We start from the raw sequence: 143240 nt of genomic DNA, 5'->3' as shown, positions 1-143240 counted from the left end.
TTCAACAGTTACCCTTCGTCTGCATGCGACGTCTGTTACTCGACAGCAGAAGGTGCAGGGTGCAGGAGTTTTGGAGGGTAGAATTGTCACCATTCGAGAAAGTGTATCGTTCAGATTTTAACGGTACCTATACTCATACAGATACTGCTCATCCATCTGGTGCTTAAATGGTTCTCTTATATTTAATAGCAAAAAAGAAACAAATTGAGAACAGAATTAACATTGCTTTATTTTATCATACGTGCTATATCTAAATTAACATTCTAGAGTTGAAAACTGCAGCGAGAATGTTCTGAACGTCACTATTATGGATCATAATGTGATTATTGAAATGTAAAATTAATTTTTACAGCAAAAGAAACTGCAATGTTTTGAACAATTCACCATCATAGACTGATTTTGTGACGATGGAAATGTAAAACAAATGTAGTAATTTTCACTTTTAAGTGAAAGGACTTTTTCCACTTTGACAGTAGTTTTACTGTGTGGTAAACTTAGTTTGTCCATATCACTAAATCTCAAACCAGATGTTTTGACAGATTGTGTTTGCGACCATGCAGAAGACCCGTTGCAAAGTCAGCATCGACTCCGGTGAAACTTTGCCACACTTGTTGCTGCATGTGAGTGAAAAGGAAGTGAGAGCGAGTGAGCTGCCCTCTGTCCCACCCCTCAAGCGGCTGGTGACGTTGGGGCTCATTGATACTACGGTCTTTTAGACCCGGGGCCCGTTTAATACTGGGCTTTGGTACTCCTCCCTAATGCCCATCCAGTCTTTATGACCTTTTGGCTCAGGGCCCGCTCTACCTTTTCAGGTGCACAAGGCAAAGCTTTACTTAGGCCTCCCTACCAAAAAATTTTATGATAATTTCGATTCCTCCTCAACGCAGGTAATTTGCATGTAATTCCTGTTCTACTGCCTATTCTGACAATAGCTAGTCAACCCTGTAAGAGCTAACTGATCCCTAAGTAATGCAGGTTCCAAGGCCAACCAAGTAGGCTAACCTTGGACTCAAGCGGACATTTTATCTTCGCAGTGGGGTTTGTTGGCGGGTAGAGGGGGCAGAGAGACAGAAGGACACGGTATTGAGATAACGAGGCACTCACCAATCCCAGCATGCACGGCGATTCCTGGATCGCCCCACAGCACCCCAGGAAGCCCACCACCATCATGAGTGCTCCGGCAGCAATGAGGATGTAGACTCCTGGGGAGGGGAGGGGGCGTGCAATGATGTCATGGCAGGAGCCGAAGGGGATTTCTTGTGTATTGAACAATCACGTTAATTTTGCAGGATGAACATACATTAATGAGGAGATATATAAGGGGCGCGGAGCTGCCAGGGCCGAGCAGCCACTGTGCAGAGAGCTGACTGCAGAAAATGGGCGACATCTTCACACATTACGAACATCAGCCTCGGCATTCAGGCAAATAATGGCGCCCACCAGCTATTCTCGCGGACAGCCTACAATTAAGATGTTTTTCATAGCATCGCAGCCCCCCCCCCACCATTTTGTTGCCGCTGCCACGACACTGCCGTCCTCCCACAGAAGTTATTTTGATGGGGTGGGAAAAAAATGATCAAACTTTTAAAAAAAAAAATTCAAAAAAAGGGAGTCTTTCTGCACCAGTCGGGCGGAGACAAAAAAAGCCAACGACAATGGGCGTCCTGTTCGGGCTGTGAAAGGACGCTCTCTGTTTCTGCTTCTGAAATGAACTGCTGCCAGGTCTGAGGAGCGTCCATCGCCCCTCGACTCTCCCTCCATCCCCAGAAACAGCGCCCCCTTTATACTGACTGCGGCCTCGCCCCACTCTCAGACACTGCCTCCTTTGAACCCGCCCCCGTCCCCCAAGGCATTAACGACACTTTTCAGGCAACTTCAGTGCTTTGATTGGATTAGTAAACCGTTTTTCTACCTTCATAACTGTTTTCAGGGAACTTAATCCACATCAAAAACATTCAGGACAACTGGTGCAGGCCTGTCGGAGTTTATCTCTCGTCCGCGTAAAAATGTAAATACTTGTATGTAAGGGTGAATGCATTTCTCTCTGTAAATCAGAATGACTTCCCTACTAATGTTTTGTTGGTCACAAAAGCTTGTTAAACACACCAGTGCAGATATTACTGGGAAATTGCTCTTGACTTAATAGCGGTTGGTGTAAACGGCAACTCCCTCTTTGTCCACAGAGGTGTTCGCATAGGAAAGGGAGCTGCTCGTCTCTCCCTTGGGCTAAATTTTCAGATAAAGGCGGCGTGAAACCTGTTCCCATGGTTACAACAGAAACACCCGATCTGGAGGGAACACGCCTCTTACCTGTGAAGAACACGGAGGGAGAGTCCTGCCCTTCAAAAAGGCCTTTGGTCCTGGAGTCGAAGCGCAGCCACAGTCCGATGGCCAGAACTGCAGTTCCTGCAAGCTGAGCACAGAATCTGTCAGTTATGCTCTCTGCCCCACCTCCATCCTCCGGGATAAAAATGTTTATCGGCCCTATTTGTCAAGGCCATGCTGTAGATAAGTCGTGAAAAACATGATTCTTGTTCTCTAACAAAGGCCACTTTGTTCTCACAATCTCCTTGGCTCTGTGGCACCAGGATGACCCGAAATGTCTCTGAAGCAGGAATCCAGGTGTTTCTTTTTTAACCCCCACACACACCGGGTCTGCCACCTTTTCACAAACATTTTTCCCATCCCCAAAGGTGAACTGTGATCCTTAGCAAGCTTTTCTGGATAATAATACGATCACAGGTCCCTAGGCTGTTTGAGTTTTCAAACTTCGTCGCCTAATTTCACCCTGTCCCAGTGAGGCGGTGACCACGTCAGTAAAAGATGTTGACCAGGTGGGGGCGGGGGTGTACTTCGGCAGTTTGACTGAGTCACTCACTGGCAGATAACATTGATAATGTAATTATACTCGGTTAGTCGAGGCCCTTTATTAGCGGAAGCTCTTGGGCTGCAGCCTGGGTAAGCCTGTACATTATAGCACTTCTGTCAGGCCCTTGAGTCAACGGCATCACAACTCCTACTAAACAGACACACAACTCTGGCTTGCCGGATGACATAATGTTTTGACCAGCACAGCTGGGATACCGCAAAGGGCCTGTGTAAGGTCTACCCTGAATGAATGTCTGTAAGAAATAACATTACAGTAACACTTTACTTGACAGGACACAAATAAAATAGCATTATACTATTACTTGTATGCTAATTAACCACAAACAAAGTCTTAGTTACATACTGATCTTGTTAATTCATCATTAATGAATTGTGATGCATGTTTTATCTCAAGCAGTTACTATATTTGTTATACCTGTTAATTCTGTAAATCTTCGTAAAATACTGAAGGAACAAGTCATGAATATCACATGAAACACTGATATCATGACGGTTCCTCATTGTATTTGTTCATGATTTGCACGTCATTAGTAACCAAGTTATTACGAAGCATTTATGCTCCATCAAGTAAAGTGCTTCCACTATTACAGCAGACAAACACATTTTAAGACAGAGGTGGAGACCCTGATCCATGGAGAGCCGGTGCGGGATTTTGGGACGACCTCACAATCAGCCAATAGTAAAGCAGTGCTTCTCCACTCCAGTCCTGCGGACCCATTGTAATTGGCTGATCGAGAGGCCATCACAAAAACCCGCACCCACAGCGGCCCTCCATGGAACAGGTTCCCCACCCATTTTAAGAGGAGCGTTGCAACTGTCACTGGCGCGAATGAAGTTGCATGCGAGATGCATGTGTCAGCGATGATCATGTGAGATGCTAATTCCTGTGTTAACCAAACTCATCACACAGAGGCAGAGGACAGAAGCCTTATTCATCCTCGGTAGCTGCACACACACACAGACACATATATACGCAGAGTACTGTGCAAATGTCTTAGGCAGTCAAAAGATACACATCTGAAGCCATTTATCTGGAAAGTACTTGAACTTTTAGCATTAGAACGCATGCAAATTAAGAAAAACACAATAAGAACCAGTAAGAATGTCTTCTGTTCTCCATTCACTTATTGATATCTTGCTGGATGGCTAGATGATCACCGCTTCAGTCCCCAAACCTCTCCTCAGGGGCACCTCAGCCATTCTATGTTTTTTGTTAAATTTCAACCCCAGCTCATTTCATTAGTTGATTAATCTAGTTTTAAAAGCCTGTGGGGTGTTGATTAGCCGTACGAGACGTGCTAGTGGCCGTGTCAGACAAAATACATTTTGGTGTTTTCGATGTCTGCTGCAAATACTCGGGTTTGAGGTTTTGAAGCGGCTAAGCTGACACACTCTGACAGGCATAATAGCAAAATTGTACACCAACATGAAGATCAATTAAAAGTCATTTTCTTTGGCTGCCTAAGTCTTTTGCACACTAGCTGTGCAAGCTGTGTGTGTGTGTATACAGGATATTTTATCCAGATTTTTTAAATTCCTGCAATTTCAAACCTATAAATTACCACTGAATCCTGAACTGATGCTTGACCTAAATCTACCCTCCTCACCTCTTATTAACTCTGTTCGTGAGACTAAGGTGTGGTTCACGTGACTCTAACCGTGGTGAATACGAGTCGGGCCCACTGACTCCCCAGGACAGGAATCTGCTGTCTTTGTTCAACATTTTAATCCCATCCAGTGGAGACACACACCCTGTGAGATTTCTTTGTCATTTAAAAGAGCAGTGATCAGATGGGTGGAATATTATGGTCACAGGTGATAACCCACCCACCCCCCCACCATCCACCACACACACACACACACACACACACACACACACACACACACACATAGCAATGCGAGAAACATCACAGCTTGCTCTCTGTGTTACACCCGGTTTGAAAATGCTGGCGAGAGAAGGTCAACCTCGCTGATCCAACTCCATAGCTAACGTTAAAAACGGTGTGTAGGAACTCAGATGTACTGGAAGTGACCCAACCCTAATCAAGACGGATTCTAAACCTGTGATACTTCACCGTTCGCGTGAACTCTCACCTAACTTTTTTTTTTTTTTAAATAAAATACATAATCAGCCATGGTTTTGCGGACACCGCTCAAACTGCGCAGAAATCACACGTAATCTGGCTGTTTGTGAGGCTAAGACGGCACAAGCAGGCCACAGATTACCCTCGCAAGCACACGGAACACTGCCCTCCCCAACACCCAGCAGAAAGCACGGCGGTGAACCTACCCAGAACAGGAAGTTAAAGGCGAACATCAGGTACTTTACACACTGTACTCCCCCCCTGATTGCCATGCTGGACTCCGTGCAGTGAACCGAGAGAGAATGGAAGCACCTTCTGCTCCAAGCTTGTCCTTCCGCTCGAGTTAGTGAATTCCTGAGAACCACACCCACATATACATTACCTGCCCTTTGTTAGGTCGCTGTGTCCTGGAAAGGGGTTGGGCTTGCATGAGGGGGTGGGCAAACCTGACAGGTACTTCCCCACCCTCCACTTTAGTTTTGCCACAAGTTCTCCGAAGAGAATCGCACATCTACACACAAGATACATTATACTTACCTGTAAAACTCCTCCAGTGGAGCTTCCGCTGGGCCGAAACTAGACGAGGGACTCGCATCTGGCCCGGAAAGCCTTAGAGAACCATATTCACCTGGACTGGCCTTCACACATGTGTGCACTGTTCACACATTGCTCTATATACTTTGTTTAGAATCTTGTCATAAAACACCTTGAATCATTCCCCAGATGGTACAGCCCGAATCTGAAGAGTTTAAAAGATAAGGCTTTCTGTGGCAGTGGCTGCTCGGCCCTCTCTGCTTGCACATTTGCAGTGGGGGAGGAGCACACTCAATCCTCCTGCTTCTAAAGAGTCTGTAATTCTATATCTCTAAGTCCCTGCGGACGGGGGCGGGAAGCAGCGCTGGTTTCTGTACCTACACAGATCTTGTGAGAGATCTCAAACCTGGGATTAGGACAGAACAATGAAAAGTGAAATTAAACAACGCCTTTTGGCACCATTTCTGCTTCACTGAAGACTCCGCACATCACTTGGTGCTGAAGTTCTGATATATAAACACGAACAGAACGATTATACGCCTTGGGTATAAACCCTGCGTTCTGTGTAATGACTTCAGATGGAGCCGATTCCAAGCTGAGCTTGATAAAGACTCTTCTTTCCATTTTAATGCAAATGAAGGCCAGGCCTTAGATAAGCACGACGACGATAAGCATGGGCTCAGGCACCCATGGAAACAGGATTCTGGGAACTCGAGCCATTTATTAAAAGCATGACTGCTTTATCAGTGTCACTTTACTTGAGGAGGTACAAGTAACTTAGTAACTCAGTTACTACTCAAGTACAAATCATGAACAAATATAGTAACTGTAATACACAAACCATTAAGACTGATTAATAAACAAACATGTGATCAATTCGTAACTGACACTTACTTAATGCATTAATTAACCAGAAACTAAGAGCATATTTGTATCCCCTCACCTAAAATGCTACAGTTTTATCTACCGCTCATACTTTACAGTCACCATGGCTAGTTTCACCAAAGTTCACAGGGATCCGTAAATCCGGCCGTTTCTTCTGTGCAACATCAGGAATGGCTTAGATGATGATGATAGTCACAAATCAGCGTCATGGAAATTTAATTTCTTACTCAACAGTGTGGGAGCAGGACATGTAAACAATACGGCTGTCTGTATGCATTGCAAATGTCACAACAGCCTTTGGAATGGTGCATAAAGAGCCGTGCGCAGAGAGGACAAATGCGGATGAATTCAGAGACCATAATGGAGGCTAGATGCTTTTTTTTTTTTTTAAAAAAAGAGACTTTTGAAATAAAACTTCTAGGCCTGTATCAGGGAACCCATGCAGTGTTAAATCTGCTAACAAGCTCAAACGGCCTGTTCTGAAGCGATATTCAGGCTTGTGAATGCGTTATTTTATTGACGTAACCTTTTTCGATTGTTCCAGTAAAAAGCCGCCACGAGTCGTTCAGCTGACCTTTGCGTGGTTTCCCGGCCAATCCAGAAGTCTGCAAAATCCGCACAGAAGGGCACCAGTATGGAGACAAAACACTGACAGAATTGCGATGAGAATTCATTCTTGCATGACGCAGTACCTTCGAACTTCAAATGTTTTAATGTTTACGAATGACACCCTACGCAACCTGTTATTTTTAACAGAAAAAAAATATTTCATTCCATCTAAAATCTTACTCTAAGTGTTATCTTCAGTATAAATCATTAAATCACTGAACTGCTATAACCAATAGTCTTCATTGTTAGTAGAGTGTCGAATAATCAGATGGGCAGATTGGGCTGAATTAATCCATTGACAGAGCCATTGGACATAAGCAGATGTGTGACCTAACCTAGTTTAAGTGACACACAGGATGATAGGATTGTTCTGAAGGCAAATCGCAGCGGACTACAGCCAATAGCAGGGACACCCCTCAGTCCACACTCAGACACAGTGGCAGTGTCGATGCAGCTTGCAAGGGGGGGGGGGTTGTAGCAAGTTGTGGAGCAGAAGAATAGAACTGAAGAATATCCCTTTTATTTCGTAGCATCTCCGGGTGATTGACGCTGCATTACGGTCAGTTCAAAAACCTGTCCACATTTTGTTCTGTTAACTGCAGAAGGAAGACAAACCAGCAGGAGGAAATCTGTATGCATGCTGGCAGAACATGCAAGCTGCACATGCACAGACCCCGGGACAGGAAAGGAACCAGCGTCCTGGGGGTGCGAGATGAACAGCCGGTAAGGATGGGGCATGAAATAGTGGCTGCAAAAAAAAGAGCGTATTTGCCCGAGTGTTTACACTGGAACACCACTCTCAGTGCTGATAACACTGAAGAGACGAGCCATGTGACGTATAATTCGCTACACTTTGGGGGTCCTACTGTCCTGCATTTAAAATCTACAGTGAAGACTCAACATTCAAGCCGGACCACAGACCCAATGGGGCAGTCTGCGGTGTCAAAATGTTTCGTACTTTTAAACGTTATTTCATCTTGTCGGTGTGACTGGCAGCTGAAACTGAATCCAACAAGGCAGAATTATAAAATAATTTTTTGATCTTAATATTTTTCTCACTGATCTGAAGGCGCCAGTAAGGTTCCGTTTTCCCATGTCATGAAGGCATTGTAAAGATAAACAAAGATGGAAAATTAAAAATAAAAACACTTACAGCTGGAATTTGCCTGTTTTCACAACGAGGTTTTTATGTATTCTTAACCATTTGGCATTTATAAACACCTTGTATAAATAACACAATAGTTTAATGTTGCCATGATTTTAAAAAACAAATATGAGGAAAATAAACAATCAATTTTTAGAGAAGATGTTCTTTATAAGTTAATATCTGTCTGTGCACATCGTTAATGCAAATCAGTACACGTCGGAATTCAATAAGTGCCATTTACGCGATGATAAACAAGTTTGACGGGTCAAGTCGTCTGTCCACCTATGTAAAAGGCACCGTGGCCGTGAGCAGCAGCACACAACCTTAATTTTACATTAGATTAAGCAGGTTTATTTATAGGAGATGGGAATAGGAGGCGTGCCTTAGGTGTCTGGATCGGCACGCTGGTGAGACCCGCCCACCAGCGGACAAAGGTGCACACCAGTACCGGCACAGCTCCGGTACGCTTCGCACCGTACCTTCCTGCAGCATAGGGCTGCAGGCCTGGAGCATGCAAAACGGCGAAAACGCAGGGAAAAGCCCTTTCCTTAATCGGGATGGCAATTTCATGAACTGTGAAACTAGGTCACATGGACACGGACTACGGGGCTTGCACCTGCTGGTGATTAACACAGGAGATCGACTGTCGTTTTAGGAAATGTCTGAGGGTGGATCTTATGATGCATCTACAGATTTATTAATGGAACCGTGCAAATTGTCGGTTATGGTCTGGTATTAAATATTACCGATCGCTGATGAAAAATAGATTCACGCAATTTGGCATGTAAATAAGTCAAATATTAGAATGGATGCTATTTGCATTCAGAAATATTATTCTGAATTTTTCGCGAACTCATTATCGTATATTTTGCCCAATAAACACCCCCCCGCAGGGACAGATTTTATGTCAAGCAGTTTTGAAGTCACTCGGTACTATTATATTCGGGAGGCGCATGACTTCATCACCAAACACACCAAAGGCTAATCGCTGAAAACTTACCCAGAAGATGAAATTGAAGGTGAACAGCAGGTATTTGATGCATTTATCTCCCCCTGTCAGCGCTGCCATGGTGTACGCTGGTGGATTCCTTTAGCGAAACGATTCCTATGCTGTGCGATGGCACCACAGCAAAACGGCACCCTATATGCTCGTGTGATGGCAATAAGAAGCGCAAGGTGACGAGTAAATGGCGAAAGGCTGTAAGTCCGATGCCGACGGCGTTAGTCCCCGCGGTTGCCTGCTGCCTGGATGATCGCCTCCTGGATGATCGCCTCCTGGAGAGCCTGCGTATATAGCTGCTCACTCCCACTTCGCAACTGCGGTCAGAAGACGCTCACATGGCTCTCGCTATTCACGAGGGCTGATTGACTTGCTGGCCACGTTTTTTTCCCCCCCTTTTTCTTTCATCCGGAGAGAAAGGCTGGTAATGTAAAGCGGACAGTATATCAACATTTAGCACTTTGATGGTTCTTTTATATTAATTGCGTGCCACTGAAACTTTTTTTTGTACATTCACAAGTTGCCTGTACGACCATTTTCATTGTTAAAGTTTTTTGACGGTTGATTTAACTGGTCCATCTTATCGCCATGAAAGAGTACCCTTTATAAACAAATGAAACGTGGCGCGTGGTGCTGTGGCCTACAGCATCCATCGATCTGCTCCTCTCATGTGCCTCTATGCAGTAAAGCCACATAAATGATTAATAGCAGGTTCACAGGGCATCCTGGTGAGAAGCACTGTTACCTCACACTTCCAATGCTGGGGGTTCACATCCCACCACTGAGTTTGTGTATGTGGAGTTTGCACGTTCTTCCTTAGTCATGTGACGTTCCTCCACAGTCTGAAGACGTGGAGTTGGATGAGTGGCTTGCCTAGAATTGATTTCTGTGTATTATTGCATTTGTGAGGCTGTCCCGTACTGAAATGGCAGTCCATCCAAGGTCTGCCCCCGTCCCCTTGGAATAAGCAGGCAAAATGCAGCCATCGTGGATTTCAGTGTGTCTTCTGCTCTTGTGTATTACATCTTGTAGGAATAGATCATTTTTGAAAACACCCTCAGCTGTGTCAGGAGAGCAGGTAGAGCTAAAGGTGAAGCTCTCTTTCATCACTGTCCTCTCAGTTACCGTAAGTGTCAATCCAGCACTAGCTTCTCCCACTGAAAAATCCAGCCAAAGAGAATGGCTCACACTCATATACAGAACAATGGATCAAGGGCAGTCAGTGCCTGGCAGAGACAATGCCCCCCCTTCCTCCGAGGGGCTGCTGTCCTCCTGCATGCAGAACTTACTGGATTATTCTGCAAAATAGCAGGCGTTGGGGTCCAAGTTCAAAGCAGGTCAGCGAGCAGCGGATGATGCCGCGGCTGTACCTCCTCTCGAATTTTCCGCAGTAAAGCGGATTGCTGATATTTCACACATGTCCAGTGTCAGCACAAGGAAATCTATGTTCCATCATCTCACTGTCCAAACCAGCCAGCTTCGTAAATGGGCAAATATTTTATTTCCTGACACATAAGACACAAACAGTTTTTTTCCCCCGAATCCAGTGTGTAATTACGCTTCCCCTATTTAAAATCTCTCCTCTATTTTTGGTCTCCTTCTCAGACATGTTATTAGTCCATGCACAAAATGGTACATGGCGCTATGTAAAAGTGTCCCACTCAGCAAACAGTATGGCTCATTTTATCTGGGTCAGTGGTAAAGCTATGTCCTTTTTTGTGTTTGTCAGAGTTGCCTGCTCACATCAGCTCGAGATGCTCACTGGTGGTTCACTGCACTCATGTCTATGGGCAGGGAAGTCCCTACAGTGTTCAGTCGCATGCTACACTGGCTGCAGTGGAAATTCATAATGAATAAGCGTCGTACTAAAGGTCAAGCACTGTAATTACCCCCTCCACTCTGCGACCACACAAGGAGACCGGAGCGCACTTGACACTGTGGACCCTGACTGACGCCTTTTTGAAGTCCAGAAAAGAGAATTTATTCATAAGCAGAATGCAAATACAATCATACGTCTCTGTGTTTAATAACTGAACAATTTTTAATGCATTTAAATGAACTTGCCAACACCACAACCCATACCAAAATTTGTACTCTTGGCCAACTCAGATATAAAAAGTCTAAATTGATGTGCATCACATCAAAACATTATATAGTCACCGTCTGTTTGCTGCATGACATTTACATTATCGGTTGAGTACGTCAGCATTGTCTAGATGCATAATAATGTAGTTTATATATAATATCTTTTGTTTTCTGGATATGTTTGTGGTTTGTGTTTCAATCAGAGTTGTTTCTTCTATGTGCTGTACATCCTTACCTTGATGCCTTTACATGCACAAGGATATATTTTGTCTCTTATATTTTGCTTTTTATTTCACATTTTATCAAGATGCTGTTTAAGAAGCATGTGGATTAGGCTGGCATGACGGCAGCAGGCCACTAATATCCTTAAACAGAAACAGAGTAGAAGCCTTCGCACAGCAGCGCATGGCCGGTGCACTGCTCCCCGTCTTTCATTGTCTTCCCGGAAGCTTTGCCAGCTGCGGTCTGGAGAGGTCGACCAGGCGGGTGCCTCGTCCCTGGACTCCACAGAAGCCTGGCCCTTTAATTAGGCCTGGGATTGGCTTCTTGTGCTTTTAATCTGCCGCTCGTGTCCCGGGAATGCCAGGCTGCACCGGCCTGTAACGGTGGCATCCGGGAGTTAAGTAGAGGCTCTTAAATGGGATGGGTGTGTGTGTCCCCCCCAGGACTGTACACACACAGGTGGTGCTGGGTTCGAAGCTAGTCATGCAGCAAGATAAAGGAAGCTCCCATGCCAGTCCATGTCTGTGTCTGACGTCTCGTGGGGAAGCAGCATGTGTTTCAAGTAAAAGATTGATTCCAACTCTAACTTTACACGTCAGCTTTGGCTATGGAACCTCTATTTGATTGTTGCAAAATAACTTCCAGCCTTACGAAACAATTAAAAGCAAGATTTTATGGGTAAGGCCTCCTCTGGACCCTGGAAATAGTCTCTTACTCAACACGTTTGGCTTAAACAGTCGCCCACACTGCATGCACACGCGGAATACAGCTGATACTTGCCACTCCTACACACACACGCAAAGACACACAGGCCGACCTCCCACTGAGAGATCGCCGTGCCATCTGGCCATCCAGCCATTTCTATATTCTTTATCAGGCTGCTTTAAAAAAAATTTTTTGTAAAGTGGGAGACAGATATGGAGGATGTAGGGTTAGGGTTCCAGTACACCTGCCCCTTTGTCTGAATGATTGAAAGTGCCCCAACTCTTAGGCTCCGAATTCAATCACTGATGACGCCACCCCCCCCCCTCCCCTCCCCCCTTCCAGTCAGTGAATTTTGCCGATCACATTTACAATACCGTTAACCCTGAGTGGCAGGAGTTACAAAATTGGAACATAATTGGATTATTCTGGGTTGTGAGCCTAATATGACAAGGATTCATGGGGCACAGAATCTCTAACGACACCCCTGCAAGCACTTTCTGCCCTGCAAGTCTCTGCACGGTACTGCAGAAATGTTTGTATGAATTAATTATTGGTCAGGGCCAGGATTGTTTAGTAAAATGGTAACGATGTGGTAACCACACTAGTATATACACTGAACAAAAATATAAACGCAACACTTTTGTTTTTGCTCCCATTTTTCATGAGATGGACTTAAAGATCTACAATTCATTCCAGATACACAATATTACCATTTCTCTCAAACATTTCTCACAAATCAGTCTAAATGTGTGATAGTGAGCACTTCTGCTTTGCTGAGATAATCCATCCCACCTCACAGGTGTGCCACATCAAGATGCTGATCTGACATCATGGGTAGTGCACAGGTGTACCTTATACTGCCCACAATAAAAGGCCACCCTGGAATGTGCAGTTTTGTCTCACAGCAAAATGCCACAGATGCCACAAGCATTGAGGGAGCGTGCAATTGGCATGCGGACAGCAGGAATGTCAACCAGATCTGTTGCTCGTGCATTGAATGTTCATTTCTCAACCATAAGCCGTCTCCAAAGGCGTTTCAGAGAATATGGCAGTACATCCAACCGGCCTCACAACCGCAGACCACGTGTAACCACACCAGCCCAGGACCTCCACATCCAGCAGGTTCACCTCCAAGATCGTCTGAGACCAGCCACTCAGACAGATAATGCACGGCCCCATGTTGCAAGGATCTGTACACAGTTCTTGGAAGCTGAAAATGTCCCAGTTCTTGCATGGCCAGCATACTCACCGGACATGTCACCCGTTGAGCATGTTTGGGATGTGCTTGACCGGCGTATACGACAGCGTGTACCAGTTCCCACTAATATCCAACAACTTCGCACAGCCATTGAAGAGGAGTGGACCAACATTCCACAGGCCACAATTGACAATCTGATAAACTCTATGCGAAGAAGATGTGTTGCATTGCATGAGGCAAATGGTGGTCACACCAGATACTGACCGGTTCTGAGTCCCCAGACCCCCAATAAAGCAAAAAACTGCACATTCCAGGGTGGCCTTTTATTGTGGGCAGTATAAGGTACACCTGTGCACTACCCATGATGTCAGATCAGCATCTTGATGTGGCACACCTGTGAGGTGGGATGGATTATCTCAGCAAAGCAGAAGTGCTCACTATCACACATTTAGACTGATTTGTGAGAAATGTTTGAGAGAAATGGTAATATTGTGTATCTGGAATGAATTGTAGGTCTTTAAGTCCATCTCATGAAAAATGGGAGCAGAAACAAGAGTGTTGCGTTTATATTTTTGTTCAGTATATGTATTGTTTCCCAAAAGGTTTGTGCATTCAGTGTTATCAGAACTGCGAGTGCATTGCCCCATTTCGACAGCACTCTTTCTGCCCTGGGGCAGCCTGTTGACCCAGTAGTTTTCACAGTTTTCTCATTCCTCAGTGTTTGTCGGTTTTATTTCCACCTGCATGTCAGTGTGCAGAGTTTGTGTTTTCTTCCTGAATTCATATAGTCCAAAAACAGGTGAAGTGATATCACTAAATTGGCTGTTGTGTATGCATGCATGTGTCTTTGTGTGTCTCTGTGCACGTGTGTTTGTGTCTTTGTATGTGTGTGTGTCTGTCTTTGTATGTGTGTGTCTTTGTGTGTGCATGTGTGTGTGTCTTTGTATGCGTGTGTGTCTCTGTGTGTGTGTTTGTGTCTTTGTATGCGTGTGTGTCTTTGCGTGTGTGTGCGTGTCTTTGTATGCGTGTGTGTGTGTATGGCTTTGTATGCCTGTGTGTGCGTGTATGTGAGTGTGAGTGTGTGTCTTTGTATGCGTGTGTGTGAGTGTGATTGAGTGTGAGTGTGTGTGTGTGTGAGTGAGTGTGAGTGTGTGTCTTTGTATGCCTGTGTGTGTGTGAGTGTGTGTCTTTGTATGCGTGTGTGTATGTCTTTGTATGCCTGTGTGTGCGTGTATGTGAGTGTGAGTGTGTGTCTTTGTATGCGTGTGTGTATGTCTTTGTATGCCTGTGTGTGCGTGTATGTGAGTGTGAGTGTGTGTCTTTGTATGCGTGTGTGTGAGTGTGATTGAGTGTGAGTGTGTGTGTGTGTGTGAGTGTGAGTGTGTGTCTTTGTATGCGTGTGTGTGAGTGTGTGTGTGTGTCCTTGTATGTGTGTGTGTGAGTGTGTGTCTTTGTATGTGTGTGTGTGAGTGTGAGTGTGAGTGTGTGAGTGTGAGTGTGTGTGAGTGTGAGTGTGTGTCTTTGTATGTGTGTGTGTGAGTGTGAGTGTGTGAGTGTGTGTGTGAGTGTGTGTGCACCCTGTGGTTTATTGCCGCGTCCTGCCCAGAGTGCCTCCGGCGTTGTGTTCTTTGTTTCCTGGGCTCCAGGGTCTCAGTGACCTTGTACCAAATGAGCAAATATGGAAGACAGATGGATGTTTTAATCCCTGATTGGTCACAATAACAATCGCTGCTGCATGTCTCTGTTATGTGCGTAGTTGGCGGAAGAGCCACACCAGCTGCGATAGCAAATTTGTCTGCACATTTCCTTCGAAGAAGAGGTTTGATGCCGTCCGAAACCTTTAACATTTACTCTCTGCCCAAACTCTGCTGCCTTCTACAGAACAAAGCGCCTTTTTCTGTGTGTGGTGGAGAGGCAATAGCAGACGCCTTCGTCTCATCGAAATGAGGCAATGTGCCCATGTAGCCGCGACCCCTGTGACATCTCTCCAAACTACTTAACCCCTTCTGTGCCAGTGATATCACACAAACAAACGGGCGTGTCATTCAGCGTGGAGATTCAGCCGCTGTCCTTTTACTTTCAGTGTATTCTTTTCCCCTTCCTCCCTGCTTACCTTCACCAGAAACTGTTGAGATGTTCCTACTGCATATTTCTGTACTATCTTATCGAATGTGTTTACATTTCAGCGACTAATACAGGATTTTATAAAAAAAAAAAATAATAATAAATTTGTCCTTAGACCAAGGCCAGTGTTTTGGGAATGTAAATGTTGCAGTATTTGTATGTGTCACGCTCGGGGAGGGACGGACAGGCGATCGTGTGGGTAGGTGGCCAATGACCAGGCAAACAAGGCGAGATTGGGGAAATCTGGGGTTTATTCCAAGAACGGAACACCGGGAACATGGAAACCACACTAAACCACAAGAGTTCCACAATGACGGACGAGGGGAACAGGTAAGACCAGGACTTAAATAGGACATGACTAATCACAATAAGCAGACACAGATGGAGACGATCAGGGAAGAACACGTGGGTAAATGGGGGGGCGTGGCACACACGAGGAGCGGACGAGCCGGGCATCACAGTATGTGACAGCCCAGATATACTGTTTTGTTGCTGAACTGAATTAAGGGAACGGTCAACCAGACCAGAATACTGTGACCGAAAAACTTAATCATTGGAATTTTACACAAAAAAATTCTAAGGGCAAAGCAAAAAATTATTGGTTCAGGGAGATATCCAATCAGATTGTAGAGGAGGTGGGTCCAAGACATCTGATTTGTTAGTCCTGCCTTATCTAGTTGCTTGAACCCACCTCTTCTACAATCTGATTGGTTATCTCTCTGAAGCATTTTTCCTTCTGCCTTCAGAACATTTTTGTGTAAGTAAATTCCCATGATCCATTAGCATTTAAATCCATTACACTGATTTGGTATCAAAATCATGTCGAGTTCCTCAAAATCAAGACTGATTCCATTACATAAAGTTATGCCCCTCATAAGACTTCAGACCTGTGCCAAAACTGACACCTGGATTAATGGAGCTGCCCATTTTGGAGTAAGATCTTTGCAAAGAAACAATTTGTGTTTGAAATGCTCAAAATGTTTGTGTCACGCTTCCTTTCAGAACGTTGAAAGTTGTTGCTTTCGAGTAACTCAGCGTTTTGAATTCTGGTCTGTGAAAATGATTAATTATCAATGCATTTAAAGCAGGGGTAAAATGGCATGCCATCTGGCTAATAATGAACTTAGTCATTTTTCAGCTACTGATATTTTATCATTGCCTACAGATGGTATTTTTTTGGAGCCATTAGAAAAGAATTTCATTGTTACAGATTAGCCCAGCATACTGGACATGAGCCCTGGCATTGGCTAAAGTGAGACGGTCCTTGTTTGACGTGGGTGAGTATACAAGATAAACCGCCTTCCCTTTCTATTCTCATTTCTATTTTCAGCTGTTAGCCGCTAGCGATAATGCACGGGTGTATCAGAAAGGCGGTTCTCTGGTGCATAGCTCTGCATGGGTCTGCAGTGTGTATCGCCAGTCTGTGTCAAGCAATGACCTCTTTGTCACCTATCTGATTTCAATAGGACGAGGAATTCTCATCATCAGCTGGAAATTGTTGCAATTGATAACTCCTAGTTTCACTTCTCATATTTAACGGTGAATAACCGGCTTGCGAAATAGTTATGTTTCTTGTAAGATAGTTCAAGAGAGTAGGGCTTCAAATCTGGAGCTGGATTCCAAATCCAGACCTTGTTTTCAGTGTTCCCAGGTACTTAGTTTAATAATTACGGATTCACAGATAAGGGAAGGCTGGCAAATCCGCAGTGCTTGGGCCTCGAGGAAGGTGATTTGAGTAGCCCTGGAGTAGAGCATCCTGTGTGCTCCTTGGGATTCAAACTCCTGCCCTTTACGGTGTCACTGCAATGCTTAACTTGTTAAGCTACAGGAGCTTCCTGTATGTAGTAATACATTAAAGGCTGGTATTTTCATGGCACTCACTTAGTAATTGTTCATCCCACAACATCACAATATAAACGACAGGCTGGGCATCAGAAATAACACAGATTTCTTGATTCAAACTTCAGCAGTGGTAATTAATTAAATGCATGTCTTTGCAATTGGAAACCTCTGCATTTCCCCTTAGTGGTATATCGATATGATTTTTGCTGTTTAAATCTTTAATTAGATTTGTGGAGTCTTTGCATGTCAAATCAGTTAGATGGCTCTTAATCACCATTTGACGTCTGTCTTCCACCAGTCGATGACACATTCATGCAAACAATGTGACGATGAGCCGTCATTGAAGATGATTAATAGGACGGCGATTGGTGGATTCATGAGAGGCAGGGTGTTCAGATCCCCTTTCATCTAGCCCATGTGACTTGGAATAAATTCACTGTAAGTCTGAGGGTTGGTTGGAGCAATTTTATTTTGGGGGGGGGGCAAAGGGATTTCTGTTCCTTGTTGAATTAAAACAACGCAGGACAAACTGAAAGAACCTGTGATGGGGAGCGTCTTCCACTCTTTTTATGCTTCAGAATGATGTTACATTTACAACAAACCTGGAGCCTATTTTTATCCATGCAAAGAATCTATTTGGCAGAGTCTTATGTTTGTGTCCAATAGCATTAACCTAATTATGCTTCAGTTTACACTTTTTGTAGGATTTTCGGAACATCTACCCAAAAGATACACTCCTTGTACTTTGGTTTTTTTGCATAAATTTAAATATCATTAACATTTGCATGTTGTTTACTTAGCACCACCATTATATGAAGGAATAAACCAAAAAAACTGTCTGAATTAATACATTCCATGCACACCGCTATTTACCTTAGCGATCCCAGGGTATAACTTGGTATATGAGGCGTGTAAAATTGTCATTTATAATGGTCAAGCTGAGTCTTTAACCTGCATCGCAATCAAGGATGTGATTCGGCAGTTTTCAAACATGCTCAGAAATTGTGTTGCTATGAAGAATGTACCGGTTCGGGGGGCTGATTGAAGAGCGTCCACTTATCCTGTTCATTGTAGACCATTGAACATGACAGCGGTGTAGGGGATGATCTTGTAGACCAAGTCTTTTTCTACTCAGTCAGCCAGACCTAGGGTTAGGGTTAGGGTTAGGCTCAAGCGCGATCAGGATTGGAACGAGTGGCGGGTGGTTTAGAACCAAGATGTGGCATCTGGCAGAAGCGCAGTAGTAGGAAAGAGCCAGATCCAACAAACTGCTTGTTAAAGATCAATCAGTACTCATCAGTGAGGCTGCATTAGCAGAAATAACAGCTACTAATCAATAGACAAGCAATGGACAGGTTTCCAACAAGAGTGATTGAGACTCTGCCAGAAACTGCAGGGAGCACTTAATGGGGCTTTAATCTAATGCATCATTGTGGTCTTATTTAACTAGATTTTATCGTTTTCTACAGTAGATCCTTGATCAAAGACGCAACATCAGCGGACCACCTGACCTGTAAAGACCCCCTGCTTGAACTAAAGCAACGAGCTCATCACTTAGCCAGGAAAAATATCGTCAGAAGGCTTCTAGGAAGGGAAGGGGTTTGGACTTCTGGAGCGTGGTCCTTACAGAGCACTCTGTCACCAGACACAACATGCATGCTGGGAGCTCTGGAGCCATTTTTTTGTCAAATGAGGGTATATGCTATGATACCCTGCTTTCCAGAATGATCCGCCGTGTGTGTGGTTGAGTTCATTGTGTAGGATTAATTCTTAGAGGAAATACAGACTCAAACTACAGTACTTGTTGACAGGCTAAGAAAATGATGCTTAAATCTTCCTGTTGATATGATGTTATGTCTGTCAAAGTGTGTCAGCTTGGTCATTTCTAAACCACAGTTTTCCCAGCAACCATCTAATACACTCACGTATCTTTTGAATCGACTACTGACATCATTGCTAATTGATAGTTCATTTACATTTTCCATTAATCTAATTAATTAATTAACTGAGCTGGTGGTGAACCAGTACGTGAAATGGCTGTGGTGCCACTGAGGAGAGGTTTGGGAACTCAAGCCATCTAGCCATCTGACGAGATATCGGCAACTTTCTGGAGAACGGAAGAAATTCTTATCAGTTTTTGTTATTTTACTTTTAGTTTGCATATGTTCTAATGCTAAATTGTCTTTTTGTTCTGAGTACAAATACACTTACTACCCAAATATCTAGCTTTAAACATGTTCATTGGCTGCAAAAGACTTTTGTACGGTACAGTATGTGACTATCTCAGAAGGTACTTCAACAAAGTTCTGTTGCATTTAATTTAAATTGCATATATTTGTGTGGCCACTGCAAATACCAGTAAAATACACTGGTGTTCCTTTACGTTTCCAGGAAGAGTGAATATTGCCCAATATCCCCTTTTATAGGATTATTATTATTATTATTATTGTTATTGTTAGGGTTAGGGTTCTTGCTGTTTTTGTTTTGTTGATGTTGTTGTCTTCTTGTTTATTTGCCAGATCTTTTATGATGCTGCTGTGTTTTCTTTATTACTTATTTACTTTGTTCATAATGAATCCCTGCAGCTCTTTGAATCTCTTTCTGGATTTGGGGGGGGATCAGACTGCACTGCCTTTGTTTGAACTCCCCGCCCCTAAAGCCCCACCCCTTAAGAACCGATCCCTGACAATCAGAAGTGAGTGGAGTGGCTGACAGGGCACCTAGCGCAGGAAGGGTTAGCATGCAGACCTTGGGCCAGTCCCTTGTTCCATCCTGTTTAAAACAGACAAACCCGATGGATTTCCGATGCAGTTTCGCATGTGAGTGTATGGATTCTGAAACCAGGCAGATGTAGGTCCACCTGCGTGAGCAGGATGGTGTTACAACATTATACAGCTGCTGCTATGCTATGGCAAAGTTCTGTATTCATTCATTTAATTAACTTTGATTGCAGCTCTCTGTCGCTGCTGTATCACTGTGCCCAGCTGCTTATCCCTTCCTGGAAAAGGTCTCTGCATTTATATCGCAGACCAGAGGCTGTCCCTCATGTTTTTGTTGTACCCATTCAGACGCACACGGGAGAGGTTTTCCCGACGTTTTCAGATCTCAGAGAGAGGTGTTATGTTAGACTTTGGGTTTGTTTTGAGGCAGAGAGCCGCCCCAGTTCTCTGGTCCTAAACAGGGAGGGGAGAAACATTTGACTCAGCTCTAGAGAAATGCGAGGAATGTGGCAGACATTGTCTCTGCCCCCAGTGTCCCTTTGGACAAACACCAGGAAAGTTTTTCCCCGCTGTCGACCACGGGGTCCTATCAGCTCTTTGTCAGAGAACAGTTTCCATATATATTGCTTGTAGAAGATCATTATTTTGAATATCCTTGAATATTTTGCTATCTGACTTGAAATTCTTCAGAGAAATCAGCGTTGCTGCTATCATGTGATATTTTTATATTCGCCCCAGGCAAACAATATTTTGTTGAGGAGCTGACAGTGAGATCTTTCAGACGCAGACAAACCTGAAGTCTTAGAGACTCCCTGTTCTGCAGCTGGAACTTTTAAATTTTTGTCTGTAAACATTTGACTATTTAATGGGGAGGAGAAGCAACTATTTACTCACAAAACTTGCATATAATGTTCCTTTTAATGCCTTTGTAAAAGGCTTCATGTGTCCCTCTTCCGAAACAACGTCTCTTTAATCTTGGCACGCTCTGTCCCGACACAAAGCCGGTCTTCAGAATGTTTTTCTTCTCTTTTAGGGAATGCCGTTAGCCTGTCACTGAATCGTTTTGTCTGCAGGCCGACACGGTGAGGCCAAGTCGAAGGCGAGCAGGGGGTAAGGCTTCTGACAAGAAGACTACCAGAGTCACAATAGGCGGTTTTATTCAGCTTTTTTCCCCCTCTCTCCGCGGGGCAGCGCGGGCATGTGCTGGCAGCGATTCTGATGCCAATGAGGGCAGTGATGAAATGTATGCCCACTGGTGCAGAAACACTCATAAAATCCCGTGCTAACTCCTCGCTGGGGCCAGAACCTGGTAGCTGTCAGCACGGTGGTAATTGCGGTGAGTTAGTGGGATTAACTGGCAGTACCACCCCTCCCCAAAGCTGGATCAGTCTGAATCACCACCCAGAAAACCTCCACCTTACCCTTCAGGAGCTTTGAACCAACACTGACATCACCAGATTATGTCAGAAGACTATCAAGTGGCAACTGGACGAGAAAAGGGAGCACATTGAAATCAAAGAAACCGCCTACAATGCAAAGAGCGTTTTAAGGCAGTAGTAATAATTTAATCTGTTAATAGTTTCAGTTTCACAGTTGGTCATTAATGACTTTACAGCAGCGATATGGAACTCTGTCCCTTCATGACACCCATAGTGTGTACTGGATATGCAGATCTTAGCTCATTTTGCAAAGGTATTATTAGGATGCGATCTAAGTTTGCCTCGTGTCCCAGATGTAAATCAGTCGCTATCAGAAAGACAAAAAAAACCAACAAACTATTGACTTTACATACTGTAGACTTCCGTATCGGCTGAGCTTTCTGTAACTGCTCTCATATCATTTTTCTCAAGTCCGTCTGCAGTATGTTGTCAATATATCCATCCATTAATCACTTTCTCAGCACAGGGTCACAGGCACCCTGCTGCGTATCCCAGCATGCACAGGGCACAAACGGAGGAACACCCTGCATAGGATACCAGGTCATCGCAGGGCACTCATGCGTACACGCAGCTTCCTCCTGCAGTCCAAACAAATCAGATACATGCAAAGCACACACCATTCAGACCCCAGGCCTTGGGGGTCATAGGGCCACAGTGCTTCACACTGAATCATACTGCTAGCCCGTAAAATTACATAGTAATAAATGTTCAGTGAGATTTATGCTAAATGGGGTCATTGGGAAAACAAGTTCTGTTTTGGCAAGGATCATAAAAATGGCCTGTGCTTATCTCATGTGGCGAGACGCCTCTATCAGTTCTTCAGAAACTCATGTTTCCTTCTATTGTTATTGCCTAGCAGTCAAGCCAACACGGCACTCTAGTGAGGAACCCCTCTGCGACCACGTCAACGCCTCGGGCAGAACGGATATAACCCTGTCACAATATCAATCTGACATTTCATTGGCCAGTGAGGGGAAGAGGGGCTTCCTGCCTTATATAAGACTGCGGTGTGGACCAGGCTTTCCCAGAGTTCCATGTCTGGTCCAGACTGGAGCTCGGGGCTAATCGGACTGGATTTCAACGAGTTCCACGCCGCGGCCAGTCTGCAGAGCTAAGGTAGACATTCTGGGATACTCGCCAGATCCGAGGTGATTCACGGCTAGCGGAGCAGAGTGCGGTAAAGCAGATGTGACAGATCTATTGATTATGGATTGATAGTCAATTAACAAAGCGCTGTTTATTTTTCAGTGCCTTCTGGTTTATTGTATGGTCTTAAATACGCAGTGAAGCCTCATCAGTAAACGTTCTGCATTATTAATTTGGCCCCTGCATTATTAAACGCCATTCCTGCAGTTAAGCTGTTTTTATTCGAACAGGTTGCATTTGGGGTAGCCCCATGGCTGAGTGGGTGGCACTGTTCTCCCACACTTGCAGGTTTGGGGTTCTGATGTCTGCCTGTATGGGTGTGCATGTGGGTGTGGGGTTTGCATGTGCTCCCTGTGTAGTGTTTGTGATTTCCTCCAAAGGCATGCAGTTGGGCTAATTGGCATCCATACCCTGCTAGTATGTGCATGCCAATGCCCTGTAATGGACTGGCATCCCATACAGGGCGTGGCCCCCCTCTATGCTGCCCTTGACTGGGATAGGTAGTGGGACAGTGGATAGATGGATGTTTATTATTGGCATTTAATAGACATTACATTGAACTGTATCTGAAGAGCAGTGTCCAGCACTCTGCATAATTGTATTCCTTTGAAGTTTCACTTGCACTTCATTAACTGGTCCTTTTTGCCCTTTTTGTGACGGGCTGATCTTTATTCATAATGTTGCCGAGGGATATTTATTTACCTGTGCTGATGAACTGCGTGACGGCGGGTGATGATGCGGGTGACACGTCAGCGCCTACGTAGATGCAGTAACAGCAAGGCCTTGCGCATTAAATCAGTCCAGTTAATTAGCGCATCTGTGTTTAGATGGAGAGATACAGATGGGCTGGGATGATCTGGACCTGCCTCATTCACGTAACGGGTAGGTTTGTGGCAGACATTGTCGTCATCACTGTCATCACCGGGGGCGTCGTAAAGGGGGGAAGTTAGGGCAATTCCAAGGGCCCCTTGGATTGGGGATCCAATATGATGCTTTCATGGGGCCAAAAATCTATACCACCACCCATGATCATCACCGTCATCATCATCATCATTATTTATTCACTGTAGATTCTCATACTGAGTCATATTGCAGAGGTGGACATTTCAGGTCCAGAAAGTAAAAATCCAAACCAGGATTTTGTTTCAACCAACCAGTTAAGGACTCTGTGTGACTCTTTATGCTCAACTGGTTGGTTGAAACAAAATCCTGGTTTGGATTTTTACTTTCTGGACCTGAAATGTCCACCTCTGCTTGTTTGTTTAATTGTATTGTCTTTGTACCTTGTCTGTTTCACACTAAATGTATGTTTGTGCAATACCTTCCTTGCTTCTGTATGCACAAGAATTTCCACTAGGGATCGATAAAGTTCATCTAATCAAATTTAATATTTATTCTTGGTTGGACAGTAATAGGTATGTAGGTGTTTGTTCTGACCACAAGCTTAAACACTCATAAGACCAGGCCATCGTTTGTCTGTGGAGTTGCTTGCTTGCACAAATGACAATGGAAATGACTTTCAGGGACCTTTGGTGTGACTGCAGGGCTTTGGTCCTTGTTGCCTGAAGTCTGATTAACTTCAAGTCAAACTGTCACTCTAGGGAGGACAGGTTTCTTTGAAAGTCGCAGAAATTCATAGCTAAGGCCAATATGCAACGGTATAGTGTGATTATATATGTAATGCACACAGATGTATTAACAGGAGCCAGCAGGATTTCTGTTCCAGTTGCAGTTGAGGGGGGGGGGGGGGGGTTATGATGCTGATGTCTCCCTGTTCCTCACCCCCAGGGTGGGCTGTACTACCATGGACTCCAGGGGTGGAGGGTGGCACATCGGCGGGCCGCTGTAGCCTGTTCGGTCGTTACCACATCCACACTTTTGACGGCGTGCTGTACGACTTCCCCGGCGACTGTAGCTACATGCTGGCAGGCGACTGCAGCAATCGCGGCTTCACCCTGTTGGGTAGGGAGCACGGCCTGTTTGCACCGTCACGCCCCCCTGCTGGCTGCCATCTCCCTGCAGCTTGGGTGCCATAGCCGCAGTGCACACCTTCCCCTACGCATCCTGGCCATAATCGCAGAGTGTAACATCGCTGACTGGTGGCTTATGGCTTTACAGGTGATTTCCGGCACGGGGACAGGAAAGGCGTTTCCCTGTATCTGGGAGAGTTTTACGAGCTTCACATGACTGCAGACGGCAGATTGACCCAAGGGGAGAGCAGGTAGCCGGCCTGGTCACGAACACATCATGCTCCGTAACACATGAGGCTTAGGGACAGGACCTGGATTCTGACCAGCTGGCTGGAGATTGACGCTCCATGAGAGCCTGTTTCACCTGTTTAAGTCACACCTGTGAGAGAACCTAAGGCACTGCAACTAGCATATCCTATTATATTACAAGTGTGAGAAAAACTAGTGAACAGTCCAATATTACATAAAATACAAGTAGAAGTAAACTGATATAAATTGTAAAACGCCTCATCAGTTCTGAATATCAAATGTGATGTTTCCTATGTATACTGTATACCAGGGCTATTCAAATCACAGCCCTCAAGGGCCGAGAGCTGCTGGTTTTCCGTCTTTCACCTGTAAGCCAGGTGTGGAGCCTCTGTGGCCAATCGGAATCAGTAATTATTACACTACCTAGGAGGACTGAAAACAAGGTCTGGATTTGGAAGCTAGGGCCAGATTTGTAGAGCCCTGCTGTACACTAATGTTGCTTCAGGTATTAATACAAAAATATATTTGTATTTTATGATTTATATATGCTTATGACCTGTGCCTTTCCTTTGTGTCAGTGGTGTGTGTGTGTGTGTGTGTATGTGTGTGTGTGTATGTGTGTGTGTGTGTGTGTGTGTGTGTGTGTGTGTGTGTGTGTACTGGTCATTATTACACAATGTGATAAAAACCTGTAACTTATTACCATGAGATGTAAAAAGGTCCCCACAAGGATAAACCTCAGTTTTATAAAAATCTGTAACTGCAATCGAGAAACTAAATTAGTCAAAATGAGTGTTTGGGCGATAGCTAATACTCGGACAAAGACATGGCCACACTTGCTGCCATTTGTTGTCATCTCCTCACCCAGGCTCTCGCTGCCATATGCCTCAAAAACCATCTTCGCCGGTGCTGAGCTGGGCTACTACAAACTATGGAGCGAGGAGTTCGGGTTCACGGTGAAGATCGACTCCGCTGGCAATGTGGACGTGACGCTGTCTAAGCAGCTATTCAACCGGACCTGTGGCCTGTGCGGCAATTTTAACGCCATACCTGAGGATGACTACATGGCTCAGGAAGGTCTGTCTCAGCTTCTCCAAAGCAATGAGGTTTTCAAAGAGCAGACTGTGGTGTTTGTCTGGTTGAACTGTCAGTAAGACAATAAAATATATTACAAATAGTCTTTAAAAGAGAACCATCACTGTTTTCTGTATATTTTTCTTCTAAGTTTTCCTCTAGACCTCTTTGTCTTGAAACTCCTATAGAATTTCCCACAATTCATCTGAAATGGGCAGGTCCTGGTTATGGCCTTTAACTGCAAGGAAATGACTGGAGTTGACTTTCGGGAATTCAGGAAAATGGCCTCGCATACAGGAAAGGGGGGGGAAAGGGTTTTATATAAATTCAGCTTTCATCACCTATTTTTCTCATACAGGTGAAATGCGAGGATTAGTCACTTGAAGGCGCTTGAAAGATTTTGCTTGTGCATTTTTCTAGCTTGCAGAAAATCTGCCATGTTTCCTTAGCACGACAGAGCTCTTCCGAGTCGTTCTTTGGATTGACTCACTGAATTATTTTCCTAGGATTCCTTACTGAGAGCAGCTACGACTTCGCCAACTCTTGGGCCATGCATGGAACCGGGGAGTCCTGCCGACGCGTCTCTCCGCCCAGCAAGACTTGCAATACATCCAGCAGCACCGCGGTATACCACGTCTTGCCTTTCCGCATCACGCAGAACTGTGCTATACCACGATGCATTAGCCGCTAAATACCGTAGTATTTGATGCCCTGCAAAAATCACATTGTAACCGATTACACCACGCACATTTCATTAACATACCACACGTATCGCTATGAGAATTCTTCAAGTTGCGACAGCAAATAGGAGCATGTCACACGGCGACTGGGCAGGGAAGTCACAAGGGATTCTCCCTTACAGGAACAATAGGGTCATTGCTAGACAGCTGTCAGCACTGAGTGTTTTTCCGGCAGAAGTAAACACAGTCACCCTTCCACATTTCAGATTTTTAAAATTGTGGTTTCGGTTATTCACGAGGTGGCCGTGACCAGTTAAATGGGAATATTTCTGGAGCTTAATTAAAGAAAACTGACTAATAATAATAATAATAATAATAATAAACTATACTGAAAACGTTTTGGATCACATAAAATATAAATATTAGTGTTATTTAATATTCATTAGTGTAAGTGCGTACTATATTTTTAATTAAAAAAAAGATCATTAAAAAAGAACAGTGGGATGTATGCATCTTGGTTTGGGTTTACTGCTCATTTATGGCTCAGAAACCAGACTCATTTACGTTACCCATGTCTCTGTGACTGGAATCTTGCGTTTTTTGCAGTAACTCTAAGACTTGCCATGAGTTTTTGCATTTTTAAAGGCCCAAGTATTATTCACAGATTTTCAGATATGTGGGAATCTTCCTCCCGTAACCCTCACGAATGTGAAGGGATGACTGTACTTCCTAAAGATGCTGTATCACGCTTGGTCAGTCTTCCCCCCGAGTCTATTTGCCTTTGGGTTTATGAAATCTGCAGCTGGTCACATGGGCTTCTCCTCGTCGCCCCCTGCAGGACATGATGAGCAGGTGCAACTTACTGCGCAGCTCTGGCTCGTTCCTGCGCTGTGGCCACCTGGTGGACCCCGAGGCCTTTGCCTTGCTGTGCGAGGAGGATGCGTGCCACTGCGACGGAAATCCCAGCTGCCATTGCCAAGCCCTGCTGGAGTACGCCAGGACCTGCGCTTCCCACGGCATCTTCCTCCATGCCTGGCAGGCCGATAGCCAGTGTGGTGGGTCCCTCCCCCCAATCCCTGTCTCCAGTAAAACTCACCTCCTAAGATATGTTTGCTAATTCTTTTCTGTAGCTTCCTGACACCGGTCCTACTGAGCAATGATGCCCCCTTTCTCTGATGAAGAGTAGGGCAGTGTGCAGCTCAGCAGGTTATGGCACTATGCCTGGTATCAGAAGGTCATCAGTTCAGATCCCAGGATCAGCAAAGATGATTTTACCATCTGCTACATAAAGTAAATGTAATTCAAATGTCTCCTCCTGGATTATTTAGCTAAGTCGACGCACCCATTTGCCTACAATCCTGTCATTGTCTGCTAGGTTTATTGACCCACTTACAAGCTGATCACAGCTGAGGCAGTGATGAGGCTGAATGGTGCATTCTGTTCTGCGCCCTTCAGCCCCTAGGTGCCCGGTGGGGATGCAGTACAGCGAATGTGCCAAACCCTGTGCTTCCACCTGCCAGAGCCTCAACATCCATGAAGTATGCAAGGAGGAGTGCATTGATGGCTGCACCTGCCCAGGTAGAGGCATGCTCCACACTGCCGCCCTGCTGGCAGTGCAGGGAAATGTTTTTATGAGAAGTGTTTGTCAATGTTTTTATGTGTAAACACTATGATCAGTGAATGGGTAGGATAAAAACAGAAGGGCGTGTTTAAAGATGGGGGCAGTTATGCTTTTTTTTGTGCAGTCTGGCCCCAAGGCATGTTGCACCATGTGACCCCAAATGCAATACCAGTGAAGAGGCACTAGGGGGCGCCCCAACAAATTGTTGTTACTCTTGTCTTTGCATACATGCATGTACACCATGTAACACAGCTGTTGCCCCCCCCTGTTTGAATGGCAGTGGGGAAGGTTTTGGATGGTACCCGCTGTGTGCCTGTTTCTCAGTGCTCCTGCATGCACAAGGGCAGACGCTACCCCCCTGGGTCCAGCATCCCTCAGGACTGCAACACCTGGTGAGTAACCCCCCCCCAGCCAGCATGCTGCCCCCCACCATGATGCCTCTGTAATGCTGGCTCCTTTTCGCTCCCAGCGTCTGTCGCCATGGGTCCTGGGAGTGCACCAACGAAGGCTGCCCAGGTGAGTGCCGGATATATAACCATGTAAATAAGGGTTTGAACCCCCCAACCATGTAATAAATAAACCCCCCTGAAATTTCCAAATGAAATGAAAATGCAAGGTACCGTGGAGACTAGTTAGGTATATTTGCAAGTGAAAATCCTTTCTTGATTCAACATTTTGTTCAAACCAACCAGATGAGTACTCTGTGACTGTGACTCAGCTGGTTGGTTTAAACAAAATCTTGGTCCGAATTTTTACTTTCTGGACCTGAACTTTCCACTTCTGATTCAAGTCTGACTTTATTTTCCTCTTCTTTCATTTCTAGCAGTTTTTTTTACCCTTGGCTTCATGCCAGTTTCTCTCTGTTTCTTTCCTTTCTCTTCTCAAAAACACAGCCGGTTTTTTGCTGTCTTTGCAAAGAGTCATTTAAAACAGCGCTTCCTAGCCTGGTCTTTGGGGATCCCTCCACAGTCCACGTTTTTACTCCTTCTCGGCTCCTTGTCAGACAGTCCACATTTTTGCTCCCTCCCAGCTCCCACAGTAAGAACGCGGACTGTCTGGGGGTCCCCACGGACCAGGCTGGGAAAGACTGATTTAAAAAACCCAAGACAAAGAGATGGGATAGCCTGAACTGAAGTGCTTTTAAAACAAATTCCCACGAATCCTTCTACTAAATTTGATCCTCAACAATGCTGCCCTTTTCCCTTCCGCATCTCTAATCCACACATCAGGCTCATTTCTGCAAATGTTTTTATATTTATTCTCGGGAAGAAGGCAGAAGATTCTCAAAGGAAAATCTTAATTTAAATTATAATACAGTCAGTTGAGGTAGCTGGTGCATGAATAAATCTGGCTGGGTGCATGAGAAGGTGCTCTTAGGTGTCTGGTTATCTGCCTCCATATGAGTGGCAGGTATCCGGTGTTTTCCAGGTTATTGACAGGCAGCTGGCAGGTCAGCCCCGGGTCCTCAGGAAGGACAGCATTAGCCGTCTCTGCTATTATCTTGTTTTGCCACATGACGGCAATCAATGCCTAGACTGATTTGATCTAATCATGTCCCAGCAGTGTGTGTGTGTGTTTGTGTGTGTGTGGGGGAAGTGAGCGTAATCTGAGCTGGGGTCAGAAGGTGACTTGGGCTGGTGTGGGCCGAAGCACAATATATATCTCCATGGAAGTTAAAGGGCCGGCACTCCCTGTCTTTTTCCGCAGCCTCTTTAGTTCGAGTGCCGGAACTGGTGTCACTCTGGTTTCATGCCGGAAGAATGCGGTTTCACTCTGCATGCTCCTCTCTCCTCAGGGGAGTGCTTGGTCACTGGCCAGTCCCACTTCAAGACATTCGACAACAAGTTCTTCACTTTCAGTGGGACCTGTCAGTACCTTTTGGCCAAAGACTGTCAGGACAACCTGTTTTCGGCCGTCATTGAAACGGTGCAGGTAAAAATTAGCTCTGGTGACCGTGCCGGCTCTCTGCTGCCCTTGGAAAACCAGTCCCACACCTCAGTCAGCCAATAAACAAAACATACCTGTTACGGGTGATCTGTCTGTTTCCGCATCCCTCCTTTGCAGATTTCAATGAGCGTGCCAGTGATTTAAACATGCATATATGCATCAAAAAGCTACTAACTTAGTGTTTTAATTAGAGAAATACGGGAAATGGGAATCAGGAAGCCAAACACAATCGCAGCCGAACTGCCAACGTTCACAGAACGGACAGACGGTACAGACACGGAGTCCGGCGCTTTTAGGCAGGATAGGAATTATAAAGCATTAGAGTGCCGTGGCATTTTGAACAAACAGGATGAGAGATTATCAGAAAGTTCCACGATGGGTGAAAACAGAAGCTAACAGAAGTTAATACAGGATAAGCAAGTTCAGGAGGAAAAAAAGGGACCATAATTATTGTGGAAAAATATCGAGGAGATGATAAGGCTGCAGTACTCAGAAGGCATGTAGACTAAATATGACTGAAGCCATGGGATCCAAAGTCTGGATGTAGATGCCGGGCTTGTGATGTCTGTCTGCAGTGTGCCGACGACCAGGATGCAGTTTGCACGCGCTCGGCGGTCTTGCGCTTCCACTTGCTCGCCAACTCGACGGTGAAGCTGAAGCACGGAGGTGTGGTCGCCGTGGACGGCATGGATGTCCAGCTGCCCCTGCTTCACGGTGTGTAGTTGCCACAGAGCGTGTCGGGTCACACCAGGAGGGGGCGCGTTCTCATTAAGGGGAGCCTCATTAAAGGGAAGCTCGTTAAGTAGAAGCTCGTTAACGGCCCTGGTTCCCTGGCAGGAAATGAGATCCTTGTTACCTTTTGGTGCCTCACTAAATACATCAAGACTGAAAGATTCTGTAGATATCAAAGCAGGGATTGAATATTTAACTTTAGTATATAAATATTAATAAATGGCAGCAGGTAATATAGTGGCTGACTATAGTGTTAGTGGTCTTTGGAGCCACGTTGCTGTAGAAAATGGGAAAAATCGGTAGCTTGCTTTGGATATAAGCATCAGCTGGGCTACAAAATCTAATATAGAGTGAAACGATTTCTAAGAACAAATAGTGACATAGCAGAGAAAACACTGTGGTCTCCCTACAGGACTTCTCCGCATACAGAGGACAGTGCTGTCCGCAGTGCGCCTGACTTATGGGGACGATTTCCAGATGGACTGGGATGGCCGGGGCGAGATCCTGCTCAAGGTGAGAGTTAAACCCCGGTCCCGATGTACGATACACAGACTCTCCTCTACTTACAAACGAGTTACGTTCCGAACAGCCGTTCGTAACTTGAAATGATTCAACATCATTTTAAGGATATATGCAAGTACAAAGAACTAGGATGCTGGGAGTACAAATGCTACACTGGGGCCGGAAGTCGTACTAGGCGGAATTGGCACGCAGAAAAAAAAATTGATGTTGCGGACAGGAAACGGGAACACAATTTGGACTTACAGTCCTCTTTGTTCATATATTTGAAAGTTCATAAGTAGAGGAGCATCTGTATTACATAACATGATGACACCTTGATGCAGTGTTTCCCAGTCCAGTCCTCAGGGACCCACAGACATTTCCATGGACTGTCTGGCCTGGAGCTGGGAGGGACCAAAAACATGGACCGACTGTGGGTCCCCAAGGACCGGATTGGGAAACGCTGCATCAGGGTGTCATCATGCGGTGCTGAGATACTGTATGTATCTGTATAGAGTCAGGATATCGATGTCAGATGAGCTTTTCCTGTAGCCAACACTTTCTCTGCTGTCCCAGAATACAGCAGATTATATGACAGTAGCTCTGGTTAAAGAAATGGCAAGAGAATCCGGGGTTTGCTGTTGTACCCTTAAGCATTTATGAAACAGAATTACAGTATGCGTCTTTTATAAAGCATTCATCAAGGACAGTAAAATAGCAATACTATGTTTAGTGAGAATTTGCTTTTGTATTAAGGTATTTGCCCCCTCGGGGGTTGCTGTAGCAAAAAGGGACAAGGTTTCTTTAGTGTCAATAATAACCAAGGGATTGTTCTTTTTCTCATGTGACAGTTGGGACCCGTGTTTGCGGGTAAGACATGTGGCCTCTGCGGGAACTACAACGGAAACCAGGGTGACGACTTTCTGACCACCAGTGGGCTCGTGGAGACGCAGGTGGTCGGCTTCGGAAACTCCTGGAAAACGAGCGGAGACTGCAACAATGTTGCCAAGCAGGACGTTGACCCCTGCATCCTCAACCCCAAGAGAGGTGCGCCTTCATCCCGTGCTCATCGAATGCCCTCTGATGGCACGGCACACTTGGCGCGCGTGATCGCGGGTTTTCATAGTAAATCACGCGGTGGGCCCTCCTTCCCTTTGGCTCTCGTCAACCTCCCGCCGCGCCTCCTCCATCCCCGCAGTCCGCTCTGCAGAGGAGGCCTGCACGGTGCTGCTCTCCATCCAATTCGAGCCGTGCCACGACGAGGTGACCCCCGTGCCCTTCCTGCGGAACTGCCGCTTCGACGTCTGCTCCTGCACCGACGGCCAGGAGTGCCTCTGCTCCGCCGTGGGCAGCTACGCCGCCGCCTGCGCCAGGAAGGGAGTCTTAGTCAACTGGAGGAGCCCCAAGTTCTGCGGTAATGGTTCCCTTGGCAACAAAGCTCTCGGCCAGAAACGACCCCGATGCTGCGGGGATATTGACAGGTGGCTTAAACTCCCACAAATCCTTCTACTATGAACTGGACTCTAGTCCAGTTACTCTTTTGAACCCAATAAGGGTCCAATTCTGATGCTAGTTTAACTGTTGTTGTGAAATAAGAAGCTGAACTAATGCACCATTAGTGGGATGAATGCTGGGACTGCTTTGTGTAGATGGTCCAGGTTTAGCTTGTGCAAGAATGTAGCCAAATGCCATGCTGCTTCTCCGGGAGGGTGCTGGTTCTCTCGGGAGTCGGGACCTGCTCCCTGACTGGTCTCGTTTTATTCCAGCCATGCACTGCCCTCAGGGCCAGGTGTACGAGCAGTGCGGGAGCCCCTGTAACCAGACCTGCCGCTCCATCTCTTTCCCGGACTCCGAATGCCGGGAATTGTGCATGGAAGGCTGCTACTGCCCCCGGGGGCTGTTCCTGAACGACGTGGGCGAGTGCGTCCCCCGCACCCGCTGCCCCTGCCACTACGACGGCGAGATCTTCCAGCCCAACGACGTCCTGTCCAGCCACCAGAGCATCTGGTGAGCGGCCGCGCCGCCAAATCTGCGGCTATTCCTCAGCTGACGCTAACATAACGGCCGCTTCCTCTGACCGCCCGCAGCTACTGTGAGGACGGAGCGATGCGCTGCAGCTCCAGCCACATGTCAACGGCCATGCTGTCGGACCTCTTCTTTGAAGATCTCCCACCAGCCAGGGGTAACACTGCCTTTCCGGACCACCAACCCCGGCCAGAACTCTCTGGGCCATAGATAAATTATTTAACCGGGGCACGCTGCCATTAATATGTCCATATTTGCATACTCACCACACACAGCACGGCGGTCCGTCACCTGCCAGCCGCCCCTGGAGAATCTGCGCTGCGCCAGCCCCCAGGACCAGGGCATTGAATGTGCCAAGACCTGCCAGACGTACGATCTGGAGTGTGTGAGCCAGGGCTGTGTCTCGGGCTGCACCTGCCCCCCCGGGACGGTGCGTCTCACCTAAAACCTGAAAATGCCTGCTTGTTTTCCATTGGCTGGGCTGAACACGTATTACACGTAATAAATGCAACTCACATCACTCTTATGACTGCAGGTAAACCATTCTATTAACACTTTTGCCCGCATAGCCTTTCACATATTTTTCTTGTACCGTTTGCTTTACTTTGGACAAAAGTGATGAATAAATCATTTTAAATGTAAATGGATTCTTGAGTGGTTTAGCGCAGCACGGCATCCAACTCTGTAAGTCCTGAAAGTCCATGCGGTAAATGCGAATGATTAGCGCTGGAGGTTCTTTTATCAGTTCTAGTCTTAATCAAATCTAATTTAATCTAAATCTGTTGTCATGCAGGTCCGGCACAAAAATACATGTATTCCTCCGGACCAGTGCCCCTGTTTCCATAACAACAAGCCATACAAGTCAGGCCAAACAATCACCATGGGCTGTAATACCTGGTAAATTACTCAGTGCCAAGGAACAATCTATTTTTTGCTTTATATGTGTATATCTCTATATAACTTTGTAAAGGTATTGTGTTTGATTTTTCAATAGTGTGGCATTATTCGACTTATCATGTACTACTATTTAAGTTATGAAGTCGACGTAAAGTCTAACCTACTCAGCCGTAAGTCATGGCTGGGACCCGGATATCGGGTGTCAGGGGACGGTACTGGTTTCTCTCCATCTCTTTCTTTCTGTCTGTCCTGCCAGCGTGTGTAACAACCGTAAATGGGAATGCACTCAGAAAGTGTGCGATGCGTCCTGCAAGACTGTCGGGGAGTCCCACTACATCACCTTCGACGGGCTGAAATTCACCTTCCCCGGGCTCTGCCAGTATGTACTGGTCCAGGTGAGTCAACCAGCGCTGAAGGAGTGATCTGCCTCTAAACCAAGGGTCCTTCAATCAGGACTTGGGGGTCCGGATATACTGGAGCGGGGGTTCTGGGATTTTTTTTAAGATGGGGTGGCATAACAAGGCTGTAATTCAGAAAGAGGGACCATCGTTATTATTGATGTTCTGAATTCGTGATTGACAGGGGCAGGGACCAATCAGATTTCAGCTAGGATCTCACTGACTGTATATGCACCGCTAATTGGCCAAGAATCGCCTTATCTTTTTTCTAGCTTTAATTTGCTACATTTTCTTTAACCGTTGTTCTAATTCTTATTTTGTACAGGATTTCTGTGGTGACAGTCATGGTACCTTCCGGGTGCTGGTGGAGAACACAGCATGCGGGGTGACAGGACATAAGTGCGGCAAGTCGGTCATCGTGCTGTACAAGGGGGGCCTGATTGCCTTGGAGCACGGCGAGGTGGGCGGGGCCAGCAGCCACCCGAGACACTTACAAGGGGCCCCATACTGCATCTCTGCTCTTCCTGACGCCATCCTCCTCCTCCACAGGTGACGATGAAGAAGCCGGTGCTGAAGGAGACGGAGGTGGAGATTGTGCGTTCGGGCCTCTACTACATACTGCTCCTGGGCAAGGACATCATGATTACCTGGGACCAGGGGACCAGACTGGTGGTGCAGATCAAGGGCCACTACAGGGTACGGGCAAGCGTGTCCGAGTGTGCAGACATGTGCTTCAACACAACTAAACATGCAGAAGTTGGTGAATATCATCACTCACCCACACACACACACATAGACACACACACACACACCCAAATGCCAAATGTTGATGCATGTGAATCACTCATGAACAACAGAACAACACCTGCCGATACGTCTATTCAGAGGGCTTTCAATTCACACAAGAGCTGTGTTCCGGAAATACATATTCAAATTTGAAATGTGTGTAATCTTGCATACTTTAACATATTTTTCTCTGATTGAAAAATAAAATTAAACGGTGTAACGGTGCAATTTGTGGTATCGTGACTCGTAATTTAGAGCAAACCATAGCTGAGGATGTACGGCATTATTTTAATCTCTCTGTTCTGAGCTCTAGCAAAAGCGAATCCTACTGGACACACACACACATTCATATGCGTCTCCATCTTTTATTTCCTGTGGGCCTACAGGAGAAAGTCTGTGGCCTGTGTGGGAATTTCGATGGCAACCAGAACAACGACCTCATAAGCAGTAACAACCAGCTGGAGGTGGTAGCTGCGGATTTCGGCAACTCCTGGAAGGTGAAGCCAAGCTGCGCAGATGCAGTTCCGGTAAGAAGGAAGTCGGCGCCCTCTGCTGGCAAGGACGGTGTAATGTACTCCTGTAGGAGAACTGTGGCCTGTACTACGAAGTGAGGTTACTGGCTTATCTGGGTAACTTGTCGGATTTAAGGTACCGCAGTTTAAATTGACTTCATATTCGTTCACTTACATTTTGCCCAGACTACCTTAAATCTGACAAATTACCGCGATAAGCCAGTAACCCCACTTCATAGTACAGGCCCCTGCTCTGCCTAAGCAATACATATATTTATATCATCACATTCTAATGAAAAATGCATATGTCCACTTTCGGACAACTATGACTTTTTACTTTAGCTGGAACACATCCATTCTTCTCTTTTTACTGATAGAGTTTGTCATCTAATTGACCAATGAAAAGATGCTTTGCGAAGTCATCCGTTTACTTTTCTTGCTTGTACTAGTTAACGCCTGTATTTATGATGGTCATTTGTATGGATTACTTTACATTGGTGATTTTAGCAACTTAAGACTGATAGCTAGAGATATCATTGCTGATCGTGAATGCAAAGCAAGATCAGTTTGTGTATTGTTGACTGAATGAAAATAATCCATATAAGTCCATTTAAAACGTTAAAACACGTCACTGACGTCTGTATAAATATAGGTTTCTATCTGCTGCGTTTCACTACTTTGTTTTAGCAGTTTCTGAGAAAATGGGCTTTTTCAAGTTCCTGAATAATGGATTTTTGTACGTGTGTTTTTCATTGGACGACGACAAAACGCCTCGCGTTGCTTTTGTAGTTGCCGTCTCAGTGCAGTGACAACATTGGGAAGTTGGTGAACGTGGAGCAGTCCTGCGGCCTGCTGACTGGCGAGCTCTTCGCAGAATGCAATGACCTGGTAGGGGTTACCGAGGCCTCTGCCCGATGTTAGCATGGCTCCCGGTCCATTCCCACGACGAGGCTGTCATGGTACAGTGGGGGTGTAATACTCTGCCTGCCGCCTGACAGGTGGATCCGGAGCCCTACTGGGAGATCTGCATCCATGACACCTGCTCGTGCTCTTCGGTCGGGGACTGTTCGTGCTTCTGCGACGCCATCGCCTCCTATGCCCATGAGTGCGCCCAGAGGGGGTTGAAGGTACACTGGAGGTCCAACGACCTTTGCCGTAAGTACACACTGTTGCCCAGAAAAGCCATTGATGCAGACCAACCCAGTCCTCGGGGAACCCTGGACAGTCCACGTTTTTTCTTCCTCTCAGCTCCCAGCGCACCTGTAGCAGGTATTCGGTGCTCCTGATTGGCTGGGACCTGGGAGGGAGCAAAAACGTGGACTGTCCAGGGTTCCCTGAGGACTGGGCTGGGAAACACTGATATAGCCGAACGAGTAGCCATTGTGCTAACAGTCCAAATGCTGCTGGTTCAAATTCCAGGGCTCCCACATAAGTTGTAACTCTTCCCTCTCATGTAATTTGCTTTAGATAAAAGCATCAAGTAAATGTATGTAATATCAATGATACTGCGGGCAATTGGTGACGTGATCTGTGATGAGCATCTGGCTATTTTCTTTCTTTTAAGTTGGAAAAGCTGCGGGAGGCTCTTCGGGACGTTTTAATGAACAGGTGGTTCTGAGGCACATCCGAGTCGCATGATTGCTTAGCGATTAAATAGGAAATGATATCCTTGTCACTGCCCAGCCTTGAGCTGCCAGGACCTGAACAAGGCGGAACCAGAGTTTGAGTGTGAATGGAGGTACAACACCTGCGCCAGTGCCTGTCCCATAACCTGCCAGCACCCAGAGCCGCTGGACTGTCCCCAGGGATGCCTGGAGGGCTGCCATGCTTTCTGCCCTACAGGTCAGTGGCAAGCTATGTAAATTACCTCTTTAGAGAAGCTACTGCCAAGTGAACAAATAAATAGACGATTGATGAAGAATGTTTTGGTCTTCTTGGATGGAGATATGGGGCAAACTCAGCATGAGTGGCAGCTTGCCTCCCCCGGTGCTTATCCTGGTCTCCTTTTTGGGCCCCACAGGGAAGATCTTCGATGAGGTGGCCATGAGGTGCGTGAGCCCCACAGAGTGCCAGGTGTGCATGCATGAAGGCCAACGCATATCTCATGGCAAGAGGGTCATCTTCAACCATGACAGGGCGGAGCTTTGCCAGATCTGGTGAGGAGGGGCTTTGAGGATCAGGGACCTACCTGTGGTCTCCATGCTCAGCTCTGACGTGGATAAAGACTGTGTAGACCTCGAGTTGTTCAACTGATGATATCTTTGCAGGCTAGGTCTGGTTGCTCTTCTGCTTTCCTTCACCCTACAGACCAATCCCCATCACTGCTAGCTCTTGTTGTAATTATAGCATGATGTCAGTGTGGCCGTAAGATGTAGAGTGTCAAGTTCAGCTGCCTCCTCAACCTGTCTTGTTACTCATTCGTCTCAATTTCTCACCAAAGACTGAAGCTTGGCGATCTGCAAAAGACAGGATAGAGACTCACCCACACACATACACGTTCAGAGTTTGGCATGTTGCAAGGCACGGCACTGTGGATGCAGGGGTGGAGCTTAAGAATTTTTGCTTCTAGCCAGCTGGACTAGTTCACTGGTTCACAATTTTTTGTACTTGTCTTTCATCTAAATTCCTCGTCTTAGGCAAGGGGACGAACTTAATTTCCAGCACTCAGAGGATGAAATGGTATCACGTGAGATGTCCCCAAATCGTTGTCTTTATGTCTACTTCGAGATTGAGATTCCTTGTTTATGGAGACTAGCTGTGAAGCAGCCTGACACTATAATTGTTTTATAGGTTTGTTTAAGGCCCCGTAATGACACCTTCTACTGTATTCTTTTTTTTTATTGCAGTCATTGCGAGAACAACAACCTAACCTGTGAGATGTGCCCTGCGGAATTACCAAGCACCGTGGCCCCCACCTCGCCCTTGACCACCCCCACCTCGCTGCCCTTCTCCACGGCCGTCCCAGAGGGTACCTGCGACCGTGCCATGGACCTGGCCTTCCTGGTGGATGGCTCCTCCGCATTGACAGAGGAGGACTTCGGGGCAGTGAAGCGCTTCATCCTGACTGTGGTGGAGCGCTTCCGGATGGGCTCGGCGCACACACGCGCTACCGTCCTGCTCTTCCACTCAGGTGTGAAGAGTTACGAGATGCAGGTACAGAAGTGGATCTTCCGCAAGATGGTGCAAGAGATGAAGTACAGTGGTGGCAGCATTGCCTTCATGGACGAGGCCATCAAGTACCTGTCGGTCTACATCTACGACAAGGATAAGCGTGTGTACGCGGGCCGCGTGGCCGTCCTGCTTACCGCCAGCCCCAACCCCCGGCCAATGAGGTCTATCCAACGTCTACTGAAGAAGAAAGACATCACCACCCTTGCTGTAGCCATTGGCCCCAAAGTCAACATGATGCAGATCAATGAGATCACAAAGGCCAACCCTGACAGCAGGGCCTACATCCTTAGCAGTGCTGAAGAGCTAGATGACAGGATCGTTGAGGTCACAGACTATCTGTGCACCTTGGGTCTGGAACCAGAGGTTCCTAAGCCTAAGCCCACACAAGCCATTGTTGTGCCGGTGAACCCAGTCACGTCTGGAACTGACTGGCTTGTAACTCCAACCGAGAAGGTTCTGACACCCACCACTGCTGCAACCTTGCCCGTCAACCAGCTCTCCACAACTCAGCTGTCCACGTGGGCTATGAAAGATATTACCTTTGTCATTGAGGGCTCGGACAATGTTGGAGAGACCGACTTCAACAAGACCAAGGAATTCCTGGAGAGTATCATCACAGAGCTATCGGTGCGAGAGGAGTACGTCCGCTTCACTGTAGTTCAGTACTCACTTACCATCACAGTGGAGATCACGAGGATGGACTTGCGGCAACGACAACAAGCACTGGAGAAGATCCGGAAGATCCGCTGGAGAGGCGGGTCGGCCACCAACACCGGCACTGCCCTGCGCACCGTGACCCAAACCACCTCCGCTCAGATGCAGCCCTCCTCAGAGCAGAAACTCAACATGGTGTTCATGGTTACCAGTAACCCACCTACAGACCAGATCCAGCGACACACTGAGCTGTCCAATACAGTGATTTACCCAATTGGGGTGGGGCCCAAGATCCGGGAGGTGGACTTAGAACCCTTCAGCTTCCCCCAGAAACCCATCATGGTTGACAGCTACAACAGCCTGAACTCCATCGTGAACCAAGTGGTGAACATCACTCAGTACACCAGAATAACACAAAGCCCTACTCTTTCTCCCAGGGAACCAACGCTAGCTCCCAGACCTACACTTCCAACTTCAGGTAATGTTTAAAATAATGGGAACGTGTTGTGTTAATTTCTTACTAAAATGTGTAGTTAAAATTAATTTTAGTGGGGGTGCAGGGGGTGACAATGCATCCACTCTGGTCACCCCTGTATTAATAACGTGTGGATGGAAATGCTTTTCGAACATATTGAGTTCAATAAAATAATTTAGTATAGTTAAATTTGAAAATGTGGCTTATGTTAGTCATATTAGTATGTAATAATAATTCATTAAAAAAGTATTTATTTATTTTTTTACAAATTTATTTATCTGGATAAATTGAGCTCTCTCACTTTGTACCTCCTGGGGAAAAAATAGTGATGGTCAAATGAAGCTTCATGAACCACTTGCTGTATTTTATAACCCCATTAGATGGTGCTCTCTTTTCAAAAAGGGCTCAAATGTGACCCATCACCACGAAATTATGGGTGTAATTCTACCAGTGCGACTTAAGACTCATTTCTTGGTGATGGGTCACAAATATGCCCCAAAGCAAACCAAGAGTTCCAGCTAGTGGGGTCAAAGAATGCAGCAAATGGAATTTGAAGCTTCATTTAGCCAACAACCATGAGTTGCCTGTGGGTAAAATGATTTAGTGGTGCTAGAAGCTGCATTATCCACAAGGATAACTATATCTCATTTTTTAAAATGACTGTTTTTTTAAACTTTTGTACAGTAGTAGACAAATTAGTAAGAAAGATTGAGATTACAGTGATGTAGAGTATAGAAAATGAAATGACTGTCGATTTTCTGCGGTCTGCAGTTCCATGTGACAAACCCATGGATATCATGTTCCTGCTGAAGGAGAGTTTTGACGGAGCACCAGACCAGTTTGAGGACTTCAGGACATTTGTCAAAACATTCATCAGCAGTGCTAACATTGGTACTTACCGGACCCGGCCACAGGAAGCCATCTTCTTTGGCCAGAGTACAAACGTTGAATCATTGTGTTGTCTGATCCCACCCCCAATCAGGCCCAAAACACACACAGGTGTCAGTTATCCAGTATGGCTCCAGAATTACTGAAGAGGTACCCTGGCATGCTAAGCAGAGCCGAGATGACCTGCTCCACCTAGTGGACACTATGAAGAAGAGGAAAGCTTCACCTGCTGCATTGGGTAAAACTATTAAACTAGGGAGCACTGAACATGCTACACTAACGTACAGCTACACCTGTTAAACTGTACCGCTGTACTTGAAACCTAATTAGATGAAGATAAATGCTGTTTTTTTCACCCAGGCACACAGAAGATAGCACACCCCAAGCACTGACTCGTGGACGTGTATTTTGTGTCACACAGGTGCTGCCCTTCGCTTTGCCGTCCAGAATGCCATCTCGTCCTCCACCGGGGGGCGCCCTGGAGTGGTCAAGATCGTGGTGATGCTGGTGACGGACAGGTCGACCGATTCCGTCATGGAGGCGGCCAACGAAGCCATGACTGCTGGTATGTATGACCATACTTCCATATCGGAATGAGTAGAGACAGAACGAGTGACATAGAACTGGTGATGCCATCTGTTATCTATTTCTGTACTTGTATGTTTTATTTATTTTTATAAAGAATGTGCAAACAGATAAGGGTGTTTAGGGCTCCAGCAGGAACAGAACCAGCAGGAACTGCTCACCCTAGAACTAAAAAGGACTGAAGGTGAATCCTGATCATGACGCAAGTTTCACATTACCTATGGTGCATTGCATCGCCTTGCATCTGCTGTGCCCTCAGAATGGTCCGTTACCCACGATGCATTGGTTTTTATCTCTCTTCTGGACTGTCACGTTACTTATGGTCCATTGTGCTCAGCGTCCCGCAGGAGGGCTCACACGCATACGCACAGACACACATGCAAGCTGTTATTTCGCAGGAGTGTCCGTGTTCCCTATTGGCGTCGGTTCCCGGTATGACCGCACCCAGCTGGACGGTCTGTCTGGGTACGGCATGCAGGATAACGCCATGCATCTCAGCAGCGTGGAGGACCTGCAGGTCATGGCCGCCCTGGGCCACACCTTCATCGACAAGCTCTGTAGAGGTGAGGGGGGGCCCAGAGATACCAGTACCACAACGGCAGCTATCGTCGCTGCTGCAGCTAACAGGGCCACAACCGTGATGGTGGTTGGGGTAATTATGCGCGTTGTTTCTCTCTGTCCCCAAGCTGGTCCCCCGGGGGTGTGCGTGGATGACAACGGGAATCAGAGAAAGGTGAGCAAAAGGGCCCATGGGGGGGCACGTGTCCAAGGTCTATGGTCCTTCAGCTTTAATTATACCCCTGGTGCCTGGAGGAAACCGAGGTCACAGGCTGAATGTTTTTGTTCTCTGTTTTCGTCTAAACTTACTGGTCTGGCTGCGTGTTTGTGTGTCTGTGTGTGAATGTGAATATCGGGTGACACTGTATGTTTTGGTGGTCTGGTGTTTGACGTCATTAATTACACAGATGATGGGAATCTCCACATGACGCTTGTGTGTGATGCATGTGTCCATGTGTCTTAGCCTGGGGACACCTGGGTCCTGGCCGACCAGTGCCACAGTCTGCTGTGTCACCCCAATGGGGCTGTTACAGTCCAAAGTCACCGAGTAAACTGTGAGCGCCTGGAGAAGCCGGTATGCAAGAACAATCTGCACAGCGTCAAGGTGTCAGAACCCTGCGGCTGCCGTTGGGCCTGCCCCTGTGAGTCATGCCCTGCCCATCTGTCACATACCACACCCACTGTCCCATTAATGCAGCACTGGGGCTGCTCCACCCACATGCCACTGGGCACATCCAGTGTTTCAGTAATACAGGGATGGGCTCCTCCCCTGTCAGATAGGCTCCTCCCACATAACCCAGGCACAACCAGTGTTTTCAGTAATACATGGATGGGCTCCTCCCCTGTCAGATAGACTCCTCCCACATAACCCAGGCCACAACCAGTGTTTTCAGTAATATAGGGTTGGGCTCCTCCCCTGTCAGATAGGCTCCTCCCACATACCCCAGGCCACAACCAGTGTTTTCAGTAATACTGGGTTGGGCTCCTCCCCTGTCAGATAGACTCCTCCCCTGTCAGATGGGCTCCTCCCATATACCCCAAGCACATCCAATGTCTCATTAAGTGAGGGCTGGCACTGCCTCATTTAGCTTCACCACAAAGTCAAATTCATAAAAGGTTTGCAATGGGTGATGTGGTCCCGTTGTGTGTATGTTTAGGTAAGTGTCAGGTCTTTGGATTGGGGCTGACATCACTTACATATATGCAATTTTTTGAGGGAATAATATTTCTAGAAGAATTTGTATGGTGATTTAAATGGTAATCTCTCATTCATCAGTCACTACACTCACTGTATGTATCACTCTCCCACAATCCCTCAGGCATCTGCATAGGAAGCTCAACCAATCACGTGGTGACGTTCGACGGGTTAACCCTGAAGCTTGAAGGGTTCTGCTCCTACAGTTTGCTCCGAGTCGACGGACCCACCAGGGTGGAGGTTCTGCTGCACAATGGGCCCTGCCAGACCTCCCCTAACCAGATCTGCATGAAAACCATGGAGGTTAAGAGTGGAGACCTGGTTGTGTTGCTGAAGGATGATATGATGGTACGCCTTGATTTTAGCATGTAGCCTTCAACCTGGCCAATCAGGGTTGTATAAAGGGGCAGGGCCAGAGGGGATTGACCATTGGACTGCCCCCTCCTGTCATTCAAAGCATATCATTGGTTAATAATTAAGTTGCCCTCTCTGTATGAATCATGCCTCCCACCTTAAAAAGATCTAGAAACCTATGCTGCCCTGCAATGAAATACTGGCACTAGACACCCAGCGAGCTACATTCGTGACATCTAGAGCTCTACGCTTGAGAATGCCAAATTAGGTGCTTACAGCTGTGAAAATGGGTTCCTACAGTATAAGTCACTATAAATGTGTATGAAAATGTTTCTGTGAGGTTCAGACCTTCCAAAGACACTCTCACACTTATAGATTTCCCTCCATTTTAGCTGAAATGCCTCATTTGAGGGATCGGTGAGCTCCGTGAGCATGAACGGGCAGTAAAGCGAATGAAAAACATGAAGCACCGTGCGCTTGGTTGAGATTGGTGCCTCCGCGTGTGCCGCAGGTTACCGTCAATGGGCTCCCAGTCACCGTTCCTCTGAGGACTCAGGGGGTGGAGGTGACCCAGTACGGGGCCGTGATGCACCAGCTGAGATTGGAGGCTCTGGACTATGTGGTTGCGTTCACGCCTCGAAGCAACGAGTTCACCATCCAGCTGAGTCCCACCACGCTGACCAACAATACCTATGGGCTTTGTGGTAAGTCTCTGTGGCAACCAACCACAAGGGTCCACTTTATTCTGTTTGTCTCTTTCTTAGGAACACATTGTACTTTGTTACAGATTTAATTTAGTTTTCTCATTACTTTTTGTTTTCATAAAAAGGTCATCCATCCGCCAATACAGGGTAACATTGAGTGTGTATTCCAGGCAGGGGACACCCTAGAACGGGGTGCCAGCCCATAGCAGGACACACAATCACACATACAGTCACACTATGGGCAATTTATAGAGAATGATTCACCTCACTGTGTGTTTTGGACTGTCGCAGCAAGCCAGAATACCTAAAGAGGTTTCCTCTTCGGAAAACAGTAAGAATATGCATACTCCTCACACACACAGGGGTAGGATTCGAACCCACAACCCTGGAGGTATGTGTTGTTACCCATTGAGCCACCCAGGCAAATCGAGTACATTTCCGGGTGGTATGAAATACAGAGATGAGAGCCTGATTTCCTATTTTTCCAAACGCAGTTCCTTAATCATCGTGCCACCTACTTGTCACTACAGGTCACTGCGACCAGGATGAACAGAACGACCTAATTCTCCGTGACGGGACACTAACGACAGACGCCACGGCATTCGTTCGGGAGTGGACCCTCCCCGGAGCTGACGGGAGCCCTTGCCAGCCGCGTCGGAGCGAGCTGTGCACCCACCCCGCCACCAGCAGCTGCCAGGCCCTGCGTTCCGACACCTTTGCGGCCTGCCACGCCTCCGTGCCGCCGATACCCTTCCTGGAGCTGTGCCAGCAGAATGCCTGCCACGGTGACGAGGTGTGCGACCTGGTGTCCGCCTACGCACGCCTCTGCCGCATGCAGGGCATCTGCATCAACTGGAGGAGCAGCGACTTCTGTCGTAAGAGAAATTCACGTTTGCGCGCAGATCTGTGCAATGCTCCTGACATGCGCCTCGGCGATCGGGCTGGGCGTAGCTGCAGTCTCAGAGGTGCTGGTCCAGGCCACAGGGACAGCCCTGAGGTTTTGAGTGCTGCGCCCATCCATGGTGATATCTACAGACAGCCCAGCGTATTGACAGTTCCAACCTGCCCAATATCCAGGACATCTGCACAAATAGATGCCTCAAGAAGGCCAGACCCATGCTTAAGGACCCCTGGCATCCCAACCACAAACTTTTCACTCCAGCCATCAGGGAAACTAGTAATTGTTTCTTTCCACTAGTAGTGCCAGCAAGTATTGACCAGCCTTGCCCGCAAGCAGTGAGACTTATTAGGCTGTTAGTACGGACAGTTTCCACATTTTGACGTTTATATTTGATTTAACGATTTAATAAATGGGGGCGGCATTGTGGTGCAGTGGTTAGCACTGTTGCCTCACACCTCTGGGTCCCGGGTTCGAGTCTCCGCCTGGGTCACATATGTGTGGGGTTTGCATGTTCTCCCCATGTCGTCGTGGGGTTTCCTCCGGGTACTCTGGTTTCCCCCCCCACAGTCCAAAAACATGCTGAGGGTAGTTGGAGTTGCTGAATTACCCGTAGGTGTGCATGTGTGAGTGAATGATGTGAGAGTATGCCCTGTGATGGGCAGGCCCCCCATCCTGGACTGTTCCCTGCCTCGTGCCCATTGCTTCCGGGATAGGCTCCGGACCCCCCGCAACCCAGTAGGATAAGCGGTTTGGAAAATGGATGGATGGATGGATGGATGGATGGATGGGTGGATGATTATTATGCTTATGGTTACTATTTTACTTGTTTTCTTTATATATTTCTGTTGCTTACTATAGGGAGCTGCTGTCCCATTCCATTGCCTGCATCTGACGCTTTTTGTCGTTCTGTCGTGCATGTGACAAGCGAACATTCGTTTGATTTGGGTCTCTGGGTGTCCCGCATCTTCCCAGCCATGCCTTGCCCCAGCACCATGGTATTCGAAAGCTGCCGCACCGGCTGTACGGAAGAGTGCCGCATCACAGCCGGCGACAGGAACCGCAATGGCTCCCTGTGCACGGATTCGCCCATGGAGGGCTGCTTCTGTCCCCCAGGACTGGTGCTGCATGAGGGGGTGTGCGCCAGTCCGGAAGTATGCACTCAATGCCTGGATTCGCGAGGACAGTCTCACCGGGTGAGCGAATGAGCCTGTGCTAACAGAAGCGTCGAGTTTTGCCATTAAACGGAAACAAAACAAAGGTTTTTCAAAGGGTTTGCAAGCAACCAGAAAGACAAACTAGCAGAGATTATCTAAGGATTAACTGATCGAATGTTGGTGAATTGGCGCGCTCTTGTGGTTAGTTTTAGCAATGCCACAGGAATCCGATGAGCAATGCGACTATTTAAAGCAAGCTGTTTTATATGTTCATTTCAGTTAAATATTCACTTCAGAACAATAGCCAAAACCATAAAAAGGTTATATTCATTAAGCAACAAAGTAAGGCATGTACTGTCGGAAGCTTCTGTCCTTTTCTGAACCCTTTTCTGATTGGCTCTTTCTCTTCCATTTCCAGTTCCTGGATACCTGGATTTCTCCTGATAACTCCTGTCAGATATGCATGTGTCTGTCCAACCAGCAGATAAACTGCACTGCTCAGCCCTGTAACCGCAAGACACGTAAGGACCCTCATCTGTAATGTATACCTCAGCACTGTGGCTAAACACTCAAATTACTCAACAATTACATCCCTTCACTTCATGTGTACTACACATCAACAACATGATTAAAGACCCATCTCGCCCCTTGATCAATATTGTATACTGACAGTAAGTTACAGACCTATTCAGAACCATGACAAAGCGCAGGACTTCATCTCATTACTAGTGCTGTACCTGGACAGGAAGATTAAGGGCCTGTCGTACGCTTCTTGAGTCTGTTGACTACACAGCACCATCTGTGTGTTGGATCATATCCCTTAATCATCTGAGCACTGTTAAAGACCTGTGTGTGTAGATAATGTGTGTGTGTGTATTTCTGCATATATATATATATATATATACACTGAACAAAAATATAAACGCAACACTTTTGTTTTTGCTCCCATTTTTCATGAGATGGACTTAAAGATCTACAATTCATTCCAGATACACAATATTACCATTTCTCTCAAACATTTCTCACAAATCAGTCTAAATGTGTGATAGTGAGCACTTCTGCTTTGCTGAGATAATCCATCCCACCTCACAGGTGTGCCACATCAAGATGCTGATCTGACATCATGGGTAGTGCACAGGTGTACCTTATACTGCCCACAATAAAAGGCCACCCTGGAATGTGCAGTTTTGTCTCACAGCAAAATGCCACAGATGCCACAAGCATTGAGGGAGCGTGCAATTGGCATGCGGACAGCAGGAATGTCAACCAGATCTGTTGCTCGTGCATTGAATGTTCATTTCTCAACCATAAGCCGTCTCCAAAGGCGTTTCAGAGAATATGGCAGTACATCCAACCGGCCTCACAACCGCAGACCACGTGTAACCACACCAGCCCAGGACCTCCACATCCAGCAGGTTCACCTCCAAGATCGTCTGAGACCAGCCACTCAGACAGATAATGCACGGCCCCATGTTGCAAGGATCTGTACACAGTTCTTGGAAGCTGAAAATGTCCCAGTTCTTGCATGGCCAGCATACTCACCGGACATGTCACCCGTTGAGCATGTTTGGGATGTGCTTGACCGGCGTATACGACAGCGTGTACCAGTTCCCACTAATATCCAACAACTTCGCACAGCCATTGAAGAGGAGTGGACCAACATTCCACAGGCCACAATTGACAATCTGATAAACTCTATGCGAAGAAGATGTGTTGCATTGCATGAGGCAAATGGTGGTCACACCAGATACTGACCGGTTCTGAGTCCCCAGACCCCCAATAAAGCAAAAAACTGCACATTCCAGGGTGGCCTTTTATTGTGGGCAGTATAAGGTACACCTGTGCACTACCCATGATGTCAGATCAGCATCTTGATGTGGCACACCTGTGAGGTGGGATGGATTATCTCAGCAAAGCAGAAGTGCTCACTATCACACATTTAGACTGATTTGTGAGAAATGTTTGAGAGAAATGGTAATATTGTGTATCTGGAATGAATTGTAGATCTTTAAGTCCATCTCATGAAAAATGGGAGCAGAAACAAGAGTGTTGCGTTTATATTTTTGTTCAGTATATATATATATATATATATATATATATATTATATATTCTGTGGTTTTTCCACAGCTCCTGTGTGTGCCCCCTGCGAGGTCCTGAGAGAAATAAAGGAGTCGCACTGCTGTCCGGAGTATGAGTGCGGTATGTTCTCCGGATCTCCAATTCCTCTGTCCTTCTCCGTCCAGTTAGCTGCCCTGTCTCTTCATCTTGGTCAATCTAGTTGCCCTTTATGTCTCCACTCTGAGTGCTGTGCTGGTCATTAACCCGGTCGCCCAAAATCTACCTGCAGTGTGTGATTTGGTCACCTGTGACCTGCCCCAAGTCCCCCGCTGTGAAGATGGCTTGAGTGTGGTCCTCAGCAACCCTGGTGAATGCCAGCCCATCTATGATTGCGGTGAGTGCCTCCCCTCACCGCACCCTAAGCTGCGCACGCACACATGCGTCGCCGCTTTGTTACGGACTTGTTTACTTACACATGTCCATGGAGTGGTTTTCGTGACAAACAAAAGTGCGTGACACTGGCATGGACGTTGGGAAACTGTTTTATTTGTGGGGTATCGGGTTTACCGGGAAGATAAGAGGGCAGGCCTAACCAAAATGGAGGATGCGAACAAAAGGAAAACACACAAACAAGAAATGCAGATAAAAAAGAAAACTAAACAAAAGAACAGAAATGGCTCAGTTAGAGCCTAGGAAACGCAAAAGACAGGATGCAGCTGCAGGGCGGTTTCGTGATCAGATTACCGGGAGGGGTGAGATAGAGAGAGAAGGGCAAACATGGGCGAATCACGAAACCGGGATTCAGTTAAAGCCAAACGGCCGGTGAAATGATGTCACCTCTCAAGGTGACTGAGCTGCACATTTCTTGCAAGATGTCTGACAGTCTCTGGCAGTATCCGAATTGAGGGGCGGCATCCTTCAAAGGACATTTTTCATAGCCTCTGCAGGCTTCGTCCTTCAAAGGTTCACGCAATGATTCTTGTGATCTTGGCAAAAAAAATAACGCATTTCTAGGCTGCATTTGAAGGAGCCATTGAAAGGGGACGGCCTTGTCGCGCTGCTGTGACACAGTCGGTCTTCAGATGCAGCCTCCGAATCTGGACACAGCCCCCATCTCCCTTTTTTCCAGCCTGTAAGAGGGAGGCGTGTCCCCAGCAGGCTCCACCTCTCTGCCCCCCCCACCGGTTGCTGACGACGAAGCCCACGGAGTGCTGTGAGACCTACGGGTGCGCCTGCAACTGCCGCAACTCTACCCGCACCTGTCCGCCAGGGTATATCACCTCCTCGGTCACCAATGACTGTGACTGCACCGAAGTCACCTGCCTCGCCGACAAGGTGACCCTGTCCCCTCTGTCCATCCATCCATCCATCCCTATCATCAAATCTCCCCCAAACATGACAGCCACTAACCTTTTCCTGTGTCCAGGTGTGTGTGGTGTCAGGGGTGGTGTACCAGGTGGGTAATCATTGGGAGGAAGCCTGTAAGACGTGCCACTGTACCGAACACCGTGATGGGGTCACGGGCCTGCACCTCGCTGAGTGTACAGACAAGGTCTGCAACCAGATCTGCCCGCTGGTAAGACACACCCCGGAACATTTGCCCCTCCTTATCCAGCCTGCTGTGACCTCCATCTCCAAGCACTTCTGCGGGTAACTCTCACCTCCCTCCTACTCTTTGACCCCAGGGCAGCAGCTACTCCCACAAGGAGGGTGAGTGCTGCGGAACATGCCGGAAATCCAGCTGCCTGGAAGAAACCCGAGGGAGTCCTATGGGTGACATGGTCTCCGGTGGCCGACTGCGTATGGTAAGCTTCCCCTCGTGAGAATTTACCTGTAACGCTGTGATTCCGCTGCTCCTGTAGCTCAACAAGTAGAGCATTGTGCTAACGACGCAAAGGTTGTAGGACCCATGAATTATCCAGACGTATAAAACCTTGTTTGTGACGGAGGGCCCAGTCACAAACCAGTCAGTTCCTGTCTATGCGCAGGTGGGGGAAACATGGCACTCACATTGGAACAGGTGCGTCATCAATGAGTGCGTCAAGGTCAACGACGAGGTGTTCATCTCGCGGTCCAATGTGTCCTGCCTTGAGATGGACATCCCCCACTGCCCGCTGGGCACAGAGCTACATTGCAGCACAGGCGAATGCTGCCCCTCCTGTCACTGCGGTACAGACACCCCCCGCCCCCATCTCAGCTTCCTGTCCGCCATCTTGGTTCCAGTCCCAGCGTTAACTTTCTCTCTCTCTCTCTGCTCCTCCTTAAACCTCCACGTTCCTTCACCACTCTAGTTTATGCTCATGGCTGAACCCAAAACACTCTTCAACTAAAGTGTAATTAGGTTCTCATGTGCTTTAAGTCTTTTGCTGTATTGGTTGTTCCTGAGAACTGCATGCATATTAATTGCATCGCTATAGTGCCTAAGCAGTAACTTTGGATGAGAGGGTAGGTGAATAATTCAAATGGGCCCCTTTTTGTTTTGCATTCCAGTGCCTCAGGACGTGTGTGTGATGAATCACACTGTTATCGGGGTGAGAGACCGTCTCAGTACGCTTATCGAGTCCTTATACAGTCTCTGAGACTGATTCGTGCTAATTGCTGACTGGGTAATCTGATTCCTGCTAGGGAATACACTTGTGGCTGGCAGCAGCAGCCAGCGGCCAATTGCTCAGCAGTGCTGTTTGGGTCGCAGTGTTTGATTGGACATGAAAAATTAAATGCGTGACCTGTATTTGAACCCATCTTAACCCCAGGCAGCTTAATGTTAATGCCCAGTGCTGTATGGTTTAAATATATGAGATTTTTCTATTCTGTTATCAGTAAAATAACCAATTTGATATAGATAAAAATCACATCCTTATTTTCATTTTTGGCACGTTATTTGGGTCTTTCCTTAAGGCAAGCTTTGTTCTAATCCTTGTTGTTGAGGGTCAAAACCCAGATCAAAGTCCAGACTGCATGGTTATTTGTTCAGATCTCAGAAAAGGGAACTCCAGTGAAATATTTGATCAAAGTAACATAAAAAAATGTAAATATGTAATATAAAAGTGCAAAGTCATTCTAAATGCTGACTTTAAGTGTCGTATTACCCATTATTACCCATGATGCATTGTGCAGGTTGGTGAGGAGGTCATGGTGGATCTGTGCACACGTTGTCAGTGCTCATCCGAACCAGGAGTTCTGAAGAAGTTCCATCTCTCCTGCAGGAAGATGACATGTTCATCTTGTCCTGAGGTCCAAACTTCTTGTTTCCACACCTCCATCATCATTATCGGTGTCGTCATCATCACCATCGTCATCATCAACTTCACTATAATGTTGTCATTTAGCTCAGCCATTTCCAAAGGTGTGGACTGATCCCATCCTTACCATCCATGGTCACGTCAAAGTCTCCCTCCTCCTCATTCCTGTAATCATCTCCACCGTTCCCACTTCAGTTCTGGTTACAAATGCCAACTTCTTCCCACTCACATCTTCAGGGCTTCACCAAGGAGACAGTCCCAGACTCGTGCTGCGGTCGCTGTGTAGCCACATCCTGCTCCGTCAGGCGCCTCGGTGGCATCGCCATGAGCCTCAAGGTCAGGGTCCCTCCACACGATTAGCCCATGGTGGCAAGGTGTCCCACACAGCACCAGGAACCTTCCTGGATCACACTGTGGACTCGGGGTGCAAAACCGTCTGTGCGCATGTGCCCTGGATCAGTGTTTCTCAACCCAGTCCTTGGGGACCCCCAAACAGTCCACATTTTTGCTCCCTCCCAGCTCCCGGCCAGTCACAAGCACCGAATACCAGGTACAGGAGTGCTGGAAGCATGGAGGGTGCAAAAACATGCACCGTTTGGGCGTTCCCGAGGACTGGGTTGAGAAACAGTGCATTAAAATGCTTCTTCATCACAAGCCAAAAAACCCGAAGCATGTTAAATCACATGCACTGATCTGCACACCTCAGACATCTCACCAGCAGCGCGGTCGCACGTGTCGGCGTAACAGAGGCGGCATCTGTTGTTTCCTTTTTTTCCCTTTTTTTTGCATGGCACCATCCTTGGAAGTGAGACCGTTCCTCCCCCACCCACGTTCTTGGTGTGTGTCCCTGTCTCCAGGCCAACGAGACCTACGAAGACGGCTGCACCCTCTACTCCTGCCGCCAGAACCGCAACGGAGGGCTGGTCCTTGAGACGCAGATCACCAGATGCCCCGCCTTCGATCGGGCTCGCTGTCTGGAAGAGGGGGTACGGGGGCAAACTCCCTGCCTCCACTGAGGGGGGGGGGTCGTATCCCAAACTGAGACTGCCACACATTTCCTTGACAGTATATGAAAGAGACTGGCTATCCCGGTACTCTTGGTCCCTGGGGGTGTGCTGCATTTTTAATGCATTTAATAATTTCTTTGCCAGTAATTTCACATTCTACAGCCCTTTTGCACCCATCATTAGTTGCGCTCTGTTGTAAGGGGCTCCCATCCCTGACACTCACTGAAAAGGCTGCAGAACATGCATCACTGACGCCGTTGCTCACGGGCAACATACATTCCATGCCTATCTCCCTGCCGAGTGGGAGGGAGCACATTTATGTAAGAAAGTGCAGTTTCTGTCACTCGTGCATGGAAGCAAGCTGATCAGTAGTGGGTGGATATCTCTTCACCAGACTCTGTTTTTTGTTTGTTTTTGGCCTGACATGTTTAAAATGGCAGCACAGATGTGTTCCATGCGTTAAAATAAGCGCTCGCTGCTGCCGTTTCCACGGTGCCCATTCCTACGGCCTTGCAGTGGTGCCGTGACTGTGAATGTCTGATTTCTATGTTTTTCCGCCCATCCCAGGGGAAAATCGGCAAGATTGGGGACACGTGCTGCGAGACGTGTGAGTACAACTCCCCCCCATCTGGCACCCCTCTACTCTCCCCTGCATGTTTGCCTGCGACGACTCTGGTTCTCGACACAGTTCCGTGGTGCAGAACTGCTGTCCCAGAAGTGACCCTCTGACAAAGCAATGGGAGACGGGGATGTAGGCTGGGATGCCCGCAAATGTATGCCTGCTCTCTGTGGGCTGATTGTGAGGTTGGGGGGGGGGGGTCTGTGTAATATTTCGAGACAGGCTACCCTACCCGTTTTCTGGGGTGTGGGGGTGTAATGAGCACTCTCTGTCCTCAGGCACAGAACCGGAATGCAGGAAAACCACTGGAGTCCTGAACTACATTAAAGTGGACGATTGTCTGTTTGAGGATCGACTGCAGCTGCACTACTGCGAGGTGCGAGTGCAGACGCGCAACACGAGACACAACGGACTTTCACTCGCCATAAAAAAGAAACGTGCATACTGACCTGTATGTTAAGAGTCATAACAAGAAGCAAACCTAGGGGTTTTTAACGTGGGGACCAAAAGAGGGATCATAATTCATACAGAGGGGCCTACCTTATCATTAGCCAATGATATGTTTTTCGAATTGATGAGTGACAGGGGAAGGGGCACTTGGGGGCCAATCAGCTTTCAGCTGGGATTAGTGCACCTGTGGTCCAGGAACTTTGTATCCCCATGCTAATCTTCTACGGTAATTAGCCAGAAGCTATCTTGTCCTGACCTGTTGCCAGTGGTTTCATTCCCTCCCTGCCCTCTCTCATTCTCTCTCCATCTCCATCTCCCTCCCACGTTGACCCAACTCTTCTTCAGGGCAAGTGCCAGAGCAAGTCTATGTTCTCCCTGGAGCGGGATGTGGTGGAGAACCAGTGTGTGTGCTGCTCGACGCTGGCGACAGAAGCCCTCAGCATCTCCCTGCACTGCCCCAACGGCACCGTCATCCAGCACCGGGTTCTATCTGCCACCGCGTGTGACTGTGTGGCCCAGCGCTGCCCAGACCACTGAGGAGACGAAGAGGAGGACTGGCAGATGGGGGAGAAGTAGCCAGATAGCAGGGACCGCTAACATCTGACACTGTCGGTGTCCACTGGTCCACGCGGACATAAAGATATAGTTATGGGGCTACATTTATAATCCCATTCTGATTTATTCCACTGTACTTCATGTTGTATCTTGCCATATTGATAAAATATTAATTTCAAAAAAAGACAGCTTCAAGCACATGGAACCACATACCACGTATTAGTCACACTTATCGATCCTGTAAACCAAAGGGAGCAAGTAGCGATGTGATTTTTGCTTGTAAATATTCCAAAGAGTAGGTATTGGGATGCTGTTCGCGATTAAACCATGATTTCCTGACACAGTGTCATTTTTTTTTCGTTCCGTTTCCTGATTATGTATGAGTCCAATTCACCCCACATCTATTCAAAGCTCGATAGACTGGGGTGCATTTCCCAAAAGCATAGCTCCTTACTACAACTTGGTTTGAACTATACAGTTGCGATGTATTTCCCGAAACCGTAGTCTGAACAGTGAACAGTTATCACTGTTGTCACTTTAAATTTGAAAAATAGGGGACGCCACACACACACACGCACACATGCACACACGATCCAATTGTGTAATCGCGTCTAATATTGGGGTTGGGGTAAATCCCAAACTGTGGCTAGTGTTCCAGGAATTTTCCGGAGGTGTTGGATAATTTACGAAAATAAACTATATATTTCCAGTTTGTCATGATCTGTCACGTTCCTGCGTTCTGATCGCGTCTGAAAAGAAATGGAAACGATGAAACTTATTAAATTGCTGAACGATCCATCAGTATGCAATGGTCTTTTTACCAGTCGGTTATATTTTGGTGCGACATGAACCGATCCGTGGACAACGTAAGTCTGGCAACCCCTACAATATGGGACATGGCATTTTTCAATATAATACTCCCTTGTCCAAATGAATTGAAACAAACTGTCGAGTCTATATGCAGACAGACTGACAACAGTTAAGACGGACATCGCAGTCACGTCAATTCATACTTATTGCCTTGCGGTCTGGATTTAGGACTTGGTGGACTGATAAAAAAAAAAGTTGTATGGGAATTACCCAGAATGGCGGGGGGAATCCATCACAAGGCGCACACACCAGTAATGCCTATGGGTGATTTGGCGGCTCCAATTAACCTTAGCATGTTTTTGGACTGGGGGGGGAACCAGAGTATTCGAAAGACTACTAACCTCATCCCAGCAGATCTGCCAGTCTGTGGGCACTGTGCCTCCTCTGTCCATCCACTCAGCGCACTCTCTGCCCTGTTAGCTGTGCAAACCACCAGTCCCAAGCCACTGCATGCATGGCTGTGTAACAGTTTGTTTCAATTAATTTACACAAGGTTGTATATGTAATATATGCGAGTAGTGGCAACTCCACCCTAACGTTTCTAATGTATTGCGGAGGCCGGATGAGCACCCGCAGATTCTGAGTCTTTTAACCTAAACGGGACCTTGTGTGTTGATCTGCCTTGTATAAGAAGACAAAGTTACAACGAGAGCTTTTCTTGTCATTGTATCGCCATTACTGTACGTCGCCAGTGCTGTCTGTGTACTTAAAGGGCCAAGTCACGGCAAGACTGGCTCTAGGAATGATAATGGCTTTCCCGATTACAAGATAGGCTTTTTAATATTTTATTCGAGGGGGGCGGATTTATTTACACACGGAAAGGTAACCGAATATACAGCGGAACAATGCAGCAGAGACGCGCTGGATCGCGTACGTCTGTACGGTGGGTTGACTGTGGTTCAAAGGGGTCAGTGCATCGCATTAGATGGACTCAGCGAAAGAGCCATTCGAAGTAGCACGACGCTGCTTTTCGCAGTTAGGAAATGCGTTTAAGTTTCATTGAATTAAAACAAATCTAGAAAGACGAGATCCTTAAAAATATATCATCCTCTATATTTATAATAAAACTGCTGTTTCAGACTTATTGTTAGTATCTTTTTCAGAGTATTTTCACAGTATTTTAATCTTAAACGGGGGTATAAGGGCTGGGGGAATATTTAATTTTGCTTCATTCATCCTTCTAAAAATAGAACATGTAAATTGCTATGTTATCCCCCCCCCCCCCCCCCCCCCCCCCCCGCAATATCATGCGATATTGATCATATTATTAAACCGGCGTCCACCAAAGTTTAAACAGTCAACTGGTGCATTAAGGGTAAGCCCTGGAAATCTGGCCTAGCTGTAAACTCTCTAGCAAGCAGTTGCAGCCGCCCTTAAATTAAGCCCGTACAGACACCTTGAGTGGATTTCTTGGTGCGACGGTTCTCCCACGTCCTCTCACCCGTATCTCCGCTCAGCATGGCAGACAACAGAAGAGCCCCGGGCGATGGTAAGTGGGTCACCCTCTTTTGAGCAATTTTTGGAAACCGGCCTTTTTTTTTTTACGGTGATCGCCTTTGGAAAATCTTTTTAAAATGTAATTGTGCCCTGGATACAGTGAGTCGATTGCGCTGAGTTGGGTAATCGGTAATCAGACGCCCTGCTCGCTTACAACTGTTGCGCCTCCCTTCAGAGTGCATTGTTTATTTATAGCATTTAATCGCAACTTCAAAGGTGGAAGCCTTTTCTCGCCTATAGCAAGTACTTTTTCCTGTGTGTGTACACATACATATATAATACATATGAATATAACTGAATATATGAAAATAATACGTAAACATATAGAATTAATCGTACTATCTTCTAACATGTAACACTGGGTTCTGTGTTGTTCACCTGGACAACTCAGGTCAAAGACATGACTTGCAAAGGACCTTGTAGCTTGCCAACAAGTTTATTATTTAGGTATAGGATCACTTACTGATAGTTGTTTTTCTTTATGTGTTTTGGACGGCATTTTTTCGTAATATTATGTACAAAAGATATGGATTTTTGTTTAATAAGAACCTCTGCATATGAAGCGAGCGTTCAAAATAAACTTTCCCGTAAACTGTGACGCAAAACACGACCTCTGATTCTATAGCAAAATATTGTGTCGATAAACTTAAGTATGTGGTACTATGATCCGTGTAAATAAAGAGTACTTTAAACGTCTTTGAATGTGAGAGAATGGACTCTATCTGTCCATGGTGCTGAAACGAAGTGGGTGGAGAAGATTCGCTGACACATGGCCAGGCTAATGCAATGGTTCAGTCACAAAACCCAACCTTTATCCGAAAGAAAACAAGAGGGAAAAAATAAATGCAATGCATGTTTTGTATTTTTTATAGAAACACAGCATGGAACAGCGGTGGGAGTTAAAGTCACCACTGCCATAAGCGAGTCTTCCTCGATCCATAGCGACCGATTCTTTGGCATTCCAAGAGAAATCTCCGGGCTGGATTTCGACACGGTCACCGGAGTGTTCGACCTTCCAGACCACACTGAGGAACAATCCGAATCCGTGAGTACACAGAAACTGAAGCGAAGTTCCTGATGATCATCTGGCCTTACATTTTTGTGCATGTACGTTCGTGTTTTTGCCAAACTTAACTAAAAAAAAAAACGCACGGTTCTCGTCTCCATGCAAAATGGATATTTTAAACAAATGCAAAAAGACACATGTTAAGTATACTTTATTTGATGTGTTAATATAGCTTCGCTGCCATGCCTGAGAATAAAATTATGTCATTTAAAAATATACTGCACAGCTAATTTTAGCCAGTTGGGAGAGAGAAAGGGCTCATTGATGAAGTGTTGCAGTACTCATTATGCTCCGTGCGTATTCTATCTGATCTACAATATTCAGATGCCATTTTGTGCGATTTGGCCAGTGTTTTACAGCGGACTAATATCGTCCCCCGTGTCTAAAGTGATCCACCTTTAAGACCTGCTTAAATTGCACAGGTGCTTCTTTGTTCTCCGAATTAGGCGATGACGAATCACCAGCGAAGTTTCTATGGCGATCCTTTGTTGCGCTCGCGCCAAGGAGCCCAGTCAGCGGAGCGCAGCGCCAAAAATCGGGCGAGCAGATGGGTTTCATGCATTGTAGAGGGGATAAAGCATCAGTTGATTGAGATATGGATTGTTCTCACTCTTTGGGTGAATGAAATACGGAGGTGCACTGACTGCGCCCGTCAGTGCTTGCGCAGCGGGCAAATAACGTCTTTATTATTATTTGCCTTTTTTGTTTTAAAGAGCAGTACCATGCTGCATGCGAGAAGCGAAGACAAAATGCGAGTAAGTACCCTGGGCTTTGGAATTAAGTAACAGTTATTTGTGTCTTGAACACTGATGTATTTATGATGTATTTTGTATTTGCGTGACAAGTTACAGGATATTTGTGCCACTTAATCTATTACGCATGAAACGCACTTTGAATTTCAGAAGCGGAAACTTTGTTAGTTCGTTTTGGAACCAGGACACTTTGAACACTTTTCCCCCCCTGTCGCCCCATTTTAAACTCCGAAAGTTGCAGATTACTTTATAACAAAATGTGTTAATTGCAAAATAAATAGCCCGCCTTATTGTTGCGTGTTTTTTTTTCCCACAGGGGGCCAACACTGTGGAATCTCTACAGGAGACGAGGAGCGGTCTGTACTTCAACGATGGGAAGAGGAAAGTGGATTACGTTCTCGTGTATCATTACCGGAGACTGTCGTCCATCCGCGGTTCCCCGGGTCAGCACCGATTATCCATTATATCTAACGGCAGTTTTCCCGTCTCTGCGGGCAAGAAGGATGTGCAGGGAGTGAAGACGGAGCGGGAGGTGGCGGTGGAGTTTGGACCGGTGGACCACGCAGAAGAGGAGAAAATCATGATCCGGGAGGAGTTTGAAGCAAACCTGATAGATGCTGGCCTTGAAATTGAACGGGACAAAGAAGTAAGTAAAACCTTTGGATTGATCCAAGTGCAGGAGCTGTCTGTCACTCACAAGTCTCGCCCGCGCGAGTGGCAGGATTTTGCATGTGCTGCTACTTTGCTGTGAACCGATAGTAACTGCTGGTCAGGGTGGTCCTTTTTGGCAGGGTTACCAGTAGAGTCTGCGCTGGTAATAAGCAGTTTCCCAGATTCACTTTCCCAGTGGTAGTCTTCTAATTGCACAACTACAAGGCGTCTTTGACTTAGGAGAGCATTTTTAGAACTCGAGTCTCTCTTTCCTTAATTTTACTGCTTGACCTGATTTTTCGAGCGTCCAACCTCAATTTTCTGCATGCCAATGGAATAGCCCTCTTGGCTGATGGTTGGAACAAAATTGCCTTGTCGACAATTTATGCACAAATGTTACAAGTTGCTTGCAAAGGCTTGCTTGTACTCTGTTTTTTGACCTACTAGAACAGTAATCTGCTAAATAAACTGGTTGGAAATGTAAAATTGTAATCTAGCCATGGATGTCCAGTAAGATAAAGAGTGTATGTGTTGTGAAGGAAAATGCATGCATGCTTTTGGACAAACTCCTTTAAAACGAATGGCAATGAAGCAGTATTTGTGCTTTTCATTGCAGACTTTTTTTGAATGGGTAAATATTTCCCAGTATTGGTTGAAGGGATTATTTGTTGTTCCACAGCAGTAGCATGTCACAGAGCAGTATATTCCAGAGGGGGTGTGCCGTGCGGTGCGGGGGAGACATATCTGCATCCAGTGGTCCATTTTAGGCTGATGATCAGCAGGCGAAACCAAGAAGCACACGGCCGAGGTCCTGTTTACATGCGAACTGTAACTGGACAGCGCATCTATGACTGTAGTTACGCTAATGGAAATAGGGAAGGTTTTTTGGTGTCTGACTGAATAATGTGTGCCTACATACCATATATATATATATATATATATATATATATATATATAATAACAAATGACAAATTTATAAACAGGTTCATAAACAAAGATGGCCGAAGATCAAGGGACATGAGATTGAATTAGCCCCCCCCCCCCCCCCCCCCCAGAGAACTAGCGTAATGGGAATCACACTAACTAGAATTCCTGGGTGGACAGTTGTTGTTTTTCGTGCCAGAGGTGCTGAGGAGGTACTGAGGGCATGAGATGACAACTCTGTTCACAAATGGCGTCACTGAGACGCAGCTTCCCTTTATATTCCTGGATTAACGCGCTTTGGTGCGCCGGGCTCTAGAACGCTGTTCTTAATTGTTGGGTCGAGACCCAAAAGTGGGTCACGGGATAATTTTCATTGCGATGCGTAGCGTGTGGTTAAAGCAAAAAAAAAAAAAAAAAAGTTTTTTTGTTATGTTAGACTTTTTACAATTTTTTTATTAATTATTGTAATTTTGACAGTTGCTATCTTAAATAGTGCGTGATGGCAACTGTCACTGAATTATGTTCAGTAGTTTATTACGGCATAATTTTTCTGTAAAATGAGTTTGGTTCAAAATTTTTAAAAATGGGGTCATGACCAAGTGAAAATGAGGCTCCACAGGCTAAACCAGCTGAGACCTGCTGTTATAGACCATTAAACCCCCCGCCGCCCCCCCAAGCTGTAAGCTTCTTCAGTTCGCGGGCATCCTTCGAGTGGTCTCTGCACAAGTACATGTAGATCCCTGGATTCCCCGGTGGTCCAGGGCTCAGGAGTGTCACCGGGAGGCCGGTGTCCGGTGACATGGAAGCGCGGTGCGCTCAATTATTCACCAGCACGTGAAGTTTGATTGAAGAGGACTGCGGCGTGTGCGTGGACTGCGAGCAGCATACGTGTCCCTCTCATCTACCTCCGTCCGTCACTTGAGCCGCGGCGGGCGATCGCTCTGTGCTTGTTTAACGCACCGTGGGTTGAAGTTCATGGCCGATTGAACTACGGGGTCAACCCAGGAGGCGGGGATCAATTTAAAGATCTGCATTAATGGGTGCATCGATGAGAATCGATGAATGGGAGAATCGATGAATGGATTGACGTTAATGAAACAACTGGGGTCTGGGTACAGAAAGGGGTTCCTGTGTAGAGCACCAACACACACTCTCTGAAAAAGGGTGAAAATTTGTAACTTTGCTTGTTACTGGGGCTGCACCCTCAAGGGTCTGAAAATTGTACCCTTAGCTGTAGGCATTTGTACCTTTTAAAGTACAGATGTGGACTCTGAGGAACGTCCCAAAGGTACAAGCAGCATTAATCTACCATCAGTGGTACAGAAATGTTCCTCACAGTTCATTTCTGTACCTTAATAGGTACAAGTGCCAATAGCTAAGAGTACAATTGGCAAACCCTTGAGGGTACAACTTTCACTCTTTTTTTTGAAAGTGCATGGATGTGGATTGGATGCCTTTGTGTGGATGAGGCATGTAGTAGATATGTTTATGTCCAGCATGTCAGCATTACAAGAATAATATCAAAAACAATGCTGTGGGTGTTTTGATAAAAATATAAAGTGTTATGACTGTGTTATGTTTAGGCCAATAAATGGGCATGTTCTCCAGATCGCAGGTTTGGAAGGGGTCAAAACAAATATTTGCTCTGCTAAAGACAAGACTTTGCATCATGGTGATTAAGCACCACAGACCCCTCTCTTTCCTCCACTTCCTTGCAGTTAATTATCTAAAATGTCAGGAGCAGGATTCATCACAGCAGGTGATGTCACTTCCTCTTTTGGGTCTTTGGGGGAGCCTGAAAGGTCACCTCTGCTCAGTTTCCCCATCTCCATCTCCACCTCAGGCAGGTCTAGCATCGATCTAATTGGCTACCCCTGCTGATATCAAAATGCTAATTGGAATATTTTATCCTAATTAACCTTCCAGAAGCCACTTTTTGCTGTCCTTCGTATTGGACTGGAAAGAAACGTAATGGTTTGATTTGCCCAATGCATAAACGCACCACTTGCTGTCAAAATGCTTGAGTGCCTGCAGGAAGGGTGCGTCTTTTGCAATTTGGGGTCTTTGACTTGCTCCTCCACTTATTCGCAGCACAAGGTCCAAGGAGTTGGGTTCATTCGACTCCACGCCCCCTGGCAGGTGCTGAGCCGGGAGGCTGAGTTTCTGAAGATAAAGCTGCCCACAAAGAAGGTGAGAGCTCTTCCACATTGACCATGAACTTCTGATGCATCATGACAACGAACGTGTACTGCCTGCTCCGTACAACACCCGTCCTTTGAGGATGTCAACGGGGAAAGTTACTGATATATGGTTATTGTGCAACTAATCCTTTTTCAACTTTTATACTAAAACCAATGCATTTTCTTGGGCTGCTTTAGAGCTACGAGCTAAAGGAAGGCAGTGGGATTTCTGGGAAAATGGATGCATTTTGGCGCAAACTCAACCAGCCATTCCAGCCCAAAGTGCCCCATGGAATGGACCAGAGTCGCACCAAGTTCCTCTCACACTCTTTCTCCCGGGACAAGCTACACCTGTGAGTATCTCCAACGTGGCTCGGTCAGTGTGGCAAGGCCAGAGGCAGGCCAGTCCTTCTCGCTTGGGGCGGATTCATTCATGTCCATGTGTGTCCTATGACTTGGGTTAGAATGCCATTGTTCCTTGTAAATAGCTCGCTTCAAATGGTCTGGGGCTCATGGTGACATATTGATTGTGACATCATTTAAAATGGCCATTTTTCCTTTTCGCTTTGGGTAGGTACAACATCAAGCAGAAGGACACGTTTTTTGACAATACGACACGCAGCCGAATAGTAAGTTCCTGCGTAGTCATGTCGTCTCATTCACATCATAATGTTCTGTGTGTAATTATGGAATATATTGGTTACTGGTGGTACTGTCTGCCTCGGTTTTATGTCACTTCAGACAAAAGCGTTTGCTAAATATGGAAATGTGGATGGTAGTGATATGTCTGTTTTATTCTGTGAACTGGAGATGGCCCTTTGTAACAGAATCTGCAACCTCACATGGCTGCACAGTGCCGGATACTTGTTCTCGTGTTAGCTTGCTGTGTTTCAGACGGGGGAGTGTGGTAATGTGTGTCGCCAGACATCTCTCGCGGGGGGGGGGGGGGGGGGGGGGGGGTCTTTGCCCACTTTTAAGGAAGTGCTCTCATGTGCCATTCCCAGGTTTACGAGATTCTGAGGCGTACTTCCTGTGTGCGGGCCTGCCAGTCTGTGGGTAAGCACTGAGCTGTTGCCTGAACTCGTCCTTCTCCAAGGGACTCCCTGGAATCCCGGGTGGGGGGCGGGGGCAGGAAAGTGGGGGGGGGGGGACAGCCTCCACCATATGGCACCTTGGACGGCACTGTGAAGTGGGAGATTCGCCAGCAGGGTAGCAGTGTGGGAGGAAGCCTTTGCTGAATGTGGGCTTGATGTGCGTATCCACCCCCCCGCCCGGCTACCCCACACATTCCCACATGCGGCAGGGTTTAACACCCAGTCAGCCCTGAAGGACGTGTCCCCCTCCGTACCTTATGTCTGCGCGTGCCGGCTCCATATGGCAACGGAGCGGCCCTGCCGCGTGTCAGCGGCGAGCAAGCACCCCCCCCCCCCACCAGGGGCACGGACGGGTGTCGCTGAGCTCAGCGCCTGTGTGGAAAAGCCGGCTCAGCTCAAGGACGGGACTATGCAGCATGTGGGATTCGGGACGGGAAATACCCTGCCTATATACGTAGTATTTCCTGCTTTCAGAGGGAAGGATGAACCACGTGTCCAAAACAGGGGTGTTTCTTCTGGGAATGAAAGACCAAACAAAACATCTCAGGGCAGAGGTGACAGTCAAGCACCTCTCTCAGGCCTGGATTTAATCGGGGGGTGTACTCTATAAATACCCAGCAAAAATCAACATGATGTGGGATAAAATTAACCTGAATTTGCCCCTGACTCAGTCTTTTGGGATGAACTAGCCCTCTCCTACACGCACACCCAGACACCTAGCCTTTTATTAGAATGAGATACATGCTAATGATATTACAGTACAAGCACAATGGCTAAGCTACATGCTAACCGTGTTTGGTGCAGTCCTGCTTCCAGTGTGAGTAAAGTGGGTCACTCAGTTCCAGGGTTGGGCTCGAGCTGGGGGCCCCCTAAGGGAGCTCAGTCCCTGTCGCTCTGCTTATGAATTATCTTCATTATCGTGGGTTAATCGCTAACGTGTTAATGTCATCCCTAAGAGCACTGGTTCCGTTTCTCTGACTGACACTGTCAATTCTGTACACATGACCCAACCAGGATCTCTCCTCTGCTCTGCAGCGACTAGGTGAAATTGTTTTTTTTTTTTTTTTTTTTTTTTTTTGGGGGGGGTGGGGGGGTGGTGGTGTATGTATGGCATGTGGTACAGGAATTTACCTTTTTCTTTCTCTTCCAGGGGTATCCACGCTAATAGCTAAAGGTGTCTATGATTCAGCTTTCCCCTTGCATGATGTGAGTTAACTTTTTTTGTTTTTAGACTAGAGTTAACTTTTTTTGTTTTTAGACTAGAGTTAACTCTTTTTTTTGTCATTGTGCCGAGTATAGATATATATAAATGTATAAACTAAATTATTGGGTTGGCGCCCCGCCCTGGATTATTCCTTGCCTTGTACCCATGGATTCTGGGATGGGATCTGGACCCCCATGCCCCAGCACAGGACGAGGGGGTCTTGAAGTTGAATGGATTAACAATAAATTATAAATACAGGAATACAAATTACGGGTGCTTGCAGATTTCTACATGAGAGTCTGGGATGTAAGGTGCAGAGTGGAATTGCAGAATGAGTGATTGTGATGAGCATGACACTTGGAAGAAACCACAGCCAAATTGGATCGTGCTGACCAGTCCACAGTGAATAGATGGACAGGACTACAAAGAGCTATTCAACATTATTTTTGAGCTAACTATACTTCTGATTGCTATGCGCTTTAAATGTACGTACGGGGGGCATCCCAGTGCGTTCTGTCACACCTCCAGCATGACCTGCCTTGTTCTTTCTTTCCTTTGTCTTGTGTGTTTTTGTTTTTTTATAATATCCAGCTGGTCTGTTGTACTTTGCATTGATCTTCTTCTCTAAAAACAATAAATAGTCACGAACAAAGAAACACAAACAGTGATATATGCAATATGCAAATGAGCAGTCAGCGTGGACAAAGCAATGTTCCGTGGGGATTCGGGATTCACAATCACTGTATGTTCTGTACCTGTAACCGTGAAACGGGCCGTGCTTCTCTTCACCCGCTTGTCTCCGCGTCGCAGGGTGACTTTAAGGACACCGGAGAGGAGCACAAAAATGACAGACAGGTCAGTGGAACTACATGAGGTCATGCTATCAAACCTACTAATCTAATAGTCTGTCTGTTACTTCTAAGCATAGTATTTCACAGATATTTCCTTGTTTTCCTTTAAGAAGCTTGAGTACTGCTTTGTAATATACTCAGCGTTGGGCATTTCAGGTCCAGAAAGTACAAATCCAGACCAAAATTTTGTTTCTACCAACAGGTTGAGTCGTCTGTGACTGTGACTGTTCGTACTCAACTGGTTGGTTCTTTCTGGACCTGAAATGCCCAACACTGACTATGCCGGGTGTATTGATGAATAATGATAATACTTCTAAATGGTCATTCTCCTGTCTTCCCAGCTCTTGCATGATGAATGGGCAAGATATGGAGCATTTTACAAGTACCAGCCTGTAGATCTTATCAGGTATTGTAGCACTGAGCATCGACTCCCCTCTGCAGCGTGCGGCTTGGGGACTAGACGCTGTTTGACTGTCCTGGCTGCCCTCTGCCTTTCAGGAAGTACTTTGGGGAGAAGATCGGCCTGTACTTTGCCTGGCTTGGGGTCTACACCCAGCTGCTCATCCCTGCCTCACTGGTTGGTGTCATCGTCTTCTTCTACGGCTGTGCCACCGTGGACACCGACGTGCCCAGGTACCCGCTGGTCTTGCCGGGCGCGTGTGTGTGTGAGAGTGTCTCTGATTGGTCCCGTCATTATGTGTTCCTGGAGCTCAACAAATAGAGCCACTAATAACTGAAAGGTTGTGAGTTCAAATCCCGGGGAGCACACATAAATAGGAAACCTTACATCTATTGGATGGAGTTTTGACTAAAAGGATTAGATGATAGATGAGTAAAACATGTAGATCATTACCTGAGTTGTAATGTGGTTAAGGTGTGTACGTGTGTGTGTGTGTATGTGCGTGTACCAATGTATTTCTTTTAAATAGATAAAAATAGACTATAATATGTAAGTAATCATAAGTAATAATCGACCTATAATTGTAAACACTAGCTGTATGTGGCTGTATTACACTGAGACTGAGAATGACTGACAGATGCCAACACAATGCGGTAGACAAGCCCCCTTCCCCTGAACACTGACATTTAACTCCTGCTGTAGTTCCCTGTTCAAAACAATCAGGCCTGTGTTTACGGGCGGCACTGTGTAGGCCGACCCAGTCATGTGACCCTGTCTCCCCCCCCCGCCCCGGCCCAGCCTGGAGATGTGTGACGAGAGGCAGAACTTCACCATGTGCCCGCTGTGCGACATCACGTGCGATTACTGGAACCTGAGCAGCGCATGCAGCACGGCTCGGGCCAGCCACCTTTTCGACAACCCCGCCACTGTGTTCTTCGCCATCTTCATGTCCCTGTGGGGTAGGAACAGGGCCCCCGGGGGGCCACTCACACCGCCGAATTCATGTGTGGAGATTCTGCGTGTGTGTGGGTGGCAGTGCTTGTGAGTTTATGGCTGATTGCCCATTGGTTCATCCTGGACCATGTGACCTATTTCATTGCGACTGGGAGATTAGTCACATTGTCTGTATGTAAGGTCACTGTGGTTGTGATGTGGGTGCCACGGTGAAGCAGTGGTTAGCGCTGTTGCCTCACAGTTCTGGGACAAGGCTTTGAGTCTCCACCATGGCTCCATGTCTGTGTAGTTTGTAAATTCTCCCAGTTTCCTCTGGGTGCTGTGGCTTCCCCTCACGGTCCAAAAACATTTAATTAAGGTTACCAAGTTGCCCGTAGGTGTGCCTATGTGAGTGGATGGTGTGTGACTGTGTACCGCGATGGGTTGCCGCCCCCTCCTGGGTTGTTCCCTGCCTTGTACCTGTAGGCTCAGGACCTCCTGCGACTCTGAATAGCATGAGCGGTGACAGGAAATGGATGGATGTGGTTGTGATCTTGGTTGATGCCCAACATGAGCTCTTGTCCCAGTGTCCCTCCCCCCTACCCTGTATTTGTTAATGTCTCCCCATCCCATATCTCTCCTGTCGCAATGTTCCTCATACTGTGGCACTGGCTGGTCAGCCGGCCAGTGAAGCCTTTACAGGGGGGGGAAAAGGCAAGTGGCACGATTTCAGTTTGGATCGGCGGGTGTGAGTTACCCAGCTGGCCCCGCTGCCCGCTTCTGGTGTATTTAACATAGACAGACGACAGACGGATCTCCGCCACGCTTGTGCCAGCCGCCCGGTCCGGCGGTGGGTCTGCGCTCCAGCCGGGAGCCCAGCCTGCCCGCCTGGCCGCGGCTCTCTGCCCCGGACGGCCGAGTGTCACATTCCTGTAGCCCCGTGCGCTAGTGGCTCTCCTGGGTGCCTCACGCCACTGTGGCTTGCAGGCTGGTCCCCGTGCCACGCTGCCATGCATTATTACCCGACACGCTCATCCGCAAGCAAAGGGGCCGATGAGATATTCATGATTCGCGACACTCTATCAAATTACGTGCGCTGATCGCCCGGGCGACGGGCCAGTTGTTAAGCGAAGGGCCAGAGACCCTGTAGGCTGCTGTATCTGCTCGCCATACCCCGTGACGTCGGTGTACGAAAACTAGTGACGGTGACTCGTATTCCGTGGTTATTTCCCTTTAATAGCTATTTGGCAGAGCGGTCCGTTTGTCTGGCGCGTTGTATTTGATGTGAGCCGTGTATGTGGACGATGGATATGTTTGGGAACCTGCGACCTACAGTAGCTGTTGCTGTGTGTTGACGAGATTTGAGAAACGCTGTCCTCCGTGGGTGTGTTTGCCACAGCCGCCATGTTCATGGAGCACTGGAAGAGGAAGCAGATGAGTCTCACCTACAGCTGGGACCTGGATGGACTGGAGGAGGAAGAGGTGAGTGTTGGTGCCCATCACGGCATGTCCTCTCACTATCTAGGGGTCTGGGAGGACCATTCCAATGAATGAGCAGCAAAAATATGAAAGTAGATCTTTCATAACATGTTAACCACTAAGGCTTCCGGTGATTTGACTGTGGCTCTGGTCTCATGATCATTCTATCAAGTTGGTTGAAAACGATTACAGTTTTTCTCAGTTGCTCTTCTCAGATAAAAACATTATTTACCAGGCCAAATAAAAGTGATTTCCTTCCAATGTCCTCTGCCAGATTTTTATTATTTTAATTTTTTTTCCTTACCTGCTTCCTCCTCAAGGAACACATGAAGGTTTGCAGTTTCTATTGTCAGACTCTAGCTTGCCCAGTAGTTTGGTTACCTCTCTTCCGGGTGTTGGTGGTGGTGGACCTCTTCTTCATGGTCTGATTGCGCTTGACCTCAGCTCACCTCGATTGAAGTCTGCGTGTAACTAGCCGGGATGCTGCGGCTGCAGAATGTAGTCGTTACTCTACTGTGACCCGTCGACTCGTCCTATCCAAACAGGAGCATCCGCGACCAAAATATGAAGCCGCTCTCCTGAAGAAGAGGCTGAAGAAGAAGAAGAAGACTAAAAAAAAGAAAAAAAACAAGGTAGGGAAGCTCAGAAATACCCTCGTTTGAAGAGGCAGGAACTAGTTAATAAGGGCGATTTGGAGAGTGCTGGGCAACACCTATGGTTCCAGCTGAAGGTGATTTGTGACAGTGTGTTGTTTGCGTGAAGCTACCTCAATACATACAGTACTTATGACTGTAGGTCTTCATATTGTTGCTGTTTATATGCTTGGACTGATGCTGTTGTTGCTTTAGGGGCAGGAATTAGCTGCCACTGAGCTGGCCCTTCCCATCATGCACTGCTTTGGCTCCAGGGCTGCTGGTCTCATGTTCCTAGGGACAGATTGTTTTCTCTGTTTTGGCTTATAGAAAGATGTTGAATTTTGAATCCGTATGTATGCCCTGGAGAAGGGGATGCACTGGCTGTAGTGCATCCAGAGTTGCTAGAGGCTGAGTGTATGTGAAAAACTGAGAGACCACTCTATATTAATCCTGGTTTAATCCTGGTTCTGTAGGCAGAAGGTTATTCTGAGCAGCAGGTTGCTTATAAGACAGCAGTACACAAGACCAAGGTGAAGTGGGAGACACTGGCAATGACCAAAATCCAGCCAGGCAGAGGGCAGAAGCAACTTTCTAATGGCAGAGATGACCATCAACTTACCCGACACTGACTCATAAATCGGGGGATGACCTCAAGTGACCTTCAAAAAAAATGGGAAACATTAAGTGGCGTGAAGTGCTCTTAATCTACAATTAATAACAAAGAGCCAGGCTGCAGTTTGCCAAATAAAATATATATTCACAGACGCACACCCATAAATTCAGAAATGAGTGAAGTACAAAATTGCGCTGTGGTCTCTTAATTTTTTCCAGAGTTGTATGTATATGAAGAATGGTCTTCATTTTCCTCATTTCTGAAGATAAAGATACTATCTCTTAAGGTTAATTAATAGGTAATTAAGAGGTCTTAAGAGTGCTGTAGCAGCTGCCCCTATTCAGAGTCTGTTCTCTAACCTTTGGTTTCTTAACAATATCCATGTATTTTTTTGGTGAGTATTGATTTTGTCAGCTTTTGGGTGGCAAGGAGGTGGGAGTCAGAGAGAGCTCATTTTTTACCACCCCCCCCCCCCCTTCCTATTTGTGTCAATATTGGTGCATTTATTGTTTGTACAGTGGTGGCAAAAGACCATAGCTTGGTTGCCCTGGTAATTCTCCACAGCGGTCATGCAGTAATCCGGAACAATTACAGTATAAGCTGAGTTTGTCATAATAATGTTATAGTAAAGCTACAAAGCTGCACAAGAGCTTCTAATCCAACATCTACACTTGGACTTTTGGATTTTAAAGACGTTCTTGCACGACTGATCGCAAAACAAAGGGCTGGTCCACTTCCCCATTTTTCCTTAGCTGCTTGTTCAGTGCAGGGTTACAGGAAGCTGGCAGCCTAACCCAGAAAACAGAGAATGGTGTCTAAGTAAATGGGACATGTAGGTTGTTTGAAGGGTTGTGGTCAACACCTCTAAGGGAAACTGAGACGATCTGGCCAATGAACTGGAATTTTAGCTAATCGTAGCTAATAGCTATTAGATCTATGATGTGATACATGCAGTGCAGTTTCCTGTCTTCTTTAGTCAAATTCTTCAAGATTGGCTGTTTTATTCCGAGCAGTTTTAGTCAAAGTAATATCAGGATGAGGTTCATTGACCATGTTCACATTTAGAAAGGATCGGTGGTCGTAGCAACCGGAGAACAGTACAACGTAAAACGTCTCGTAGACAACAGTCGACTACCAAACAGCATCAAATAGTAAGCGCTGGTATACTCTACTTTGCATTTGTGCAGTTGAGACTCAAATCAAATCAACATCCTCCAGTGATCCGTTTGTTGGATTCTGGTGCCCTCAGTGTTTCACCTGGATCCTAGTTATTTTTTTTTAGTGGCAGAGCTCTTGTCCCTCTGTGCCCATAGAGACTCTGTAAAGTATGTGACCCAGACTATTCTGTGTGTTTCAGCCCAACAAAGGTGCAGAGGAGGCAGTGGACACAAGCAAAGAAAAATGGCGACAGAGGTTACTGTCTGCCCTGGGCAGAGAGGTGCCGGTAATTCAGATCGCTTGCCGTACTTTCATGCTTCCGCATGCCTTGAGCATAGTTTTCTGTACTTTTGCTAGACGTCTGCTGATATTTTTGCTCGCAAGGTCACTCTTTCTCTCTTATGGTTCTGCATGCTCCTAGAGCTTATAGGTTGCAGTGCTCTCATTGGCTGGAGAAGCTGTCACTCATCAGTCACTCTAATCCCTGATTGAGTGAAGGTGCTGTCCTTCACCACTACAACCATAATCGATGTGCTTTGGGAGCGTCCAGAGCCTGGTGGCATGCATGTGCGCCCAGGCACTCTGGATGGTGTGTTTGTGTGAGCTGGCCAATGGCATTAATGGCTTTTTCAATCTGTGAGTTAAGAGGTAAAATGAATCCGAGCTCCAAAAAGGTGCAGTTATTGTTTGCTGGACTTGGAGTTGTGTTTTTCATAGACCTGTGATGTAGCATCACGAGAACGTGCTGAGGGCTGAAGAAACTTTGAGTGGCTTCCATTGCAGTTTAGGGTTTAAGGTGCATGGCTGGGACCAAGGGGAAAAGTGAGGCAGGGCCCTTTAACATGTTAATCTTCTTACATGAGGAAAGCTAGACGGTGCACAAGGAGGATAATTCCATTAGATGGATACCGTCTTTTCAGCTCTTCATTGGCTACCAGAGGTTGAGACTCCTTGTTTTCACTGTGGGTGTAGCAGCTGCTCCCTTAGCAGCTCTGCGAGGTCTTTCGTAGCTGAACACGGGTCTGATGGAGAGGCCTGGGGCAGGGAGAGACGTCTAGGGGAGAGTGATCTTCTGCTATGACTCTTCAATTATGCAGCAGCATCAGTCCTGTTCATATTACTTTAATGACGCCCAAGCCGTCACTTAAAAGAAAGTCATCCAAGAGCTGTCGCGCTGGTCGTTTTTCATTCTGCTGACATTGTGCTCAGGGTGGGGAGTTCTTCATGGTGTGCAAAATAAAACTGTTGCACATTTCTTATCAGGCGTGAAATCGGGGCCCGCTGCAGATCTTTATAATGGGCTGGACTGGCTCTCGGCAAGGTGCTGTGCACTCTCATAGAGGCTTATAGTTCCTGAATCTCCCACACTGCTGCTAATCGGGGATTATGACTGGGCCTGGACGCCAGCCGAGAGTTTGTCTCGTGTCCTTGACGTCGTCGAGTATTTTTCTTTCTGGGAAATCTACCCATCAGCATGTTTTGTACCCTCCATGTCTGTCCCACAAAGCCGTGTACGGTCACTGCCCAAGTAAGGGTCGTGCACGCTGCCCTGACTCGTTTACCAGAGGGATTTCACATTTACACTTAATACATTATCAGACGCTTCTGTGCAAAGTAACGAGGCGAATGTCAAGCCTGAGCTGCCTATGAATGCCAAGGTACAAGTGTAAGCAGGATTGGAACCAGAGCTACACCGTAACTTCTAACAAAGCAAGAACCTAATAAGACTGAAACCATTTAATTTAAATTATTATTATTATTATTATTATTGTTTTTGTTGCTGCTGGATTTTATAGTGAGGTGGTGTTATTATGTTTTATGTCATCCTCTGGTGTACGAAAGCACTGGTGAGACTTCCAGTGTGACTGTAGGAGGAGCTGTCACTGCAGGATTGACTGGGTGGGTCACATGAGATGGGCTGTGATGATCGGAGAGCTTCCTGGAGTGGGAGGGGCAAAAGTGCCAGATTGACCTTGGCTCCTGCAGGGTCTCCATGGAGACGCGGAACATTCAGCCCCTTCTCTCCTAAGCAGTTGATGAGCTGTCGTTGTACAGTGTCAGGACCGCACTCTGGTCCGGTAGTATAATTAGCTCTGGCCAGCTATGTAATGTGCAAATCCAAAATCAATCACTAAATGTAAGTAGGAAAGTTCCTCTTCAGTGGTGATAAAGCATGACCCCATAGCTGCTGGATAACAAGTTCATCTTCACTGAAAGCTCAGCTCTGTAGTTGAGCAGATATTCTTTCAGCATCAAGTAAACTTTTAGAAGTTTCATCCTTTCTTAATTATTCCCCGAAATGTAGCGGGCATTGCCAGAGGGGTGGAGGGCATGCTGGCTGACTGGGGTGAGACGGCATCGCGACACCTCACCTTCTGGACCCTCTCACCTCTCTGTTCGGTATCTATATTCATGTGTGACACACGTCCGCGTCCTGCGCTTCTCACCTTCCGCAGCTGTCATGTAGGGAATCCACAGTTTGACCTCCCGAAAATTTTTTAATAATGACAAAAGATAAAGGGAGCTGGGGAAGCCGTATTCTGGTGCCGTTCCCTGGTAAATTCTGCACCGGGTAATTATGGCCGGCCCTAATTGTAGTGCGGGGTATTTTAAACTCCCACGTGCGGCCGATGAGTCAGCGGTGATTGATGGCATGGCCTAACCGTTAAATGCAGCATCAAAGACAGTGATAATGGCTGCGGTGAATTAAGGATTCCATTTTTGTTTTTTTTTTGCCTGTCCACTGCAACAATGCTAATGCTAGGTTGTTTGATTGCAGGCCGTGGTTTGATCTGGGCAATAGGGCCACATCTGTGGGGGGGCTGCTGGCTCGGTCCATGTGGCATCGGCCGCACGCCACAGCAGGGCGCGGTGGCTGTTTACAGGAAGGGTGGCTGAGGGGCCGGATGTGGGGGGGGGGCACGCCTATTCTGGCAAGGTGGCATGACGGGGTGTCACATGACACTGAGAGGGGCGGACGTGTGTGCCGCGAGAGTGAAAGCAATTAGAAAGCGTGTCAGCGGAGTCTCGCAGCAGCTTATCTGGGGCCTGCCTGAGTAGACCGGCAGACAGCCCGAGGTCGACCGTCTCCTGTACTCCCCCAACGGAAAATAAAACGGGTTTGGTATCGGAGAGCAGCACCCCGATCCGTAGAATGTCCTCCACTTCATCCGCGTCCTACTTTGCAATGATGTAGAAAAATAATGGGGCGATAGATTTCGTGGAGCAGCTGCTCGGGGGGTGGGGGGCTTGGCTTAGGGTAGATTTTGGATGTTGCTTGATTAGTGGTTAGCAGTAAGGCGCACACAGGACCTTTACAGGGGGGCACTCTCAATTGTTCGGGCAAAGGGGGCAGATTCTCAGGCACCCTCAGCTCCCCCCCCCGTCCGCCCTGCTCAATGTAACTCTCAGCCTGCCTTAGTGTCCAGTATATCTAAGACATTTTGAGGACCTGCTGAAAATGTATCCCAGGGATCCCCCCCACCAGTCAACCACAGCCCCCAGTTCGAGTACTTATCCCTCAAAGTCTGTGCACCTCCTACACTGACTAATGGAGTTGGCAGTATTTCAAGAAACGTGCACCTATTTTTTAAATTATGTGCTCATGCCTGTGGTGGGGGGGGGGGGTCTGGAAAACACTCATACCTGTAGCCTTCAGGCGCTCCTTTTCTCTAACACAGGAGCATCAGTTATCCTCACCTGTCATCTCCCAGCTTTTCTCTGACCCCATTCACCACACTAACAGGAATGGAGAATTTTACCAGATCATTAAACACTTTAGAAGGTAGAATGTATACAGTAAAATAAAATGACTGGTGTCCTAATGTGAAATGTATATAGTGAAAAGTGTTATAAGAGAGGCGCTGAGGGTGTCTCCCAGCCATTTGATTACAGCACACTGGCAACTTGAGCGGGGGTGGCAGTAATCCCAGCTACAACCCCTCCCCGGGCTGGAGGCCCTCCCCAGATTGCAGGGCAACATATGGCCCACAGGAAATCCCCACCCTGGTTAGCCTGACACTAATTTCCCAAAGGGCTTTGCAGGCCTGCCTGCCTGCTGGGGGGGGGGAGAGTTACTTATGCACAGAAGGGTTGACTGCACTGCTGGAAAAAAGCCACGAGAGTTAGCTAAGGACAGCATCAGCGCAACGGTGGACATTATACTACAGAAAGAAGTTCTCATTAAATGCTTCTTCGGACCCAACGCATTTAGCTCCAAAAAGCAGGAACAGAGAGACTACTAAATTATAGCAGGTAATGAATTCAAGCCATTTTTTGGCATAGCTTGAATTAATTATCTTCTCTGAAATAGAAAGCTCTTATGGATTTTTTTTAGCTCCTAATTCTTGCTCCTGGCCGGTGGGATCTGGAGATGGGGGACATGCTGTGTCCTGCAGGCAGACAGTGAGCTTGGCGATAATTAACCTCCCCTTCATGAAGGCGTCTGCAGTGTGCCCCATTTATTTTTTGTGTCACATGTCTCCTTTTATTTTTCTCTTTCCCCCATAAAGTCGACGGTAAACAATCCAATAAAACGAGCAGATTTGAGTCACTGGGACACCGCTTACAGTGTTCAGTGTTCACTGGCAGGTGTGAGGTCCCTGGAGTTTTCCACCTGTTAAAAAGATACTTTGTGAACTCCACCCTCCAAGCTGACGGAGGTACAGTATGTGTTATGCCAACTGTCCCGTGGCCCTTTCTCAGCCCACCACGGCCTGCAGTGACCTGCGGATCACCCCGGTCTAATCAGCTGCAACCCTTGTGTAATTTTGAATCTTATTTGTACCCATATTCCCTGGGCATAGGCCCCAAAGTGACGTCAGGTTCTCATAAATGTTGTTCCGTCTTGTTATCCTTTGCCTTGTAAAGGCCTACAGTAAAGGTGATTGGCTTTTTAGCTGCTCGTTTAGGACTCTTTATAATTTTGTCGAGAGCAATTAGTACTTTTATTCCTCTAAATGCTTCCAAAAACTGAGAAGTGGATTTTCAGAAACTCTCCCATCGTGCTTTGGGTGGTGACTCTGGTCTGCTCCAATCGGCAGGAGGATCCTGGAGCATGTGACACATAAATTATACCATAGCGACTAATCATGTTATCTCTCATGCATCTCCTCAACAGGCCAGAAAACCACGTCCTACTAAAGGTAGCTCTTGTGATAAGTCTGTAACAGATAGTGATCTTATTTGAACCTAGTGTTGTAGACTGTTGCAGCCTTTCCTAATATGATTCATTATTCCTGAGCCAAATGGATATAAGTGCAGGGGGTGTGGATTGAGCAGTTCAAGCCCGTTGCAGCTCTGGTGATGTTAGACAGTGATGGAGAAAGAATGCAGACTGTTAAGCCCTGGAGACCAAAAACAGCCAGGGGATGCATGAGGGACAAGTTAGAGGCCATCAGTACAGACTCACAACCTGTGATTATATCCGGCTGAGATCAATATTTTCAGGAACTTCAGGAACTTAATTCCTGAAATACATTCATTCTTCCTGTTAGAGACGGCATGCCTGTTCGGTTTGTAATGTTATTACATTTGGGGTTTTATGATGAATTTTATCGCGCCTTTTATTTCCTTAAATTGAGTCTTATTCGGTTGTGTTTTTCCTTCCCCTGAATTATCATTTCTGCTTCATTCCCGCTGAGCTCCTTGGCTTCCGCCGCCGCTGTCGCCTGGATATTTGCAGGATGCGTCGTGTCGCGACTTCGCTCTAAGCGGTACTGTTTCCTCAGCCTCCCGAAATCTGCGGCTCCCCATCGCACTGCTAGGTGGCACTGTTGCCCTCCAGATCAGGCGGCATTTGAACAGAGGCTGCCCCGTATCGGAGCTCTGCGAAGCCGCCCTTCTCGCGACGCCTCTCGCGCCTCTGCTCACCTGCTGCACTGCTGGTGTCTCTCAGCCTAGAGCTGCAGTTAGACGTCCCGCTGAACGCCGTCAGTGCCAGGACCCCTGCTGTCATCCATCCCGAGCAGCCCGCGACAGTTTTATAGCATAGCCAATGCCTGCGATGCCCTAAATCTCACATTTGTTTACAAGTGAACTTTTGGGAAATAGCTGGTGTACATTTTGCCGAAACCATTTTTATAACATTCAGTCTTGCTTTTATACACTGCCATTGTTTTCTTGGTGAAATGCCTTTTAAATCTCTGAAACACAGCCAGGCTACGAGAAGCTGACCTGGAAAGACCGGATGCCGGGATACATCCTCAACTTCTCCTCCATTTTGTTCATGGTAGGTTGCAACCTGTCTGGTTCCATTACTCCTAATGCATCGTAATGCAGTGATGCAGTAATACATGCTGACTCATTGATACTGTACTCGGACTGCAGTTTATTGAGCTGAAATCCCCTGCGAGGTCGTGATGGGGCCTAAGCGCATTTATGGCACGTGTGCTTTTGTCAGTTGAAATGTTTAGAGGTTTTTTTTATTAAGGATCCACTTAAACAACTGACTTGAAACGTGCCCTGCCCAGTTTGGCCTGACGTTCGCCGTCGTCTTCGGCATGATCATCTACCGCATTACCACCTCCGCCCTGTTGGCCATGAGCCCCAACTCAGAGACCAAGTCCAACGTACGCGTCACGGTCACTGCCACGGCGGTCATCATCAACCTGGTGGTCATCCTCATCCTGGACGAGATCTACGGCGCAGTGGCCGTCTGGCTCACTGAGCTAGGCAAGTTGGGGGTCGGGGAGGAGGCGGAGGAGGAAGAGCTAGTGGGCGTTTGAGTGCCAAGATGGATGTCCGTGACCGCATAGTATCCCTCTGTCAAAACATAGCCGGCACAAATGCAAGGAGGGGGTGCTTGAAACTGCTTCCATCTGCGGCATCTGGAAATTTCCAGAACCAGGTTTTGCCAGGCCGTTCCGTGGGAATGGGCCCATGTGCACGGTATGGCAGCCATGTGTCACTGCCCCGAGAGCTATAGGTCGAGGATCCAGCGTAATCGCAGAATACGCACAGGGACGTAAAGCCCTGTTTGGCTGAAGTTAATTTGGGCTCTGGGCCGGATGATTCAGGGCAGGGGAGCAGGACGGGAATTAAACCCAGAGGATGGGGGGGGGGTGGGGGGGGTTCATCAACGATAGTAAGATGTAGAATAGATGGATGGGGGGGCGACAACTGGAAAAGGAGCAAGCAGGGAGCAAGAGAGATGTAATGTCTGTGAAAAGAGGGAGCAGGTCTAAGTGGAAGCAGGTAACAATGTGGTTGTGGGCATGGAATTGGAGATTAAGGTCCACATCCCAGACCCAGCCCTGCCATAGATCTCCGCAGTGGGAGTAAAACACACTGCGGTGTATGTGGCGCGCTGGTTTAAATAAAAACCCAACAAGAAAATGATTAACAGGTGGACTGAGTGAGTCATAAAAGATGCTGTCGAGTGCTGCCTGAAGGGGTTAAATGCAACGTTGAAAGGTACATATGGACAGAGGCTGCAAGATTAGTCATGTGACTATTTACAAATGCAGGGTTTGACTAGAATGTAAAGGCTACTTGCTGTTTCTCGGCAGAGATTCCAAAAACCGAAACTGAATTTGAAGAGCGGCTCATCCTAAAGGCCTTCCTTCTGAAGTTCATGAACGCGTACGCCCCCATCTTCTACGTTGCCTTTTTCAAGGGGAGGTAGGTGAACATCGGACGTCCCACGGTGAAAGATTCACTGATGTCAATACAGATGTGAAGTGGAATTTTGTGTGAAATGGAGAAGAGCCCAAATGAACACTCTAAAGTAACACTGTAAATGTTTTGAGAGGTTTGTGTTTGGGGAGAAAATGTTTGTGGACGATGGTGACAGGACTGTGTTAATGGGTACAGCAAGCATGGCAGATGCTGGAGGGTGGGGGGGGGGGGGGGAGTTGGGGCAGGTGAGCAAGGTGCCTGGCCTCTGCTCACCCTGTGAGATGAGGCTCAGCTTCTCTTCTCTCAGACATTCTGCTGGGTCTGGCCCCTGGGGGCCATTAAGGCCACCTGGGATCGCAGGAAGAACCACAAAAGGGAGAGCGCCCTCTAGCTGTGTAAACACGATTACAAGCAACCATTCCCCCCCCCCCCAAAAAAAAAAGAAAAGGTGGGGGACAACATGTAAACAAACAATGTATCACTTCAAGAGCAGCTGAGATTCAACTACTCAATGGTCCTTTTCGCAGATTCGCTGGTCAGCCTGGGGACTATGTGTATGTATTCAACGGCTTACGGATGGAGGAGGTGAGCCATCATCACCATCACCCCCCCCCCCCCACAAACCACAATGGTATACTGTTAGCACACTGCTAGTGGCTGCTGTTTGGCGAAATGGTCACTCAACACAGCCAAGAAACCACAGCACATAAAACTGTCACAGATTAACTGTCCTCTAGAAACATAAAAGGTGACGGATCTAGCGAACTTTTTTTTTAGTATTGTTAGCGATGAAGGTCGTGTGAGAAACCGCCTCAAATGATCTTTTAGGCCTATTGAGGACGGACACTTGGAACTTGCCTTTTTTTATTCCTTGTTTACTGTTTACTGAGATACCATAATGTCGCCAGAACATTTGTCACAACAAGCTTTGCCATTTGCTGCCCCCGCCGGCCACCTGGTGGGATTCCGACTCAGATCGGCATGTTGAGGCATGAATCGGCAGCACAGCCACATCTGATGGCGACCCTGCAGTGCGGCCAGTTTCATTAAAGCAGATTCCGACATCAGATTGTTGATCACGCAGTGTCACGTCTGGTTCTCTTCCCTCACCCAAACACCAACCAGACACAGACGTCATACATGTATTATGAGGAGGCGATGAACACGCAGTGCGGTTCGTTTCGTTTCATCCCGTTTCGTTGCTCTCCGTTGCCGCCCCGTGTGCTGACGACCCCCCCCCCCTCTGCCAGTGTGCCCCTGGAGGCTGCCTCATCGAGCTCTGCATCCAGCTCAGCATCATCATGCTGGGGAAGCAGCTCATTCAGAACAACGTCTTTGAAATTGGCATCCCGTGAGTACCAACCCGATACCCTGGAGGCTGCATTCGGGCAGGTAGACGAGGTGCTGCCCTCAGGCTTTGGGAGGGAGTCGCGGTACTGCTGGTCCGGCTCGCCTTATCACACGCAGTTATGTCACTTTGCTGCGTTGTGGGGTGCATCATTTGTTAGAGTCCACCACCAGATCCCATAATTAATCAAATTGGAAGAGCAAATTTCCAAAACTCTCTCATTTTTTTTAAACTGCCAGTGACCTGAAGTCAGGTCTCCTCGTGCGTTATGGTATAGGGAACCAAAAAAAATCACACAGTCCTCATAATCCAACAAAGAACTTTCATTGCTTTCGTTATTTCCAAAATTCTCCAAGTTTCGCGAACGTTTATCCCGTGGAGCGAGTTAGTTTTGGGAATTTGCTCTTTAAAGTTAGTTAAATAATTTTACAGACTATTTAGTAGTCTACTGTACATATACTTGGGTATATAGGATGGTTACTGCAGATACTGGGATGAGGTTTCGAAATGGCTAAGCTAATACACTTTGACAAGTGTAACATTATGAAAATCATTAACGTAATTTTTTTGTTATTTGCTCAATATTAAGCAATGGCTGTCATTTGGACAGTCCCTTAGCCAATCTCTCTTCACAGAGTTTTGGGTAAGGCTCTTCCAGCTGTTGTCTCTGGGTCTGGGTCACAGATGTTCTGGTTAAAACGCTGGAGTAATGGCCAAAAGGTCACTCCAGTCAAATCCCTGCAAAAGACGTGGCATACCTTTTGGGAAGTTCCGGGAAACATTCGGAATTCTACACGCCCCAATGAAACGAAGAGTCTCTTTTGAGAGGGTGTCTGGTAAAAATCAAAATGCTTCACTCAGCCAAGCCAGCATTTAAAATAATGAGGCGGGGACGTGTCGTAGAGAGAGGTGCGATTCGTCTTTGACGAAGAGGTGGTGGGATGCACGAGGGGCTTTTTTGATCAGAAAAACAGGATGTATCAGGGGGTCACGGACAGTCCTAGGACAGTGACAGTGTGGTAGGTTGCCTGGCTGGAAAGATCTGTAGATCCACCCAATGGATGGTTGCCCAGAGGTCCAACTTTGGAGGTGCTCCCACAGAGAGAAGGGCATTCTGGGTAGACTACCCAGGCTGGAGACCGAGCAGCTGAGGTCAAGAGTGCTACTTCGTGTAGAAAGTGCATGCTTGTTGGAGCGCTGCTCTCAAGTCTGTGGGAACGCGCTGCGGCTAACTTTCCATGACCGCTAACAGGTCATGACTATGGCTGGTATTCTGCTCTAAATGTGTATCACTCTAAACTCATTCTAAACATTTCTTTGCCCTTTTATTCCCCCCCCCACTGGAGGACGACCAACTGAAATCCATCACCGCGACTCACGCGGGGCGCGGGGGGGGAAACATGCAGGCAGCTCGAATCTCTCCTCGTAGTGTGGAACATGTGTCGGCCACAGGAAACCAGGGCGAGATCTCCCTAGAGGACCTAGAAACCCCAGTCAGAATCTTCTGGAAATTCCCTCCCAAGTCCCCGTTCACCTCGCCTCTCTGCCCTTCAGGAGACGTGGTCTTCCTCGCCGCTTCCTAGGTCACAGGCTTTCGTTTGACTTCCCGCGATGGCGCGAGTCTCGTCGTTTGCTCTCCTGAGATACATGCCGTAGATCCTGAGCTGGATGGGGCCTGCATGGACCCCAGTGGGACCCGGCCTGTCAGTTTCGGCTCAATCCGGACTCCCTCGCTTTAATGGACGCATCGTGCTTGGAGTAGCTCGGCCCTTGGCTGGTATTTGCCAGGTACAACCGGCATGACACACTCTGCGCGACTCTTATATAACAGTGGGTTTAACCGAGAACCAGATGTTCACTCAATCATTCACGGGCGTCCCGTGGAGACAGGGAGGGGGCTGGTGGAACCGCAGATACATGTGGGGGCCATCTATTGCCCGGAGCTTTGTGCGTGTTCCCGCAAATGCCGCCATGCTCGGCCACGCTCTGTCTGTGACCCCCGCTAAAACGGAATTCCAGCTTTGTCGCGGAGCTTCTTGTGGTCGCTGCTCATCGCGTGATAATTTCAGTGACTAAAAGCCAGGGTGGGGGGGTGAGCATTTCCACTGCTGGGAGCGCATTGGGGCTTCAGTGATGGCAGCCCCCACCCTGCTGCCATGCCACACTATTGGAATGACTGGTCTTTGACGTACCCCCCACCCAGTAGATGCTGTCCATTAGTGGGCAGAGTTAGTGTGTTTCTGTGTGTTTCCGTGTGTTGCTGTGCGTTTTCTCTCAGCAGCTGCTAAACGAGTACTCATGGGTCGGGGGGGGGGGGGGGGGTGCACCAGCAGCACAAAGGAGCTAATTAAAAAGTAATGTGGTGGGAAAAGAACTTTAACTTTAATCCATAAATAATGCAGGTTCGCATTTAGCCCGTCTTATTACTGATATGCTATTATTAGCCTCGGGGAGACGGACCCCAGAACAGTCCATTTTCTTTTTTTTGGAGGGGGGTGTTCAGTTGTTAAAATATCTTGTGAAACAAAATCGCATCCCTCCGAATTTTCATCTGTTCCTTAAGCTCAGCAATTGATGTAGCCCCTAACAACCGTGGTCCGTCGCCGTCTCCAGCATTGCCCCTTATGTCACTCATTTTTACTGTCTGGTGAGGTTTTGAGGTTCTGCCATTATGGGATAGCGATCTGGTAAACATTAAGTGGTAAAACAACAATGGCAGGCTTGTCAAGCATGGAGATTAGTGTGGTTTTTTCCCGTTTTATCGGTGAGCGGTCGCTGGCGGTGTGGCCCTTTAACCTTTGACCTCACTTCCTCTGCTGTCACTTCTCATCCTGTGGGAGAGACACGGAGTCACATCCATGCAAGTCACACACTCGTACAGCGGCTGACGTTTCATGTGACTCAGATATTTTGTGTAATTTATTACTTTAAACTTTGAAACTGAGATCGTTTTCATACTTTGACTCTGAGTGCCTACTTATCGGCGAGCAGAGGTCTTCATTTTTCCGTCTGGGAAAGTTTGCTGGAAATTTCCAAGCCTGTGATGGCTCTCATTAGAGGTACTATTGGAACATTTAAGTAAGACAGGCTGAGAGACTGACCCCTCTCTGTCAGAATACCACCCAGAACAAAGCAGGCACGAGGCTCTGTAGTTAAAGCCACCTTGGTTGTTGGTTTGCATAAGATGTCAGTCATGCGCCCCCACCTCCACTCCCTCAAATTCGTTGGTGGTGTGCTGCCCCCCACATTACAGGTTCTGAGGGCTCACAGGAAATGAGTTCAGATGGCGTCCTTTCATCTGAATTGGAACATACCAAATTCTCAAACAGAAGGGGTCACTCGCCTGGCTAGTTACATGGCACAATTCAATACATAGGCTACAATCACCAGTGTGTATTGCCAATTTAAATCATTATGTTAAACCATTATATGGGCAGTTATTGTCTACAGATCTCTTAAAGGCATATGCCTGTACCTTGTATGTGTGTGTGTGTGTGTAATTATATTCATGCACACGTGCATATAATAGAACAGGACACAACTGTGCCATCTAACTGTCTTGCTGAACTGCCTGTCAAGATGTATTATTCCAGTTACAAAACCAGTCCGGATTGACACCTGGACTGTGAGCAAAGGAACAAGAGGGGATGAATAATTTCCCGCGAGAGGTTTGAGGCCCTGCATCCTGTATGATGGCATAGACCGATGTCATTCATCACCGAAATGACTTACAGCTGTTCTCCTGGGCACTCTCCCTACACATTGGCCCTAAGAGCAAAACCAATATACTGATTATGAACCATGACAGCCCCCACTACTGTGGTCACTCTTTGAACTGTTGCAGGTGACACTGTGGTCGTGCGGTAGTGTTGACGTAATGTGACACTAACATGCGGGGCTGCGTCCCAGGTTTAAAATGGGCTTTCGCAAATATAAATATCAGACGTGACAGAGGCACGCTTTGGCTTTGGCTTTCTGTGTGGGACGGGGGCTGTTTAACCATGATAAATGATTTATGTGCTTTAAATTGTGTAAACCTACATTTGGTTAATCTTGACACTGACTAAAGTCAGAACATGAATTATGATCATCATTTAGCCCTTTTGCAACCTCTTGCACTACCAGTCAAAGGATTTTGCACACACTGATATTTTACACATTTGCTGATGTTACTTAACATTTACTAAAAAAATTACTTAGCAAAGTATTCTTTGCTAACAAATACATTTACAGTATATTCACCATTTGAGTACCTTTATCATCAAGAAAATGCCATATCGTTGATACGTCAGAGTAACCTCCTCTAGCAGTTACAACAGCAGAGAAAATTTGACATGTTCTTTCTACAATTGCCATTAAATACTGCTGTGTTTCATGGGAAGTTAAACAGTTAACTAGTGCATTTAAAGTTAAAGGAGAGCCTAGAATCTGACTGTGCCATCACTACACAACCAGTTAATAGGATGTAAGACATGCATTGTTACATACTCTATTCATGTTATAAAGGAAACTTGTTTTATTTGACTTAAATGTTCATTTATAGATGTTCGCTCACCTTTCCGAAGCTTAACAAGAACAGAAAACATGCAGTGTATGAAATAAATGGAAAAGTGTCAAAAACCTGGGCGTGCAAAAATGTTTGACTGGTAGAGTAAGTTTTTTTTATTTAGATTTAAGTCTCTTATTTGATTCCACAGTTACTGCATTTCAATTTATAACTAGTAATAAAAGAGGCGAACCATGAGCAATAATATTGCATCAGTTTTGGCACCTGTTTATGATGGCCTGAACTATCTGATTCGGTGTGACGAACCCTGAGAGACCCGGGGTCAGAGTTCAAGTGCTGCAGCTCAGTATTTTCTGGATCAATAAAAAGTCTTTGCTTGTTTTCTGCATAACACATATAATAAAACTGGTCATTTGGATAGTGTTCAATTTAATATAGAAATACACAACCACACACACACACACACACAGTTGAAACACACTATAAAAACTGAAAACCCAAGTCGTAAACATGCTTGAAGTTCTCATCCAAGCTAAAACGGTGATGTTGAAGTTGGAAATGATTTGTTTACGCGATTGGTAGTGCATGTGAATGGACCCAGAATGTGTAAAATATGGCTGAACCCTCTGGTGGGCATGAATATCCTCAGGAAGCTAAAGAAACTATTCAGGACGTTGAAGGACAAGGGAGGAGCTCCAGAGGAGAGTGACGACCAGCACGCCAGACCACCGCAGCGTTGGGATCTCGACTACGACCTGGAGCCCTTTGAAGGGTTAACCCCGGAGTACATGGAGATGAGTAAGTGTGCCCCTAGTCTCCCACCCCCGAAATAACAGATGTGTGTAGAACCATCTTGAACCGTGTCCCACCACATGCTGAGGGCTGAACCTCAGTGTGCTTAACGTGATCGGGATAAGACCACACTGTGACTGCCATCCAGCAAAGAGCAGTGAGTTGCCTTGTTCCGGTTCATTCCGCGGGTATAGCCAAGCCCAGGAGTCTGTCCGCATCCCCGTATTTACAGATCAGCGGCAGAGTCGTTCCAGACGATACACCTGAGTGCGATTCGATGGATCATGAAGAGAGTTAGGCCATGTGAGTGCAGTGGGTTGGAGGTGACCGCGCCCAGCTGTTTTGGTGGTGATCCTGCCGTGTTTGTGTACAAACCGACTGCCAGCCTCCTGAATTTGGTGACTTTGGTAGTCACTCAGCAGCCATAGCCTCCATGGGGATTGAGGGCCAGGCCATGCCAGACACGAAGTGACACGTAGAGTAGACTAGGTCATGCCTCTGATAGGCAAGCATCTTTATTATTTAGTTGATTGTTGAGTACAGACCGAATATATCATGAATTTAGTAATTCATCACAATGTTCAACTGGATTTTTACTGGAATGTTTGCCGTATGCTACAGTACTCCTGTATATAAGCTGGTCCTGCTCACGTCAATGGGGGCATTTAAGAGGTGGATTTCCCAAGCCACCAGACATCCATCTGTTGCATGGAATCTATGCAGACTTCCTTTCTCTGTTACCCACCTCTGCTGACCCAAATAAAGGACACAGTTCAGTTGCATTGGCAGACATCTTTTGACTCGTATGAAACTCAAGATTAAACTGTTGTAGTTATGATGGTTTGCATTCTGGAAAATTCTTTGCGTCTGTTTTCGTGAAGAATACGTTAGTTTTCCTAGCAGGGCGACTGCTACATCCATACCAGTCCCTGCTCTGTTCACTGTATCCGGCCCGTTCCTTTAACGGGCAGCAACAAGCAAATGGAATCACAGCGGAGATGGATCAGAATTCCCTGCGGAATTCCCAGTGAATGTTGCAATTATCCTTTGATAAGACTGGTCTTTCCTGGCACCATTCTTCTGAAATGTGGTCAGAGACGGTCAGCTTTGCACACTTGGTTTTGGGTCTGCATCTTTCCGTACAGCAGAATTTGTGACGAGCTTATAAACCCTTCAATTGCCTTTTCACCTGTGTGACATACAATCAGTCACCAGCACACAAAGAGGTAATTGTGCCGATTGTGCTGTAGCACACGTTTTTCCCAGTTGTAATATTCCACAGAAGCTGCGAACCTGGGCCGAATGACGTCTTCGAAACGTCAGGGATCCCATCTCAGCGACAGCACAGCATGAGAGACAAAGCAGGAAAGCGCAGCCGCAATCGGTCGCTGAATATTTTAGGTTTTATTCAGAGCTTCTGGTGAGTAAACATGCACAGCTGGTCACATCCGGATTCAGCTTCTCAAGGGTGTGACGACACGACCTCCTGGGACTCGAGCCAGAGTCATTCCGGTCATGAGTCCAGGCCTTTAACCATGCCTGCCCTTGGCTGTCTAAAAGTTAAGTGGAAACATATAAATATGTCACAATGGAGCGTCTCTCTGTTATTAGGTGTTGTAAGCCATATCTTCCGTAGTTTTGGTAAATGCAGTTGTCATTTGAGCAATTTCCTGGGCAAAATTCCTGGGGGGGGAGAGGGGCAGTCCCGTTAGGGTTGGGGGGTGGGGGGGGTGAGGGGCAGGAGGGATAAGCCGTCTGCGTTGATGAGGCCTGGCAGAGGAGACAGGATCTGAGTGAGGTCGTTCCTCCATGACACTGAGGGGGGAGCAATTAGCTGTTTTTAACGACACCTTCAAGCACTGCTACCCAGGTGACGGATGGTCAACCATGTGCCGTGCCGTCCATCCTGTCCCAGCGTCACATGCCATAATATTTATCATGGTGAAAATACATTGTCACCAAGCCGCTGACAGACAGCAGCTCCCCCCATATCTCTCATGTTAACTCTCAGCTTCCCAGGGGTGGTTTCTGTGACCTAGCAGAAGTTCCTTTAAATGACTTGTTAAGTTTCACGAAAGCATATTATCGCCAAACAAGAGTGTTTTTATATAGCAGCACCTCGCATTGTGGGGCATCCTGAGGAGAACAATGCAGGGCTTTAGGGACATCAAAGAAGAAGCAAAATGATACATCATACAGTTCTGACCACATAGGAATTATGGTAGGTATTAAACTTTAACAATTTAGTTGTTTACTAATTTTGAGGAAAAACTTTGATCAGACCTATGATTAATATCATGTTAATATTGATAGTGAGGGTTTACACCCGTTTACGTGGCTCCTGCTTAGGTTCCTCATTGTGAAATGAGCACTTGCTATAATTGTATATAAATGTGGGTGGGGTCTGAAGCTACAGTAGGTCCGGATAGAAGCATCAAACACCCATGTTCAAGAGGGAGAAATGGCTCAGTTAACCACAATGCTAAACCAGCGGCATTAGGGTGACCACCTAATCCATGCCACGGGGGACACTGTGAGCTAGGACAGGATTTGTAAGCTACCATTTCAGTTAAAAGGGCCTGAATTTTCACTTAAGCACTGAGACCTTGCTATATGACTGATCTGTCAGTCTCATATAATCATGCATCATAAAACTGAACCATTTAGCCAAGCACTGGAAACTTTCAGTTTTATGGTTTGTAAAGTCTGAAGTAGCTCATAGTGTGTGTGTGTGTGTGTGTGTCTGTCCCACTGACATGGAGTAGGTGGTCGCCCTAGGTAGCATGAGAATCTTGTGGAACAAGACAGAAAACTGAAATAAGTATTAGTCACACCTTTCGACACGGGGGCACTTCTCAGACTCCCTAATCCGCCCAAATCTCTGCAGCATTTAAACCCCAGCAAGGCGAACAATCCCATTGGGGTAAGCTGGCTTTCATTACCTGAGGTGTCTGTTAGTGCTGGGTCTGTGGCTGGTCACCATGGTAACGTGAGCGTTCTGGAATCCGGCCCCTCGCCGTTCCTGCGCCCCTCCCATTGGCTCACAAACCATCGTCTGGCACTATCTAGACTTTCAGTCTGAAAATCAGTCCCGAAACATACATAACCCTTGAGTTCAGGGCAGGAGTCTCAACATAGTTTGGCGAATATCCGTTTAATGAAAATACATTTTTATTGAGTGTGTTAATTGGTTTCGAACGTGGCGGTAAGTGAAGCCGGCTCCAACTGGGATTGTTTCCCGCCTCCCTTCTGCCGGCTTCCCTACTCCTCACACATCTCCCGTTCCCACTCTCTCTCTCCCTCTGCAGTCATCCAATTCGGTTTCGTCACCCTCTTCGTCGCCTCCTTCCCCCTGGCCCCCCTCTTCGCACTCCTGAACAATGTCATCGAGATCCGGCTGGACGCCAAGAAATTTGTCACCGAGCTGCGCCGACCCAACGCCGTCCGGGCCAAAGACATCGGTACCTACCGCAGACCACACTACCACCTCACACAAAGAGCCCCTTTTATTGCCGTGCTGGGGGGGTCCCGGCTCCCAACAGCCCATTTGGGAAGGAAGGAGATTCGACACATGTGTTCAGGCCATAACTCTAGCAAGCTTGTGGCTGACATTAATTGTTGGTTGAGTTTGTGTTGAGGGATAGTAGTGCGGATACGTATTAGCACTAGATCAAAACTGTAGCTTTTATCGATCAGCCATACTGTTAAATCCACTGACTTGTGAAATAAATATCATTGATTATCTCATTACAAAGGCACCTGTCAAGGGTGTTGTTATATATTAGGCAAGAGAACAGTCATTTCTTGAAGTTGATGTGCTGGAAGCAGGAATAATGGTTTAAGGACTTCAGCGACTTTGACAAGGACCAAATTGTGATGGCTAGACGACTGGGTCAGAGCATCTCCAAAACGTTAAAGGAAGGTCAACTAGTGAACTGGCAACCAGGTCGTGGGTACCCAAGGTTCATCGATACACAAAGGCTAGCTTGTCTGGTCTGAAACCGTAGGAGAGCTACTGTAGCATAAATTGCTGAAAAAGATAATGCTGGCTATGATGGAAAGGTCAGAACACACAGCGCATGACAGCCTGCTGTGTATGGGGCTGCGTAACTGCAGACCAGTCAGAATGTCCATGTTGACCCCTGTCCACTAACAATGGGGACATGAACGTCAGAAATGGAGCAATGGAAGCCTGGTCTGATGAGTCAAGTTTTCTGTTACGTCATGTGGATGGCCGGGTGAGTGTACATTGTTTACCTGGTGAAGAGATGGCGCTATGTGAAGAAGGCAAGCCAGTGGAGGCAGTGTGATGCTCTGGACAATGTTCTGCTTGGAAACCTTGGGTCCTGACATTCATGTGGATGTTACTTTGACACGTACTTCCTACTTAAGCAATGTTGCAGACCAAGTACACCCCTTCATGGCAGTGGTATTCCCTGATAGCAGTGGCCTCTTTCAGCAGGATAATACACCCTGTCACACTGCGAAAATTGTTCAGGAATGGTCTGAGGAACATGAAAAAGAGTTCAAGGTGTTGACTTGGCCCCCAAATTCCCCAGATTTAAATCCAGTCGAAAATCTATGAGATGTACTGGACAGACAAGTGGGACCCATGGAGGCCCCACCTTGCAACTTACTGGACTTGAAGGATATGCTGCTAACGTCTCAGTGCCAGATACCACAGGACACCTTCAGAGGTCTTGTGGAGTCCATGCCCTGATGGGTCCGAGCTGCTTTGGCAGCTCGAGGGGGATCTACACACTTTTAGGCAGGTGGTATTAATGTTATAGCTGATTGGTATAGATCAGTGATACTCTTTGGATTTATTGTTTCTCTCCATACCTTCTTACTCCAGGCATCATGGACCCAAACTGCTAATGAAGTATGGTTCAGTTCTTGGGTCGCTACTGGCTCTGTCAAATCTGGGTGTCCTCTCTCTCTCTCCCTCTCTCTCTCTCTCTCTCTCTCATTCTTTATGCAGGAATCTGGTACAACATCCTCAGCGGAATGGGCAAGTTCTCAGTCATTATAAATGTAAGTGGTAAATCTAAGTGCTTGCAGCTTCGGGGCAAATAATGGGCTCTAAATAGCTTTACCCTTTCAGGCCAGGCACATTATTCAGCCCATTCTGTTTAAATTAGACCACATCCCTTTAGAATTTCATTTTCATAACCTGCTCTGGGCACCACAAAACTGAGGTTATGGTCAGACCAGGAAAGTGTTTCAAACTTGTCCTCATTTATACTTGAATGAGGAGAAGATGGTAGCTCCTCTGCAGCTTGGAGAGTGAGGGTTCGAGCTGAGGTGTTGGTACAGTGTTTCTGGTGAATTTGGAGCCTCCTGCAGGCTGTCAGGTACATTCTCATTGCGACTTACCCCTTAGTGGGGCATTGCCATGGGAACTGTGGAGGGTACTGTCAGGTTGTCAAAACAACTTACCACCTCCTGTCTGCCTGCTTTACCCGAAAACGAACCATCGAGCTGTATTTCTGCTGCGGTTTGTGAATGGCGTTTTCACTGCAAGCTCTCGTAAACTTACTTTAAATGAACTAGATGCAATTAAATATATAAAGAAGAAGGTCCGTAAAAGTCAGCATTAGGAAAACAGCAAGAATCCCCATTAACCTTCTGCTCTGAACTTTAGAAAGCGAACTGAGAAAGTAGGAAACATGATCAGATAAGAGAGTCCTTTGAAATCTCATCTGCTGCTGTTTAAGTTTTTTCTTCATTCCTTCTCTCTCTGCCCTTTTACTGGATGGTTCCTTTGACATATGTGTGAGCAAGTCCCCATTCTCTGGGTCAGTAAGTGATTAGTTTATACCTGAAGCAGAAGACAAAGTTTGTAGCTGTAGAAATAGCCTCAGTTGTACAATTATGAGCAGGGGACAATCTGAAGAAGTATGGGTCCCCCATGGGGGATTTCTAACAGTAGATTTTGTGGCCCTTATGAAGTGCTGGGTCCCATGAACCCGCTGAGGTATCCATGCCGCTCCGACGCCCCAGATTATGAGCTGCAGTAGATTAAAAACTCACAGGCACTGTTGTTCTCAAGGTCCTGCTTTAGTGCCTGGGTTAAATTAAGGTCTGAGCCCAACCCCTGGAGTTAATCCATAAAGTCTGTAAACAGCTGCCTTTCCGTGGTCTTGGGGCCACCTCAGATGGTGCCACAGGCACCATCAGTCTCCGACGTCCTTCTCATCTGCGTCGCCCAGGCCTTCGTCATCTCCTTCACCTCGGACTTCATCCCGCGCCTGGTGTACCAGTACATGTACAGTGAGACGGGCACCATGCACGGCTTCATCGACCACACGCTCTCCTACTTCAACGTCAGTAACTTCAAGCCGGGCACAGCGCCTGTCTCTTCCCAGTTCGACAGGGAGGTTACCATGTGCAGGTGAGGGCGGCCACTGTGGCCAGTTAGCGCCCCGTGGTGGTCAGCATGCATTATCTAACCTCTGGATTGAGCGGGATGGAGGGTAACATAATAATCAGTATGCTAGTAATTATAAAGCAAGTGGGCGGAGGCACATGTTCAGTACCTGAACTTTCGACTATAAGGTTACCTGTTTGAGAGCCAGGGGGGGTCTTGTACCCTAAAACAAGGAATTGAAGCCTGGTGTACAACTGTAAGCTATATATGCTTTTGAGTAGCGGCTTTTGTTAGACAACAATAAACATGCTATGGGGGGCAGGTTCTCCACATATATTTTACTTGCCTTAAGATGGTGAGATGTTTTAATCCCATCCATCATCCAAAGCACCACAGGGTACATAAACACACTCACGCAACACAGACCATAGTAATGAAAGCTATGCAGAATTGTGCCTGATCAGTACTTGGATGGGAGTCATTTTAATTATGGGAGAAATGTAGACATCACATTTGTGAGCCCTTCTGCATGGAGTACAGGGCTGAAATGCATTTTTTTTGAGGGGGGGGGTGGTCAATTTAAAACAGATCAGGCTTCAGTTTTAAAGTCGTGTTTTTACTCAGTAGACTTGTGCCCACCTGCTTTGGTTTAAATTTTGTATCGAATTTGAAAATGCTGACATGCATTTAGGCATTTGGGCCACTTCAGGCTGCAAAAACAAGGTCTGGTAATTTGAACAGTCATTTGTCATAAAAATATCGTAAAAATTTCATTACAGCAGGTTAGCATCTTGCTTTTGCTTTGTGGGAGAGTCGTAACCTAGATGGGAGGTGTCTTTTTATTTTGATTGACTTTTTCATCGAAACGATTCATCGAAAAGTTAAAGCTGTCAACTTTCAACAACCTTTGAGTTTGTCTGTCTTTGGGAGGGCAAAGTTTGTTTGTTTGATTTCATCACCATCTTTACTGACTAGTTCATCACGGACCCAGCCTCGTGCAACTTCCTGGAGAATCTCTTTTCACTTGGGTCCTGTTACCACTTAGCTGATCAGCAGAAATGCAAGCTTTGATCTGCATTTTAATTTCCTTTAGTTTAAGTGCAAACCAATGAGGGAACAGTTCAGATGCCGTCTTTTTTTAGCTCAAGTCAGGATTTACAGCCGCTCTCCTGGCCCGCCGGTTTTCCGGAGACCCTGAGATCACTCTCAGATGCTTGTCTCTCCCGCTGTTCTCTCGCATGGTCATGGCATATATCATGCGGCTTTGGAATGGCAATGGGAAGTAAGTTAAATGTGTTAACAAACATTGTCTGATTATTACCACATTCTGAAAATCAGGCACAGTAGTCAGGGACTTGAGGATGTCGGTTCCAGTCAAAGAGGATGTCTGGTCCTTAAGCGTCTTGCCTCCTGTAGGTTAAAACTGACACTCTGGATAAATGTCTCCGCTAACCAGTTAAAATTGAAGATGCCATGTCAGCCGATGCCCGAAATGTGCCAACGTGAAAATAGCATGAGATCATGGGTGAATCTTAATACCAAGAATGCAAAGACCATACTTGTGGTCTTGGCAAGACTTGTGGTCTTGCTAACTTGCCTTCCAAGAACAAACTTTGCACATGATGAATCATGGGATCAGTCTTTTTTTTGGTGAGGATGCAACTGATGTATCCTTGACATTTGGGGCGGAGCAAGACCAACATCCGGATTTTTGTGGTCCTCATGTACTTATAGTATGATCTTAGTATTAGAACTGTTGTCGGCAGTGGAATATGGCGTAAAACAAGTACACAAGAACACAAGTACGCATATTGAGATATTAAGAGGCTAAGAAAACAGTTTGGTTGTAATCACTGACTGGCTCCTTACAGGGGCCAATGAGGTTGTATGATTGGGTGTGTGGATCCTCCCACTCTTGACACTCAGCCCGTCTGTCTCTCGTAGGTATAAGGACTACAGGGAACCTCCCTGGTCCCCGACACCCTACCAGTACTCTAAAGAGTACTGGTCTGTCCTGGCTGCGAGACTTGCCTTTGTCATCCTTTTCCAGGTACCCACTAGCTCCGTCGATAGCCCTGTCCACCCAGCTGTTAAAATGGGACTTCGTTAGCTTCAGCCATTATGTAAATTCAGCCAGTATGTTATTTCTACAGCTTCATTTTAAAAGAAATCTTTTTGCACAGGATTAAGAAACACTGACATAAGGTGCTGCCTGAACAGTACATCAGTTTATGCTAAATAAATGTATTACTGTATATATCTGTGAAATATATGTATATGACACACACACACAAACACACGCGCACACAGGTTTGTAATTATACCATTCATTTTTATGGGGAAAACTCTAATCCCAACTTGATGACCCTAACCCCCACCCAGCCCTAACCTTAACCATAAGTAACCAAATTAATACCAGATTTCTTTCATAGTTCTTTGTGGAGTCCTGAAAAACGGTCCCCACAACATCAAAATACAAGGATTTTATCACATTGGGGGGGGGGCATTTGGTCCTCACAGTGTAATATAACCCTAATCCACACACACAGCCTAAGGTTCAGTAGGCTTAGTCCTTGTGCCTGTGATCGCGGGTTAGAGCCTCGACAGAACAGTCATATGGCTGTGGGCCCTTGAGCAAAGCCCTTAATCCCCAGCTCTGGGGGGGTCAGGGGGCTGCATGTTGACTGACCCCCCAAGCTATGGCGAGCAATATTGGGTCAGCGAAGTGAAGCATTGTAATATTCCTGTACTGTACTGTGGCAAATAAAGCATGTTTGTTAAACAGATTGTGTTACTATGGCTGTAGGAGCAACAATACATTTTTACTATTGTGTTGTGTAGTACTTGTAGTTTGGAGAGTATGTTGAAGTGGTAGGATGTTACTGGTTTACAAGCCCATCACTGGTTATCCACCAGTTCCCCCTTCCCATTCCTGACGTCTCTGCATTCCCACCCTGTGTGTTTCATGCACAGAACCTGGTGATCGTTCTTAGCACACTAGTGGACTGGCTCATCCCAGATGTTCCCAAGGACATCAGCGCTCAGGTCAGGATGGAGAAGACACTGCTGGTGGACGTGTTCATGCACGAGGAGAAAGACAAGCTGCAGCTTATCCAGAGTCTGCTCCTCAAGGACAAGGAGGGACACCGCGCCCCAGCTGCCGGGCAGCTCCCGGCTCAGGAAGGGGAGGGCGGGCCCTCGTGCCCGGGGCCGCGCAGCCAGTTTCAGCCAGTTCAGCAGTCAGCCGTCGCCCGGGACGACCGTGAAACACACAGAGGTGTGAGGGGGGGGTGTGGGGGGGGTGAGGGAGGGTTCACCAGAATGGGTTGGGGAAGGAGAAAGGGAATGATGACAAAGGACGGCCTAGGGCTTCAGGATAGATGCTGCAGTCGTAGGTACTGGGACCTTGGAGGGACACAAGGCCCAAGGGGACAGATGCTGACAGCCCCACAAGGCTTGGCAGGGGGGGGTCTCACCCAGCTCACGTCTGGCTTGGAGTCCAATGTTAATTCCTTTCTGCCCATCCGAAATTGTGTATAGAGGAATACCGTTGGGGTCTCAGCTGTGACGAGACTCTTCTCCATCTCCCTCTCCGCTACTAGCTGACTAATCCTGTTTCTGTCCATGTCCCGACGTCCATGGGGCAGCAGCCTGTGGGCACGGTCGTCCCGGCGACCCGTCGGGACCAGGAGCGAAGAGGACTGTACACCCTGGATGAATGATGAGGCGGCTATCCGCGGCACAGACCCGTTTCCAAATAGTTTGGAGATTCACTCGATATCCTTCCATGAATAGGGTAAATGTTTTTAAAGCTGACGCTATATTTTAGTACTGGCTCATTTGCGTTGTACTCCGCATCTATACAATACAAGCCATCATAATGTTATTGTTAATAAATATCTTTGTATGTTAGGTCAAGGAAATACACAATTAACTATAAAATAAAGTACAAAATAAGTAATGTTCTGGAAGTATGGAATGCTGTCTCCTAAATTCTCCACCGTATGGTGTGTATACACTCTTCTAAGTGCATTTCAGAGGTGGTAAGTAGTGAGTTTTTACTGGGTGAGCGTTGGTAAGGAGCTTGCCTTCTGTGTCTTTCTGAGTGTGTGTCTGCGTGTTTGCTTTGGTACAGTACTGTGGAGAAGATATCTGAACCTTTGCTTTGGATTATTTGACCAGACACTCATTGCTCTAGGATAAGAACCATAGAACAATGACAGTAGTGATCACTAATGTTTAAGCAAACAGCCTTTGTTAATAACCATTGGATAAATCGTGGCTAATTTTGGCCGGTTAATTTTAGATAAACCAAATATGGCCGGCTTCCACATTAGTGAAGATCAGAGGCATTGTACCTTAATCTTCTGATTCACAGTATCACATGTCTTCTCCCCCCCGCCCCCCCCCCCCCCCCCCCCCCCCCAATGGAACGTTCGCCTGCAGTAATGGGTGTACAGTACTGGACTTTTCAAAATAACAACCACGATTGTGTTCCTTTGCTTTGATTACGGGGTTATGTAATGTCGGAACCGGCAGATTTAACAACAACTGGGTTGTTAAATAGCTGTCAAGGCTTGCTGCCTTTCCTGCAGTTCAGCATTTCTCGATGTTGGACAGCTCAGTTACCTACAAAGCCAGAGATGTTGGAAAGACGACAGGAAGGAGCTAGGCGGTGTGCTAGTGTACGGCTGGGCCCAGCACGAGTGAGTTCTACACACGAAGTAACCCCGTGCCCTCTTTAAAGAGGTTAGTCACTCTCAACAGGGAGAACCCCTTAGCTTTGCAGCGTCTGTAAATACTGACCACCACTGTGCATGTGTGTTTGTGTGAAAGATGCACCTCGTGCCATGAGACGTTCTCCCTGCAGCTTGTCTTGTGTTTACTCTAACCTCTCCGCACAGTTTGCGTTGTATCAAGGATGACTGCTGTTTGGAGGAGGGAGGGGTAGGTGTAGATAATGGACTTGTGCTGTATAAACAGCTGGGCCTGAAATCCCTTTAGTTCGTGCAATGGAGAGCGTTCCAAAGAGGTAAAACTCATATTGAACTGTAGGCAAACATGCTACAGCTCAGCTATTTCTGTCTCTCTGTCTTTCATTGGTGTTTTATGGTAAAAGCAAATGGATGGGGGGGGGTTAATAACACATATTCTTTTAGGACCAGTAGGAGTTAGAATATAATTAACGTTACCCCTCTCCTCAAATTTAATAGGTTTAGATTCTGAGGGTAGCTGGACGTATAGATAAGAACATGCATTTCTGACCATAAGGTCCTAGAGGGAGCTCTGTTATTTTAGATGAAAACTGTAATTCCTTTGGGATAAAATCAGCTCTTGCTGGGGGGGGGGGGCATGTTTTGATGTTGTCACAGTTATTCTAGAGAATGGAACTTTTTTACTGGCTTGTCAGACACTTTTGTCCAAGGCGACGTACAAGTGAGGATCAGAGAGCAGAGTCAGCCGGCATCCCTGGAGTGATTGTGGTTAAGGGCCTTGCTCAAGGGCCCCATCATGATCTCTTCCTCTGCCAGGCATGAGATTTTAACTAGTGACCTTCTGATCAGAGAGGCCGAAGCCAAGGAACCACACGCCAGCCACTGGGCCCCCTTGGGACCCAAAATTATGAATGGCTACATAAGTTTGCTGGTAAACATGCAGTGTCTTTCGAATCTGGAGGAAATTTCAGTTCATTATCCATGAGATAAGAATATTTCCCCCTGCGATGTGTACGAGATGAGCCCCCCCCCCCCCCCCCCCCCCCCCCGTCTGGCTTGCTGCTCCCAGTTCTGCCGGAGCTGTTATATGGGGACTTCTTTGGATCATCCATCATTCCGCAGTGACCATGAGTCACTGTAGTGATATGTTATACCGATAGCCAAATATTTTCACTGGCTCCAGTGTCCAGTTGTGCTCACAGCATAAGAAATGTGCCTCAGATGACTGTAGTTTAAGTGTGTAATCACAGACTTTTTAAAACGTAAATGGTATCATGTTCTTCTTCATGCAGGACGTTTTTATTGCTGAAGTGCCCGCATACTGCAAGAAGTTTTTGTACAGTCTCTCCTTCGGGCCCTTTAACATTTGGAGCCCTGTATTTGGTCGTTTCAGTTGTTGGTGTGTCTCATATCATTGTTTTCGTCCTTCGTTTTTAACTGTAACATGTTCGAGGATCACGGCTCCCCAGATACCACCAAGACCATCGTTGCTGATTTCTGAATCACCACCTGGTTCCGTTGACCACATGACTACCTGGCTTTTCGCAGCTTTGGGAAAATAAGATGACAAGATAAGCGTCTGAAAAGCTGAAGCCAGCTTCCCTCCCCCCAGGTTAATTTTCTTTTTCGTTACATTCTCTGTGGTGCTTGAAGGGAAGCCCAGGGACGAGGGGGAGGGTTCCCCAGGGCGAGGGTTCTCCAGGGGGAGGGTTCCACAGGGGGACGGTTCCCCAGAACGAGGGTTCCCCAGGGGGAGGGATTCCCATCCAGCTCCACTCGGCACCAAAAGCCCCATTTTCTAGATCACATTTAGATCTACAGATCGTCCTTCAAGATATTCCTACTTGATCACAACAATCATCTTCAGGCCCCCCCACCAAAGAGTACTACCCCAACCAGCAGAATATATGGAGGGGGATCTCCCACCCCCGGACAACAAGATATATCGAGGGGGAAACACCAACCCAAATCTTGGTTGCTCCCCACATTATCTCTTTGTAAAAGTATCTCTTACTGTAAAAAAAAAAGGTTAGAGACCACTCTGCTGTAACTTAAAGGCCCAGGGTAGACATTGCTAAACAGTCAATCCCAAGCCAATCACAGTTTACCCAAACACTGCAAATTAACAGGTCTTTATAACAACTTCCCAGAGCTACGCAGGTATGCAAACAGAGCTGCTTATTCGTTTATATTTTGTAATTTGTCACCATGACAACCTCAGATCAGAATGTATTAATGAAAATGTGCCATGGCATGGTTGATACAGGTTTTGCCCATTTCTGGTTGCTCCTGTTTTGTAGCCAGTCAGTTGTGTGCTTAAAGGTGGCAGGGACATGCACAGTTCACCAGTCACTTCAGATATTCAAGTAGTGTCGTTGATGTGAGCCCATGACAGTGAGACATCATGACTTCCCAAAGAAAAGCACATGAAATTAATCATTCTACTCCCTTATTTTCTTCTAATGAGCCTCGAGCGGCACTTTCTTTTTCTTCACCACTGTGGAGGGTAAAAAAAATTATCCCAAGCAGAATTTTTTCTTACGGACTGTTGGGCATGAAGGTTGACTGCAAAAACTGGTGATCTCTCACAGAGCAACTGACCAGAACGAGCCGCGAGAGGCTTTATCTGTGTCTCCTGAAATGCTGCTGGTTATTCCAAGCGTGGTGGAGCAGAATCAAGGATGAAACGGCTACAAATTACTGCCCTCGCTGGGAGGTGGAGGATCATTTAATTTTGATTGTTGTAAGGTGGCCATTCAACAAAGGAGAAAGAGTAAATGGTAGTGATGGGAATACATACTAATGAATCATGTATTTTTCGTTCAAGTTAGAGAGATGTGAGATCAAAATTTGTGTAGGTGGTTGGTACAGTGGCTTTGATTCAAAGTACGTAACTTCTAAGGTTTTGTTATGGATTTCTTTGGAATAAGTTTAAGTTAAATGGAGGTACAGGCAACTACTTCTATTCCAGTTGAATTAGTTTACAAGTTGGGACAGTTCTAATGGGTTTTTCTCACCTTGGGTTTACATACATGAGATATAAGAGGGAAAGAGAGAGAGAGTACTGTTCCATCCGACTCTTACATCAAGAGTAATCTAGTCATCCGATTGAACAGCATGTCCAGAGGGAACCACTGTGAACACTGGGAGAAATGCAACCTCTGCACACACAGACTTGAAGCCAGACATAATTTTGGTGCTGCCTCTGCAACAGACTGATCTAACCATAGACCTTCTTATCCTGGACAGGGTCAAAGATCATGGGGAGCCTAGAGCCAAACCCAGCCAGCAGAGAGCAACAGGCAGGGGTGCATCCTGGACTGAATGCCAGTCCATCACAAATTTGTGTGACATCTTGCATTGATTTCTGGATATCGGTAGCAAGTCTCACTGTTTGATGGATGCTATAAATCTGTCATTTACCGCAGAGTCTTTTACAACCAGCATTCTAAGCGATTGGGTTCTGCTTAATGACACCTACATTCATTCTTTAATAAAAGCGTCATTTATAACAAATTGCAACCTTCACTTCCCCCCATCCCATTGTGAGCTGTGCTGTGTGGGAAAAACTATCCAGGAAACGGCGGGTATTTTGGTATTTCTGTCCCTGAATGACTGAGGCGTGCTGGGACAAGAGTGTGTGTTTACCTCTCAGTTGCTGACAGACTCTCTCTGCAGCAGCCGACTGTTTAATAGGAGTAGGCAGGGCACACACATTTCAATTCAAAAGGGATTTTTGACTTTTTTCAGCAGGTCCAGCTAGAGTTGATATGCTGCTAGTTCTAGCAATTTCTCCTCAGTAATAACGAAATGAGTTGGTTAGTCTTTTCAAAAACAAACAGTGTAACATAGAATTCTAAGTAAATATGTACACCTGGCAAAGATAAGATTACTACACCACGAAAACAAACTGGTTTTTGTACCTACTTCTACAGGATGAATAGCTGTCTAGGTATTATCCAAAACAGGAGCGCTGGCAACTAGCCTTAGAATGTAGCTCTGCTACTGTGCGTGTATGTTGGGTGAAATGGTCTGTGTTGCATTTTCAGGAGTTTTCTCAATCCCATCACACTCCAGTCTCTTGTTTGCTGCCAGCTCCTCTTCTAGAACCTTCTTCTGGAAACTCTGTAAAGTTGAGAGAACAGGTTTCCAACATGGCAGCATTTGCTAACAACTGTTTTCCTCGGCCGTTTAGTCAAATGTGTGGTTCCAGGTAATGTTTTCTTGGTTAAGATGTAGGGAAAGAATGTTACGGGATTCAACGTGAGAAAGTCACTTGGTATGTCCTTCCAGAAAAGTACTACATAGCGCTACAGCATTTCAGTTTTACGTGTCCTTGAAGAAATGGTACTTGACTTATAAACAACAAAATCTGGCACAGTCCGCCATGTGGAGTTGGCACACTATGAAGTTTCGCCTCATTATACCTCTCTGAGATTGACATGAGAGCCTTCCTTCGAGAGCCTGCCTGAGGGAAGGTGATTATGGCTACATGGTTACAGGTTTGAAATGTAATATTGATTCATGCTAGAGCCCCTGTCGTGTGACTGGTGATGCTCTTGCGTAAGGAATTATAGGGGTGTCGACTTTTCCGGTACTGCAGCTTCAGAACTTTTAACTGCTGTCGTTCAGTCTAACTGGGAAAGCAGAGCAATTGTGGCCGAGCCGAGCTCTAGCTGTAGGCAGAATTGGTAGCTGCCTAAAGGCCCTCAAATTATCTGCAGAGGGAATGAAATGATCATCAATTTCCTTGGAGGGGAAAGCTTTACCTAAGGCCTCTGAAAAGGTAGATCCAGTTCTGGTAGTGGGTGTCATTCCTTCGATCATCCAGCCTTGGTAAGTGCACACATGTGAAGTTCATCAGGCAGGCTGTGTGTAGCCAGTTAATTCAGCTTTATGGTGAGATGTGTCAAAGGCACTTAGTCCCTTTGAATGGCAAATCGCAGTACTAGAATACGGCAGAGTTTTAGCAGTCCTGCCAATGACCAGTGGCCTCCTTCTTCCACACTTGGTTCTTAATCATGGTTGGTTTGGTGGCTCAGAATAACCCACGTGTCTGTGAACCCTTGGAATGAGTTCAGAAAGTGGAACATCCTTCAAAATGATGGGCCTCCTCCTGTAGTGCACACTTACCCTGAAGTCACGAAGCCGGACAGCCCTCTCCTTCACGGTCGCCTCCTGTTTCACGGCCAGCGCTGCCACGTGCTCCTTCCACTGCTGCTCCCTTTCCTGTAGGTGGCGCACAAGAGCCCAAAGATTTTTAAAGAGCGGTCCCATGTCAATGGATTTATCAGTTTTCCAGGTCGAGCATTTGCAAGAAGGCCGGGGGGTTCGGAGCAAAGGTTCAGGCTGCTTCCGCTTACCCTGATTGATCAGAGGCGTGTAACTCATGTCGCGTGTCACGGATGCCACATGAGCTGTGAGCCAGGCAAATTACAGCATGAAAGCCTGCTCCATGGAATGACTGGGGGCATCTCTTTGGTGCTTAATATTCATCCTGAGGCAATTGCATCATCTTGTCATGCAGTAAAAGAATAGTTTTGGTAAAGGTGTAAATTTGAGGGGGGGTATTTATTTTTCTAGATTATGTTGGTTTATGATAATCTGCATCAGATGGAATAAGCGTGGGAATAAGCAGGTCACACCACCCCAATGACGCTGACTGTCATAAATTAAACACGGTCAGGGCCCCCCAGGCTTTGCGAAGCAGACCCATATGGTGAGAAGTGTCAGCTTTGGTGAAGCGGTGTATATTTCCTGCCCTCTCCCCTTCCTCGCTCCTCTCTCTGACAAACACATAAGCACCGAAGTGTGTGCAGAGAAGCCCAAGCCCTCTCATGTCGAGGGAACCCTTGTTACTGTCGTCTTTGTAATATCAGTGGAAAAGATGTGTAATTACAACACATAATCAACATGTTTCCCTTTTCATACCCATAAAATTTGAGGACAGTCTGCCTTGGGCAGGACGGTTTAACAGCGACCACATGATCTTTGATGGCCGAGAAGGTTCCGGGCTGACACGACACGGTTGCAATGCGCAATGTGCTGGATATGTTTGTGTGTGTGTGTGTGTGCGTGTGTGTATGACATCCTGCTGTCAAGAAGGCTGTGAAGAGCAGGATAGACACCAGTAATAAACATAGCGCAGTCATCAAGCACCCTAGACAGTTGTAAATCACTGCCTAGCATACGAGAGACTTTTGAAATTGATTTACATCCTGAGAGATGGAAGATTTTTTTCTTTGTAACAGTAGTAGTACAGACAAACTATAAAACGGTTTAACTGCTCGTGGACTGTAAAAGGATGGTTCTTTCCAAATAAACAGTGGAAAATGCAGAAAAACTGAGAAAAAATGCTTTTGGGGTTTGTAGTAACGGGCACATTCAGAACGGTGAGGTTTTATAGTGAGAGTCCAGTATTGTGGATTTTTAAATGTCCTTTAAGTAAGAAACACAGATGCAATGCAACGTATTGCATTCATTGGTGGTTTATCGAACAGCAGCAGCCAAGCGCCCATGGCCTCCGGAAAACAAAAGGGTTGGATGCGTGACCGAAATACAGGAGGTTCAGGAGTGAAGAGGGGCTGTGCTTCGCAGTAACGTGACAAACATTTATGTTGCCGTGATGGGAAGGTGTTAATGTAAATCATTCAGTATTGATGCGATTTATCACAACGTCTTCCAGAACATCGCTGAGTGCCATGTAGTTCTAGAAGATCTTTGGGTAACACTTTATTGAAGGGGCTCTACTAATATACTGTAGTATTATGCTATTACTTGTGTATGAATTAACCACAAGCTATGTCTTAGTTACATACTGATCTCATGTTTATTCATCATTAATGAATCGTGATGGGTCTTTTATCTCAAGTAGCTGCTATATTTGTTCATTATTTGCACTTGTAGTAACTCAGTAGTAACTGAATTGAGTCCCATCAAGTTAAGCGTAACCGAACTTTGCTATTAGCATTGATGAAGCTTTGCCATTTCTGTAAAGACTAAACCACCTAAATCCACAAGAAGGTCATAACCCTACCTTCCTCATTTCCTCTATCTGTCTCAGCCTCTCCAGCTCCTTCTTCTCCCTCTCCTCTCTCCGTCTCACCTGTGGATTGAGGGTTGTTGCTTTTAGACTTTGGCTTCACGTTACAAAGTAGGTCCACATAGGTTCTTCTCTGTGTCATAGTGTCACTCACTCTGTCTTCATATTTTCCTCTCCATTCATCCTCCATGCACTTGGTGTCCTTCGACTGGTTCTGCGACTTGTCTAGTTTGCCCAGAAAGGCATAGTCTTCCTCTTTGCAAATCCCTCTCATTGCCTAAAAGGAGGTGATTGTCAGATCAATACAGAAGACTTTAAGCTTCATATGTAGAAGGTACGTTTTAAATAATCTATAAGCAGATCTTTGAGTAAGGGATGTAAAAAAAAAATTCTGTTTTGTTAGCAATTTCTAAAGGAAAATAACATGAATTGAACCTGAAATGGAGATGTTATTAAATTCAGCACCTTAGAGCTAGTGGTCATAATCATTGGTTTTGAAATCTCTTGACTGGATTTAACAGGCCTTTATACTCCTTCAGGGGATGTGCTAGCAAAGGCCATTTTTTTCTCTGTAAGCTGTGAGCACTTCATTCTGAGACATACCTTGGACATGGGAATGTCTTCAAAGCGCTTCGCATGAGACATCCTGTACAGACAGGGCAGTTAAAAAGAGGACAGGCTGGTTAATTAGCAAAGATGAACAAACCAACACATGCCTCTTATCACTGTGTCAGATTTTTGTTAGACTCAACCTTGGTGCTGACAAGTCAGACCACAGAGTAATTTGACAAGTCCAGAAGCATTTAAGCAAAAGAGCATGACCAGTTCAAAAAAGCATGCGAAGTCAAATTCAACACCATCTTGTCTTGACAGTTTAATTAGCAGTCATGAGGGGAAGACGTTTTAATGGACCATGTCCATCACTCACAATAAATAAGGAAGACAAACAATGGGTATAATATCAATAAGTAATTTCAAAAACATGTCAAGTATGTTAATATAAAATGATATTTGAACGTGAAGCGCTAAAGGCAAACACTGGATGGTGGAATCTGATTTGTGGGTTTATTTAAACCTTCCTTGTAAATGCCCCCAGTTACCAAGCTGTCGCCTGCTCCAACCCTGCAACCCCCCCTCCAACCCTCTCCTGAGTTGTTTTACACCATGCTGCTCGAACAGCATAAATAGGAGCCAAGGTGTACAGATAAAATGTCAAAGTGTGTAAACTACCATAATAAAACAGGCAAGATGCTGTAATCCTTGCAAATCCAACACAGATCAGCCTGCCATTGCCTTTCAATAGGGCAGACGGCTATAATGTCAGTAGGACTAGAATTTAAACTCTTTAAAATAAATCCACACTTTGTATGACTGTAGGCTCCCGGCAGTTCTGTGCCTCTGACTGGGACAGAAGGTTAGAAAATGGATGGATGAATGTTATATGATTAAATTATGAGGTTATTATTAATGTATATTACAATAGTACATTGGTGCATTTATGAAACACTGGCCCGTCAGTTGGTTGGAAGAAAGGCGTCTGCCATTAAGAAAAGGCTTAACAAAATGCGTAGGATGTTTTTACGCCAGTTAAGATTTTCATCTTTACAGCTCTTTAACTGTTAATTGTTTTTAGTTAATACAGCTGATACAATCAGTGACTTCAGAGAATCCAGTGTGGAGTCAAGATCCCCTTCGTTGCGACCCGTTAGAAGCTCCTGTGAATAACGTCACAGTATGTAATTCAATGTCTTTCCTTAAAAAATTGCACTTTTCCAATTCGAGATCTAGTGTGCATGCATCTGACCGGACCGATAAAGTACAGCTGCATGTCTCTGCAAACGTGGTAAAAAAGGCCAAGTCAAAGCCAATAATCAGCTATTTCAGTTGTCTATTCATCTAATGTCAGTGACTTTCAGTCAGCCAGGAGCTCCGTATCACTGTCCAGTTACTCACCTGCAGTGGAGGTGCAGCACCTGGACTCCAGTTACGTGCAGACGGTGACACTCGCTGGGTCTCCCGCGGCTTCTGTTCCAGCTCTGTCCGAAAGCTGCCCAGAGCAGAGGGCTCCCCCCCGCCCCGGCCGCTATTTTTGGCAGCTGCCCGCCAGAAGTGCCGCAACCGTGATAATAACAATCCGTGCCACACCTCACCAGATCGATGGCGCATTCCCGGTGAGATAGCACCTCGGCATGGGGTGCACTGATCGAATGCAGGCAGAATCACGGTCAACTCAGCCAAGCCCTTACAGCCTGGGTGACTTATGAGGACAGTGATGTGTACTGTTACACTCTCACAAAACATCGCTCGCTCTCATGCGTGTCTCTCCGACGCAGCTGTATACTGTTTGAGACTCGTGCAGCACGTCGCATTTCAGGCAGATAGATATGCATCTGGAAATTGTGTGGTGGTGATGTAAGTCTTCTGGGTTTGGAGGAATCTTAGCATCATCCAGCAAGAGACATGAGGGTTTTCAGTTGGGGTTGTGTCTGGCATGGTTTCAGTCCATGTTTCCGAAAGAGTCTGCGCTCGGACGGGGGACAGGATGCGCTAGGGTGGGGAGTGCCCCCCCCCCCCCAACACACAGGGGATCCAGCCTGTTGTTTGAGGGCACCTGCTCACTTGGGTGTTCCCCTATTCTCTAATCAGTCAGCTGTAACTACAGCAAAGTGCTGCACGAACTGAATGTATCATGCAGACATGTTTGTGCAAATTTGGTTACAGACATATCACAGAGAGAGATATTTAAACGTTACCCCAGGGACCTCGGACACTGTTTTAAATCCATTGTGCTAATTGTGTTTAAACATCAACAAATAATGAAATGAGTTTGGGTCAGTGTATGTATGACTAAAAGCTGCCCACTTTCCTATTATTCAGGGCCAAAATAAAATCTGAAAAGAGGTTACAGAATACAATATTATAATATAGAGGTTTTGTCTCAACAGAAATGAGTGGAACCAATGACAAGGTTGTAGCTTCCTTATATCAGGCTATTACACGAGGGCATCCAAATGGCCTTTGGGTGTTGCGATCTCAATGTGCTTATAACTGGGCCATCTTTGCCCTGAACTTGTAACACAACACCGTAAGCTCAAAAATGAGGAAACGTGTAATATCCCTCCACTGACATTCCACCTCTGTGAGACTGATCACCTTCTCCGCCGCAGGGCCCATCCTTCTCCTGGGGAACCGGAATTCTTGTGGTCAGTATGGAAACTATAGATATTTGAATGAAAGGGATACTGTTGCCCTAATACAACTCCTTCATATTTAATGAAGCTAACATCCGAAGGAGGTGATCTAAAAAAAAATTCACATATCTGATGAGTGTGGAGGTTCTCGACTCCGCTGCCTGACTGACACGGGATTCCCCCAACCGCTGACAGGAAGGACAAAGAAAGCAGCAGCCCTTAGGTCATAGAAAACATGGATAAGTTTATTCTGATGTTTCACACAGAATTCAGGCCCCTGATTTTGGTTCCAAAGGAGAAAAAGAGGGTCATTCTGTGCAAGAGTCTATTAAGTTTCATCAAGTATCGTTTACTGCCGGGCAGTTTAGGATGACATCGTACAGGGCGAGCCGACGGGGTCCGTGCCACGGACGAGGTGGACATCACAGGGGAGCAGATCACATCAGGCAGCGGAAAAGTACTTCGCTGTGCAACGTCCATCCGAAGTACATCAGCAAGTTGTCGGTGACCGAGAATGCTTTTCACATCATTTTCAAACAGACTTTTTCTTACTGATATGTTACCATTTTTCTTTTCTTTCTTTGGCATCGTCAATGTTTTCCTAAAAAAAGACGACGTTTCAGGTGCGTCAGAGTATGTCCTCGACACATTTGATTTCAGCCCAAAGAAACATGGCATTGGTCTCAAGAGACCACAGTAACAGTGCTGGCTAACACAGTTTGTTTTGTCAAGCTGGATGTGAGCTGAGCAGGATATTGTCACTGTCCAATGAAAAACATGTATCTCCAAAACTCCATTATTTCAGGAGCATGACAAAATTTCTCAGAAAGTACCAAATAAACCAAAAACAAGATAATGGACACCCTTAACACCATGAATAGGGACCTAACTTTACACAGCTGTCAGTCATCGGTTATATGTTTTAAAAGGACTTACATGGATACAAATTAATCTCGCTTTATATTCACAGTTAACAGTGATGTTGGTTAGTTAGCTATCTAGCCATTAACTCTAAGTTGTTTAGAATTAGCAATATAAAGTAATCCATACAAATGACCTTTATAAGTACAAATGTGAACTAGTTCAATCATAAATAGCAGTTAAATAAATTACTTCATAAAACTTTTCATTGGTCAATTAGATTTCAAACACTCAGTAGACAGAGGAGAACGGGCGTATTCCATCTATAATAAAAAGTCACAATCATATAGAAGTGGGCATACATGGTTTTCATCGGACCGTGACAGTATACTGCAATATTATTCACTGCATAACACATAAGAAAAGACTGTTTGAGTTCCTTTTGTTACTGGCGAATGTCACGTGATTCTCCACACTGGAGTAGTTTTTTATTTTCAGCAATGCACTCAGAGACTTTAGTGTAATTACACAAAAACGCAGATTTGTATCCTGAGACAAATGAGTTCATTAGTGAAAGCTGCATTTTCACTGCACCGATGAATGAATCCGTCTGGGTGTCGGAGTTCCCCAGTTAGGTTAGAAAAAACATTCCACCTTCGGCTGGGGACAGAAGGAGGCGTGGAAGCAACAGCGTTTCTCGATCTCCACATTCTCTCCTCGTAACTCAAGCCAGTCACAATATCCATCCTTCCTGTCTGTCCATTCTGTCACCCTAAAGTGTGTCGCTGATTAAACATTGTGGGAAATAGTTTCTTTAGCACATCAAGACATTGCTTTCACTCACGCTGGGCTGGCAGGACGGCGGCTGGGCAGGACCGCCCCCCTCGCCCCCAGACATCCCCCTGACCCTAACTCTGCAGGATGCCTGTGATTTTTCACAAGCCGCGGTAAGCGTTGTCAGCGCTGCGATGCTGTCAAACTCCCCGCACGCCTGCCCCTGACCCAGCTGAGATGGGTCACACTTACATGTTAAACAAAGGCCTATAAAACATGCGTGTGAAGCTCAGCGCCATCGGATTCAACCTAATAAACTTCAGTGAGTGACTTGAGGCTACATATGTCCTCCGCTTTTTTTCCCCGATTAAAGTCACCATCGGCTATAAATATGCTTCGAAGTTTCTTGGGATCCACAAATGTATTACCCTCATTTGGTCACACTTTTTTTTTTTTAAACATGCTGCTGTCAGGTTCTTCAATGATGAGTAACGAATTTTCTCCATCAGACCTGAAAAATGCATATGATGGACCGTGAGCAGCAGATTACTTGACTTGCAGCCACATCTGTCATCTTTCTGTCTGCCTCTGTATCTACTCTTGTGTTGAAATACCTGAATCGAAGATCCACGGGAGACGTGACCAGGGTCGACTCTAGTTGCCTCTACAGCCAGAACAGGCCCGTAGGCCCACGAGGGAGTTGAAAGGGTGAATGTTCTTGGTAAGGGTCCCCCCCACAAGTAAAACTTCGCCTATTGCCCCTGAAAGGGTAGAGCCGACCCTGAATGTAGCCCGTCTTACGAGTGAAGCGGATCGACTGTTTCAGCCCAACAGCAGCATTGTGTGCAGAGGTTACCGCACCAGGACAAGATGGTGGAGAAACCTTTCAGTCCTCCGCTGTAAATCCACACCTGACAGGAACTCTTATGCAAAAGAAACTCCACCTTTTTACTTCCAGGGTGTGAGGGCAGAGCACTCAGCTCCTAAGATCACCTTCACAAGTATCAAACCAGCATAAAAGCGGGATTAGATATATTTCATACTAGATGACTGACATCATCTTAGTAAGACCATTCCGAACGGTGACAGCATTCTTAGGTTTGCCTGAAAATCATGGAGAATGTTTTGTGCGTGTGTGCATGTGTGGGTTTATATTACATTGTCCCCACGATGTAATAAAAACCTGCTATTTTGATGTTGTGAGGACCATTTTTCGGTCTCCACAAGGGAAAACTCAATTATATAAAGATCTGTGACTGCAATCAAAAAACTAAAAATGTCCAAAATCTCGTATTTTGTTTGGCTATTCATGCTTAAGGTTAGGGCTGGGTAGGGGTTAAGGTCGTCATGTTGTGATTAGAATTTTCCCCATTGAAATGAACAAGAGTCCCCACAAAGATATAATTACAAACCTGCGTGTGTGTGTGTGTTTAAGATGGCTGCCTGAACTGCATCATCAAATGTGAATTCACACGAACCTTTTGGATTTCTGTCGAGGAACCTGGGTGTAGCAAGCAGGACTCACATGGCGTGTGTGTGGGAGGGGGGGCTGGGGGTAAAATCAAGGGGCCACGTGGCCCCGGCCTCCCCAGCAACTGCCAGCTTGTCAGCACGCCGAGTTTCGAATGTCACCGGAACACCCACACGCCGCCACTTTCCAGTTACTGATCTGATGAATGGGACTTCTAATCTGGGTCAAATCATCCTTCATACACATACACATACCACTTAAAAGCTGAAAATACTAATTTCAAAGCAAATTTTGGCCTCTCTTGCTGCACATCATTGTCTGGAATCAAAACGATCCCATCACTGCCTTTTACTGAGAATCTGAAGCATATCAATACAACACCTGGCAAACATTTGACAAATAATTGTAAATAATTTATAATTATACCCCTTGTGATGGACTGGCATCCTGTCCAGGGTGTCCCCTGCCTTGTGCCCTGTACTGCCGGGGATAGAGTCCCAGGATCACACCAATCGTTTATTGGAGAAGTGGTTTGAAGATGGAATGGATAGCTGGATTAATTATATGTTATATATATTTAACGACAATTGGCTCGTTGTAATGGAAAGGTGTGATAATTATATCATTAGTTTTACAAGCAGTGTCGTTCTTTGGTGGCAAACTTCGTCGCAGGAATTCAGACGTGAGTCTCCCAGCTGCCTTCGGGGGATGGAATGCAGGCCGTCTGCCTCGTTGAATAGTGACCCGTCGCCAAACAGCCACGAGCGCAGGAAAGCGCTGCGTGGGTGGCACTAGTGCCACTCGGCTCTGCTTTTCCCACATCTTGGAATTTCAGGATAAAGGCAGCATCCCAGCAACAAACACAGTCCCAGTTCGTTTCGGCAACATGACGGACCCAATCCCTGGGTACGTATGCGTGCGTTGAGCAAGCTGACACGGCAAACCACACATGAAGAGCACGGGAACCGCTCTCTCATGGCCTGACAAGGCCATTGATCGTATCAAAAAATAAAAGTTCCATCGTCCAAGTTCCACATGTTCAAAAGTAAACAGTCTCTGTACACTAAGGACACGTATATAAATAATAATTATCCTTTTACCTTTTCAAGACGCATACTGGCGTGCCAGTGCCGTTAAGGGAGGGTGAGCACAGCAGTGACCAATACTGTAGTGAAGCGGCGCTTCCGATGGAAGCCGTGTCTTCCGGTGAAGCCTCTCTCAGATGTGCGGAGCGGAAAGGAACTTGGCTACACCCGCCAGCTGACATGGCGCTCCAGTAAAGGCGCGTAGTCTTACCACTGACCACCATGTGCTCTGTAACCTCATCCTCTCAGTTTCAGGATGAAGATTTAAATAAATAACACATATTTTCATACATCATATGTACACTATTTATACACTACATGCAATTCATATAAGTTAAATAATAATTTATATTTATAGTGCCCGCACCCCTCCCACCCCCCCTGTGTTTCCCCACCCATCCTCCCCCACCCGCCCCAGCAGAGCTGTGCCTGTCTTGAGCCGCTATGTCCTGCGGCGTTTGCGTGACAGCGCACATACGCAGGACGTGTCTATCCGTATCCAGTTCCAGCTGACGGAGGTCTTCTCCGAGGTCAATGCACGCACGTAGGTCTGCGACGTCTTGCACTGCGAATTCCAGTGCTTGTCGTCGATTCCCCGGCAGCCGCCTTTCACCGGCTTGCTGCTCTTGCACTTGGTCTCGTAGAAGTACTGCTTGACGTCCGAGCCGCTGGTCTTGATCATGCCCAGGACGGTGACCTGGCGTCCACGGATGTCCACAGCGCTGGTCTTGTCCGTTATCCACTGGCTCTCGCTGTCACACACCGAGTACTCGCCCCGGTAGCTCCTGTGCTGCGTGTAGCGCCTCCTCCTGGTCTTGTTGCCCATCTCCGCGGTGCTTACATAGTCGTCGCCTAGATACATAGGCGGAGGTTGCAGCGGTGGCCTCTCACTCAGCACCACCCGCGGTGAGTTGTGGCGCTTGTGTTGCCGGAGCAGCTCCTCGCTCAAGTCCGGAACGTTCCGGAAGCCCAGAGCCATCCGCTCCGGATAACCGTCGCCACCTAGGACGCGGCGGCCTGCCGGCACCTCCCCTAGGTAATCCGAGCCCCAGGGCCCGTTGGACGCTGTCTCAGCCCTGGCTCCGGGGGTCTCCCCAACGCTGTGACTCCGGATGATGTCCGCCTGTAGCAGCCGGATGATGAGCGAGTTGACCGGATCTGGTGTGGGCCTGCGCTTGTCCATCGACATGGCCTGGATGCCGCACAGGTACGCGAGGAACATCACGTAGAGCAGAATGGACATCACTAGATTCACCTGAATAATCTACAGAGAAACAAAGAGGCTGTCGGCTTCATCCATGCTTTTCTCAACAGAACAGCAATAACACCATGAAGACTTCATCTTAACCTGCCCTGAGTGTTAAGTGTGCTCTGCGTAAGTTGGCCATAAATTGAGAAATTCTATAAAACGCTATGAAAACAGAGAAGAACTAATAAAAGTTAAGCTCTGTGCATAATTTGGAAAATTCCTCTTGATGCTAAAACTCCCACACACCATGCAATCACCCTACAGTTTAACATCTTATGCTTGTAGTTGAACAGCATCGACAGGTTAATAAATCACGCTGACAAACAAAGTAACTAGGCAGCCTTCAACCTGATGCACCTGGCCATACATTACAGCCATGTAGCCCATAGCAGTTTGGCTGTTACACATGCAGTCACATGACACGCGTCAACAACAAACTGCAGCTATGATCCCATTTGGTCCTGCTACAAGGATGTTTTTGCTGAGCCGGGCTGCCTATCGGCCTTCTCAACCTCTTAACAAGGAAGACCTTACTCTGTGCTCATTGTCATTTCCTATAGTAAATACTAAGGGACTCTTTGCTGGGATTAATCAGTCCATGAGTCATTGGTACAGACCCTGAAGTTTTGCTGCTCAGTCTAACATCGCAGCTCATAAAATCTCTCACAGTAAGTGAAGTCTGCATGTTAGCAAATAAATTTGGGAATACGCTCTAACACACGGACCCAAACACCCCATATCCTTCATTTAAATACTTCAGAAGGTGTTTTGCTTTTCTATGGAGCAAAAAAACTGCAAACGCAATTCTTGATTATTGGTTGTTTGTGACCAGTGAGAAACTTTAAGGCACAAGGATTCAGTTCAGTACCATGTATAATGAAAAGTCTTTTAAAAGAGCAATAAAAGAGCATGTAACAGATCGTAACACAAAGCCAAATGGAGTAAGAATCCAGGCGACTCCCCTTGATGCTGAAAGTTCAGCTCAGGCACCTCTCATCCCATAAATACAATATACTCAGAACAAACATAAGCCTGCCAGTTAGGCATTTGAGTCAGATTCAGCTCTGTTCTGACGATACTCATGAACAAATGACTGAATAAATGAATAACACAGCTGTAGCCATAAATAATTCAGCGCCAAAGTCCAGGTCAGCAGATTCTGGGAGTGGCGACTCGGCACACAACCAGCCGCTGCCATTTTCTTGGTTTTTAAGGTGGCAGTGACTGCCTGAACTCCATCAGTCAATGTGAATTCCCATAAGCCTTTCAGGCAGGCTGCGCACGGCAAGTGGGGGGGGGGGGTCAAAGATCAAGGAGGAGTGAGAGGCAGCTTCTGAAATGAACATCGGCAGGACACAGGCATCACTAATAATCTGCAAAACCATACATCGTGCCATTCCCATTCACAGCAGAGGTACCACTCCTCCACCTCCTCAGACACACCGTCCCACAAGGCGGCTGTCCCAGGGTATCCTCTGAAAGGCAGAGCAGTCCAGCGTGTTATTAACGTGATTGATGAATGATGAGATAAAAGTTTCACGGCAGCAGTGAGTAGGTGTGACAGTCATTAGCAATGGCTACAAGCTGGTATTCAAAGGGCCCCTCAAGTATAAGCAGCCCCACCTAGGTAACCAACCATTGTGCCTCTTAACAAAAATAGAAAAAAAAAATCTTCAATCACGCCCTGGGCTCCTGTATTTCATTTTCCTCTTTCACTGCTACAAGCCGGGAGGAAAGCAGATGTGACTCAACGCATGCAAACAGAACCACAGAAAGAGATTCATCCACAGAGAGCTTTCTAAGAGCCTCTCCTGTAGGATTCACACAGAGCGAGGAATCGTGCAAGCCAGTGCAGGTGCCCCTTCAAATGCCCGTGGACCGGTGTGCCAAGCTGATGCAGCAAGCTCTAGTAAGACCATGCTGGTGTCAGGTCGTCGTCACGGCAACTTGGAGGCTTCCCTAAAACAAGAAGGAGCGTGTGTCAACTAGCGTAGGGCGATATCCGTATTTCCAATGAATTACGTCTGAGTATCTGCTGTTTAGTGAACTTAAGCTGGACCTCCTGAGGTTCCCTCAGGAATGTTGGTCAGCTAAGGACTTTTGCAACAACAGCAATTCACTGTTAGAGTGATGAGGCCAGTCCTGCGTTCCAACACGGAGACCTGCAGCTTGGGGAGAGTTAGGTTGACTACGTGCTTTGTTGTGGCACACAGTAAGCTAGGAGGGTCATGGTGACTGTGTGACCTACGAATGAACTCATCCGTGCAATGCAGAAGTGCGGTTCACCTCCAGTGCGTGTCGAGCAGTAAGCCACGTGTAAAGGTGATCAATGAAAACCATCACCTGATCATGGACGTGAGCTAGTTCATGGAGATGTTGAGGTGTTAAAACCTTGCCGCACTGACACATTGTGCATTTCGTGAGTAGATTCACGATGCTTGAATGTCACCACTGGGAACGTGACGTATACGTCACAAGAATGTCATGTGCGACCAAACAGGCGTTTCATGCAAGGAATGGGCATCTGATATCAGTCTTTATTAAGGATGTGAATGAAAATCTGGGCAAGTGACCTTTCTGGCAGAAGATGAAGATGTTGAGAAAGGGGCCTCCTACACACGCGAATGCAGGAAACAGTCGGAGGTTTTACATGAAGCAGCCGCCTGTCTTGTAGGTGTCCTTGCTCTGTCCCGGCCCTCTGCAAGAGAGCGGACCCCTCGCTGGTCGCAGTCACGGCCCCCTGTTATATGCACGGCTGCCACCTTGTGACAACTGGGCGCCAAAGTCAACTCACGGGCAACGGCGCACGGAGAACCACGCCGCTGCGGTCTCTTAGCGCCGCTGTTCCGTTTCATAAATGCAACAGCGTGACATTTTAGCGATTATCATCGATTAGCATCAATGCTAATTTGTCGCATGGGATGCTCGCGACGCACAAAAGCTTAACAAAAGAATAACAAAATAGATGGCGCCGGCATCTGGAATCTGATTCGGTTCATCGCTCAGTTATAAGTATTTTTAAAAGGGGTAATCGGAAGAAACGTATTTAAAGGATCCACAAAGTCGGGTAGAGGGACCATCTGTGGCCAATGTTTGCCTGTAGCAACCTGTCTAACCTCAGTTTGTTTTACAGCACAGAAGAAGCTTTCAGACTTGGCAAAGTCAAAAGTCATACTATACTTGACATTGCATTACAGTACATTAGAAACAACCGGAGCTTCTATTGTGTGCCATTTGGGGCCATTATGATTCTGTTGCGGAAACCTGTCACCTACTTGTTGAGCATGTAAAAGTAATTGTAGCTAATGTTATATAAAAGAGGGAAACAAAGTCCCGAATGAATGAAAACTGTCTGCAGTTGCACACACCTATACATTCAGTGGTACCGATCCCTTTGTGTCTTTGAGAGGCATATTCTACTCGCGGCAAAAAGGTCCTTGTTCCCTTTCTCAGAAAGCTAGAAACTTCTGACTGCAGATCCTATCCACACAATCGCAGTTCAGTGCCAGGTGAACCTATGGCCCACCCTGTGGAATTACGTACACATACCTTGTTTTGCGTTTGTAATATTGAGCACATCAGGGTTCTCACAAAAGCTCAACTCGACACAAGAGCGAAAACCAAATCGCTTTTGGCGTCATGGAAAAATGAAGCTTCGCAATGTACATTTCATTGACAGATTGGGTGGGCGTCTCTTTATTAAAAGAAATAACCCAGCCATTGTTTGGATTAAAACGCCCCCTTCTCAGATGTAAGGAAGTGTCTTCAGATGTTCTTCCAGCTGTTGATAAACCTCTAGCTAAATTACAGTCACTTTGAGAAACAAAGGTTCAACAAGTCTGACATCGCTTACATGTCACATGGGGCACCTTTAGAAAAATACAGAGTTTACTTCCTCATACCCTCAAGGCAATCCATTAATATATCAAATATTTCATGCCAACATGCATCCCGAAACACTGCAGCCTCATACGTGCGGCTTTTTGGTTCGTTTCAAGCTCTTCATACGGAGTTTGCATATCCATATGATTAAGTCATCTGGCATCTCTAAACTGACCAGAGTATATGATTGTGTGTGTATGACCTTCAGCAGGCTGGTGTCCAGGCCAGAATGTCCCTCTGCCCCTATGCATCCTGGAATAAGCTCAAGTTTCACTGCAACTCAGTACTGGCTAAGCGGTTATGGAAGATGGATGGATGTTCTGTGATAGCAGTTCTGAAACTGTAGTCCTGTAACCAGTTGCATCTGTAAGGCCTATATCTGCTGATCATGTGAATCTGCATTTTCAAAAGATGTATAAGGAAATATACATTGTGTGTGTGATATTATGATGCACTGTTTCATTAAACGGAACTGAATATCCATCCATTTGACCATCTTCCTGTACAGGGTTGCTGTGGATCGGGAGCCTATTTGAGGCAGTAAAGGACACAGAGGTGGAGGAACAGGATGCCAGTACATCGCAGGGCATAACTGTGAAAATGGCCAGTGGAAAGTTAAGGTTAAAAATGCCGACAATAGCACTTCTCTTCTGGTGATACTCACAGGTCAACATACTACAGCTTACAGCTCTATGACATTCCTGTACAAAGTCATTTTTTACAATGTCAGATTGACCCTACTCATCTTGATCTTTACTGCTCGATTAAATTTTGATTAAATTTCTGACCGGAGTAAGCGAATGATCTGTAACAGCATTAATAGCCGAAGTCCGCAGTTGAAAGTCATTAAAAGGACCCTGTGTTCGTCCTCTTCTCACACGTCACACTCGTGTCAGGACACTGACCTTCGTGAGTCCTTGTACCGCACTGAGGCTACGTTTCTGTGTCCACCTGATCCAGCGTCACATCTGAAAGGACGGCATTAGCGGAAGCCAGGATGTCTACAGGTCCTCGACTGAATCCATAAGCTTTGGCACCACACAGTGTCCGGTCTCAAGCAAGAATTTGCACACACTGGGAAAATGAGGGACCAGAAAGAAAGAACCTAAAATAAAAGACATGAACCCAAATCCTTGAAAGTTAGAGAGATAGAGGAGGAGCCGTTCCTTACGTTGATCAATTGCTACTGAACAAAAGCGGAAGACGGCGATATTTTGCCTGCAGTGTAAAAGAGAATTTTCCTGATAAAAGGCAGCATTCTCACGTCACAGATGCCTCGATGGTACCTGAAGCAAAATTCCTCTCTTTATTTAACCAAAGTATAGAGACACTATTGGAGTTATGCAATCGACACGATGGCCGCCCTCTGATAAGGTGATGTGGGCTACATGCTCGCGGGCAGCGGGGCCATATATGGCCGGGGGAGTGTACTGATGATCAGGGGATCGGGCGCGGGGCCGCTAAGCCAAAACACTGCGCTAACACAGAGCAGGCATAACTAACGGAGGGACTGGCAAGTTGAACCTTTTTATGGTTTTCTAAAGCACAAGTCAGCATTGTTAAGAGCTTGGCGGCCCAAAGCCTGGTGTCCTTGAGGAGAAGGGTACCTAAGACACAGCATTGCTTGAAGCACATTTAGAAATGCTATTGATTGCGTACAATTGGCCCTCACAGGAGGTTGTAAGAACCATCTCAATCTGACGGGAAGTTCGCTCTTTATGTAACAGTCTTGTGACATGCGTACATACTTTTATCTAATTCTCCTTCCTGTCACTCTGACCTGAAGCATTTTTAAAGCTGAAATTTGAACAAGCTTGAAAAGTATTTGTGCGCCAGGAGCCAATGATCAGCTGTAGCTGAAGTTCACTTTCTGATGTACATTTGTTTGTTGGGAACTTAACTGACTCAATTGCAGAGACACGTGCCTTTCACCTAATCCAGGATATTCACCACAACGCAATGATATGATACACAAATATCTCAGAAGCACATTTTCAGTTGTAGGTGCAGTGTTGGCTCCAGAATCACTCTCTGAGCTTTTAAACTCCACTGGGATTGCTTGGAGATTAACGACTGCTTTGCGTTGCTATAGAAAGTAAATGCATTATCGAGAAAAAAAAACAGGTGAAAATAATATGAAGAATTACAGCAAGGCGTCAGTTTTCAGCTTGACGTCCTGGTAACCAATGGGCAAGAACTTGTAACGTAAAAAAATCACTCTACGGCTATCGAAGTCGTTGTCCGATCTATATTAATTTTCACCTTCATGAATTAAAACCCCAAACGTTTAGGGTAGGACCCTGTGGGGAACGACAAAACAAAATTCATAAAGGTGTCTAATGAGCATTTATGATCAGAACTATATAAAAAAATACCGAAAAGGACAAAACAGACTTAGTGGCCACTTTATTAGGTACAGTTATTTAGTACCAGTTAGGATCCCCTTTTGTCTCTGGAAATACTGTGGAGTTGTGCGTTTGAAGATACCATTCAGCCAATGACTATTTTTACATTTTTCAACCAGGTGTTTTCTGCATTCACCCTGTTACCTCCATCATGATATTTTCTGCAGCGGAACAGACACTGACTGTATGTTTCTTATCCAACTATTCTCCGCAAACTCTAGACACTGTAGTGCCTGAAAATCCCAGGAGAGCGGATATTTTTGCGATCCTGGAACCACCATGTCTGGCACCAACAAGCAAACCATTTTTAAAATGACTTAGATCAGGCATCTCAACTGCACAGTAACTGTACCTCTGTCTGTACCTTGTCTGCATGCTGTATATATTCAGTTGCAGCCATACGATTCCCTTTGAAGTAGCAGGCTCCTTTCGTTACCGAGCACGTGTACATAATACTGTTACATCTTGGCATATATACATACAATAAGAACAACGAAAATTACCGAACTGCGAAAGTTAAAATTGGACTTGAAACATCATATACATTGACTACTATGAAATTATAAGCGGCATCTATTAATTTGCCTATTTATTTGCCCAATGTATGTGCGATACTATGTCCAGGCATCCTGCTTCATTCACATACTGAACTGTAAACTTTAACTGTGCGATAAACCTTCTCTCGCAGAGGGTCTCTATTAATAATAAACTGACGAAAGACACTCCTGGGACGTCTTGGGACTTGGCAGGCGCAAGTTTGGCCGTGTATTTTTTAGGATTGTTTGTCTAGAAACGGAACCGCGGCCAAACACATGTGCAAACAAACTTCCCCCGTGTGATCACGCACAAACCGACAGTATTTAATGAAACGTAAAACCTTCTGCACTTCCGAGTAAACAGTAACAGAAATCGCCCATGCATGTGCTTCTTGTGATGAATTAATTTTAATTCTATAGTCAAACAGCTGCATCACTGACACTGGAGTTCGCATATGTGATACGAGCCAAAATCATTTAACCAGCTCTAGGTGGCTGGTTAAAGCTGGTGATCGACAACACGTTAATAGTGACCCAAAGCAAGCACGTTTCCCATTCATTAGAACTTCTTGCGGTCGCGTTATACATGAAATAAAACTGTTCTTTAAAGTGTCCTAATAGCATGCGGCTCATTAAGGCTTTATAATTGTGTTGGAAACTACAACTAAATAGCCAGTTTTGCTGAAGGTAGGCGTGAAAATACAGAGTTAACGAGCAAGGACATCTCCAACATCTCTTGTGTAAGTTTTGGATTGCTTTCATGTAGTGGATTATTTCTGGCAGCAGATAGCCCCAGCAGTGCTGGTTATTTTTTCCATTGTTTTAATCGTAGTGGTAATTTTCTACAGAAAAGTTGCAGTTTACAAAGTGCATACCTGCTGTGAGAAACTCTGGATTCGAAAGAGCAGGTTACCCGAAAAATACTTGGCAATACTTATAAAGAGATGCGCCTAAGCTACAATGCAGGGTTTATGAATGCATTAAAATCTGAAATATCTGGGTCTTCTCTTTCCCAAACTGCTAGCAACCGTATTTATACCGGCTGCTGTTGAGACTCGGGTAGGAAAAATGTGAGCAATAAAAAACTTTTTGCGTTCGGCTACGTTGGAAATGACGGATAGGAAGAGCAGTAATGAAATATAGGTAGGCGCATGCCGTGCCACATTTTCACAGGGCTAACGTTGCACGCTGTTGTTGTTTATATGTCATTCACAGCTTAAAAAAGTCCCGATTAACTTTTGCAGTGGCCTGGGCATTAGTGAGGATAAAAACGCCCCACCTACAAACCAGCCCCCAATTAAACGAGAGGCTCCCTTCCTAACTCCTGTCTATCCTTCCTCATGCAGGTATTAAGGGGGGGCAGTTTGTCACCATGATTCCCCAATTTCTCCATGAGCAGCCTAAATGTAGCGCATTGCTTGTCAGCAGGAGCTGCACATATACCATCTGCAAGTACAAATGCACGAATGCCTGACATTTGCTAGAAGATGCATCAAGGCTTCGAATAGGCAGCATTCTCTAAGCATATTACTCCCCTGTGAGGACAGGCAGGGGTCAAAGAGGGCACTGGCCAAAAGGTAAGACTGCTTGTGGCAAATAAGGGCAGCCATAAATCCCTCACGTAGGTCAATGACATGTAATTAACCTGTTACAGGATATAATTTTAAGTGCCAAGTCGTTTTACTTTGTCTGAGTGCTGTTTCTACAACGAATATAATCTACTAAAATATGAGATTTGGTGTTTTTATTTTGATGAAAACATCTGGGCTTTTTGAGGCCTGTAATGGGAGAAAGGGGAAGCGGTCCACATCTGTAATACTGGTTTGGCTGGTGTCTAAGCACAACGTGTACTTTTGATCTGTCCTGCCATTGCGGTACCTCAAATGCCCAGCTGTCTTCATCCCAAGTGATGCACTAGTATCAGAGTCTGAGCCCTTAGCTGTGCAGTACCACATCAGGATGCAGGGGGGCGCTCATGCTGCCGTAAAAGGCAAGTGTGAGTTTCTGCAGACTGGTGAAGTGGGCGTGTCAAAAGGTGATGTGTTCAATAGAGCAGGCATGCCCAAACCTTATCTCTATTGGCCGAAAATGCTATCAATAGCATTTTTTACCAGACATATACACTTTCGGAAATTTGTACCTTTGCTTGTCACTGGCTCTGTACCTTTGCAATTGTACCTTTTAAGGTATAGAAATGAACTCCCAAAGATACAAACAGCATTCATATACCATCAATGTTTCCTGAGAGTTTATTTCTATAGCTTAAAAGGTACGATTGCCTACACTAAGGTTACAATTGGCAGACCCTAGAGGGTGCAGCCCCAGTGACATGTACAAATGTACAAGTACAAATTTTTGCCCTTTTTCTAAGAGTGTACATTAGGTTAGACAATGAATATGATTAACAGATATCTATAATTAAATGCCTGTTTCATATTTGTTCATATAGCCTGAGACTTTTCCTATGCTTTTGACCTTTTGACACTCCCGCTGACCTCTCAATATGCTTGCGAACCTTGGACACACCTGCTAACCTTTCAACATGCCCGATGACCTACCGACACACTTGCTAAGGTTTTGACACACCTGCTAACCTTTCGACATGCCCGATGACCTTCCGACACACTTGCTAAGGTTTTGACACACCTGCTAACCTTTCGACATGCCCGCTGACCTTCCGACACACTTGCTAAGGTTTTGACACGCCTGCTAACCTTTCAACATGCCCGCTGACCTTCCGACACACTTGCTAAGGTTTTGACACACCTGCTAACCTTTTGACATGCCCGCTGACCTTCCGACACACTTGCTAAGGTTTTGACACGCCTGCTAACCTTTGACACACCCGCTGAACTTCTGACATGCCCACTAACCTTTCAATACACCCACTACGTTTTCGACACACCTACTATCATTTCGACATGCCTGGCGACCTTTTGACACACCCGCTGACCTTTTGACAAGCCCAGTGACATTTTCACACGCCCACTAACCTTTTGACACGCCCACTAACCTTTCAACACACCCACCAAGCTTTTGACACACCCACTATCGTTTTGACACACCTGCTGACCTTTTGACATGCCCAGGGACCTTTTGACACACCCACTAAGCTTTCGACACACCCACTAACCTTTCGACACACCCACTAAGCTTTCGACACACCTGCTGACCTTTTGACATGCCCAGGGACCTTTTGACACACCCACTTACCTTTTGACACTCCCACTAACCTTTTGACACACCCACTTACCTTTTGACACTCCCACTAACCTTTTGACACACCCACTATCCTTTCGACACACCCACTAATCTTTCAACACACGCATAATCCTTTTGACACACCTGCTGACCTTTTGACACGTCCACTAACCTTTTGACATGCCCACTAACCTTTTGACATGCCCACTATCCTTTCGACACACCCACTATCCTTCCAATGCGCCTGGTGACCTTTTGACATGCACACTAACCTTTCAACCTTCCCACTAAACTTTGACCCGCCCACTAACCTTTCGACACTACTCTGTCCTGCAGAGACTCATGTCGCATGAAAAGGAAGCTTTCCTCCTGCCATGTCTGTTAATCATCGCCTATACATCCCCAATCACTACATATCCACCAGTAGATGTGTAAAGAGCAAAGGATTCAGAGGAGTGATTGCCCCCTTCACCGTGGTCACACTGCACCCCACGTAGGTGGGGCAAATGACAGAGTGACAGATGACGAAAATGCCCTGTCCCATACTGACAAAAGCTACACGGCTCACGTCACGACGAAAGGCCAGAGGCTGGCACTAAGCCACATGTTTCCAATCATATAGTGGCGTCTGTGTTTGATGTTTTGTCTCATGCATGATTAAGCCAGAAAAGTACCCACCATGTTAATGTCTGGCATTGATTTTTTTTAAGTGATATGATATTAATGCAGAGATATATATGTGTGTTACATATACGCGGTTAGCGGTTAGCATTGTGGTTTCAAGGTTTAGAGTTTCAGTGTCATTACACATTGTGCACATGTAGATTTTTTTGTCCATGGATTAAAGTGTCTAAACTGCACATTTCTGCATGCGCGTGTGTGTGCATGCGTGCGTGTTTGTTCCTGGCATACCCTGCTTTGTACTTCTTAGGATTTGGCCCAGGCTCTCTAACCCTGGATTAGATAAGTTGTTATGCAGAATGGATGGATTATGCAAAGTATTGATTTTAATGAACCAACGGTCGCGTTACCACACAAAAATAGTTACCACACGTCACTTAGCACTGCATTCCAGCCTCAACAATAATCTAATATTGTTTTCCTAATGTGTACGTATTACTGCTCCGCTTTAATCCTCGCTTGACATTTGAGGGGGCAGCTAAATTCCTTAACGTCATAATCCATAAATATGACCCCGCAGATAACATGACCATGTAACTTGGTTCCTGACCCACTTCTTGAAATTTTAATCACATTTCGACTAGTGACAGCTGAATGGGTGTAGAGGACAAGCCCAACCATTGAGCAGATAAACTCGCTCTCCTTACGAAGCAGAATGGGCAGTACAGTCTAATTTCTGTTTTACAGTGCAATAAACATTCAACAAACAATTCAATTCAATAAACACAACAAGATCCTCTGCTCTTCAGTGTGATGTTATCGTACGAACTTTCTAACAAAAATATGAGCACAGCACATGTGTTAGGAAGTGTTTTGAATTGGTGTAATATCCACATAATAATGGTGCTGCTTTGGCAGCCTTGTGTATTTTTTTTTTTTGCACCTGTGCTAACACTAAAATAGTCGCCAGGGTTCTCCATGTACCCCCCCACAACACATTAACCACGTCCCACATCACTACCTTAATGATATTTGGTGATTCTCTCCTTGTATGGTAATCTGTCAAGAATAGGAAAGGTCATGTCAGTGTAGCATTTAATTCAGTATTTTGAGCAGACATTATTTTTATTTTGACTTGCAGATCTTTATGTTGAAAAAGGGAGAGTTATGAGAGACACTCTCTGCCCTGTCTCTGTCAATGGAGGCTAAGCTGGTGCAAATCAAAATCTGCTGAAGAGAAGGATGGTATGCTGTGGAATGCGTCCTGCTGCCGGTGTATTGCTGACTGCCAAAATACACATTCGGGCTAATCCAAGAGATTAAGATGTGATCTCATTGTAAATTTGTTCGAGGAAAGCCAACAGCGGCAAAAACAAGTCTCATTTGCATGTAGAAAGAGTAACATATAAATAAACCGAGGTGGGACGGTTAACGGAACTTGAGGATCAGAATAGTAACTAGTCCTTTAATATTTGTTGTTCCGACCTTATGAATACTTTGCTTTCCTGGAATAGTAACATTTTAAGTCACAAGCATGTAGATTTTTCTTAACGGCAGATTTTAAAATAGCCGCGGCTTGTATTTGTCGACCAATTCGATTCATTCACCATGCCCGACGATCAATGAAATGTATTTCTGTTATTTCATTAGTGTTTACTTAATCAGTTTACAAACTATGTTAAATTAAAACCACATACACTTGGAAAGTCATGAAAACACTGCATATAACAGATACGAACATTTCAAAACCGAAATTAAGTATGCTGAAATACTTTTAGTCTCTCCATGTCTTAACTTGACTACTACTTGCGGCTCTCGTATCTGTCCCCAGCACACGGTAAATGCTCAGCGAACATCACTGGCATCCCGCCCAGGATGCACCGCGGCCAACTCTGCCCGAGATGGGCTTCGGGCTCCACGCCACCCTGGACGGATGGACGGGAGGATTGATTCACCTATGGATTGACTAATCTATAGATTGATTAATCTATCGTTCTGACAGAAGGAAAATGCTATATTACCGTATGTTAGAGGAATCCGTATATGATAGATCCCCCACAAGACAGGTAACTTAAGCACGTATATATCCAATCTACATCACATGATGTTTCCGTATAAGACAGAATGTTTTCCAGTCCTCTCTTATACGATAAATATATTTACAAGGCAGGTTATGTAACTAAAAGAGTTTAAATGAATTAATGCAGTATAAAAGGCACTGCATATGTAGGTAATTCTTTTTTCCTGTGCATATATTTAGACTATAAAAACATGGAAATATAGAAATACAAATGGAAAGTGGGTAACTTTAATAAAACACTTCAATTACCGTGTATCTGTAGTTGCATTATAAGACTGCAGTGAAGCTCGTTTCCTAACAGTAGGTTACATATCAAGAAATCTTTAAATATTTCTAAAATGTATAATTTTGGAGTTTGACACCAAAATCTTAGAAGCCGGTTTTAGATCTCGAATAAAAATGTTTCCCTTACCATTAGCATTCGCCGTCATGGGTCATGGATCCATTATTTGGCAGATGGTTCTGTGAGCAGTAAAGCCATATTCAGCTTGGATAGTAAGCGACAAGACAGTTAAGTGACAAAATGTGGAAATTGTGCGCCCTGATAAATAATGTACAGTGACTGTACATAATCAAAAATTACTCTCAAAAAGCTCAACCTATTGTGCATTGCTGGAGCTGTTGCCAATTCCGCCTACGGTACAGATTTGCGTGGATTATCCATTTTAGGGATTGTCCAACCCCGGACAGGGCTCCAGTAGTATAGCCTACCTCTGGACTGAGAATGACTAAAAACAAATGTTTTTTTTACCGCGATTTTGAAACAGTTATGACCGTATACATTTTATTTCTTATGCATAATTACGCGGATGTTTGCCCCGTTATTAAGCTGCAAAAGGTGGGGAAAGAGTGGGGTCCCGCGAAAGTTTTACGGGACATACCCCCGGTGCAGGCGCGACGATCAAAGGGGGTTTCATTTACGCGCTGAACAGTTACATTAACACTGTCCTGTACGTTTTCACTCGTTAATAATACAGAATTGCAGGTCTCTTTGATAAATGTAAATGCCGAAGAAACAACGAATCTAACATTTCAGCATGCATTCTCGTGCAAAACTGTTTTTGTTATTCTGATATCAGTACTCTAATCTACCGATGACAACTACCACACTTCAGCTACCAACGGAAGGGTGATTTTAAAATGAATTCCACCTTGATGTTACAGAAAGTTTAAGTGACAAAACACGGTAGGTGTTTCCACCTGGTTAGTCCTGTGGTCTATTTCGTGTGTTTTGCTAACCTGTAATATGGGGCTGCATTCCGTCTAAATGGAAGACGCGGCAGCGCCCGTACTGGTTTGTACTCCCCCCTTGGGCAATGTGCGCCAAACAGATCATTTCACATTCCGTCTATATCTAGTTCCTTGGGAAACTGGAGGGGGGGCACTATATGTTTTATAGGAAAATAGTTACCACACGTCACTTAGCACTGAATTCCACTTTTCTCAGTTACTTCCTAACTACATAGCTATATTTATTACAACAAACAGCATATGTTTATACCATATGAAATCACAACTCGCACGAAAGTTGGAAACCTGCACGTTATTGGCCCGAATTGCCAGTGTTGCATCTAGTATTGTCAAAATGTACATTTTTTGCACGATTTCATAATTACAAAAGCGCCGTGAGAAGTCAGTGAGTGGTAAGTCGCTATGCAAGAATATAAAACAAGCTGAACGATGCATATTTGAGAAGGTCTGTAGAGCCGTCCTACCGTAATAAAAGTAACCATAGCATCGGTGTGAAAATATCCAAAAGAGTCGACATGAAGGTGACAAGGTAGCAAAGATCCCTTTGGAAACTTCGCAGTTCGGAGCGCTCCGTGTGTGCTGTCTTACTATGGTGTACTGTGCAGTCTCTCTCACCCTTTGGAGTCCTCTCTTCTCTCTCGCTGTCTCCTTTTCTGTCCTGTCCCTCCTCTGTTTTTTCTTTCTGACAACGTAATCTGCTGTTCTGCTATATCTATCCAGCTGAGCCACACGGCTGTTGCGCCTCAATAGCGGTCGGCGAATACCGCTGGACCTTACTGTGCTCTGGGAGAGTGTATATAATATGTGAATGCAATACCAATACTATGACATTTATATTAATAAATGAATATGAATACTAGCTTAGAATTACATCCTTATTCGTTTGCCCGTAGAAACTTCACAGTGACAGAATTCATTCCTCGCGTTTGTGTAAAAGCGTAAAAAACACAATACTTTGTCCTTAATCTAATGATTTTTGAGGATTATGTACTGATTATATGTCGTAGATGTTTACATAATGTTTGCACCTCTGTATCTGCAATATATGAGTAACATCTGAGTATTAATTTTGCATGAATTTGACACCAATTCTTTAATTGGTGTAATGGTCGTTTTTGCAAAGAAGTATCATACCCTGTGTATATATTTAGATAAAATATTTACTGGAAAAAAATAAACTCGGCCCTAAAAATATTTCACTTTAAAAACGCACAGTGACTGTACATAAAAAGCCATTGGCAACCGTTTTTGAACGGAGTTACAATATTCAAGATTAATTGAATTATATAAAACAATATGACAGCACAATGTCACATTTCACCACTTTTTATTATGATATTCATTTCAAAGGGACCAGAACTTTAACCCTGAAGGGACATGGAAACAATCAATATAATATGTAACATCCTTGTGCATTTCCATTGAAAGAAATTGACATTTTTTGTGATATTGTGGAATGGGCAATAGAGTCGACACCTACATATATAATTCTCACATTAATGAGGCGACACCTTGCTCACTCACATTTAAGATGCTATTGCCTGAATGGAATTGCCCCAGTCCACAACATACTTAACTGCTTACACTGGCCTGGCTATATTTTGGGGTTTTTGGGGGGGAAAAGATTCACAAGGACATGCTGATTTGGAAGAGAGGGTTGGGTTCACCGATCAGTTACAGCAAACACAGTCAGTCCTTCAGAGAACGGAGGTGAAACATCGGAATATTGTCTGCTGGCTTTATAGCAAACTCTTCAAATAATGGTTCTGGTAAAACTCTCAAACGTTTTTCAGCTTTATTGCCATGGTCAGTATTCTTTATGGACACCAGATGATGATAGGCTATATGGAACCCAGAGTACTTTTGTCCAAATTCTTAGAGAAGACTAATCTGCAAATGTGTTCTTCTTATCAGAGGTGGAAGTTTCCAGTTCAGAAAGATAAGTTCCAGAACAAGATTTTGTTTGAACCAACTAGCTGAGTATAAAGAGTCACAGTCAGAGAGTACTCAACTGGTTGGTTGAAACAAAATCCTGGTCTGGATTTTTACTTTCTGAACATGAAATTCCACCTCTGGTTCTTATAATTGAGGTAGATTATCCCCCCCCCCCCCCCCAACTGACTGTGTCCCTGTGGCCCAGGTGAGGTCTCACTGCAGTGTGGTCTAGCTCCATCACTTGTGCGTCCTTCTGGTTTGTCCAACTGGCATTTTAGGGCTCAGGGACTGGTTTAGTGAGGACACATGATGAGGAAGCCTGGAGTCATTTAGCAGCTATGCCTTATGTTATTGCTTTGGTTTCTCGGTTTGAGGTTTATATATATTTACAGCTCTGGAAAATATTAGTTCACAGCACAATTTTTTTGTTTCACTCATTTCTCAATTTATGGATGTGCATCTCTGCTTCTCATTGATGAAGGGCTTCTTCCATGCTTTATGGGTCTTCAGTCCTACTTCTAGGAGCCTGATATACACTGTCCTAGCAGTGCACTTCACACCTGTACTTAATGTCCACCCATTCCTTTTGAAGGTCACTTGAGGTCATCCTCCAATTTTTGAGGCAATGCTAAATAAGTTGCCGGTCATCTCGGGCATTAGAAAGTGCTTCTTCCGTCTACCTGGCTGGTTTATGATCATTCCCAGTGTCTCCTGCTTCACCTTGTTCATGTGTACTGCTGTCTTAGAAATCTTGAATCTGAAAGCAGCCGGCCGCTCAGCCTAGCCTTCTGCCAGTAGAGCCAGGATTAAACCAGGATTTAAAAATGCAGATTTGTTAAATAATGTAGTCTGTTAATGTGTCCTGACACTGTACTTGTATACTGAACAAGGAAACATGACTAAAGAACTAAATCTTCATTAATCTGCAAGAATAATCAGGCAGCCCAGTGTGCTGGAGATTCATTCTTTGAACATCCACAGAGTGTTCCTGGTTATAAACCAAAAAGAAGAATGTCTGGGGAAACATCTTGCACGTGAAAAATGTCAAAAAGATTACTAGAGGTAGGTGTGGGTGGGTGACGTGTGCGTGACAGTCCGTCTCAGAGCCCCAGACTTCTCTGTGGTAACATACCACCCCTCCCACCAGATCCGGGCTCGTCACTCATACTTCGGGCAACTGTGTCTGCAGGGAGAGTAAACAGGAAGTGGATTTGCAAAAGATGAACCATAGAATGGATGTGCGGGGGGGGGGGGGTAGAGAAGGGAAAGGAGATCTCACACTGCCCTCCTGTTCCTCAGACCATATGACAAGTAAATGGCGACAGGTGTGGAGTAGCGTTACCCTAGTTTGGTTAAACCTGAACCGTGCTGGCACACTGCCAGAAATCCTGGATAAAAATCTTGAACACTAAGGGAGGGGGGTAGGCATGCAGTAGAAAGTTGTCGCACTCAGGAATACTTCTGGTGAAGGTGATGTTGAACTGGCCCTCAAAGTTGAGAGGGCATCATCAGTGTTGGGTTCGCTGCAGAGACTGAGAAGCAGCACGGCGTTCCGTGACTCCAGCATCATGGAGGACACAAACCGTGTCGCATGGATGGCGAACCGTGTTCCTGGACAGATTTCTGACTTACAGTAGGAAGTGGGTGACCTCAGCAAACAGGATTCACAAAGCGTGCCGTGAAATGCCACCCGGTGACATCATTGTTGCCCATCATCTCTGGGCAGGTGGCGAAAGCGTCGCAGGCTGGGTGTGAATCATTCACAGATGGCGGCTTGTCCTCGAGATTCTTACGTGGAGATGGAAAGGTTAGGCACGGCTGCTGTTTTATAGCCAGAGAGAGAAGCCAGGATGCCAAAACGTGCCTTTAATCACTTTCTGATCTTCGAAATAAACTTTTCCATGTGCCGCTCCGACTTTCTGCTGATTGGGCCTTTGAGAACTGCTTTCCCATGATTCTGAGCTCACGTGCCACATACGTGCATCATCACAGCACTTCCTAAAAACCAAGGAGTCAGATGTACTCACTTAGTAAGAGGCATGAGAGAAATTCCCTCATGAAGACTTTTGTTCAGAGGTTTATAAAACTCTTGGAGAATTCATGTATTGCACTTAAGGCCCAGTGGTGCAAACATGATGTGCCCTGTAAATGCTGTTGATATATAAGCTGTATAGCCAGTGGTGTGTGCACTGCACTCGTCTGTCAGTAATAAAGTTTTTAAACTGGAAAGTGTTACGGTAATTAGAAGCTCATTAATATTTGAGGTTAACTCACTTGAATCTCTCTGCCTTGCTATTGAAAATCAGTGCTTACAAGAGGCTTTTGTGAAGCCCATAGACCCAGATAGAAGACAGGACGTTTTTGAGGAATGTTGGCTATATTGCCAGGGATAACAATCAGCTATAAAAGTAGTAATAATCATGCTTACTTGGTACAAATAAACATGTAACCAATATGAAATATGCTAAGGAAATCTTAATGTGCCTTATTTTAGGCTCTTTATATGATACTGATAATACAAAAAGTTTAGCTAGAGAATATCACAGAAGTTACACAGATGTTCTGCTGGATGAAACATGGTTGTAATTCTACCCAACGATTTGTGGCTTGACGTGATTAATATCCTAATTGCCGTCGCTGTCTGTCCATATGCAAAGGAGAGCTAAAGGTGAGCATTTGTCCTTTCCCTTTTCAAAAGAACTTCCATGAAACATTTACTATGTCCTTGTGTCTGGCAGGAGCTTGTCTGCGGACGGCCTCCGCTGATGGCAAGCTCCTACTCCTCGCTGATTTGGCTTGGGGTAGCTTTTGAACACCCTGGTTAATTAGGACGTCCGCCATGATGTCGATGCGTTGTCTTTCTCCACGCTGCCGGCGCAGATCCCGTCCAGGAGAAGCACGTGCCGGGTTCCTCAGGGAGTTCAGTAGGAAGAAAGGGACTGGAAAGAGAGAGGTGAAACCTGCCCAGGTCGCTCCGACAGGCTCGCACTTCCAAAAGCGTGGAATTTGAGAGACGCCTTGGGATGGGACCGGTTGTGGCACGGGTACAGAAGCTAGCGGTAAGCTTGAGCGAAGCTCTTGTGCGGCCTCCAGCAACGCAGAGGGCAGGGAAAAAAAGACAGAAAAGACCTTGGACAATGAGAGCAGCTGTTGGCTCTAAAGACGTTCCCCGTTGGTTAGTTGGGGTTTGTTTTTATATCTGACACCGCTCCCGCCGATGGTGTGTCACCACTTCACATTTGGCTTCGATCTCTTTATCATTGCTTTTACTGAACTCACTGAAAAGAGGATAAACCTCACTGTCAGCAGTCTTCCAAGGTAACTTCCCGTCTATAAGTTAGGCAGAGCGTGGCTCCCTGGATAGGGAAGCTGTGTTTGTCGCTGGATGGTTGCCGGTTTGAATCTCACGGTCAGCAGAGAGGTTTCGTGGTCGGTTCCCTTTGGCAAGGCCTGCCCCCAGTTGCTTTCTCATCAGCTTCATCCTTGTTTGCCCCAATTGCTTTTTCAATTATATGTCATTTCAGATAAAAGCGTCCACTAGATAAGTGACTACAGATGCTCCTCAGGTTACAGCGATGTTATGTTACGATAAACCTTTTGTACGGTAAAAATGACGTAAGGCGAAAACGCATTTTAATACAGTACACCTAACATCATTAGCCTAGCCTAGCCTACCTTAAACATGTTTAGAACACTTACATTAACCCACAGTTGGGCAAAATCATTAAAACAAAGCCTATTTTACGATGAAGTGTTGAATATTTCATGTAATTTATTGAATAATGTACTGTAAGTGAAAAACATTTACCCATCGTAAAGTCAAAATATCGTAACACGGACCATGGTAACGCTGGGAGTGTCTGAATAAACAGGAATATGTTAAAAATGAGGAAATGATGCGTACTCCTAGCTATTCGTAGGGTGCAGTTCCACCATTCAGGTCCCTATTTAAAGGCTGAGCTCTTTGGATAACTTGCCTGGAAGTACGACAGTGAAAGGTGAATCTGTGTTTTTTGTGTTCAGTGAAAAACAGAAGATCCTTGTCTCTGCATCTAGCATGAGCTGGGGACAGCGGTCATCGTTGCTGAAGTGTTTTTACATTACGTTAGATTAATTCCATAGTCTGCATTGCTATTGTCCTCCTTTGCGTGTGTGCATGGCTAAGAACTGCTAGCGTGTTTAGCACACTGGTTTAGATCCACACATGTTATGCATGTAGTCCTTTCTGTGCTTCCACTTGGGGTGTATTAGGGCCCCCTGGGGAAAGGGCAGTGGCCTGGCCCTCATCCAGCCTCCACCCACTGAGGGTCTGTGACCTGGTGGTAGAGATCAACCACGCCAGACTCGCCCAGGGGCTACAGTGGTGGGCGGCTGGCTGGTTTAGATTACCGCGAAGCGTGACCGACCACCTTGGCATCCCACGTGCGTTGACACACGCAACGTCTATGTCCCATTGCGGCCACACCCACACGCATGTGGACACAGAAAACATACATTGCAGACTGAACCGTGCATTCACACGCAGTCTGTGTAGCACGCGTTACCACGCTTGCCAACTTGAGGGCCCAAAGACAGACGCAAACATTTTTTTCCGGTAGTCCTCACCCTCATCACCCTGGAGGGAAGCGTGTCTTTGCCAAACTAGTTAATTTTGTCAGGTAATGCTGGAGAAGCAGGGAATTTGTCACATCCGACTGAAGGCTAGAGCCCATACCTGTACCTGTAGTGGTGAATGAGCTTTTCTTAGATAGCCATTTACATTTGTGTTTATAAACATGTCAGTGTAGTTAGGGGTCATCAGGACCCCCCTCCAGTGAACTCCGAGTTTGAAAAGCAGACATGACCGTGCATGAAGTGCAGCCCAGGATGAGGAGTGGGGACTTTCAGGAAGGGACATGTGTCACCCCCACCCCTTCTCTGCCGTGCACACAGGGCCCCCTTGTGCTCTTTGTCCCACCACTGAATGGCAGACGGCAGGCAGACGGGCCAAGGGCGAAACCCAGTGACCTGGGAAGATGGAGACTGGGAGTAATTCAAGGAACAAGGTTCAATTTACCTGATCTGGCTGCTTCTTGGCACGAAAAAAAACGCTGGGTGCCGTGATTATGGGATAGCACTGCGCTCAGTCCAAATGGAGTTCGATTGCACATATAAGGGAAGGGCACAAAGTGGACTACTGGAGTAACTAAAGTAAAGAACAACTTTAATTAGACAAACTTAGGCAGTAGTGTGGCAACGTTGCGCGTCGGCTTTCTCAGCCTGGTGTCATAGCAAGTGAACGTCACTGCGAATGCAGTGAGGTTCATTGTGCGTCGACATTGACACTGTTTTTTGCCTGTTTTATTTCTCTCTCTTTCGATCCAGTTCTCCCTCATTGTGGAGAAAAATCCAGAGTTCTTCATCAGGTTTTCATTTTGGCTTTCACGGGAATCTTTAATGCAAGATGTTCTGTGGTACGGGTCTCGTCGTAGAGAGCAAAAATATCTTATAAGAACCAACGATGGCACTTAGCATTTTTTTTCAAGATGATACCACAAGGATTGTATGGCGGGAGTCTTACCCCCAGTCGTGCTTCATTGTCTTCCAGAGGCTGCTGGTTGCTGGTCACACACCTGGCTTCCTCTATATCCCACGACATCCCTTTGCTGTCTGATTTTCTGCCGTGGAACATGATAAAGTGCCATACATTTAAGGGTGCTTCCCTTCCCCCGCACGTCCAGGAGGACCCATCCATAAAATGTAGGAAATGCATACATTCCCCAGGAATGCGAAACACATCGCTTTAATCTGTTTCCATAAGAAGGCTGGGGTCCCCGAGTGATGTCAGGCTCTGTGTTTCTGGGCTCACCTCAGGGCGGGTGGCCTTCTGTGGGCTTCAAAGCTCGCATTGTGCGTCACCGGCACTCCCGCATGCACCCGGTACCCTCCTTGGCAGGACTAGAGGAGCGGTCGTCTTCAGGCTCGGATATAGACTCTGTGCAAACACAGCTGTAGATCGGGTGTTTCGGCAGGGGATCGAGAACAGATGAGACGCGCAGGACGCGCATGCACAAATAACAACAGCCCGACTGCAAGAGGGGATAGTCCAAGATGTGGGGGGAGGAGGGGGGGGGGCATGAGCTTAGAACGCTGCTTGTGTGATCTCTGCAGCTCGATGGGGTGCGACCTTCCTGTATATTTTTCAGCAGAATGTATAGAACCTTTTCAGCAGCCACTGAAATCAAAACCAGAATCAGTATTAATTTTATGGGCCAGTACACCTGCTTGTAGTAGGAATTTGTCTTGGCAGTATGCCAAAAAGTCATCTTTATTTATAAACCACATTTAAAGGACAGCAGGTGTCAACCAAATAAACAATAAAAATAAACTATAATACGACATTTAGACAATGGTGAAATTTATTTTTTAACAATATAAATGTCATTATGAGAAATAACGCAAATTCATACAGGTTAGTCAGTAAATCTGCATTTACAAAATGTACTATGTGTACAAGTCCAACGAGGTGTGCTGTGCGATTTACTCAGTCCTTCTTGGGTAAAGCACAGGGTAGCAGCTGAAGTCTGCAGGAAAACACCCCCTGTATCGCTCATGAAGACACCTGCACAGGTACTCGGTGTCAAGAGCCTACTCCCAAAACCCTTTGCTGCAGGTTCTACCGCTACTCCAGCCTGAGTGACCCTCTCGTGCATCTCGACAAAGGCCTTCCAACACCGTCAATGCTTCATGGCGAGTGGCTGACTTTGAGGCACCAAAAAGTGTTGAAAGACATTCAAGTCACTCTACACAAAGCCCAGCACCGGGAGGCAGGCCGACGGCACCAATTAGGAGGGTGATTCACCGTTCCTAGCAGTTCTAGCATTGTGTCACTCATGCACACAGAGTTCCTGGTATCTCGCCTACCCTGCCTACCCAGCCACGGCTTAAATTATTCATGGTGCCTCTTATGCAGGTAAGCGTTCAGGATGTCATAAATCATATCGTATACTGCTGGTAACTGTGTGTGGGGTTACTGGATTTTAGCAAGCAAACAAGGATGAAGCTCTTGACTGGGGTTCCATGTGGGAGTGCGCACGTTTGCCAGGCCAGCTGCTCGAACCATAGGCATTATCCTTATTATCCCCGCTTTTTCCAATGGAAATTTGGGACAGATGGTTACTGAGGGTACGCATGAAGCCAGCGAAACCCAGTTTGTACAGGAGAGAGGAGGCGCATCTGTAAAGGACTGCATGTAGGTTTGGATGAGACCACGCATTGACATGTAGATCCATAGTCTGTGCCCAGAGGCAAACCAGTTGATGAACCCCAGTTGACTTTAAATGGTCCATTTTGTTGGGTAGGGGTTTATGAAGGGTCAGCTGGGTGATCGGAAAGGGCGGGATTGTTTCACATCGAGAAAACATGGAGGACGGCTATTGGCCCATGTAGAGGTTTTGTTTTTCTGTTTTCCACGGTTCTTTGTTTTTTTTAGCGATTATTTTCTGAGTCACTTTTCAGTTTCTTCACCCTCGTCTTCATGTTTTTCCTGTAATAGTCTCGTTTTTTTGACCCCTGCAGTAATCAGCTTTTTCCACCTAGGTGACCAGCTTAACCTGCTAGCTAAGCTGCAATTAGTCAACAGAGCTAAGAAGGCCCAGGAGGTCTCCACCAGCCTCGTCAGCCACTCAAAGTATCGAACCTCTGTTTATCACGCCCTAATGGGGTATCCGCTGTCATGCCCCACAGCCAGATGCAAACCTCTTCAACCGGCTAAGCCGCTAATGCTCCACGCTAGCAAGCTTTGCGACCAGTAGGCCTTCATTCTTCAGCCATCCAAAGAACATAGATTTTACATTTTCAAAATGTGTGGTTTTTCGATGACTTTGCCCGTATTTGTAAGGAAAACCTGCAACCTCCAAATTACAAATTCTGCAGCATTTGGGAACATCTTCCATCATATACATTGTAGCTAAAGTTGTACGTAAGTAGGACTCATTAACCCTGGAAGAATGTCAGCTAAAACCTAAAAAGATAAACCCTGAAAGGTTAGCAGCTAATAGTGGCCCAGCACTGTGACCTTTGCCGAACTCGGCCTAACGTCTGATAGCTGGGCTAGTTCTGTGTGTTTTTAAGTTTCCCCCCCATCTGCGTGGGTTTTCAGCCCTAGTCCAAAAGCTAGATTCCCTGTATCGTGTGCTTAGTTGTAACTGCACTGTAACAGACTGGCATCCCATCTAGGGAAGCCCCCATCAAGTGTCCTGTGCTCCCCTCCTGCTATCGGGTTATGGCGTCGTTAATAATCGTCACTCGCACTTACCGTCCAGCGGACGTCCGCGAGAGCACATCCAGAGCTCCTGTACGAAATTCACTTCAGAAACCTCATTATACGGACATCCTGTCCAGGCTGAGCTGGCTAGTGTTTCTCGGAATAACAGATGCCACCCCGGTGAAGCAGATCAAGTACATCATGGCGGTACAATTCCAGCTCTGCACACGTTGAGTTTTCATGGGACACTTCTGCCAAAAAGCAGGAGATGGATGTGGGTAAAGTGAGTTCTGGATTCTACCTCGTAAACCCCGACTGTGCTTCTTAGAGATACTAATTCTTTTGTACTTTTTCATTAACTTTTAGTGTTTGATCATAGGGGATACATGTGTGGAAAGTGTGGTCCTTCCCCACTGGGTCAGGAGTTCTCACAAGATGGTCTCCATGTGTCACTATTTGTCTGTGTCATGGTTTATAGATCTGTTAACTTTCCCAGCCACAGAAAGGACCAGAAAAGCATGTGTGGGGCACATGTACAGCAGAGAGAAGGTTCTGTAAACAGCCAATCAGAAAAAGTGATTAAAATGTCTCCCTCATCCCAAATGCTCCCAATGAAAAATGAAAAACAAATATGTACTAATGGTGAGCTGGAAGCCAAGAACACTGCACACCAGTCATTCTCAGTTAAGCAAATAGGAGCCTAATTGTTGAATATTCCTGTGATCTGGATTATGACTGACAGTTCAGGGATGTGCTGGTATCTCTCACCCAGACCCATCAGGGTGATGAAAAAGTAAAACCACAGGATCTCCTCAAGCCTCTTGAGCTAAGTTTGTTATTATTTCATGTTTCTTCACAAAGCTGTGATAACAGATTAAGGAGTAAAGGGGGGAAGGAGGCTCCGATAGCACCTGGGTGTGGGATTAAGCCTGAGCCCAGAGCTGGTTTTATGCTTTGGGAACCGGTGATGTAACTGACAAGGAGAGGGTTAAGCTGGTCGGTGACTGACATCACGCAGAAAATGTCACTCGCCATGATTTTCAACACCTCATTTCTCCCGTCAATGACATCGACGTGCCATGGCAATAACATCTCTGGGCAACCGACGCCGAGACGTCCTGCGCGATGAATGAAAAGTGAGTTTCGAAAAAGACTCACTCCTGTTTGTGGAGCCACAGATCTGGCTCAGCTTAACTGAAGCTTTGGCAGCAGAGCAAACCGAAATGATGGATTGCTCAGCATTCTGACCGCAGCCGTCCAATTCACAAAAAATTCCCATCTAGGGACTACTTAAGACTAATTCAGGACTGTGCAAGCCTACTGGATGCGTCTCAAGTCGCGAACTGCTAAGTCGCCGCCACCTTAGTAATGTATGGTGGGCTGACTTGAAAGAATTTTTAAGTAGTTGATTTCGCCCTTGGGGGGTGAGACATCCCCCTGGCCCTTGAAATCCAATATGTCAGTTAATCTGTCTCACAGGTATACTGCCACTTTGCATTAACTGTTTTGGGATGGGGACATTTTAACCGTAGCTGCGACCAACCCCTCCCCCTACACACCAGCAACCGCGCTGTCCTGCTGTAACACGGCGCGCTGAACTCTCTCTCCCTCTCTGTTTCTTTCCGCAGGTTTTCCTACGAGTATTACATTCCCTCGCCTGAGCCCTCTTCTTTAGATGACCTGTACCTGTGGCAGTCGCATTCTTTAACACGGCTCACTCAGCCCCCGCTTCTTGCCTTGGGCCACGACTATTTCCATGAGCCCGTGAACTCCTATCGGGGGGGGATGGTGGGCCAGCAGGTGTTGGCCTGCATCCTGTGCGCCCAGTCGAGCCCAGTCCCCCTCTGCCCGCGGAATCGCTGGGCGGTTTGGCCCTCTCCTGTCTTCCGCAGTCTTGTGTTAATTGAGACTTTAGTGGCGGGATGGGCACGTCGGACAGACTGGAATGCGTTCCCAGGGCCAGGAACCTCTATCCCCATGACTACGCCGAGACCTCAGAATACACACGCCGTGGCGGTATCCTAATGCGAGCCGATCAAACGGGATATGCTGCGTGCAAAGCAAATACAATCACGAACTGTGAACTCCTGTTTGTTAACAATTCGAGCAATTCCCACATTATGCACGTGACATTTACACGCATACTGGCAAATAAAATCCCTCGGAGCCCAGAAAAGCTTAGCATCAATAAATCAATTTGCATAACTTTTCATGTCACCTCTAGGGTTGAATATAGAGAAATGCTCAAAATTCACCGATTAATTGACATATTAAAAATACAATATTTTTCCACTGCGAAGGATGTCACACCAAACATCCTTGTACTGTCTGACTGCAGTATGGCCACTGCTGTGTTTTTGTCAAGAACGAAACCTCTGACTGACAAGCTCAGATAGATAGATGCTTTTGACTGTTAATCTTTCATTTTCGGAGATGTACAAACATTCTAGCTCTCTGGTTTTACCATGTGCTTATTCTGGCACAAAAACCATCCCCAGGTTGCTTTGATTCTGTCATTTATCACAGGGAACTGAAAGGCAGAACAACTGAAGCAAAACAAGTGAAGATCTTTCAGGGGAGATATGAAACCGGGACAAAAAAACAAAAGAAAGATATTTTTAAACTACGTGTACAATGCAAAATCTTAAAAAGCCATCCTTATCCTGAAGCCCAGGTTCCAATAACGAAACAGCAATTTTAAGTTTGTCTTTTCTGTATAGTTTGTAAATCGCATGAGCTGATTTGCATTTGTGGTTTGCCCTGAAGTTGTCAAAATGCGCAAATGAGATTTGGAGCGTTTTCCCTTTGGCACACGAGGGTCTAATGGCCGGGGAAAGATCTCTGGTTCCAGACAGACGCACGTCACTTGGGCACGGGTGGTAAAATAAGCGAGAGTTTTGGAGAATGTTAGCGAACCGCAGGTTTTTGTTGGTTTTAAAATCCAAATGAATGTGCAGCGCTTTGAATGTTCCCAGTCAGCAGCCTTCTGTGGAGCGACGGTGGGCAAACGAATGTCTGCTGCTTGCGAATGCGATGTTTTGGCTGAACTGTGGAAGCGTCTTAAGGTGGCAGAAAGGTCTCGCGGCTGGATCAAGCCCACATGCTGAAAAGCACTTCGCTTTTCTCATCGTGCGTGTCTGCCTCTATCTGATATCCATTTTTTTTTTTAAACTTTAAATAAATTTGAAAGTCTATGTCTTTATTTAGAGCCCCTGGGTCAATGGTTCGGGTTCACAAGCCAGCCCTCGTCAAGTTATGAAACTCTGAATGCTGGGAACCAGTTTCAACTGTGGGGGGCCATTTTCATTTTTCTGAGACAAAAAGATAGAAAACTCATATATTGTACTTGTAGGATAATATTTTTGAAGAGTAGGCTGAAATGCCATGCCCCGTTGACTTGACATCAAGTAGATAAATGGCGAAACCATTTAAAGGCACGAAACGACATTTTTCATACACGTTATTTGAGATGGCGTGTTTTAAAAAAAAAAATAAAGAAAAACTTGGTATGTAATACTTTAGATGTGGTGAGCGCGAGTGCAAACAGTGGCACTAACAGCAATTCCCGAGGGAAGAGATGAGTCACAGTATGTGGACAAAAGGGCAACACCTTTGAGTTTTCACAAAGAATGATGGATGAACGTTTCAGATGTGGACAGACTCGGGATGAAATCATATTGAAATACTAGGTGCAGAACTGCTAGCTGTCGTCAGTTAAAGATGTGGTCTAATGAACGTTGTCTCTCATATGCCCATTTTCTCTTGTGTTATATTCACACTTTAGGCCTATGTGTGGTGAGCTGCTTGTTGATGGTCCGGCTAGACTGGTGTGTTATTTACCAGTTTTATTCCGTTATGTCGTGTATCATTTCATGTACTGGCGTGCAGATCTAGGAAATGTGACATATGCAGCTGAGGCAGTGGTCAGAATGCGTGGAGGTTAAAACCCAAATCGCAGTGGAATCCAAAACTGCAACTGGAATCTGTCGTGTGGTTAAATATTGCGGCCATGTGCTCATGTTGACATTTGACCTCCAGTCTTTTGGGTTTTGACAGGACCTTCTTATCCGTGATAACTCCAATCTCCAGGATAACTTGCTGCTCATACACACCTACCTACAACCTGACCATGTTATTACTAACAGGCCCTTGTTATTCCAAGCACCAGACATTGCCTTGTACGTTACACAGCACGGTTTCATCCTGATTTTTAATTGCTTCAATGCAACCAATGAATATAAATTATCATAAGTAAATATACCCCAGACTAGCCTTGTGAATATATTTTTAGCAGTGATCTGGCACCAAAAATGACCTGTTTCCTGTTATAATTAATTAATAAAATTAAACAAACTTTGGATCCAGGTGATTTTTTTTAAGCATGCGTTTCCTCGGATAACCTTGATTTTGTTTTTTCTTAATTATGCTGCAACACACAAGCATCCCCTGGGTTCTCGGGAGCTAGTCGTACGAGGCTCACTTTTTCTCGCCCCCTCCCCCGACACACACACACACACACACACACACAGACTTTGTTGTCAGTGAGCAGTATGAGATAGCGCTCTCCTGCCTGCTTTTGCCTGCGACCCTTCCTCTCCTTACACAAGCCCAGGACTGAACAAGAGGGGGGCTGTATCCCAGGAGCCCCCGCTGGTATTGCTTACGTTATTTGCATTAGACTCTCTGAGACGGGGCCGCTTAGTCCATTAGACCTCAATGGATGACCACTGATGTGTGCAGTTCCAGTCAACAAACAGGCTGACAGGCTGAGACGCGCCTCATTGTCCTGCCCAGTCACCGCCGTACCTCTTTTCCTCCTTTTCTCTCTCTCTAACAGTTTATTGCTCCTTTTCATCCCCCATCCTTTTTTCCCCCTCACCTGGATTTTGCCTGGCATGCCAGCAGTTGGCCGTGCGGAGAGTTCCAGAACGAGCTCCATCCGCTGTTTATAGATCGTGTGGCTCATTGTGATGGTGATCCATTGGGGCACCTGCAGTTTGCGATATAAAGACATGCGGCACTGGGAGAATTCCAGGTAGGCCGGGTGCATTGTGTGCTGACGCGTTACACGCTTTGGTGTTCACCGATAATTCCGACGGGAGATTGGGCTGCCCCTCTGTGTTCCAGATCTGTGGTGAACACCAAAGAAAGGCCAGTATTTGGCTTCTTCATGCCTTTGCCTTCATCCCTTCTCGATTACGTCGCCCCCACCACAAGAGCTGCAGAATCATGGGCCAGTCTCTGTAATAAGCTCCGTACCCACCCCCCTTGGCTTTGAACTGTCCGTGGGCACAATGCACGATGCTGCATGCTGCAGAACTTGTAGCCATGGCATCTGAGAGGCTTATTTTGAAACGCTGCGAGCGCGTGGATGGGGCGGCCACATGGAATGGCATTTAAAGGGTGCGTGCGGAATCCAGGATCTTTCCACTTTCTGGATGTAATCAGCTTCAGGCTTTTACTACCTACTACTTGTAAAATTAAACACTGCTCTCAAATGTCTCATTATAACGCTTAACGCTGCTGTTTGGGACGAGGCTTTGTGGTTGGCTTATTTAACTTAAAGATTGTAATGCGTTTTATTAGCAGCAACAGGGCGGAGTGTTTGGTTTTCCTTCCCTCAGCGAATTCTAAATTCTGGCAACCCCCTATTTATGTCGGCCCGGAGACTTTACTCTGACCCATCAAACCCAGATGCTCCTAGTGGCCCAGTGTGCATGAAATGAACCTAATCCGTGTCTACAGCTGAGTAGCCTTCAGGAAATGTTCATGAATGTCATTTTAAGACTGTCAGATTTTTGTTGTCGTAGTGGGAATGGAGACACAGACATTCAAAATACTATGAGCATTAAGCTAACTATCATGACCCACATTGTACATCCATCAAAGAGGCTCTTCGAGCATTACAGCAAAATGCTACTCTCAGTCTTTAAACACCATACGCAACCCATACAGTTTCCTTCACCCCCTCCTCTCGGTCCAAAATCCGACTGCAGCACTTCATTGGCTGATTTCCCTCAGGATCTATGAGCCACCTCTCTTGCCCCCCCCAGGCCACCGACCTCCTGGTACCCATCAGTCATTCAGACAAGGTTTTGAGTTGAGACACCAGCAGAACCTTGAAGGGCTCTGACAGCTCCGCCATCCGAGACGAGCTTCTGCTGACTGTCTCCACCCTCCCCGATGAGCCGCCACTATTAAATATAAAATGAGAGATGTACTTACTCGCCCGCTGCTTTCAGAAGGGGGCTGAAGGATGCAAATAATTTATCAGGGCATCTTCTGTTCCTGGGACTCTTTGCTGACTGGACCGATGTCGTCGGGCTGAGGTTAAGGGGCTGTGAGAGGAGGCATTCGCCATTGCGATCAAGACGTCCTCCTTGGAGAGGAATGGAAGGTCATGACATTAACTCTGCCAGGTCCTTGCAACTCCCCCCCCCCCCCCGAATCAGCTGAGATCATTCAGATAGTTATAAACCAAATACATAAAGACTGCTTCAAAAAGACATTCATCCCAGTGACGTAAGATATCCACATTGTTCCGATACTGACCATCGTTTAAAATAGGCGTGGCCAATTTTATACAGAAAGTGCCGCTGTGTATGTGTGTAATTAGGTTACTAATGAGAGGACTGATTGGCTGAAGAGTCCTCACACCTGGGTTTGAACAGCAGACCTAAAGGTTATCCCAACAAATTGCATGCACACTGACCCTTTGTGGATTTGATTGCCCCCCCACCCCAGATTTCGAGTCTCAGAGAAGATGGCCAATGATCAGTATCCTGTTCAACAGCCATCGAGGACGTGGAGGCATATCGCTAAACTGTACATGTCATCGGTGGGCACAGACGACAACATTCACATGGATCCCTTAGTGGAGAGAGTGAGAGGGATGTAAAGGGAGAGCAGCTAAGATCCAAGTTGTGGGCTTCAGCTTGTTATAGCACATCTAGCAAATTCATCAAGGCAATGGGCTCCTTTCTGTCACATTAAATTAAAAGCGCGATAACGGTCTATACCGGACGGACAGGCAAACGTGCGGGTAGTTGGCCAGATACCAGGCAGACGAGGCAGGATCGGGGAAAACAGGGGTTTATTCTGGCACTGGAACACGGGAAACATGGAAGCCACGGACGATCCACACTACGCACACTAGTCTCGCAA

The 143240-nt window shown here is 46.2% G+C and overlaps 5 protein-coding genes across 20 annotated transcripts in view; 2 read left to right on the top strand and 3 right to left on the bottom strand.

Annotated features, from left to right (window-relative positions):
- The window catches only part of cd9b (CD9 molecule b), an 11920-nt gene extending 2462 nt beyond the window's left edge, over positions 1-9458 (bottom strand). Inside the window, exons 1-3 of one of the 2 annotated variants that reach the window (XM_049008136.1) lie at positions 9149-9458; positions 2311-2413; positions 1105-1202 (exon numbers count right to left, since the gene is read on the bottom strand). In XM_049008136.1, coding sequence (XP_048864093.1) covers positions 1105-1202; positions 2311-2413; positions 9149-9217 — 270 coding nt within the window. In that variant the 5' untranslated portion in view covers positions 9218-9458. Of the gene's footprint in view, positions 1-1104; positions 1203-2310; positions 2414-5179; positions 5362-9148 lie in introns of those variants that run through there. The other variant, XM_049008137.1, reaches the window with a different exon arrangement.
- A 13009-nt stretch (positions 9459-22467) lies between these two features.
- vwf (von Willebrand factor) lies at positions 22468-54930 on the top strand. Of its 2 annotated transcripts, none has more exons than XM_049008032.1 (52): positions 22468-22599; positions 23457-23511; positions 24418-24591; positions 24748-24850; positions 25717-25925; positions 26429-26547; positions 27441-27657; positions 28058-28180; positions 28504-28615; positions 28693-28739; positions 30019-30155; positions 30746-30884; positions 31315-31415; positions 32255-32450; positions 32602-32817; positions 33170-33410; positions 33491-33585; positions 33704-33858; positions 34222-34325; positions 34582-34720; positions 35049-35183; positions 35273-35419; positions 35896-36036; positions 36811-36909; positions 37020-37176; positions 37705-37863; positions 38042-38177; positions 38868-40324; positions 41093-41212; positions 41304-41447; positions 41631-41774; positions 42193-42357; positions 42481-42527; positions 42816-42993; positions 43672-43895; positions 44413-44605; positions 45136-45480; positions 46479-46699; positions 47079-47181; positions 48788-48859; positions 49008-49112; positions 49848-50053; positions 50145-50294; positions 50404-50523; positions 50707-50887; positions 51209-51249; positions 51836-51952; positions 52198-52296; positions 52818-52946; positions 53535-53574; positions 53865-53962; positions 54382-54930. In XM_049008032.1, exons 2-52 carry the CDS (start codon positions 23457-23459, stop codon positions 54571-54573), a joined length of 8547 nt encoding a protein of 2848 aa, XP_048863989.1. In that variant the 5' UTR covers positions 22468-22599; the 3' UTR covers positions 54574-54930. The 2 variants fall into 2 exon arrangements, with proteins under 2 accessions (XP_048863989.1, XP_048863990.1); XM_049008033.1 differs by having other exon boundaries at positions 22506-22631.
- Positions 54931-56842: 1912 nt separating this feature from the next.
- Positions 56843-95921, top strand: ano2b (anoctamin 2b). Of its 4 annotated transcripts, none has more exons than XM_049008035.1 (28): positions 56843-56950; positions 57831-58003; positions 58738-58779; positions 59093-59422; positions 62443-62541; positions 62730-62884; positions 63106-63160; positions 63536-63587; positions 64776-64831; positions 65640-65684; positions 66022-66086; positions 66179-66313; positions 66879-67039; positions 68413-68495; positions 69038-69124; positions 71098-71184; positions 77053-77127; positions 77369-77570; positions 78407-78518; positions 79043-79100; positions 79766-79866; positions 85020-85168; positions 88471-88623; positions 90144-90196; positions 91375-91556; positions 93477-93582; positions 94506-94809; positions 95180-95921. In XM_049008035.1, exons 1-28 carry the CDS (start codon positions 56920-56922, stop codon positions 95248-95250), a joined length of 3222 nt encoding a protein of 1073 aa, XP_048863992.1. In that variant the 5' UTR covers positions 56843-56919; the 3' UTR covers positions 95251-95921. The 4 variants fall into 4 exon arrangements, with proteins under 4 accessions (XP_048863992.1, XP_048863996.1, XP_048863991.1 ...); XM_049008039.1 differs by lacking the exon at positions 56843-56950 and having other exon boundaries at positions 57727-58003; positions 94506-94577; positions 94665-94809; XM_049008034.1 differs by lacking the exon at positions 56843-56950 and having other exon boundaries at positions 57727-58003.
- A 1402-nt stretch (positions 95922-97323) lies between these two features.
- On the bottom strand, positions 97324-105817 carry LOC125739546 (uncharacterized). 2 transcript variants are annotated; one of them, XM_049009767.1, is made up of 6 exons: positions 105243-105817; positions 103893-103935; positions 103444-103566; positions 103284-103352; positions 101381-101476; positions 97324-97795 (listed from the first exon to the last, which is right to left on the bottom strand). In XM_049009767.1, exons 2-6 carry the CDS (start codon positions 103932-103934, stop codon positions 97778-97780), a joined length of 348 nt encoding a protein of 115 aa, XP_048865724.1. In that variant the 5' UTR covers position 103935; positions 105243-105817; the 3' UTR covers positions 97324-97777. The 2 variants fall into 2 exon arrangements, with proteins under 2 accessions (XP_048865724.1, XP_048865723.1); XM_049009766.1 differs by lacking the exon at positions 97324-97795 and adding an exon at positions 99719-100372 and having other exon boundaries at positions 105243-105810.
- A 5277-nt stretch (positions 105818-111094) lies between these two features.
- On the bottom strand, positions 111095-142425 carry ntf3 (neurotrophin 3). 10 transcript variants are annotated; one of them, XM_049009572.1, is made up of 4 exons: positions 126361-126533; positions 125058-125132; positions 123587-123624; positions 111095-111935 (listed from the first exon to the last, which is right to left on the bottom strand). In XM_049009572.1, exons 2-4 carry the CDS (start codon positions 125074-125076, stop codon positions 111114-111116), a joined length of 879 nt encoding a protein of 292 aa, XP_048865529.1. In that variant the 5' UTR covers positions 125077-125132; positions 126361-126533; the 3' UTR covers positions 111095-111113. The 10 variants fall into 10 exon arrangements, with proteins under 10 accessions (XP_048865529.1, XP_048865528.1, XP_048865531.1 ...); XM_049009571.1 differs by having other exon boundaries at positions 125058-125107; XM_049009574.1 differs by lacking the exon at positions 123587-123624.
- Between the last annotated feature and the right edge of the window lie 815 nt (positions 142426-143240).

Source organism: Brienomyrus brachyistius, chromosome 3, assembly GCF_023856365.1.
Source record: "Brienomyrus brachyistius isolate T26 chromosome 3, BBRACH_0.4, whole genome shotgun sequence".
Taxonomy (NCBI): Eukaryota; Metazoa; Chordata; class Actinopteri; order Osteoglossiformes; family Mormyridae; genus Brienomyrus; species Brienomyrus brachyistius.
This window is presented reverse-complemented; position numbering and strand designations above follow the sequence as displayed.

What these genes read in the sequence shown, in the direction of transcription:
- vwf (XM_049008032.1), top strand. Translation starts at nt 23,457, where the DNA reads ATGGAGAGATACAGATGGGCTGGGATGATCTGGACCTGCCTCATTCAC. An exon ending in GCAGGCCGATAGCCAGTGTG is followed by an intron (nt 27,658 to 28,057) that starts GTGGGTCCCTCC and finishes TGCGCCCTTCAG; the next exon opens with CCCCTAGGTGCCCGGTGGGG. An exon ending in ACCTACACTTCCAACTTCAG is followed by an intron (nt 40,325 to 41,092) that starts GTAATGTTTAAA and finishes TGCGGTCTGCAG; the next exon opens with TTCCATGTGACAAACCCATG.
- ano2b (XM_049008034.1), top strand. Translation starts at nt 57,728, where the DNA reads ATGGCCAGGCTAATGCAATGGTTCAGTCACAAAACCCAACCTTTATCC. An exon ending in CCCGGAGTACATGGAGATGA is followed by an intron (nt 85,169 to 88,470) that starts GTAAGTGTGCCC and finishes CTCCCTCTGCAG; the next exon opens with TCATCCAATTCGGTTTCGTC. An exon ending in CGACCGTGAAACACACAGAG is followed by an intron (nt 94,810 to 95,179) that starts GTGTGAGGGGGG and finishes TCCATGGGGCAG; the next exon opens with CAGCCTGTGGGCACGGTCGT.
- LOC125739546 (XM_049009766.1), bottom strand. Translation starts at nt 103,934, where the DNA reads ATGTCTCATGCGAAGCGCTTTGAAGACATTCCCATGTCCAAG. An exon ending in GAGGAAAATATGAAGACAGA is followed by an intron (nt 103,353 to 103,443) that starts GTGAGTGACACT and finishes CTCAATCCACAG; the next exon opens with GTGAGACGGAGAGAGGAGAG. An exon ending in TCCGGCTTCGTGACTTCAGG is followed by an intron (nt 100,373 to 101,380) that starts GTAAGTGTGCAC and finishes TCAACTTTACAG; the next exon opens with AGTTTCCAGAAGAAGGTTCT.
- ntf3 (XM_049009572.1), bottom strand. An exon ending in AATCACCAAATATCATTAAG is followed by an intron (nt 111,936 to 123,586) that starts GTAGTGATGTGG and finishes GTTTCTCTGTAG; the next exon opens with ATTATTCAGGTGAATCTAGT.